This window comes from Adiantum capillus-veneris, chromosome 16 (assembly GCF_014529385.1).
Source record: "Adiantum capillus-veneris isolate H3 chromosome 16, ASM1452938v2, whole genome shotgun sequence".
Classification (NCBI taxonomy): Eukaryota; Viridiplantae; Streptophyta; class Polypodiopsida; order Polypodiales; family Pteridaceae; genus Adiantum; species Adiantum capillus-veneris.
Genome location: NC_140946.1, coordinates 108919900 through 109064078, shown reverse-complemented (window position 1 = coordinate 109064078; position 144179 = coordinate 108919900).

Here is a 144179-nt window from a genome sequence, read left to right as displayed (position 1 = left end):
AGTGATAGTGAAATATTTGTGAGAATATCTTCATTCTCCTGTTCACGCTGACCTTTAAGCTTATTATAGTCTTCAGACATTTTGAACATTGCATATAGCTTTTTGGATATCTCATACTCACATATAGCACAATGAAAGTTATTCATCATGCTTTACATCAAGCATGATATATGATACATATGTCTGCATGGCAAGCTGAAGTGACCACACCACTCATGAAAGAATGATCTACATATGGGGCAAGGACCACCGTGCTCACCAGAAGCTGGAGGGGCCTCAATAGATGTTGGGTGCTCAATCAATGTGGCAGCATTTTGTTTTTTTATAGTCGCCTCTAACTCTTTTATGTGGCGAGATAGCACCTTCACCTCCCTTTGCAAGTCTCTATTTAGGGTTTCTTTTGCATGAGAGCCTTGTGTAGCTTGTGATGCTTGCCTGAGTTGAGTTTGAAGCTCCTCCTTAACTTGGTGCACTTCCATTGATGCACCTTCTAGTGCCAATGAAATCTCTTGCCGTGTGACGATGATTGCAGTACTGCGAATGTCCTCAACTGTCATGTGAGGTGTCCTCGAGCTAAATTCCACTGCTTCACCCAAGACATAATGCATGTATAACATCTTGGCAAACCACAATGGACAATCCATATGATGCATAGGATGACCCATAACATCGAGATATATGTTCTCTCCATTGTCTCGTATGTCTGCATTAATGCATTGTGATAGCTTGAGTCGGCCTTTCTTGATGTTGTCATCTGCAACGCCTAGGCATATGGATTTGACCATTTCTCGGTCAATCCTAGTGTTCACCTCTTTCCATTGTGTACCCACTGGGTTGGCCCACTGGGAGCAATGAGCTGCAATTCGAGCGGTGTCGTTCACTCCACCACCTTGACACATGGATCTGAGACGCTCAAAAGCGCGCTTAGCCCTTTGATTATCATTATCCATATCCTGATTAAACACTATACTTCAGTTACGGCATACAAACTTAATGATAATCAGTTGCTATAAGAGTAACCACCATTTTATGACAATCAATTGCTATAATTTTAACCACCATTTTACGACAATCAATTGATATTAGAATAACCACCATCTTACGACAATCAATTGATATAAGAGTAACCACCATTTTTTAAATCAATGAATGACAATAAGTGACTCCACGTGGCTTATTGCTTGAAACTTAAGAGAAAAAACAAAATTCATATAAAATTAGTTGTCTATTGAGATATAACAAAGTGTTTTTATTACTCATACATCATCCATGGCGCATAAAACCCAATTTTTAAAAGTGCTTTTATAAGTCAAAAGTCTTAGAAAACCCTGCTTCATAAAGTACATCATATATCCATCAAAAAAAGGCTACACTCATTTCAGAGGGAGGGCGTAAGCATCGTTCTGGCTGGGCTTCAAATCTTTCTAATTCTTCGTCCAAAAGTGCCAAGGTCTTTCTGTCTGTGGATTTCTTCCTCACCCAACCTTCCACAACAATCCTAGATATGGCTTGTACCTCCACTGAAACCTTATGTTTGAACCAATCTGTGTTGTAGTAGTCAGAGAACTCTCCACAAAACTTACAATTGCCATATCACCCATCCTATGGTGTACACATCTGTGGCCTTGGTCCATGGGCATAAATTCTTGCCATCTAGTAACTCAGGAGCTCGCCAAGGATGAAGCTTTTGCTAGTTTTCATCATTATTGTTGGTCTTTTGTGTCTCTAAGCCAACACCAGAGCCAATCCCCAATCAATTATTCCAATACGGGGAGTGAGATCCTTGGTAAAGTCCAACATGATGTTCCATGGATGGAGATCATTGTGGATCACTCCCTCGTCATGTGCGAATTGCAATGCCTTCACCAAGGCATGGATCAATGAGGGAGCATGATTGCACAGGCTCTTGATACGTGTTTTCTTGTATTCAGAGGGCTGCTCCCATTTAAAGTCTTCAGGGATCTTTCCTTTCCCCTCTTGATGCGCTACAAGCGTCTTGAAAGAGCCATGTGGAAGGGGAACTGTCTCCATAAGATCACCTAAAGTTCCCCCATTGAAGTAGGGGAATATCAGAAACCATGGCAACGTTACAGAGTGGGCAATACTCCTCACAATCCCTCTATGGTTGAGATCTACCGCACTTTCTGATGCAAAGCTTTTCCACTGATGCTTGGCCTGTCCTTTGAACTCCTTTGCACAATAAGTATTCGTTGCAGGAAGGAAACTGATCCCTTTGCTTTGAACTTTCCACCCTGTGCCATAAGCCCCTGACCCAAGTTTCTTGATCTTCTTAATGGACTTATTTGGAATGCCCAGAGTCATACTACATTAAGAATTGTATATATTGCTCTCCAGGTGACTGGCAGAAGCAGTAGAACCCGATGTTCCCTCAACGGCAGCCTCCTCAATAAACGGTTCTCCAACTTGGCTGCTCCCCATAACTCTGGTGATAGCCATTCGCATTTTCTTGCTTAGGCCAAACTGTGTGTCTATGTGGGATGCTCGCCTTGACCTCTCCTTTTCAGCTCTCCATCTCGTGTTCCAATGCTCTAGCTTACCCTTGTCTACTTCTTGAGGGCATTCCTCTTTCAAATCAGAGGCCACCTTGGGCAAATTGCCCACCCAACTGCTCAGTAATGAGATTATTGATTCGGTTGTTTTGTCTGGATATAACAACAACATTTTGCGGGCAATCTCACTGTATAATGATTGCAATCTAGACTCATCTGCAACAATCTGCGCTATATCGTCGGGATCTAGTGCATTGACGATTGTAATCAACAATTGTCTAATTTTCTTTTTGAACTCTATCATTGAAGTAGTAGAAGGATCCATTTTTCCTGCAATGGTATTATTGCAAACAACACATTGTGAAATATAACTATGTGCCACTGCATTTGGATCTTTTCTACGTGAAAGAAAAAGTGCAATATAGACCATAGATCTCGTACGCTTTTGCAGTGACACACCTAATCGCAATTGCAACCATGTGCCAATGCCTCACCGTACAACAACTTACAAACAGATGCTCCTGTCATTCTAGCAGCAACACACCTAGTCGCAATTGCAACCACGTTCCGAAGCACGAATGACTGGGAGCAACATAAAACATAGTCACCCTACGCTTTTGCAATGACACACCTAGCCGCAATTTCAACCATGTGCCAGTGCATCCACCCACGGTGACTTCTTTCAAGTAGATGCTCCTGTCATTCTAGCAGCAACACACCTACTCGCAATTGCAACCATGTGCCGAAGCATGAATGACTGGGAGCAACATAAAACATAGTCACCCTACACTTTTGCAATGACACACCTAGCCGCAATTGCAACCATGTGCCAGTGCATCCCCACACGGTGACTTCTTTCAAACAGATGCTCCTGTCATTCTAGCAGCAACACACCTAGTCGCAATTGCAACCATGTGCCGAAGCATGAATGACTGGGAGCAACATAAAACATAGTCATCCTACGCTTTTGCAATGACACACCTAGTTGCAATTGCAACCATGTGCCAGTGCATCCACGCACGATGTCTTCTTTCAAGATTCAAGCATATGAAGCATTATGAAATTATTTGAGCACACATTCATGCATTAGATGCTACCGTCAATCTAGCAGCAACACATCTAGTCGCAATTGCAACCATGTGCCGAAGCATGAATGACGTGAAGCAACATAAAACATGGTCATCTTGCGTTTTTGCAATGACACACCTAGCCGCAATTGCAACCATGTGCCAGTGCATCCACCCACGGTGACTTCTTTCAAACAGATGCTCCTGTCATTCTAGCAGCAACACACCTAGTCGCATTTGCAACCATGTGCCGAAGCATGAATGACTGGGAGCAACATAAAACATAATCACCCTACGCTTTTGCAATGACACACCTAGACGCAATTGCAACCATGTGCTAGTGCATCCACGCACGGTTACTTCTTTCAAACAAATGCTCCTGTCATTCTAGCAGCAACACACCTAGTCACAATTGCAACCATGTGCCAAAGCATGAATGACTGGGAGCAATATAAAACATAATCATCGTACGCTTTTGCAATGACACACCTAGCCGCAATTGAAACCATATGCGAGTGCATCCACGTACGATGATTTGATAAAAGAAATTTTATACCTTTAAGTTTTAACGCAAAAAATTGAAAAAAACATCAATAAAATAAGGAAGGGATCAAAAAATTACTGCTACACTGCTTTGAGAATGTGGAAACCTGCCAGAAAGTTTGGTGAAGAGGACTTTTCAATGTACCTCTTTTGTGAAAAAGACAAGCACCGGCGTCGCCTTTATATAGCCACGGCGGGCCTGGCCGGGAAATAGCTTTACCCGGCGGGCCTCGAGCCGGTCTCCAGGTCTCCTTGGAGGTCAAAAAAGATGAATTTCAATTAACATAATATTTGTTATTTTGCATTTCTATTGTTATTAACCTGAAATTATAGTGTGATCACGTCATTTTGAAATCCCTGATCTCCAGTCACCTATGGTTAAAGAGAGTGTTTTCAACTCTCTCTATGCCATATTAGTCTGGTAATCTAGAGAACTTGAAACAACGGAACTTGAAATAACATCGGGGTTAGTTGCTAGCAACATGGTTAGTTATGATTAGTGGTGATGAAACATAATTAGAGGGAAACAACAAAATTAAGTAGATATTTCTTCTTCCCAATCAAAAGGCTTGGTTATGGAAAATGAGAGCTTAAGCATAAATTTATATAAGCATGAAAGTAAATCACTTTAAATAAAGTACAAGAGCATAAAAAGAACATGAAAACATTACCTTAGTGTGTGTATGGCCTGGTCTTCTCCTTGCTTTGGATGTAGTCGGATATTCACTTTGCTTGAAGACCACCAATTTGGCTACTTGGAATGAGAGAATTGTAACAGGCAAAAGAAATTCAAGCTATGGAAAGATTGAGAATTATGAGAGAGGAGAGGGAGAGTGTAGTGTGAAGAAGAAAATCAAGTTTGATTAGGGTTTTGGCCATGGCTTCGCTTGGAGAGGTGTGTGTGTGGGAGGGATGTATGTGAAAGAGCTTTCTCAAGCTTACTCTCAAGTTTGCACCTTGAGAAAATGAAGGAGAGAAGTGAAAAATGAGAAGAGCAGCCCTATTTTTATGCACATTTTTTATAAGTGCTTTCACTTATCTTGATAGATTTTCTTCCTTATCTTGATAACTTATCTTTCTTTGATAACTTATTTTACTTATCAAAACTTTCTGAACAAGTTACTTACTCACCTTATCCTTATCTTCTCCTTTATCTTTTTCCTTTTCCTTTTGCCTTATCTTATCTTTTCCTTTATGCTAATTTTTATCAAAATGAAAAGATAATTTCATATGCATTGGTTATGTCCATGTTCCCATGGCATAAGCCGAAAGTGTCTCGTGAGTATACTTTAGTGCTCAAATTGAACCGAATTTTCTCAAACATTTTTTTTTCTATTATTTTCTTTTTCTTTTTCATATTTTAAGTCGGTGGCTTAGATGTATTGTCCTTGTGTAAGGTCTAAGAGAAGGCCCTTACAAAGTCCCCAACAAAAAGAAAGAGTTTTCCTCATCTCAAAACAATAAAAAAAGGTGGTAAATCTTCACCCGCAAGTTACATCTTTAGCTTCTAGATAACACTAATTCGTTCTTCTCTAGCTGGTTCATCTATATAAGACACAATATATCCTCATCTCTTACGATATTCTTACCTCAATCTTCATCCCTTCTTTCCATCTTCTTGTCGAGAGTTTCTTAGGATTATCTCTCTCAATCCTTTACAATGTCTCTTTGTTCATTACCTTACTTCATGGATCACTGGTAAGATTTGATCTTATATGTGGCCATTCCTCATCTGCAACAAACAAGTAAATCAGTTAGGAAGGATTTTGAGAAGCGGTATGAGCGCCTGCTTTTTCCTCAATTGGGAACTTCAATCGCTCAAACCAAATTGTGGACATTCCGAGACATAACAAGGGTGACACTTGGGGTCGGGATCACTTTCTCAACAATGTCTCCTTGGCTATGGTAAATGAAGTAATGGGTTTGGGTCCTTGATACTACTCCATGATGAGGTCGATGTATCGTGGGTTCTCCAAGTGAGTCTTTTTTCTTGCACAATTTCTTTCTCATCAAAAGATATATCTTTACCCTCGCTTTGGTTTACCTCTTAGAGGGCCCTTTAACCTCTCACCTCATACTCAAGAGATCAGTGGGTGGAGAAATTTCACAGAGATTTCTTCCTATGGCTGAAAGGCCTAATATGTGTCCTGCTTGTGATAGCTGCTTTTGTGATCATGTGATGGATGGGCTTATTGACTTGTAAAAATCCATCTTCTTTGTATCTCTTAACAAGTTTGTCCTTTATTAAGATCTTGGTCCTTGTCTTAAATCCTTCTTTCTCTGATTTCTCTTGACAATTATAATTAAATTTGTTCTTAGTTTCCTTTATCTTGTATTTTGTAGAATCTCTCGAGAGAAATACAAATGTATCTAACTTAATTACAAAGGATAACACTAATCTTGTTATTATATAGAAAAATAGTCAGGTTATATTTCTTGGGTGACACAAACGTCTAGTAAGATAGAGCTTGTTGTGGTAATTACATGGGCTAGCAGGGTCCATTTTGAGCACACAAAGAGGAAAGTTCTCATAGAAAAGATAAGAAAACTGAGAAGTAAGGCATTCCTAGTCCTTCAAGTAAGTATCTTCAGTGAGATAGTCCTCCCACTGTACCAAAAACCTCCTAAACCATTCTCTATGTAACAGCTTTGGCTCTTCCTGTCTAAAATTTTCCCTAGCTCCCTCATCATACTCTTCCTTAGCCTCGAATGGGAGATTGTTGATTCCGGTCACTAGAATTCAAGGCAACATAGACACTGGCTTATTCATCTATCTCATCCTTTATTGAGACAAAGTCTACTATTGCTGATCTAGGTGGATACATGTTGGCCTTGAGAACAAAAATTAGTGGTAGGGGAAGTTCTTGCTTGGGTTGGATTTCTTCCACTTGCTCCAAGGTTTTTGAATTGTCCTACTTGATAAGGTGGATTTTGAAGGTTAATAGGGATGCTTGAATTACTAGGGTCATTTCCTTTAGGGCACTGGGCCTTCTTATGACCAAATTCTAGGCATTCATAGCATTGAATTTTCCTTCCACTCTTGAGTGACTGGAAGGGTGGATTTTGAAGGTAAACAGGGATTCTTGAGTTACTAGGGTCATTTCCTTTAGTGCACTAGGCCTTCTTATGACCAAATTCCAGGCTTCATAGCACTGAATTTTCCTTCCAATTTGAGTGACTGGAAGAGCATTTACATGAACAAAGTGCGGTGATGATTGGGGTTTGACAACTGGTCTTGGTATAAATGGTACTTTGGTTGCTTGACAGGGTTGACTAGGGTAGGAAGGAAATCTCGTTTCCTATTGGTTGTAGTGCCATTATAAAAAAATGCTCTTATGCTTTGACTTGGCCCGAATTAGAGAGTCTTCTAGTGAGGTAGGTCGAAGGGACTCTACTTCAGGAGCCAAATCATCTCCAAGCCCAAGGATGAAGCGACTTAGCTTTTGCTCTTCTGTCATGAGAGGAGCATATCGTGAAAGTCGGACAAAATCATCATAGTAAGCTTCAATAGACCTATTCCCCAGCTTGCAAGAAAGAAACTCATTCATCCTAGTGGTGGAGTAGTTGAGGGGAAGATATATCTCCTTGAGACGATTCTTTAACTCACCCTAGCTTTAGGTCACCTCTGCTACTTGGTGAGATTGGCAGGCAGTTGAGCTTCCACCATGTTTTTGATGGTCCTTCTAGCTTAGCTCTCCCCATTATTCCCTGAGAAACTGCATTGTAGCCGGCAAGAGAAAAGTAGTCATCCATCTAAAATATCCATTCTCCTAGTTGAGTAGGCACATCATCACCCATGCCTAAAAAATGACGTGGTTGCACAGATTTCAGCAGGGTCTTCACATCCTTGTCACTTCTAAAATCTTCTATGAGTATTGTAGCAAACGACATCTGATTTGGTACAGGGACAACTTGAAGTACTGGTGGCACTTGTGATCCTGAGTGGATGTTTACCATTATCTGACTTTCAATCACACAAGGTTCACTTTTATGTTAAAAAATTCATTCAAGTAATATATTTGATGTATATATCCGTCGTCAAGTTCTTCTCCATATCAACTATACTACCTTACAGAGGAAACGAAGTGAACAGACACATGATCATATAATTATCACTTCATATCATATAGCATTCCAGATTATGCATCATATACTCTAGGTTTTTTAGATTCGTGTTTCTTTCTTCTCTTATGTTTGTAAGAATACACAACCGGTAATTACTTTGTATGGCATGTTATGCAAATCGACCACAAGTTAATGGGAATGTATATCACAGTTTCAAATCTACCAAAGACAAAACGTATAAAAATCGTTAAATAAATGTCTGATTACCGTTTGTGTATTAACTCCAATGCCGCCACCAAAGGATGCTATAGCTTGTGATTCTTGGTGATTGCTGGCCAAGGCCAACTATATGATGGGTTAGTTTGCCGCCAGAGGTGTATGATTGTGTGCGTGTGTGTGTGTGTGTGTAGCTTGTGTATGAGAGAACTGGGTAGAACACCCTCAAGTGTCTGTGTGTATGATAAGACCCAGCAGTGTGCGCATGTATGGGTATTCATAGAGCAGTAGGTAATCGTGAGGGGAGCGAAATGCTGAAGTGTAGGGAGTTTAGGGTAGGATTACCATACTCCTTGCTTGCATTTTTATACGTGCAGCACACTGCATCAACCTGTGGTGCCTTTATTGCTATCATGCACTAAGAGAATTGGGTTAGGCTGCCAACTATTCTCCCTTAATCAGGCATGCCCAAAATGGTGTATTTCAAGGTTTTCAATGATTTTGTTAGTCTATATCATCGTTAAGTGATTAACTAGAGTGAGGTTTATTTTCTCTAGACCTTTATTATGCACGATAGAAAGAGAGAGAGATAACAGGAGGGAGGTAACCATACGTTACCCCAAAAATTTCCTTTTTGAATAGTATTGACTTAGAATTTATTTTCCAATATCTTGACAAGGATTCCCCCCGCTAGAGAGATAGAGCCAAATAGAGAGGGAGAATGAGAACATCCTTCCAGTTTTTTAGTTTCTCTTGCGGTAAAAAAATGTATTTTCATTCAATCATAATCTACTGTATATGTATATATATATATATATATATATATAGAGAGAGAGAGAGAGAGAGAGAGAGAGAGAGAGAGAGAGAGAGAGAGAGAGAGATTGGGAAGAGAGAGATAGAGAGGGGGTTTTTTTGTAGGGAGGTCAAACCGGAGGTGTTGGTTACATTGCTAAAAATCGAGACACACACACACACACACACAAAGTGTAGAGATAGATATATAGATAGTTCTATTATCGTCCTTGGAGGTCAAATATGACCTATGGGACCAAATGAACATGTCACGTGGTGTGATTGGAGGTGGAAAGTGACTCTCGATGCTCAAAAATGGCTGAAATGAGCGTCACAATAGAGAGTCCACATCGTGGTTGGGAGAGGAAGGTATGTAGAGAGAGCTCATGGCTGAATATATGGGGAAAAGAGGACCTAATGTGGTCAGAAGCTGAGCACTCAAGTAGTGTGTGGTACTCACTCTCTCGCACTTGACGAGGGCATAAGCTGCAATGTCAATGAGACTCCTCGCCAGTGCCCCAACATCCTGTCTCACAGCGTAGAGAATTCGAGCTAAGACGAATGGAGGCAATGGTGCGGATTGCACTCAACTAGATGGGCTCAAGGATGCTGGGATGGGTTCGGTTACCTCGTTCAGAGAAGAAGAGAGGTTTGTAGTTTGGGGCAACGTGTGTGGTGTAATGGCTGAAGCAAGAATCTCTGGATTTCTCCCAAGCCGTGATACATTGGCATTGTAAGAAGGCCTCATTAACTTGGGATTCGATCAATGCATCCTTGACCAAATGACATGCATCCCATCTTTCAAACCATTTCTTGATGTCAAGCATCCACCCCAAACTTAGTATTTTGCTCTTGCATGTCTTTTGGGCCTTTTGACTTGCTTCATATGCGATTCTAGGAAGTCGATACAAAGGGCTATGTTGTGTCTTAAGCATGTAGTCCACAACCCTTTGCATGCCCAAGACCTCAATGGGAAGTGATCCGGACTCAAGAAGTAAGAGCATGTAGGGTGTTTGTGTCTTGACTTGGAGAAAGTTGGCGAGAAAACACTTTTGGACATTCTCAAACTCTTTCAAGTAGACTTTCCGATGCTACCACCCCACACCTCCACTCCATAAAGAAGCACCGGTGTCACCAACGTATCAAAGAGGTACTTTTTACACTTGATCTCTCCAGCATTGCACATGTTCTCAAATACATAATAAGCCCTCTTGCCGGCTTCGAAGTGACGCATTGTGCAATCCTTCCATTTATGATTGGATGGAACCTCAAGGCCAAGGTACTTGAAGCTATTTACCACTTCAAGTTGCTCATTGTTGTATACAATGCAAGGATTTTTGTCATAAAGGTTCTTTACAAGCATAACCTTGGTTTTGGATCCATTAACAATCAGCCCTCTATGTAGGCAAAAGCGTTCCAAGACACTCATAAGCTTTTGTGCATCTTTTAAAGTATGTGCCAAGAGCACTACATCATTGGCATAAAGGAAATGCACGATCACCGCATTTCCGATCTTAACCTCTTCTATGCCTTCTTTTTGCATAAAATCAAGAACCATGCATTCCAATTCATCAATGAGTAGCCCAAATAGGGTTGTGGAAAGTGGACATGCTTGTTTGCCACCAATGGTGCTTGCAAAAAATCCTGAAATTCCATCTCCCATACGTAGTCGACATATCACTTTTTGGTAGATGCGAAAGACTGCATGCATAAATTCTCTCAGCACTTGAAGGCTTTGCATACATCTCCAAAGATTTCCTCGCGATACCATGTCAAAATCTTTCTTGAAATCCACAAAGCAACAATACAACTTTTTTCCTATTAATCGAAACGCTTCCATAAGAACTCGAAGAGTGACAAGGTGATCAATAGTGCCATGATGCTTTCAAAAACCTGCTTGGCCACAAGCACACATTTTCGGTTCTTTTCAGCCCATTCACTTATCTTCATCTCCATGATACATCCAAATAACTTTTCCATTAAAGAACCAACCATTATAGTGCGGTAGTTGTTCACATTGTTTACATCTCCTCCTTTGTGCAAAGGTTTGATCCAATTTGCACTCCAATCATGAGTCATGCCATGCTGAAGTGCAAGGTTAAACATATCTCATATCGAATATTGTGTCTTCTTGCTTGTCCATTTAATCATTTTGGCCTTGACACCTTGAAGCCCTGCCTTTCGAGTAGTAAGTTTCTCAAGAGCGTGGCATACATATTCAATGGTAAAGAAGGGAGGCATAAATAGAAGGGAGCTACAACACTCCATCTTATCAACATTGGGTTGCTCATAGAGGTTCTTGCAATGTGTATACATATCCTCAAGAGTCAAGTCACCAAAGCTCTCAACATGCTTGCCTTTTAGATTTTGCCAAAACTTGCCACATGCATGTGCTTTCTCTTGTGCTAAAAGAAATTGTTTTTTGACTTCCGACCTTCTCCTCTTTTTTTGAACAAGTGCTTTGTATGTGTGTGAACATTCCAAGTAGACTTCCTTGTCTTTGCTTGCATCCAAACTTAGCAACTATTTTTGGGCTTGACTACATTCCATGTCAAACCATTTCTTCTTGGTGCTACCCTTCTTAGACCTTTCTCAAGACATGTGTTTCATTGAAAAGCATTCCTTTGCACAAGAGAAAATTACTTCTTTGAAAACTTTCCACTTGCATTCTAATGTTGGGCTCTCTTGATGCTCTATCATGCTTAACATTTGGTCCACCATATTAGCATATATAAGTGCTCGTTTGAAGTATTGACGTAGGTACAAATGATTCACATCATGATTGGAGGCTACATGGTTGGGCCTTTTACCACACTTGAGGTCAATACATAACATCCTATGATCCAATTCCGGATTCCATTCACCAAGTGTAAAGTGTTGTATGCATTCTAGAGCGGCTTCCAAAAACAACATATAGTCAATCACTCTATCACCATTGCTTTCTACATGTAAAGTCATTGGTGCCTTGCCATAAAGATACACCATTTGCAATGAGCATTCCGGTACTATTGCACATATGTAGAAGTGACTTTCCATAGTGATCTAGTTCTTTTGCATCATTAGAACTTTGATTATACATGTATGAGTCATCCATTCTTCTTGAGACATATGGCATATTGACTTGTTGTGTGTCGTGTTGTAACGTATTTGTGCTAGCATTCATGTCTCCAAAGACAATGACTTCACCGTAGTCCTTGTAATGAGCAATGTCTTCCTCTAGTTCAACAAAGGGCTCATATCTATCCATATCCAAGCAAGCATAAAAGTTGAAGTCATAGTGAGGAATGTAGAAACCAGCCACAAACATGAGTTGACCATTTCATGGGATGATTTTTAGCCATAAGTAGCATTTATACTTATCTTCTTTGACAATGGAAACATCTTTCAAACCCTTTTTGATCATACATGCTACACCTTCTTGGCCTCTATGTTGCTTTGCATTTTTGGCCCACATCAAACAATGCACATCATATTGTCAAATCCAAGATTTTGTTGCGCATCATGCTCCCATGTTTCAACAAGAAGTATCACATCAAAGTCATTGGTAAGCTCATCAATGCCAATTCCCACATTCCATGGATACTTGTTACAGTTCCAAAAGCTTACTCGCAAGCGTGAGCTGGTCTCATAGATCATGTGGCCCTATTTGTAGGGTGACTTGCATCCTCTTCAAGTGCCTTTTCTTCTTGAGATGACACCTTCACCTTCTTGCTTCTTTCCTCATATGCTTTGCGATGTACATTTTGTTGCATAAGAGTGCGATCCTCATATACATTACAACCCGTTCCTTTGAGGTAGATCCAACTATTGTCCAGGATGATCTTTCTCTTTACCTCATCAACCATGGTACATACAATAGGTCTTTCTCCCAAGCAAGGGCCTCCTTGTTTTCCAAATCGATATGCACCATAAGCCATGATTCTAGACATGCCAAAGTATGTAGCAAAAAGCTCTTTAATAGCAAATGCAAAAGATTGGGGTGTTTCCATGCTTTCCTCCTTGATTCCATGAATGACGATGTTCTTTGAGCGTTTTTTTTTTCCTTGCAATTCTTGAGTGTCCACGTTCTCTACATTCTTTGTCTGGACAACGGCTTGCGTGATAGGAGATGTAGAAACCACATGGGTAGAGAGAGATAGATAGATAGATAGATTTTATTATCGTCCTCGGAGGTCAAATATGACCTATGGGACCAAAGTTACATGTGATGTAATATGTGTATGGCTGATGAGTGACTCTCGATGCTCCAAAATTGTAGTGATGAGAGTCGCAATGGAGAGCCCACACTTTGGCTGGGAGAGGAAAGTGTGTAGGTCTAAGTTATGGCTGAAAATGTGAGAGAAGCAAGTTCAGATGTGATCAAAAGTTGAGCACTCTAGTAGTGTGTGGTACTCAGACTCTCGAACTTGTAGTGAGCATAATGTGCACAATCGATTTGACTCTTCTCCATTGCCCCAACGCCCTATCTCGCATCGAAGGAAATGAGAGAGAGAGAGAGAGAGAGAGAGAGAGAGAGAGAGAGAGAGAAATGGAGAGTGGGTGAAAGAGTGTATGCATGTGTAGAGAAACAGAAGGAAAGTGTGTGGGAAGAGAGACAATGCCTGTATAGAGAGAGAGAGAGAGAGAGAGAGATGTAATTTTAATTTAATTGCAAGGAAAAAGTAACTTTATTAAGTACTATTAGTTTTATAAAAAGTAGATTCTTGCAAAATAGCTATAAATACAATATTGGAAGCCATTATTTTCTTTCAAGCCAAGCAACTCTCCCTCTCTTTCCTTATACACTACCTCTCCCTCTCATTATTCTCTCTCTCTCTCTCTCTCTCTCTCTCTCTCTCTCTCTCTCTCATGCTCTCACACACCAATTCCATTTCTCTAGCTCTCCATGTTCTTGATCTCAATCCCTCTCTCTCTCTCCTTCCATATGCTCATTATTCTTTTCACAAGGACATCATCATCATGTGACAACATTTTGCCAATCAAGAATGCATTCAATTTTGCAAAAGACGCCTTGGAGACCAAGGAGTCTACACACACTGCAAGGACACCATAGAAGACTAAGGATAAAATTGTTTGCCTCATCAATAATGATGATAGCGGGTTTACATACCTAGGAGAGCTCAAGTCCGAACTTGATAACGATCAATGTCGCCAAGTGAGTGAACTTTTGATTGCACTGAATGTGATTAAGTATGTTGTAGGAAAGCTTCTTGAGGGTGGATACCTTACTTGCTTAACAAAGAGCGGAATTATCAACTCAATGTTGGCAATATACCACTTCATACTATTGGCCAAACTTTGTGGTCTTGGCCACCATGAATGCAAAACTTGTCAACTATTAGGTCACTAAACCAAGTGAACTAAGGACACTTAGTTTGAGAATTAAGTTTTCATTACCTATAGCATACTATATTTGGATAGTTTATTTCAAAATACCCAAATATCTATGTTTGTAATGGTTCCTTGTTGGTTTAATACGCTAAGATCTTTTCTGTAATGTGGATGGGACAATTTCTTTTGGGATTGTAATGCAAATATCTTTTTTGTAATGATAGTGAACAATGATATTAGGCAACCAAACAACCCTCTCACATAGTAGAATACAAATCAAAAATAAAAATAATTTTATTTGGACTTCTAAAAATAAATAACTTTTAGGGTTAACAATAATATGTCCATAGCTCTCCTAAATACAATTATACACTTTGTCTCTTTTTTCCAATCTAGTACATACTTCTTGAACTTTGTTATCATGTCATCACTATAGTCTTTCCCTCCTTCGAAAGAGCTTTTACCTTACCAATGGGAATATTATTTTTGGGGTTAGATATCTACAAGAACATGTTGCACCACAAACATTGAGCACTTTACATGCCATTGTCTCATGGTTGTGAGTGAAGAGTTGACAGTGCCACTAGATAACACTAGCAATTCATGGTGGTGGTTGAAGATGTATTCTCAAATTTGGGCGGTATGGTTGCTCCTCATGTGGACGCTCTCTACATAGACCTTACTAGCCCAATTAAGGAACAACTTTATGGGAGCAAGCATTGGAACACTCTATTGAGGTAAGGGGAACAAATAGTATTTTGTCTTTTTTTAGCATAGGTATGAAGCCAAACACATTAACAAAGCTTCTTTCAAAGATGGTGGAAACCCAAAAAGTACAAGAAATTCCAAAAATATACAATGGTAACATTGTGTTTGAGTTTCCACCAACCTTAGGGAAGGTTCATCCAATCGATGCTACAGAGCATAAGTACAATCCACACCACTGGACTAGACCACAAACCTCAAACTTTGCATTTCCTAGAGTGTGTCACAAAAGCCATTTTGCAGGTGCCCTAAAATGTCTCAGTGAAAATTGTAGCATGCTTAAATCACCATGTATAGGCGAGTTATGTGATGGTCCAGGACATGGGGGAAATCTTACTTGTCACTATTGTGGACAACCACCCGTTTTCTTGCGTATATGTGATTGCTTTGTATATTATGTCATGCCAAGGCTGAAAGCATGATTAGATTGATGATACATCATGAGAATCACCAACATGACATGAGGGATGGTACGTCCAAAATACTCACTGATAAAACTAAAGAAATGGTTGCACGAGCCCTCAATGTAGACAGACATGCAGGTGCATGAAAGCTACAAATGTGTGTGGCAAAGAAAATTGTGACTTTGAGAGTCCATGTATACGATCCAAAGTTTGATCGTTTAACGATAAAATTTTCATGTTTGACATATTAAGAAACAACTATTAATATATATCCTAATATGAATTTCTTACGTTATAGCATGCAAGACCTCCTCACTATTGCCATTTGTGGGATGAAAGAGGAGGACATGGAAGCACAAATCCTTTTTTGGGAGTGCATAAATGAAGTTATGGAGGGGCTGGGATGTGAGAAAGTGGATTTCCATGGAATCATGCTCGATGAAGCTCAAGCCAATTGGAATGCAGTTTGCATTGTGTTCAATAGTAGGAAAGACAATGTTCTACAAGATCGAGAGTGATATTTCCTTTTTCATTGGAAACAAAGCATGACGGTGCACAAAAAGGGTACATTGTTTCTTCATCTCAAGAAACTCACAAAGAAATGTGTGAAAAGTGGCATTTATCCCCTCTAGAGAGGCTGGTGCATCATAGGCTCGTATCCTTCAGCAATGGTGGTGCAATGGACATTGCATGGATAAGAACATCCCCAAAATGGACCCTTGGTTAAGTTAGTGGGAGGTGTGTATTTCACATTGGGGGTGCATCATGACAATACTGGAGAGAAGTAGTGATGGAGCAAACACTCCAAGAATAGACTTGGTTGAGAGCAAGCATGGGAGTTGGCTTGCAAGCGAGGGATTCAAAAAACAAGTTTCATTATATGACATACTTCAAATATGGCTAATGCAATACTACAAAGCACAAAGAAAATTTCTTACTCTCAAGGTAAAGATATTGGAGAAGGTCCTTCATTAGAGAGACTCAAGGAGAGTTTCCCCTACTCCAACGCAAGTGATAAGAGTAGTCAATGAGGCTACATCTAGAACACCCATGTATAAATCTTGCAAACCTCTTCAAGGACACAAAGAAACCGTTTGGAAAAAGCAAGGGCCATGGATTCTGATTGATGTTGAGGATGGCTCCACACATAGGCAAGAGTACAATGCAAAAACACATGGCCGTACATCCCATGGAAGGTTGAGGAAGATCAATTTCAAGGAGGATTCAAGGATTGGAGATGGGAATGAGAATTCTAAAGACAAGGAAAAGGTTTTTGTTTTGGAACAAAAGGTCACCATATGGGCGATCAGAAGAACTCCTCTTGGTAGCCGTGTAACATGTAGTGGAACCCCAATGGTGGACAAAATATAGTGGAAAGTAGGAAAGGGACTCTTGCACCATCATTTGAGGGGTATAGAAAACATCCAAATGGGCTACTTAGACAATGGTTTTGGTTTTGTCCACAACCATGTTATTCATTGTTACGTGGTGGATCATAATAGAGATCCAAGGCCAGTTCTTCCATCGACAATTTGGCCGGTCAATCGAGGAATTCCAAAGTTCGAGCAACATTTTTCAAGCAAACCAAAAATCGAGCAAAACGAACCAATTGAAGAGAACAACTTACATAATGTTATCAGCACTCACCACATTTTGGTAGCAATTAAGAACACATAAGAACCACTAAACGAAGTCCTCTTAAGCACGCTTCCATAGCAAGTATCTAGAGAAAAGATCTTTTGAAGCATAAGAAAAATCTTAATCTCTTGTTTTTGTGGACACATTCCACGAAATTTTTAATGGATAATACTTCTATCTCTCTGTCACTTTCTCTCTCTATGTGGGTGCGTGTGTGTGCAATTAAGACTAAACTTTAGCAAGACCACCCTTATAGTGGATTTTTAGTAGGAATAATTTAAAAAGTAAGTTCAAATATTCCAACTTTCTTATACTATAGTATGACCATTGACATTACCAAACTCCACAAATTTGAGGTTAATGTGTACAAGAAAATGGGAACTGATGTATGTGGCAATGAGAAGCATAACCATGTCATAAACATATCAACATTATCTTAGTGAAGTATTTATATTGTCATCCCTTATGCTAATACGGATGGTTTTTATAAGTTGAAAGATACAGAGAAAATAAGAGACATGATTCTTGCAATGTTTCCCATAGTAAATTCTAGATGGGCAAGGTGGATAGGTTGAAGCAATGGATAAGAGAACTCATAACTTGGGTAAGTCGAGGAGGCCAAAGCATAGATGACAAAAAGATGAACGCAACCTCCTAGGCCAACAATATTGTCTCAATCTTTTCATTGCCCTTGTAGCCTCTACCATATTTTCCCTTGTAGACTTTACTTGCTTCCCATCATGTCTACCTCTCCCCTCTCAATTCTATAACTTTGCGGATATTAGTAGGGATATCTATACTCATGCCTACTGAAATCGTTCACTCATTGTGCAAGCTTAATTTGCTCTCAAATCAACTAGAATTCATATGAAACCCCTCTTACATAGTTGACTTTCAACCCCTCTTAGACTAGGGCCCTAAATACCAACGACATTAGCCCGGGCCAATCAAAACTGCAACTTAAGAGCAATCAAGTCACTGCATCATGGGCAACCGCGACGGCCGTAGCTCATGCCATGGTCTATGTTTCCCAGTTCTAAAAGCTCCTTTAGCTCTGCAAAACTCCGGTGGCCCATCAAAGCGTAGAGCAGTTGAAACGTCATCAAAGGGTGTTGCAAGCTCTCCATCCAAATGAACACCCTCTCCACTGCAGATACTGACGGCCATGCCAAGAAACATGATAGTGTTGCACAAACCTGTGCAACTACCTAGGGGGGTGTCTGATCATCCTGTGACAACCCCTGGCCGTCAACACGCAGCCCCTCCAACCACTGTATGTACTCTGCTTCAAGGACGTCATGGACAATGGATCCCGCCATGTACAAAGCTGTCCCTATGCATTCGCTTAAATTTTGATACATGGGAGGAAACAGAAGGTAGAGCAGATCGTGAAAAGCATCTGAAAAGTTTGAAATGCCAAAGGGTGTATGAGAATTGGTGAGAGTGGGGGTTGTGAAAGTTTCTTGTCTACCCGTTTGGGAGTAGCCGCAGAGCTAGAAATACGCGTGAAAGGACATGGATGGCTGCACGCAATGCTAGAGAAGACTAACCTGCATACATGGATGCCGCAATTTTCTAGAATAATTTCTCATACAAGTGTTAGGATAGACTCGAGATAAAAACTCCAGCTCTTTTGATTAAAGACTGCTTGTAGCCATCCGCGTCGGCGCAGATGGCTACAGACAGTTTTTTTTTTTGTCAAATTGGTGATAACTCATTTCACTTCAATTCGCAAGGGGGAAGATCATAATGCCAGGCTACATTCACTATTATCTGGGACTCAGGATGCAATTGCTAGCTCCTTCAATTCAAAGTTGCTTGTAGCCATCCACGTACAAGCGCGCGGATGGCTACCGGCAGTTTTTTTTGTCAAATTGGTAAGAAATCATTCCACTTCAATTTGCAAGGGAGAGCTAATAATGCTACGCTCATTACTTTCTTGCTTAGGTCCATGTCACATTGGGACGCACAAAACACAACCCATCTTAGATGGCGAGTCCATGTTGACTGCACGAAAAGCAAAAGGTTGTCTCTTGTGCAGCCCTCCTCCAACAGTGGGAACGCGAATGCAACCAACAAGGCTTGAAGTGCTGCCATAACGAATGAGGCTCCACCACGTCTGTTGTAAACCGCCCCAATAGGTGCTTGTGCATCTAAATTGGAGCCTTATGTTATTAAACAAATGGGGGAGGATGGGTCCTTAAAGAGGCACCCGGTTTTTTACTGGCTCCTGTACCCTAGTATTTCCATGAGATAAACAAGTGAAATAGGAGGGTTTTAAAATACACACAAAATTTGAAAACTCTAAAGGATCAGCTTGTTGACCTATTCTTACAGCATCTCCTCTAGCATGGATAAAGAAATGAAAAGTTTAGTCTGAACTGGAGAGAGAGAGAGAGAGAGAGAGAGAGAGGGAGGGAGGGGGGGGGGGGGGGGGGGGGGATTATTATTTTGTGGAGTATGTTTCTTCTGATTCCCTTGCTCCACCAATGCATAAGATTCTAGCTAGTTTCCACCCTATCACTACAATGCAAAGATAATGTAAGGTTTAAAAATGTGATCCTTTTTATAATGGAGTGTGAGTCTTTCCAAGCATGGAAGATAAATTGAGGGCGCATTCCATCTTGTGTATAAGTATATTGTCAGGGAATGGTTGGATCTTGAGCAATAAACTAGGGTAGGTATAGAGGTTATATGGATAGTAGATTGTATCTTGTAGTTCTCTCCCCTTCATAACATGGGTTTGTGCTTAGGAACAAGTCACTCGGTTATGGACTTGCTCGAAGATATTCGCTCGCCAATCGGTAGGACTCGGTCAATCTAGGAACAAATCTTATAGATGATGAAGTTGAGATATTGCTTGAAGGAGGATTTCAAGTGGAGACAGTTGAAAAAGAATAAATGGGTGCAACTACAATGCGGACTCCTCCTAAGGGCGGAGATTATTCCTCTTCCACTTCAACAAAAGTAGGTCATAGTGGTTCAATACTAAGAAATGGCATAAGAGTCAAATTTTGTACTTCCATTTTGGAGGAGGTAGCAAAGAAAATTGGTTAGGCTCTTGGATTGAAGGCTAAGGTGATTGAAGAGATATCCATCTTAGATAATGTGCATGAAATCTTCAAGGTGGAGTCTCATGCAGGAGATGGACATGTGGGGGTGTATGAGGTTTGAGTGTAGCATTAGGAAATTTCGGAGGTCATTTGGAGGGCCTTCTAAGAAAAATAGAATTTTGACTTTCTCTCTCTAGAAAATAGGTGTGGTAAAAGCAATTGTAAACTTGGAATAACCATTCCAAAAGTGTACTGACAAGTAGATTCTTGCCACAGCGTCATAAGGGTCGTGATGATTGAAGAATAAATCATTTTCAGTTGCATTTAATGAATATCATAGAATTGGAGGGAGTTTCCTGTACATGGAATGTATGACTAAAGGAAAAACGATGTATCCTTCTAAACTTGCTCTCTCCTTACTCTCTCACTATTTGTGCACTAACCTCAAAGAAATCCCCCCTTTCTTGCATTGTTTCATACATGGCTTCTTCTTCTACCCCCACAAATGTCCTCTATCATCTACACATTGACCTGGATCCCCAATATACGCCACTCTGTAAGCGAGGCAAAACTAACATCAAAGTGACACCGATCATGACAGAGCAGAGGGAGAAAAACACTTAGATATTTGGACAAAAGGCTCACTCTATCCATTGAATCCCATGACCAATGCTTTCCTTGCATTTGCAAATCCCACTAACTTATTGACCTTTGCAGGTAATGGAGAGAATGGATTGCTTGGCTACTATAAAGCTCTAAATAGCCAATTAGAAACTTATAAAGACATAGTGAAGCACCAAGCGGATGAGATTTAGGGACTTTCTAACTTGAATTATGAGGACCAAAAGATTGTAATGCAATGCACACAAGAATCACAGGTCTTGTAAACAAAGGTACGGACATTACAAAACAAAGAGACAATGTTAGGCGCTCGTCTGCGAAAGAAGAAACTACGAAATCTTGAAACGTTGAAGGTAGGCTCTGGCGGCCTTAAGAAAAGAATCCAAGCATTCAGGTGAGCATTGTAAACTGTCTAATTACTTTAAACTAATCTAAGTTTTTGCTTATGTTAGTTATGCTTTCTTTGTAGAGATTCTATCTATCTAGACAAAGACAAAATAGACCCAAAGACCAATGTAGGAAAGCAGTTAAATCCATTGATAACTAGTGGTCTTGCAAAAGATATAATGCATGACAAAAAGTTTAAGTTTTTGCAACGGGATGTTTTTGACAGATTCATTTCAAAGAATGCAGTGCCTACCAAGCAAATACAGAGTACATTGGACTTCCTTGGCATTAGTAAAAGAGGTTACTCAGCTATTCAACTGTCTATCTCTTCCATGTTTGTGAAGAAGGGAATAAATTCTAAGTTTTTACCAACAATTGCAAGTGTTTGGAGGGAAAGACTCCAGCTCAATAATGAATAGACCAACTTCATTGGATGTCCATTTCATATTCAAGATATTTATAGCTCACAGGGAACTACTGACACTTATGATGAGTATAACAATATCTTCATGGACATGACTTTGTTGTAAACTAGAATGGTAGAGTTCTACAATATCACATTTGAAGAGACAAGTGGCACTCTACATTTTGTTTTGAAGCTACATGAGTGTGAGATTCTTAAAGAGAAGAAGCTAGAGCGAGTTACAATCACATTAATAAATAGGGTTCTTTCCAAATGTCCCACTAATGATCCTTCATATTTCAGTGTTCAATCAGAAACAAACATATGGTGGCTTGGTGCATTTCAGGTAATCCAATTATTTCCAGTTTTGCAGGTCTAGCAAGCCCTCTATTGTACCTAAATTTTAGATTTTAGTTTTTGTATCTACAAGGATTAATCTTGCAGGTAAATAAAGAATACCATGAAATTTTATTTTGGGTGTTCCGTCAAGCCCCTATTTAGATATCATTGATAGGCAAATGAATCGAGGAGAGGTACTGACTGTAGATGGGAGAGGAGACTTTCAAGTTCAATGGCATCTTGCAGGTGACCTCAAAACATTGAAGTGGAATCAGTTCCATGGCAAAGTCTCCATATTGCTTGTAATGCATGGAGCCTGCAAAGGTGATGGACCCAAAGTGGTGGAGAAAGGCTCCTACTCTTCACAATCAAGACTATAATTTCCGACCAGTTTTGGATATACCATTTGCTAATGTCCATATTTGTACAATGCATGGTCTTTGCCAAATTGTAGAGAAGTTGGTATCTGTACATTGGGTTTGCTTGGAAAATCAAAAAGTTAGTTGAACGACAGGTCGCTCTAGAGGCTTTGGAACTAATTTTGTCAGATATTGGTCTACATGGGGGCAATGTGAAAATCCAGCGGGACAAAAAAAGTTCAACGAATGAGAAAGATGTACCTTGCAAACAATCCATAGGTGGGGTCAAGGCACGCCATTTTCTATCTAAACCTCAAGGTATGAAAGATGTGAAGCTAACAAAGCAAGGGAGAGTATATCACTCTACCTACACTAGCAAAGTTGAGTATATGCACTGGAAAAAACTTCATTTAGCAGTGAAAGACCAAGATCCAACAACTCGCAATGCAAATGGTGATGTGTGGCGTTCCATTGACACATTATTTCAAATGTGTGAGAATGATGATTGGTCGCAAGATAATCTCAGCAAGTTTAAACAGAACCTTTAGCTTTTGAAAAATCCTTCAAGACAACATGGACTGACACTCAAATCACTCATTACATGGTAAATCCAAAGCACCTCAGATAGTCAAAGTACTAAGTTTGTGTTTAAATTTCTAAATAAATTTCTTGTTTTGCAGCACATTATTTTTAATCATTTGCCATACTTCATCCAAAAGTATGGGAATCTAGGTATATGGAACACCAAGGGCTTAGAGAAGTCTCATTACATGGCTATAAATGCCTACTTCAGACATACACAGAATGGAGGCTCTCAAAATAAGGCAAACAGTCTGAAGGAGTTATTTCAACGGTTTTATCGTAGAATCATTCACCGCATGCAACAAAAGCAAGTATTGGCCTCTTCAGCAACCGTACAGACAATTAGACATTTGCTAGTTCAAAAACGAAAACGAGCAGACGCATTCAACAATTCAAGTGCTCTTGAAAGTCAAATGAGGTGGAGGGAGACAATGCAATATGCAAATCATCGGTAGAACAAGAGAGTTAGAGTTTAGATGATCGAATATACCACAAATGCGTGTAGAATTAAATTCAATATGTACCACAACTATTTTAAAATTTTGATGATTTGCAAATATCGTTTGGAACCTCGCCCTTGTATCTGATCATTAAATATTTGCCATACTCTAACATTTCATTAGGGTTTTTCTTTCCTTAAAGATAATGCCATTGCTATGTATGTGTAGTAATATGTTGCACGGCCCCCAGTATATCCTGGTGAGTAACCAAAACATTCTCTCCCTGAAACCTTGTCAATGAGGATAACTTTGTCTGCATTTTTTCACAGCATTGGACCACCTAAGAAGGGAGATAATGTCTTGAAAGCATAGGTTACAGTATCCCCTCTTCTGACATTCCGTTGTGGAAGATTAGGATGGGTGCCTCACATAGACTAGGAAGATATTGTCCTAGAGCTACATCCCTGTCACACGGAATTTTCTTCTTCAACGATGAAGAGAGTCGTCCTTTTCAGCAATCCATGGCTACAAACAAAAGAAGTGTGTGTGTGTGTGTGTGTGTGTGTGTGTGTGTGTGTGTGTGAGAGAGAGAGAGAGAGAGAGAGAGAGAGAGATTGAGGGGGCGGGGGGGGGTAGGATGTTATACCATGAAACTCTCATCTTGAAAAAAAAGCTCATTGTTCCATAGGTTGACTGATCAGGTTTAATACTGTGTTGGTCACTTAAACCAATCCTCCATATCCTGATTACTAGTTGATGGCTTGAGATTATTTTGAATAGTTTGAAATGTGGCTTCATCAGGAAGGTTTTCTTTATACTTTTCAGGCTTTTCAAAGCACATTTTAAGGCATTTAATTACTGGAGATCTCCATTGCCTTGTCATCACTACTGTCATGTGAAACAAATCCATTCCTCTCCTCCTGATACTTGGAGATAGTGGCTAGTGCAAAGTCCTCCCGCAAACAAAAAATACTTTGTATATCATGAAGGAAATATATGACCTATCTCCAAATTTAAACTCTGGCACTCATGGTAGCATTAAGGTGGATTGCAGCTCATTGAAACCTGACACATCTAGAGGTAGCTTGATATCTGAGGTTTTCACTGAGAGAAGTTTTCTTCGTTCCACCTCTTTTGCTTATTCTTCAAGATCAATGGACTCCTCTATCTCCGCCACTTCAATGTATTCCTCATCCTTATCCTCTTTTTCAACTGCTGGTATATCGTGTTCCTCCATGACCTCCTTAGGATCTTTCATAAGACTTGTAAATAATCCATTTAAAATTTTAGAAATCCAAAGGATTCTTGAACCAACTTGCACTCCCGTTCATGTAAGCTGCACCAATGGGGTCTGTACATAAGAGGTAGTTGATTGTACTTCTTGTAAGACTATCTTTTAGGATCACATTCTTTTAAATGAACTACCACCATTTCACCTACATTAACCCTGTCCTTTTGAGTATGACGCTCAAACTTCTCTTGTTCCAGCTTCAAGTGTTCACTCTATTTAGCTATAAACACATCAAGGTTAAATGGAGCATTAAAAATGCAGGAGATCAAGTCAAAGTTATCACCAACCCAGAAGAAACTACAAAACCTAAATCCTTTCATCAATCACTGTAGGGTCTTCTTAAATAACTGCCTCTTTTTTTTTGGGATTGTTGCAACACATTGGACACTCTGCAAAGTAGGTGCTGAAAAATCCACCTCTCTCTTAGGTGAGTTCAGTAAAGTAAATTTTGGAGTAGAAGGGGTCTCCATTTTGACAGATGGATCATTATCAGGCTCCTCCAAACTCATGGCAAGATCTGCACCAAATATATCAATGGATTCTGTGAAGTCTATATTCCTCTTCATAGAAGTTTTTAACAGCTCCGAAAGTCTTCTGGGAATGTTTCCTTGGCCAACGATGTGCTCGGGATCTATTTTCTACCTCTTCCTCCTATGAGATCTTAATCCTACCATCTATTTCATACTGAGAAATATAAGTTTCTTCAAACATAAATAAAAAGAAGAACACCACATGATCATATGAGTTTTCAACAAACAATAGCTAGGTAACTCACAATTATTTCCTACTGATCATATAGGCAATAACACAAGATGATTAGCATATGTGCATCTTTTGATGGTTTGTGTGAAGGGTCACTAAACTTTTGCCCTGCATAATGATTGATCAAATGCAAAATTGCTCTATAGTTGTGAAGAGCAAAAGCCAATCATTCGGGCAAGGTAAGGCCTCCTGCAATTTTCATGCCCAATCTAGAAACAGAAATCGAAGAAAAGCACCAAAAGCAAGCAGTAATTAATAATCATATACATATTTATAATACAATATCTGCTTTTTACACAGTAATATCTACCAAAACATCAAAGAATTTTATACTCTAGAAAAAAAAACCTTGTACACTTTAAAAAGTGGATCACGGCGCACGGAGTACATAAACAAAACTCCACAAAACTACTGGCATGCCGTGATTAGCATATGTGCATCTTTTGATGGTTTGTGTGAAGGGTCACTAAACTTTTGCCCTGCATAATGATTGATCAAATGCAAAATTTCTCTATAGTTGTGAAGAGCAAAAGCCAATCATTTAGGCAAGGTAAGGCCATTTTAAAAAGTGGATCACGGTGCGCGGAGTACATAAACAAAACTCCACAAAACCATTGGCGCACCGTGATCCAATTTTGTTAGGTTCAATGTTAAATTTCCTTTCACATTTTGTAGCACAATTCCTAGACACAACTAAACTATTGACCAAATACACGTGAAGAGATTGCCTTTACCTTTCCCAAGACTAGACATTGCTCTTGAAATAGAGATTTAGGGCTAGGAACGTTGCTCTTGGTCTTCACGCTTCTGATTCCTGCACCTTGAAGGAGGCAGTTGCCTTTTTAACTCTCTCTCTCTCTCTCTCTCTCTCTCTCTGTCTGTCTTCTCTCTCTCTCTCTAGCCTCTATTTCTCTCTCTCGATGTTTGTATTTGCTTCAGCAAATGATTTCTCTCCTTGTTGGTCCAGGAACGGGCTGAGGTAGTAGCTCTCCCCTTTACTAAGTCTCTCTCTCTCTCTCTCTCTCTCTCTCTCTCTCTCTCTCTCTCTCTCTCTCTCTCTCTCTCTCTCTCTCTCTCTCTTCTTTTCATACAATAATAGACATTGCCATTAGCGCTATTCATGAAGCACCCCAAATAATATTCTACACGTGTTAGCAAGACATGCAACAAATGTCTTGTACGACCACAATAAAGATTTTTCTACAACCAAAAAATACGGGTACTAGTTATGGTAACAAATGCACACTTGGATTCATGATGTGTGTGTGTGTGTGTGTGTGTGTGTGTGTGTGTGTGTGTGTGTGTGTGTGAGAGAGAGAGAGAGAGAGAGAGAGAGAGATAGAGAGAAATAGAGAGAGAGAGAGAGACCTAACCAAAGAGAATTGCATCATCCGAGATGACGTTTAAAAAGGGAAAGGACCTGTCGATGATTGCACTTACCAATCCAAAAGCATCCAAGGTTGATGGAGCCACTTGGGCTAGACAGGAATGAATAGACCTAAACTAGGGAAAACAAGAGCATCTAGTGTAGTTGTCCTTTAACTTCCTCTAGGATCACCTAGAGTTAAACTTTCTTTTTAGAACTGCATAGTTAACGAGTGTCGTCTTTTGCTCTATAGAGGTAGCTTGGGAGTAGATTGTACTTGCTAAGTACCTTGTAGGATTGTGGGATTAGGTTGGGATTTTTAGAATAATTGATGGACAAGACAAGTCTTAGATCAATGCTCAGGAAACCATAAAAAACAAGAAAACAAGTGTTTGTGGACACCTTCCACAACCCAATTGCAGCAGAACCTAGGAGTAGGGCAAGTAGAATCCAAAGTGGGATCTCAAATCATTGCTCACTCCAAAAGAATGATTTGTGAGTTGTTTATGTGAAGTTACATAATTTCAAGTCTACGGCTTGAAACAGCATCAAAAGACTGTCAATCACACTGAAATCGGCTAGAGATTATGCTCATAAAAGTTGTATGAATACATGGGTAAGCATAAGGATGCATTTGCGGTAAATATTTAAGAGTTGGCAAAAACTCAGATTATTTATATTTTCTTGAGAATTAGGCCAAATAAGTTTTTGACTTGACTCAAAGGCTTAAAACATGTCACAAAATGACTGACTATTGAAAAAATTGCAAAAAATATTCATTTTAGGCCAAAGGTAAATAATCGCGATTATTTACATTTGGCTAAAATTGATCAAGGTTGATACCAGAGACTCTATGCAGGATTACAAACGTCTTTTGTGAAGGCTCATAGAGTTTGGATCACAAAACAGACCAAAAACTTGAAAAAAACTAAAGCCTATATTGTTTGTCAAAAAATTGTATCTAACTTGGATAATTTTTTTCAAGTTGTGTGAAACTTGACTCGAAGGCTTAGTTTAAAGAGCTTAACATGTATGTATACTCAAATGATAAAAAAATATGCTAAAATTTGATAATTTTAAATAATCATCATTATTCACTTTTGTGAAAATTTCAAGTATTTTTGGCCAACCAAGCATACCACAGGTTCTATCATTTTGTATTGAACACTCATTTCAAATTTGGTAAAATTTGGATCTTTAAAGTGAGAATGGTGGCCAGCTTTGTAAAGACAGTCTGCAAACACTAAACTGTTTACAAATTGAGCAGGGTTTATCCAAACTTTGTAACACTTTTCTAGGGAGGTAAAGTTGATTTGCTTTACCTATTTGTATCATCATCTTGGCAAAAAAAAAAGATACTAAAAAGTCCCATAAGTAAATACTCACGATTATTTACATGTACCCTAGATTTGGGAGTTTTTTCACAATTGAGTAAACCACAGGGTCAAGCATGTCAAGTAGACTATTCATATCAAGTTTGGTAAAATTTGGATCACAAAAGTGAGACTTAAGCCAAATTCTTGAAAACTGAGTCTGCAAACACTAAACAGTTGATAACTTGGACAAATTTTGTTCAAACTCAGTGAAACTTGTTCACAGACTACAACAAGGTGTCTATATGGAAAAAAAGTCTAAAAGGTGAGAAAACTAAGAAAAGTAAATAATCTGATTATTTACTTTTGAGCCGTAGAGATAATATTTTGGACTTTTGAGATTGTACAATGTTAGAGAAACATAATAGAAGGTCACTGGTCAAGTTTGGGTTCCATCATATCCAAATTAGTACATGATTACTTAGTTTCCAGATTGGAGATTAGTCCTTTAGCTCTTTGCATGGGTAGAATTTAGAAATCTCATTAGCTAACGTGGTTAAAATTGACACAGGAACCAGGTTGCAGGTAAAGAATTGGGAGCTTAATAGAAGCTAAATTCAAGTCAAGAAAAAAAAAACGGATAACAATTTAATCCGTCGGTAAGTACCCTATCTAGGGCTTAACAAGTCTATGTGAACCTTAAATCTGGTCGTACACTAGCAAATCAGGGCATACTTGGAGAGACCGCTAGTAGGGTATCCAACGAAGAGAGCGTGAATCAAGGAGATCAATTGGGAACTATATTTGAAGAAGTCCCAGACACTTATTCTGATTCAACATCTAAAATGTCTTCCTATTCGACTCAGTTAGGAACCGGAACAACAACGGGATATAAGCACATACTCACCTTTTATAAGACTAACATCCATGAAACTCATGTTTACCGGGATCCTAATGAAGAGTATGACATTCGCATTGATGACCATTACATAGAGTTTGAAGAGGAAATCCGGGAAAATAAACAAGGAAAAGTGTATATAGATAAAAATGGGAGTCAATATGTAAAAGTTGAAAATCATGCTGTGATAGACAAATGGGGGTTAGAAGTGAATACGATAATTCTAGATCCCATTAGATATGGCAACAAAAGAAGAAACGCCGACTTTATAATTTGAGGGATACGATCAAGTTGATTTGAACCTTTGAAGCGGCTTAGCACTAAAAATCCTAGGATTGGAGTCTATTGTTGGGAGGATAGGAATTTCGAGGATATTTTATGGACCTCTCATGCCAAGCCAGGGTAATTAACACCCATGAATATCATTTATATCTTCAAGATCAAGGACAAGGGTCTAGCAGATCTACCATCATACCTATTTAGGGATTTTTATAACAATAAGTTTGTTATGATGAGTACTGAGGAGGTAGAACAGACTAGATACTAAGGGTACTCTATAAGAGATTGGATATTGGGGCAAGGACTTGATCCTATTCCAAGAGAGGAACTCCGCGAGAAATCTTTTGGGAGTAATGTTAAAAAACCTGAACCTACCTCATCACGGAGAAAACTGAGTGACATTAGAGCTAGTGCAGGACTACATTAAAATGAAAAATGAGCATAACTTGAGCGACATAGTTCCAAATTTGACCAAACTTCACTAGTGTGACTAGGACAATTATGACACTATGTCAAACTAGTTTAGGTCAATTTTTGGGTCAAAGGTACATGGATCGCGTTCCATGTTGGAACACATTTTGAGGTGATCTCTTCACTATTTGATTTACATAGAGGTGATCTCTTCACGTTCCATGTTGGGGTGACACTATGTCAAACTAGTTTAGGTCAATTTTGGGGTCCAAGGTACATGGATCGCGTTCCATGTTGGAACACATTTTGAGGTGATCTCTTCACTATTTGATTTACATAGAGGTGGTCAATTTTGGGGTCAAAGGTACATGGATCGCGTTCCATGTTAGAACACATTTTGAGGTGATCACTTCACTATTTGATTTACATAAAAAACCCCAACTTTGCAATTTGACTCTCTGAAATTGCTCATCTCTTGATAGTCTAGCCAACATTGCACATTTTCTTGACCATTTGATGACTACTATATTTGCACATATTGTGGACTCTGAATTTGCTAAATCTTGTCTTGGGGTACATGGATCACGATCCATGTTTTCAGCCCAAATTCTACCAAACTTGAGGGGAAGTATCTAGACATGTCCCCCTGAACTGTTGTTCATGAAAATTTAGAGTTTGGATCAAATTCTCCTATCATGGGTCAAAATGACCATATATTTGTAGACTGAAATTTCAAGGTTTTGGGCCTAGAAGAGTCCAATTTGACTAAAATTTTAAGGGTAGGTTCCCCATATTGTGCTCTATCGACAAGTGAATCTTGGCATGATTCTGGCATGGTTGGGTACATGGATCACGATTTATGTTTGACAACATTGTTGAACTATTTTTGCACTAGTGGAAAGGTGTTGTAGTAGGCATTCTGCAAGTGAAATCTTTTTGAAATCTGAGGTGGAGAAACATGGATCGCAATCTATGTTCCACCCCAGATCCCGACTTTGATTGTATGGCTGGGAAGCCCACGCTTCGGGAGTCTACTAATGAAAACGTTTTGGATTTTGAGTTGGTTTGCCCCCTCTATGAGCCTCTGACAGTTTGCAAATTTTGTGACTTTAATTTCATTTGTGTACCTAATGTGGTTTTTTTTGTGTGATGTGGCTCACATACATTCATCGAGGGATGTTAAATGATCATACCTATCAAGTCTTATGGTCTATAGCTGCCTAAGTGCCCGTAGCAAGCCAAAATGCGATCGAACTCTCTAGGTCAGAAAGAGCTAGATCTCTCTCTCCCCAAAGTTAGCAATTGCAAATGAGGCTAATTCTACCCTATTTTGTTTATAAGTGCCCGACTTACCCGGAGTCCCAAATGCATACTTACCTTTCTTGTCCTGATTTTTTGTGGTATATCACCTGCAGCTCAGACGGTTTTCAGAACTCAATTCCGACTCTCTTGGCACATTTTATTAATTTTTTATTCTCATTATCTAAAAATTAAAGAAAATTATTTAAAGTTATTATTATATGGCTAAAAAATAGCCAAAATTATTCAACTTAATCATATATACATACTCTCACCCTAGGCATGATGCTTATTAAAACTTTGTCAATATGTCTCATTATTATGCCTGATAAGAAGTAAAACTGGGTAAAAGGCAAATATAAAGAAAACATGTGAGGAAAAAAACACTTTATACACTATGCACATGAGTTCTCATTATATTTCAGCTCAAGGTTTTGCAATAGGTTGCTATAGCTATTGCTACTCTCCCCTTCTCATTGTGAGTCATTCCAGACGAAGGTTTGTGCAATGTGCATAGACACAAACATCGTGTCTATGCAAATCCATGTAATGTGTCCCTATTATGCCAATGGAAGAGATACATGGGGTAACAATATGTTGTGAAAGATGCGGGTATTGTATAGATTGTTCAGTGATCTGAACAAAAGAATTTGAAGATGGTGCGCTCTTTCTTTGATTGATGGTTTGTTGAGTACCGTTGGCTTGATTTCCATGGTTGTTGTCTTCTTGGATACCCATTTGTGCTTGGGCTATGGAGATTGTTGAGCTAATCATTGAGTAGGTGGATTTGGTCTCCATTGCCAGGTTGCATGTATAGATTGGGGTTGGTTGATTATTTCTTCTTTGTTATCCATTGATAGTTGGGTTCGCTTGCTTAAGGTTTCGGCGGTTGTTTGGGCTACCATTTCCAAGTATAATTGTGTCAAGGTTATTGAAATTTTGTTGGTTGCTACTGTTGTTTTGTTTTTCTGACCACTGGTGGGTTGTTGGATTTGGTAATCACATTTCGTTTGGCTTTCTTGCCATGATGGAACTATTCACCCTTACCTGCTTAGTGGCTTATTCATTGAATTGTCGTGCAGGATGAGGCTTCATTACTAGTTGCAGTTTTGTATTAATGGCTTGTACTTTCCAAATATAATCACTTTGTGCCAAAGAAGTGACATAAGAGGTGTCATTAAGTTCGAACTTTAAAGTATCCTCTTACCAATCCAAAATTTCTTTGTAATTATGCATCCATGGTACACCAAGGATGACTGCTTTGGTAAGATCTATGTCCATGGGCAGTATGGCATTAAGCCCAAACACCATATTAAAAGGTGTTGTATCAATCAATAAGCAACTTGATATGCCCAAACAGATGAGTGTAGCTTTTGATCTCAATCTACTCTTGACTCAGTCATTATCTTTGTGAGCATCGTGCATAGGATTTTGTTTGTGCTCTCGGATTGTCCATTAGCTTGAGGGTGATATGGCGCTGATTTGTGATGGGTTACCATGAACTCATTCACCAAGAATTTAAACACTTCATTGAGGAAGTGATTCCCTCTGTCAATCACTATCTCAATTGATATGCCATATCTTGTAAAGACGTCCTCATACAAGAATTGCACTTAGGGGGTTCACCTCCTAGACATGTAAGTTACAACATGAGTTCAAATTATTGGGTTTTTTAATTGCTAAATTTTTGAAATTTTAATAGGATTATATTAACATAAGGGGTTTTTTATTGATTTAAGAGAAAAACCCATAAGTTTTTGAAGAAAAAAGGGGTCATTTTATTACCTTAAACATGTAAGTAAAGGGGCTTTTTTATACCCTTTGAACGCATGTTATGTCAATAGTTTCTTAAAGCTGCACCCCTCCAAGGAATTGCACTGTTGTTTTTGCATCATTTTTCTGTGTTGATTTGGCCTCAACCCATTTGGTTATATAGTCTATGGCCACAATTATATATTGAGCATGTGTACGGTATGAAAAAGGTGTTATAGGTCCAACAAAGTATCAGTGTCCCACTTGGAAAAAGGCATTGCCTCCATCATAGGTTGTAAAGACATTTTGTCTCACTGCATAGGTTCATTGACATTCGTCACATCTCTTTACATATGCTATTGCATCCATGAACAAGGTCGGCCACCAAATATTCTTACAACAAGAATTTCTTTTGTGGTTTTATGTACAGAAAAATGTTTTCTTGCTTGCTAGCTTGAGCTTGCTCAAGAATCAAAATTTATTCGTCTTTCATGGTGCACATTCACAATTGATTTTCTTTTCATCTTTTGTAGAGGTGATCCTCAATCAACATATATCTCTCAGCTTTAGTGTCAACAGATTTCATTCTCGATCTACTCAACCCATCTCGTATAGTTCCTTTGGTAAAAATGTGACTCTGAACAATGTTGCATGTTCTATAGGTGCCTGACCTGCAAAAATGTCACATGAACTGATGTAGTCATGAACACTTCTCTGCATTCTCAGCAAGTATACACCAAGTCGCAACAATCTTTGAAATGTTTGCGCTTTGGTTTGCACATGAGATTGGCTCAAGTACATGTTTCTCTCTATTGCACTATACATAGCCTCAATATACCATCATCTCCTTGCTTGTATCTCCTTGCTATTAGCACCAATGTTTGTTTTTTCTTGATGATTGATGGTTGCCTTTAATGAGCCACTGATGAGAAAAGGTATGACATGTTTTCTCCACCGTGGTACCATTTCAATATTGAAAAGATAAGAGTTTGGTACGTCATCATCAACTCCATTGGTGGGTGCTTCCCTATGACTCAATCTAGAAAAATGGCCAACCCTTTCATGCGTGATTCCTTTTTTGACTACTATGGTGAAATCAAACTCAAGAAACATGATAAACCATCAAACAATCTGTCTTGTATTGCAAGGTTTGTTCACCAAGTATAATAGTGCTTGATGGTCCACAAAGAGCACAAACTTGTTAGGGAGAAGGTAGTGTTTGAACTTTTTTACAGAATAGACCACTGCTAGCCCTTCTCTATACGTCGTCATTGTTGCACTATTAAGCTATTTGCCAGAGTAACTGATGGGAAAATCCATATTGCTCTCTCCAAGTTGCACCAAAATGCATCCCATAGCATATGTTGATGCATCAACGTAGACATGGAAGATCTTTGTCCAATCAAGAGCTTTTAGAATTGGAGAAAAAATTAATCTCTACTTCAATTGTTGGAATGCTTCTTCACATTTGTTGGTCCACTCAAATTTTGTGATAAGTGTGTAGAGAGGTTTGGCAATTATTGCGTACATATAGATGAATCTTCTACAGTAACTACAATGGCCCATGAAGATGTGTACCTCTCTAGCTTTTGTTGGTTTTGGTAGAGAAATGATCACTTTAATGTTTCAAGATCAATGGAAATGTCATTCTTGGACATAATGTGCCCTAGAAGTTTTCCTTATCTTACCATGAAGACATATTTCTCTGGGTTCAAGAAGATATGATAGGTTCTACACTTATTAAAGATCTTCTTTAGGTGCTCTATGTGCTCAATTTTCTAAAGATAATGCATGCATAAGTCATCCATGTAAATTTCTAAGAATTGTCTTAGATACTCTCTAAATGCATGACTCATCAACCTTTGGAATGTGGCAGGTGCATTAGTCAAGCCAAAATGGAATCGCTCAATAAGCAAATATGCCCCATTCTATTGCAAAGGACATCTTATGTTGATCCTCATGCTTTATAGCAAGATGATTGTATCATGAAAAGCCATCAAGAAATCCATAAACTTCCTTGCTTATGACTCGCTCAATCACATGATCAGTAATTGGTAGGGGATAGTTGTCTCTGATGGTACTAGTGTTCACTTATTTGAGATTCAAGCATACACACGCTTTTTTGTTTTTCTTCGGTACTACCACAATCAATTACACCCAGTCTATGTGCTCGCTCTAATAGACAAACTCCACTTCTTTAAGCTTATCTGTCTCCTCCTTGATCTTTTTGGCAAAAGTTTCATTGTATGTATAGGGACGGTATTTGCAAGGCTTTGCATCACTCTCAAGGGGTATTGTATGTTGATAAATACACAAATCTACTCCCTTAAGATCCTTGTATGACCATGCAAATACATATCTATCCTATTTGAGCGTAGCTATTAATAGTAGCTACTCTTCCTCCTGAATAGATCAGTGGCAATATATGTCGGCTTTGGTTCCTCTCCAACTTCATCTAGGTCAATGTGCTTTTCTTTCTCAAGTCCATCATAAGATGTCTCTTGTTCTTTAAGTTCTTGCATAGGTCGTTGAACTATGATCTTTCAATCTAGTATCATGTACTTTTTGTAGTGAGAGGGAGGGTGCATCAAATTTGTATGTGTCTGATCCTTCTTCACCCTCCATTTCTTGCATAGGTCATTGAACTATGATCTTTCAATCCAGTATCATTTACTTTTTTGTAGTGAGAGGGAGGGTGCATCAAATTTGTATGTGTCTGATCCTTCTTCACCCTCTATTTTGATCGTCCAAACCTCTTCAAGGTTTGCTTCAATTTTTTAATATTTTCATTTACGCTCATTTTTTGTCATCTTTGATGACGTTTTGATTGTGTCTTTGGTTACCACCCTTGTTCCAAGGTCTAGTTGGTCTTTAGTCTAGCCTCGTAGGCCTACCATAGAGCCTCTAAAGGTTTTGGACCTTTGTCCACTAAGATAGAACCACATGATGATATTTTGGAAGATACTACTCATTCGTTATTTTCCCTTTCATGTTTAAGTTGCTCCTTGGTTTGTTGCAACTCGGTCTCCAAGGTAGCTTTCTCTTTTAGCCTCTTTGCTATCATTTTATCTCTTTTTTCTTTCCGTCATTATCTCTGATTCCTTACCGTCAAAATTTCAAACTCTATTTAAACTGGTAGTTTTTGTTTTTCCTTGATCATTGTGTTTTTTGTAACTTCCTGGTCTTGATCTTGAGTCATCACATTGATTGGAATTGTTCTCAATTTTTAATCCACTTGAACATGGTGAAACCCCAATGAAATTCATCATTTATTTTCCCTTGTTTTAAAGATTTTTGGGACAGTTCAAAAGTAAATGGTCTATCCCACAACCATCATAGAACCCAAAAGTCTTTTTGCACTCATTGGTTGTCCTATCATTGAAGGATGACCTCCAGGTTTGTAATTTTGGTTTACTATGAACATGAGTATATTTTCATCCACCATAGTATGTTTCTTCGTTGGTTTCATTGTAAGGTCCTTGCCCCTTTTTGAGAGGAGCGGAGTACATTTGATAGGTCTCCAATCCTGAAAAAGAAAAACCAACGGACATTGCCTTAGCTACTACGTAGCCACGGGCAAGAACCGTTAGTGAAGGATTGGTCCTATCTCGCTATGGCGAAGCGTGACCATAACCCTATCTAAAAACTATCTATAATCAATTATACCTAAAAGTATAAATCTTAGAGTGACCAACCTGTGCACTTTTTTCCCCATGTTTCAGAAGCACAGCCGCCAAGGTTTGTCTCTTTTAAGACTTGTGACTAAAAAAAATATATATATATAGCGTTAGAAAGTTACCCGACTCATCGGATCCACCCGTCCATAGAATGATACCGTTGGGGTATCATTCTCCCACTTTCCACACCACACTCAACCTTCTTTTGTTATCTAATTACTACCACACTATTTAAACATACATGTTCCTTTACTTTATTTATGATACTGGTTCGTTAAAACAGCCCTTCAAACAGTATTACAAACAATAGTCAAACAAGAAGTCATCCAATTTTAAACCAACAACCCTTTGATTAGGTTTACTCAAGATTCTCTACTGGCGCTATTATGTCCGATCGATATATACATTATTTATAAAAACCCTTGTCCTCATGAGCGTCCCATACCGCTCGACAAGTACTCGTTGTGCTAATCTGGACGTACTCCCGCCGCAGCAACAATGGTGCCAATATGGGCATTATCTTCACGCCACGAAAAAACAAAACTGCAGTATCCGCTAATCTGGGTGTACTCCCACCACATCATCAGCGGTGCCATCCTGGGCGTCATCTCACGCCTCGGCAACTGCCACATAATACCAGCGCTAATAAGTAGAGAGACTTGAGAGAAACCATACCGAAGGTTTTGGACAAACATTCTTTCCTATAGCAACCAGTTTAACCAGACATTCTTTCCTACTTTTTTCAAACATATGCCGAGTTTCTTGGGGTTAAGCCCCGTGGTTTCGGTCCGTGTTTTCTTTTCATAAGGTAAATACTATATTCCTATGGTCTCGTTGCATATGCAATGAGGCATAACTTGAAATTGCAATACTAACCTGTACCATAGCTCCGATTGGTCCGATTGGTGGAGACATAACATGTTCCGCAGGAGTTCCACCGTTACTTGTACCAGCTTCATGATCATTAGCGCCTTGGGTTCGAGCACGCTTTGGAGCCATTTCTTTGTACTACACTTATGTTATACACTTAGAACTTTAAATTGGTCAATTTCCCTAGTAATCTCTTGTTTCCAAAGAAAGTCTATAATTTGAACCCTCGCCAACTCCGATTCACACTTATTGTTGTTGTTCTACATCTAATTTCTATACATCAAATATTCGCTAATCGTAATTAATCAAAAATTAAGTGTGTAAACTATAAGTGAAAGTTTAGGAATGCATTACTTTTATGCTTCACATTTCTAATCCAATTCTAACTTCAATTTCTCTACTTCAACTAAATCAATTTTTAGTATTATTTAAAATTCTACTTAATTTAATTGACAATAAAATTGGTGAATGAGAATTTCATCATGTATAATAAGAATATGATGAGTTCTCTTATGTATTAACTTTCAATTAACTATCCATAAGTTAATAGTGAAGATGTACTCACTAGAGAGAGTAGGTATACTTAGAGAGATTAAAGTAAGAGAAAACATACATAAGTTAATAGTGAAGATGTACTAACTAAAGAGAGTAGGTATACTTAGAGAGATTAAAGTAAGAGAAAACATACACACACATCTTTTCTAAAGTTAATTGAATCTTACTAATCCATTAGAAAAATTAGAGTAAAAGAGAACACACACACATCCTTTTCTAAAGCCAATTGAATCTCACCAATCTATTAGAGAGATTAGAGTAAGAGATAGCACACACACACACACACACATATCCTTCTTAAATCTAATTGAATCTTACTAATCTATTAGAGAGATTAGAGTAAGAGAAAACATACACACACATCTTTTCTAAAGGTAATTGAATCTTACTAATCCATTAGAAAGATTAGAGTAAAAGAGAACACACACACATCCTTTTCTCAAGCTAATTGAATCTTACTAATCTATTAGAGAGATTAGAGTAAATGATAGAACACACACACACACATATCCTTCTTAAAGCTAATTGAATCTTACTAATCTATTAGAGAGATTAGAGTAAAAGATGGCACACACACACACATATCCTTCTTAAAGTTAATTGAATCTTACTAATCCATTAGAGATTAGAGTAATAGATAGCACACACACACACACATAGCTAATTGAATCTTACTAATCTATTAGAGAGATTAGAGTAAAAGATAGCACACATACACACATATCCTTCTTAAAACTAATTGAATCTTACTAATCTATTAGAGAGATTAGAGTAAGAGATAACATACACACACACACACATATCCTTCTTAAAGCTAATTGAATCTTACTAATCTATTAGAGATATTAGAGTAAGAGATAGCACACATACATCATTCCTAAAGTTAATTGAATATTTAATTAATACGCACCTTATTAGTCCACTAGAGTTTTTGCTCTCTTAGTGGTTTGTGGACGCCTTCTCTCTAAGAGAAGTGGCAGCACTTCGTGAGCGCTATAGAGGAAATCTCTATGTCTAAAGTGTGAGCATGGATGCTCTATTTATAGCAGGAAAAAAAAACGTCCAACTTTTTTTCCCAAAAAACAAAAAATAATAATAATTTTTTTAAAAAAAATTATTATTATTTTTTCCAAAAATCATACCCGCGTTTTTGGTACCCTTGTGGTACCCATCAGCTTGACCACTTTGTCATTATCATCAAAAGATAAGGCCACACAACCCCCCCTCATTATGATTAGTCAAGACTAACCTCTCCTTTTCATGTGACAGTGTGTCCCACTTTGTCCCCTCCTATGTGAGTCCAGGTGAGTCCATGTACCTTCATTTGTCATCCCTGCGTATTCTTTTGTCTTTATAATTATTTTATTTATTTCCTTAATGATAATTTACTTTACATTTTTAAGTTAAACTTTATAGTCTTATATTAACTTTACAGTAGTAAAAGAAAATTCTACAATCAGTAACTAAGTCTTACAAAAAGTTAATTAGTGATTCATATAGATAAACATGTCAGAATTTTGTAGCGTAAATTTTAAATTCTAGGTTTTCTCAACCTACGATTCATAATTTGAACTTGAATATCTTAAATAATGAGTGATGGTTAAAAAAATTCAAATGCGTAATAGAACTTGTGTGAAATTTGAAAGTAGAGACCTTACAATCTCCCCAACATAGAATTTGAGATGCCCTCATCTCAAGAACAGTGAAGGGTAATCCTTAAGAAGGGATGTCTCATCTTCCCAAGTAGCATCTTCTATAGGGAAATCCTTCCATAAGATAAGATGTTCTTTGATGGATCTATTCCTAAGATTTCTTTCCCGAGTTTCTAGGATAGTATCAGGTTGGAGTTGTAGAACATCTTGAGCAGGTAAAATGATTTGCTCATCATCAAGGACATGGTCAGGGTTATATACATAAGGTTTTAACAGACTTACATAAAATACATCATGCACTTTGAGATGAGAAGGGAGTTTTAGTTTATAAGCTTGATCATTTACAACCTTGATTATTTCGTAATGTCCACAATATCGGTAGGTAAGCTTCTTATACCTTCCGAGAGACAGATTGCTCTTTTTGGGCTTTACTCGTAAGTAAACTTTGTCACCTTCTTTGAAAATCCGATCAGATATTTTTAAGTCGGCGTACTTGTTTTGTCGATCTTGAGCCGCTTGAATATCCTTTCGAATAGCTTTGGTTTGAGCTTCCATTTCTTCAAGCATTTTCTTTGAGGCTTCTACCCTTATAGTGGGGTCAGAAAAGTTAAGAGGTGATAAACATTCTTGACCATAAAGAGCATTAAAAGGTGTCATTCCAATACTTCTGTGAGTAGAGGAATTGTATGCATACTCTACCAAGGGTAGGTATTGAATCCACTTGCGAGGTTCTCTATTGCAGTAGGGTCTAAGGATGTCTTCAATTACTTGATTAACTCTTTTAGTTTGGCCATTAGTTTGAGGATGATAAGCAGTACTAAAACATAACTGGTTTCCAATAGCTTGAAATAATGATACCCTAAGCTTCCGAGAAGTATAAGCTACACTCCTTCCTTCTTGAGTAAGGACTCCTCCTAATGCAAGGTTACTAGCATCTGTGATCACCTCGAATTCTTGGGTGAAGTCAGGAAGTTTTAAGAGAGGTTTTGAAGCAAGATACTCCTTAAGCTGTTTGAAGCAAGATTCATGTTTTTCTTCCCAAAGTATCGTAGCTCTTTTCTTTAGCAAGTCAGTTAGTGGTGCAGCTTTAGGAGCATAGTCCTTTACAAAGATCCTGTACCACCCTGTGCTACCTAAGAACCCTCTGACTTCGGTTTGTGAAGTGGGTTGAGGCCATTCCACAATATCTTTGACTTTGTCAAGGTCAACAGAGACTCCTTCAGGTGAAATGATAAACCCTAAGTAACAGGCCTTAGGGGTAAAGAAGGTACATTTGCTTTTCTTTGCATACAGCTTATTTCGGCGTAAAAGCTCTAACACTTTCCTAACATGTCCTTCATGCTTTTCCTCTGATTTGGAATAAATTAAGATATCGTCAAAGAATACTAGGACAAAATCGTCCAAGAATTCTCTAAAGATATCTTGCATCAGACGATTGAAAGTTGCACGAGCATTCGTAAGTCCGAAAGCCATCACTGTAAATTCGTAATGACCATAACGAGTGTTGAAAGATGTTTTGGAGATATCAGCCTCCTGGATTCGAATCTGATGATAGCCAAATCGAAGATCGATCTTTGTGAATATTTTGGCTCCATGTAATCTGTCCAACATCTCATCAATACGAGGAATTGGATATTTATTCTTGATGGTAACCTGATTTAAGCCCCTATAATCTATGCAAAGTCGAAGAGAGCCATCATTTTTCATTTGGAAGAGAATAGGTGCACCCCATGGAGATGTACTAGGTCGGATAAACCCTTGCTCAATCAACTGCTTGAGCTTCTCCTTGATTTCTATAGCCTCTGGAAGTGACATCTTGTACGGCGCTCTTGAAACTAGTTCACTACCTGGAAAAATTTTGATTTCATGGTCTACCTCCCTAGGTGGTGGTAGTTCAGAAAGTTCAGTGGGGAAAACATCCGAAAATTCTTCTAACCACATTGGTGCAGGGTTGGAAGAAGATTTTTCTACTTCGTTTAGCTTGACTACAAAAATTTGTTGACCCTTGCGTAACCCTTTCAAAAGACGATTAGCTTTGACGAAGTAAGCTTTTGGTCGTCCATTCTGGCCTTGAATAGTGACTTCTTGACCTTAGTTGTCCACAAAAGTAACACTTCCTTGGGCACAATGGATATTGGCATTATGACTGGCTAACCAATCCATTCCAAGAATTCCGTCATAGATTCCTATGGGTAAGGTTCAAAAAGTAGCAGAAGTAGAGTATTCTCCCAACTTGAAATCTATTTTTCCCACAATGTACTGAGATAACACCTCCTTTCCATTGGCTAATTCAACTCTCATCTTTCTTGTAGGGTGTTGATTAAGTCCTAACCTCCTTAAACATTTAGGTGACAAGAAAGAATGAGTACTACCACAATCAATAAGAAGCTCAAATTTTTCACCTTGGTGATTTGCAGGTGTTTGAATGACAGCATATTGTTGTCTTGCTCTTGGGTTATCAATTGCAGCATGCAGAGTTGCTCTTTCCTCTTGTTCTTATCCCAATGTTGGTTCTCCTATGATAGCATTGACTCTGGCAGCCATTCCGCACCCTCGATCTCGTCCTCCATTTCTTCCTCCACGATTTATTATTTGTCCTCGTCCTCTAGCTCGAGTAGGTGTATTTGTTGCGGAAACTCGCCTAGGACATACATTCCTGAAATGTCCTAGCTCGTTGCATTCATAGCATCTAAGATCTGAATTTTGAGCTCCATTTGCTGAAGCTGCAACTATTGGATGAGTTTGGTGAACTGGGTGAACTTGCCTTTGGTTCCACATCATAGGCCGTCCTCTCCTTCCAGCATTCCTTAAATTTCCATTTCGTACCCTTTGAGAGTTTGACATCTCTTTAGCTAAGGGTTTAGCTCTTAAAAGAGCATCTTGCAAATTTATAGGCCTCATGGCTTCTAGACGAGTATTTAAAGGAGCATTTAGCCCTTGGTAGAAACGGGCTACTTGTTGATCTGCGGTCATTGGCGGAGCAAAGCGCCTAAGAGTTACAAATTTGGAGTAGTATTCTTCCACTGTAAGATGAAATTGACGTAAGTTGAAGAATTCATTCATCTTAAGGGATTCGTGTGCAGGTGGAAGATAACGTCCTTTGACAACATACTTAATGTCTTCCCAAGTTTGAGTGTTTTGAGCTACTTGATTATCTTTGCAGTGTTGTTTCCACCAAAGCTTGGCATCCCCCGTGAGACAAAACATAGCCAACATTGCTTGGTTATCGGGAGTAGTACCAGCAGCAGCAAAATAATCCTCCATCTCTTCGAGCCACACTTCGGCATCGCGCTCAACTAGGGCTCCTTCCCCTTTGAAAGAGGGAAGTTTAGCTTGCTTGAGAAGTAGCTTTTTCTCTTGAAGAGATGTGTACACCGCACTCTGTGCAATATAGAGTAAGTGAAACTTTATTGGATATTCTAACTTTAATCCACTTTAAGGCAAGACTTGATCAGTCAATAATACAAACAAAAGATAATATTAGTCCAAACTTTATTTATATACACATTATTTGCTACCAAGGTTGGTAGTCTTTAGGTACAAGGATTGTAATGTCTCTATATTTTGAGTTAAGTGACTACAAAAGGATAGACTAAAGGATCAAAATAATAAGTTTCTTTTGACCCTTGAAAGCTACGAGATACACATATGGGTCCAATTCTACCACCATGGATAACTTTTGTAACTTGGTTATAGACCCATTGAGTCTGAGATATCTTTTCTCCTCCCAAGGTAATGGTAGCATCCGGATTCTTAGTACCAATAAAACGATAAACTTCGATGACTTTTAACTCCTCTGCCCATCAAAGTTTCGTAATGTTGGTATCCATGTACCATATCTTGTCAGCATCGATGGTATAGATTCCTCCAGATGGACTCCAGTTGATGCCCCATCCTCTATGCACCCTTGGAATAGGTGGTGCAAACACCCTATCCAAAATCATCATCACCCTTTTTCGAAACTGATAATTTGGTGACTGGCATGCATTTTCAAACATGATGGTGAACACCTGGAATTTCTGGTAGGCTGAATGAACATTTTCCTGTACCAAGAAATTTCAGTCTTCAATACCATATAAAAACTCAAAACAATTTTTCTAGGTTCTTCTATTATTTCAAACATTCGCATCCTTCAATATCCAAACATCAATCTAAAAATCTCTCCAAGCTTTAACCTAGGCTCTGATACTAGTGTGAGGTCCCTGCCCCTTTTTGAGAGGAGCAGAGTACCTTTGATAGGTCTCCAATCCTGAAAAAGAAAAACCAACGGACATTGCCTTAGCTACTACGAAGCCACAGGCATGAACTATTAGTGAAGGATTGGTCCTATCTCGCTATGGCGGAGCGTGACCACCATAACCCTATCTAAAAACTATCTATAATCAATTATACCTAAAAGTATAAATCTTAGAGTGACCAACCTGTGCGCTTTTTTCCCCATGTTTCAGAAGCACAGCCGCCAAGGTTTGTCTCTTTTAAGATTTGTGACTAAAAAAATAAAAAATAAAAAAATTCTAGCGTTGGAAAATTATCAGACTCATCGGATCCACCCGTCCATAGAATGATACCGTCGGGGTATCATTCTCCCACTTTCCACACCACACTCACCCTTCTTTTGTTATCTAATTACTACCACACTGTTTAAACATACATGTTCCTTTACTTTATTTATGATACTGGTTCGTTAATACAGCCCTTCAAACAGTATTACAAACAATAGTCAAACAAGAAGTCGTCCAATTTTAAACCAACAACCCTTGGATTAGGTTCACTCAAGAATCTCTACTGGTGCTATTATGTCCGATCGGTATATACATTATTTATAAAAACCCTTGTCCTCATGAGCGTCCCATACCGCTCGACAAGTACTCGTTGTGCTAATCTGGACGTACTCCCGCCACAACAACAACAGTGCCAATCTAGGCGTCATCCTCACGCAACGGCAAAACAAAACTACAGTATCCAGCTAGGCTAATCTGGGTATACTCCCACCACAGCATCAGCGGTGCCATCCTAGGCGTCATCTCACGCCCTGGCAACTGCCACATAATACCAGCGCTAATAGGTAGAGAGACTTGAGAGAAACCATACCGAAGGTTTTGGACAAACATTCTTTCCTATAGCAACCAGTTTAACCAGACATTCTTTCCTAATTTTGTCAAACATATGCCGAGTTTCTTGCGGTTAAGCCCCATGGTTTCGGTCCGTGTTTTCTTTTCATAAGGTAAATACTATATTCCTATGGTCTCGTTGCATATGCAATGAGGCATAACTTGAAATTGCAATACTAACCTGTACCATAGCTCCGATTGGTCCGATTGGTGGAGACATAACATGTTCCGCAGGAGTTCCACCGTTACTTGTACCAGCTTCATGATCATTAGCGCTTTGGGTTCGAGCACGCTTTGGAGCCATTTCTTTGTACTGCACTTATGTTATACACTTAGAACTTTAAATTGGTCAGTTTCCCTAGTAATCTCTTGTTTCCAAAGAGAGTCTGTAATTTGAACCCTCGCCAACTCCGATTCACACTTATTGTTGTTGTTCTACATCTAATTTCTATACATCAAATATTCGCTAATCGTAATTAATCAAAAATTAAGTGTGTAAACTATGAGTGAAAGTTTAGGAATGCATTACTTTTATGCTTCACATTTCTAATCCAATTCTAACTGCAATTTTTGTAATTCAACTAAATCAATTTTTAGTATTATTCAAAATTCTACTTAATCTAATTGACAATAAAATTGGTGAATGAGAATTTCATCATGTATAATAAGAATATGATGAGTTCTATTATGTATTAACTTTCAATTAACTATACATAAGTTAATAGTGAAGATGTACTAGCTAGAGAGAGTAGGTATACTTAGAAAGATTAAAGTAAGAGAAAACATACGCACACATCTTTTCTAAAGTTAATTGAATCTTACTAATGCATTAGAAAAATTAGAGTAAAAGAGAACACACACACATCCTTTTCTAAAGCTAATTGAATCTCACAAATCTATTAGAGAGATTAGAGTAAGAGATAGCACACACACACACACACACACACATATCCTTTTTAAAACTAATTGAATCTTACTAATCTATTAGAGAAATTAGAGTAAGAGAAAAAATACACACACATCTTTTCTAAAGTTAATTGAATCTTACTAATCCATTAGAAAGATTGGAGTAAAAGAGAACACACACACATCCTTTTCTAAAGCTAATTAAATCTTACTAATCTATTAGAGAGATTAGAGTAAAAGATAGCGCGCACACACACACACTCATATCCTTCTTAAAGCTAATTGAATCTTACTAATCTATTAGAGAGATTAGAGTAAAAGATCGCACACACACACACACACACATATCCTTCTTAAAGTTAATTGAATCTTACTAATCCATTAGAGATTAGAGTAATAGATAGCTAGCACACACACATAGCTAATTGAATGTTACTAATCTATTAGAAAGATTAGAGTAAAAGATAGCACACATACACACATATCCTTCTTAAAACTAATTGAATCTTACTAATCTATTAGACAGATTAGAGTAAGAGATAACATACACACACACACATATCCTTCTTAAAGCTAATTGAATCTTACTATTCTATTAGAGAGATTAGAGTAAGAGATAGCACACATACATCATTCCTAAAGTTAATTGAATACTTAATTAATACGCACCTTATTAGTCCACTAGAGTTTTTTCTCTCTTAGCTGTTTGTGAACGCCTTCTCTCTAAGAGAAGTGGCAGCACTTCGTGAGCGCTATAGAGGCAATCTCTATGTCTAAAGTGTGAGCATGGATGCTCTATTTATAGCAGAAAAGAAAACGTCAACTTTTTTTCCCAAAAAAAATAAAATAATAATAATTTTTTATTAAAAAATTTTATTATTATTTTTCCAAAAATCAGACCCGCGTTTTTGGTACCCTTGTGGTATCCATCAGCTTGACCACTTTGTCATTATCATCAAAAGATAAGGCCACACAGCCCCCCCTCATTATGATTAGTCATGACTAACCTCTCCTTTTCATGTGACAGTGTGTCCCACTTTGTCCCCTCCTATGTGAGTCTAGGTTTTCTCAACCTACGATTCATAATTTGAACTTGAATATCTTAAATAATGAGTGATGGTTAAAAAAATTCAAATGCGTAATAGAACTTGAGTGAAATTTGAAAGTAGAGACCTTACAATCTCCCCAACTTAGAATTTGAGATGCCCTCATCTCAAGAACAGTGAAGGGTAATCCTTAAGAAGGGATGTCTCATCTTCCCAAGTAGCATCTTCTATAGGGAAATCATTCCATAAGATAAGATGTTCTTTGATGGATCTATTCCTAAGCTTTCTTTTCCGAGTTTCTAGGATAGTATCAAGTTGGAGTTGTAGAACATCTTGAGCAGGTAAAATGATTTGCTCATCATCAAGGACATGGTCAGGGTTATATACATAAGGTTTTAACAGACTTACATAAAATACATCATGCACTTTGAGATGAGAAGGGAGTTTTAGTTTATAAGCTTGATCACTTACAACCTTGATTATTTCGTAAGGTCCACAATATCGGTAGGTAAGCTTCTTATACCTTCCGAGAGACAGATTGCTCTTTTTGGGATTTACTCGTAAGAAAATTTTGTCACCTTCTTTGAAAATCCGATCAGATCTTTTTAAGTCGGTGTACTTCTTTTGTCGATCTTGAGCCACTTGAATATCCGTTCGAATAGCTTTGGTTTGAGCTTCCATTTCTTCAAGCATTTTCTTTGAGGCTTCAACCCTTATAGTGGGGTCAGAAAAGTTAAGAGGTGATAAACATTCTTGACCATAAAGAGCATTAAAAGGTGTCATTCCAATACTTCTGTGAGTAGAGGAATTGTATGCATACTCTACCAAGGGTAGGTATTGAATCCACTTGCGAGGTTCTCTATTGCAGTAGGCTCTAAGGATGTCTTCAATTACTTGATTAACTCGTTTAGTTTGGCCATCATTTTGAGGATGATAAGGAGTATTAAAACATAACTGGTTTCCAATAGCTTGAAACAATGATACCCAAAACTTTGAAGTAAACTTGGCATCACGATCACTGACAATCCTCTTGGGTAAACCATGAATTCTGAAAACATCCTTCACAAACAGATGAGCAATATCTGAAGCTGTAAAGGTTGTCTTGATTGGGATTAAGTGAGCCACTTTAGTAATCAAGTCGACTATGACCGTGATTGAATCATAGCCAGCTTGGACAGAAGGAAATCCGGTGATAAAGTCCATGCTAATACATTCCCATTTCATTTGGGGAATATGTAAAGGATGTAATTTACCTGGCATCTTTAATCTCTCTGCCTTAATCCTTTGACAAGACAAACACTGCTTGACATGGCGAAGGACATCACCCTTCATACCTTGCCAATAGTAACTTCTACGAATTGCATTGATGATTTTGGCATAACCTGGATGTCCTGAAGTTTGTCCATCATGTGCTTCATATAGGATAGCATTCCTTAGGGTAGAATCCTTAGGTATGCATAGTTGATTCCTATAGTAAATTTTCCCATCTTCTAAGGAGTAAGGTTGAGGTTTAGGCTGATTTGATGATACCCTCTCTTCACGTAGGATACTAGCAAGCATCTGGTAATCTGCATCTCTGACAGCAGCATCCGAGACCTTGTCTAAAATAGGGTTGTTAGCCATGGAAATTACCCTAGAAAAGCTTTACGGCTTAGGGCATCTGCCACAACATTATCCTTACCTAGTCTAAATTTAATATCAAAATCATATTCGTGCATGAGCTCTATCCATCTCCTCTGTCTCATGTTAAGGTTAGGTTGGGTAAAAATCCACTTAAGGCTCTTGTGATCTGTTACCAACAAGAATTTTCGTCCCAATAGATAATGTCTCCATAGCTTGAGAGCATGAATAACTGCTAGAAATTCTAAATCATGCGTAGCATAATTCACTTCACGAATCCTAAGCTTCCGAGAAGTATAAGCTACACTCCTTCCTTCTTGAGTAAGGACTCCTCCTAATGCAAGGTTACTAGCATCTGTGATCACCTCGAATTCTTGAGTGAAGTCTGGAAGTTTTAAGAGAGGTTATGAAGCAAGATACTCCTTAAGCTGTTTGAAGCAAGATTCATGTTTTTCTTCCCAAAGTATCGTAGCTCCTTTCTTTAGCAAGTCAGTTAGTGGTGCAGCTTTAAGAGCATAGTCCTTTACAAAGATCCTGTACCACCCTGTGATACCTAAGAACCCTCTGACTTCGGTTTGTGAAGTGGGTTGAGGCCATTCCACAATATCTTTGACTTTGTCAGGGTCAACAGAGACTCCTTCGGGTGAAATGATAAACCCTAAGTAAAAGACCTTAGGGGTAAAGAAGGTACATTTGCTTTTCTTTGCATGCAGCTTATTTCGGCGTAAAAGCTCTAACAATTTCCGAACATGTCCTTCATGCTCTTCCTCTGATTTGGAATAAATTAAGATATCGTCAAAGAATACTAGGACAAAATCGTCCAAGAATTCTCTAAAGATATCGTGCATCAGACGATTGAAAGTTGCACGAGCATTCGTAAGTCCGAAAGCCATCACTGTAAATTTGTAATGACCATAACGAGTGTTGAAAGATGTTTTGGAGATATCAACCTCCTGGATTCGAATCTGATGATAGCCAGATTGAAGATCAATCTTTGTGAATATTTTGGCTCCATGTAATCTGTCCAACATCTCATCAATACGAGGAATTGGATATTTATTCTTGATGGTAACCTGATTTAAGCCCCTATAATCTATGCAAAGTCGAAGAGAGCCATCCTTTTTCTTTTGGAAGAGAACAGGTGCACCCCATGGAGATGTACTAGGTCAGATAAACCCTTGCTCAATCAACTTCTTGAGCTTCTCCTTGAGTTCTATACCCTCTGGAAGTGACACCTTGTTTAGCTACTGGTGGTTGCCGTATGTTCAGGTTTTGTTGATAGCTCTGGTTCATTCCCTTGATCACTTCCTTGATCATTTAATCAACATTTGTACATTTGGAGTCTGAACACTCCACTTAGTTGTGGATTCACGTATCATGGAAGAGGCATTGTTGGTTGTATTGTCTGCTTCTTCCATTATTTCTCCATAAACCTTGCAATTGTCTACTAGATACAACACTTCTCTAATGACTTGCTCAAATGTGGTGCATGCTTTCAAGAGCAGGTCCTTTTTGAGAGTCTCCTTTGTCAAGCCCTTTATGAAGGAAACTGACAATCTCTCATTTTATAGTAGCTCTCTAACCAGACATCTCTCTATGTATTGCTTGAAGTATAGCAAAGCTTCCTTCACTTTTTGTTCTCATTGTGCTTAAAAGCATAGATTTGGGACACTATTTTTTATTCCCTTTGAGACAATTCCTCAACAAACTCTCACAAAATTTGCTCTATATTTGATAAATCTCAACTATTCAATGGTTGGAACCATATCAAGACTGTTCCTTCCAAGGTCAACCCAAATCCTTCATATTGACTACAAAACTCCGCCACTTGTTCAGTCCTCAAAACCTGTTTGAAGAGTGAAACATGTGCATAGGGATCCCCTAACCCATTGTCCTTTTTAGCAATACATTTACTACGTGATATGGTTGCATACATTGTATTTTTGCAACCATTCTCACAATTTTAGAATGTATACAACCATTCTCACAATTTTAGGTTCTCTTATGAGGATCTCTAGCCTCGTAACCCCCACTAGGAGCTCTAGTTGGAGTTTGTTTTGGCTCTCTCATCAAGGCGCGCATCTTTTGCTTTCGTCCAGGCATCTGGAAGTCTTGTAGTATAGATCTTGCTTAAAGATTCATTGCCCCTATGTGTGATCATTGGAACCCATGAACCCAAGGACCCCATAGATCTTGGTACTAAAAACTACGATCAACTAAATAAATCTTCAACTCTCGTTCTATCTAAAATCGCTCTCTCCGTTTCTAGTTTGGTCTCTGACACACTGGATCTAAATATGCTTAAAGTGATGTAATACTGATGGAGTGTTCCTCCAAAGTATGTATATCTCTATAGATCCTTACGGTCCACTGCTGCCTGCAGGGTATCGTCATCCATACTTATCAATCATGATTACATGGGTATCTCTGCCTGCTATTTTATGTAAAGACATACAAGTGTTTTTTTTTTTTTTTTTAATCTCCAATGTAGGGCTTGTCACACTTATAATTTATCATTTTCTCTCCAATACTGTACTTACAAAACCCCACATGAGTGTTATCCGTGTTGACTCGAGTCATCTCGTTCACTCGCCTTAGTTTTGCATTTGGAATGTCCAACTTAGGCCACTTGTCCTCAAGCTCTATGCCAACCTTGTCTTTGGTGCTTGTCAATCCCTATTTGTCCACAACATAGGGATTTTGCAAAATTAAATACATTATACCCTCATCATCAAAATATCGATCACCATTGTAGTCCACAAGCAATGTGTCCTTACACTCACTAGGTCTCTCTTCTAATTTTACAGAGTAGCGATCCTTGGGGGGGGGGGGGTGGAGGGTTTCACTTTAAGATTATGTGACTATCACGTGAGTGCAGTAGAAGGGATTATTAAATTTCATTTTTACAGATAGAAGGGTCCCATAAAATAGATTTGGAAAAAAAATTACAGATTGAATAGAAAAAGGGTGTATTTTATTTGTTTAAAATGCAAGATGAGGAGTTTTATAACTATTCCTTGAACGTATGTGATATACACAATTTCTACACAGTGACCCCTCCAGGAGCGATCCGAATACTATCTATGTAAATTTTTGCACTCTGGTCATTTTCAAATTAATAATTTAAGTGCAACATTTTCATGGTTGGTGCTAGTTCGGATGGACATGCTCCCATGTTTGTTCCCTCTTTGAAACTCACATTTTTTTATCCCTTAGCCATGTAAGTATAAAATCTCTTTGATGAAGTATTAGATAGAATTTCCTTTGGAATTGGATCGGGGGGGTCACATAAGAAAAATATAACCTATCACGTGAGTTCAACAGAAGGGTATTTAAAGTTCTTGAAACTTATAGAAATCTATATACAGAAGGATAATATTTTTTAAAAGAAAAGGGTACATTATTTTCCTTAAAAATTTCACATATTAGGGGTTTACAAACATATCTTGAATGTATGTGATATGGTAGTTTTACTCATAGTGACCCCCCGAGGGAATTGGCTCTAAGGTAGGAAATGATCCATGGTTCACACTCTCTTACATGGAGATATAGCTAGCCTAGTCTCCTACATTAGGGTTTCTATTCTGGTACAGTCTGCCTGATCTCAAATATATCAAGAAAAAACACTATTACAAAACCCTAACATGTTACCTCTTTGATTGCTTCCAAATCCTCAAATCAGAATCACTTCAAGCCCCAATATTGTAGCACTTGTATCTTTACAACAAATACTTGGTGGCTATGAGTTTACACCCTCTTTGTTGGTCAAAAATCTTGGATCGATAAAAATTATCGTGCTTTTGGAACAAAATCTATTTTAGCTTTTAGAACCCTTAAATGAAGTCCAAATTTCAAATTAGAAAATACCATTAGGCTCCTTGTGACTAGCTCTAGCTATGGTGCAATTCTAGTCTGAAAGTATGATAGGGGAACATGGATCGCAATCCATGTACCTCAGTGGTGGTAGAATGTGATTAAACTTGACACACAACTTGCCCTTGATACCCTGACACTAGCTATATGTTTTTTCTGTGATTTGGGATTGATTAGGTCATTCAAAAGTCAAACTCTAGGTCTATCTTGGCAGTTTTTAGCCTAGGAGTGTTTTTTTCCCTTCTGACCCACTTTTTGAACTCCTTTGGCTACCTTGCTTTGGGAATTATTTCTCACAATAGTCTCTACTATAGGCTGGTAGATTCTCTATGTCAAAACTCAGATGGATACATGGATCACGATCCATGTTCCATCACTTTTGGATCTCATATTTGGTGTTGTGATTACCTAGGATGTCTATTGCCTACTCCCAAATCTTTTTGGATTTGGATCACTTTTTGCAAATCAAAAGTGAATTTTTGAGTTTGCTTTGCGGTTTTTTGACTAGTTTTTTATTTTTCGCTTTGTATAACAAGTGTGGGCAAAATTTTGCAAATACAGTTGTCGATTCTTAGGCTATACAGATGCAAAACCTTGGGATGCACGTATTGGACATCCAAATTTGTTAGTTTGCGGCATTTACAAAAATCTAATATGATTGCTTTTGTGTTGCCTCGTAAAACACCTATCAAACATGTTTGTGAAGGTTGTATTTTGGGTAAATGCAGCGTTCGAAGTTTCCAAAGGATGGTTTAGTGAGGGCCACATGCAAGTTGCAGCTTGTGCATAGTGATGTTTGTGGGCCCATACAAACTCCATCCTTGGGTAATTACCTTTACTTCGTGACTTTCATTGATGATTGCTGCATGGGTATATTCGCTTAAAGAAAAGTTTGAAGTATTTATGTGCTTCAATTTTTTTTGGGCTATGGTTGAAAATTTCTCGAAGTCTACTATGGGACCCTCCATTCCGATCGAGGGGGGGAGTATATGCCTCATGTATTTAATGCATTTCTAGGTAGTCGTGGGATAAAACACCAATGTTAAGTGCCTTCTACACCTCATCAAAATGGTTGCCAAGAGGAAAAACGGGTCACTGACGAAAATGGCACAATGTATGGTCAAAAGTAAGCTTTGCCACATTTATTTTGGCTTGAGGCCATCATGTGTGCCACTTATGTCCTTAACAGGTGCTCTACAAAAGCTTTACAATCTATCACTCCATATGAAGCATGGCATGATAGAAAGACTTCTATTGAGCACATCGTGTTTTTGGTTGTTTGGCATATGCTTTGGTGCCACAAATGCATCGCAAGATTTTGAATGATAAGGTTGTCAAATGTATCTTTGCTGGTTATTGTGTTGAAAGCAAAGGTTACAAGTTGTATCATCCGCAAACAAAGCATATCTTGGTTTCACAGGATGTTGTTGTAAAACCCTGGGACTGCCTAGCCTTGATCCTCTGCCCAACCTCCTTTTATAGGCCTCGTCCCTAGGATCCTGTCTCCGTTAGCAGCCAGCCCTTGGCCCCGGTCCTTAACGTCCAGGGTGGCCCTTGGCCTGACATTACTCCCCCCTTGGAGAAGCGTTTTCGTCCTCGAAAACAAGAGTGAGATTACACTAATTTTTTCCATAGTGACATCTTTCATGGATCCAACTGGTCGCTTGACCGGAACACGGTTCAGTAGGAGGTTCAGTGAAACCAAGAGTAACATCTTGATTTTCCACGTTGTTGTCCATTTTCAACCATCTTGTGTTACTGGTTCCTATCCAATCATAGTGTGTAGACTCCATTTAGAATGCACATGAGCATGCTAAAAGAGTTATCACAAAAAAGATGTACCCAAAAGTATACCTCTTTTCACTTTCCATAAAAGTAACTGGCTGATGTAACTTATCAGCAAAATATAAGTCCTTGACTTGTTCTCAATTTTCATTCATAAGAAACCCCACCATAACTAGTGTTCAAGGTTAAGAACATGAATTATACATGAAGAGACCAAACCTAGTCACAAACATGCTTTAACTTATGGTAAACAAACTCTAAGTAGAGCAATAAATGCTTACTAATTGGATTTCTTGGTGCTAACATGCACGTTGCATATCCTTTAGCATAAGATTACACTTTGTAATCTGCCTATCCCCTTGGATAACTAACAGTACTGAGATGTTTTTCCCCACAGTTTACAGACAGTCTTCCCGGATGATTAGTAAACCGGGATCACAATATCAAACAACATTGCTGAGCAACCAACAATGTCCTGAATAACCATCTTGGTTAACATGAAAAATCCACAAGCATGCAAATCGAGCCAGAACCTCTATTGGTGATTGGTAGATCCAAATGTAAGCTCATAGAGATACTGTACATAGAGTGCAAAATACTTCATAAGCAACTAATGTGATGAATATGCATGCCGCTCCTAATCAGCCTTTGCTAAACACTAGGGCCCATAACACCTAGTGTGCATGCATTTAGCAAAAAATAGATCCAAACTTGTATATCCATGATCATCCTTACCAATACTTATGGCAAATGTGATGCCCCTAGCACACATTAAAGAGGAATGTAAATACTTCTGAAAAGAAACTAAATACTTTCAGTTGCAATCATTTGTAAGTCATGCTGAAACGTTTGAACCATAATAGAAGGTGAAACAGTAATCACTTCTAGGTGCAAACAATGAAACCTTTTCATTGACAACTCGTAGCCCTGCTATATGTATAAATAACCATCTGTAATTTTGGTTAGCTGCACTTGCACCTTAACAAGTCATTCTAAGTATTCGACAATTTCTGGCCACCAAAATTGCTCCTAATACATCGTGTTGAAAATGGTCTAGAAACAGATTTGACCAGCACCCAGAGAGTCGTATTCTCCACATGTGGGTTATGTCTCATGTAAGGATGTCTAAAAAAATAACATCCTTGAAGTACAAGATATACTTGTGCGTGGAGGTAACTGCAAACACTCTACGACAAGAGTGAGACGGACCCTCATTATCCTTGCTCCACACTGGCTAAACCGAACTCCTTGAGTTCTTAGACCATGTTGTATCCTATGTGACAACATGTGCCAAATAAACCCTACAAGTGGGTCTATAACTGCATAATGCAAAAACTTATTTTGGACACCACAACCCACATTGCTTGGCTCTTACATGACCTGGTCATTTCTTTGAAGATAAAAAATGGATGACAGCATAGTTTATGCATCCTACGTAGAAAAGAGACCCAGAAGAAACAAAACCAAAGCACATGCATACATGTAGGTTAAACATAGTTTTCACTTATCCGGAGTGAAAGGCACCTGCCCTAATTTCCCACTTGCAAAGTCCTAGGAACACTAATTGAAAATTAGTGAAATGCAAGTAGTATTGCACATGTAACCTTGGGTGTTGCCTTTGCAATCCAGACCCCTTGGTAAAAGGCAACATTGTCAAACCCCTTGGTTAAACTTTGCAGGAAAACTGCTCGACAAGAATCCGGCCATGTCTGGGACCCCCTTTTGGGTTGGCCCGTGGAATTACATTCCTTTGGAAGTTGAAATTTGTCCACTACCCCTTGGCAGTCTATGGACTTCTTTCCTTGAAAATGCAAGTGTGAAGGTTCCAAGAATTGACCATCAACACTGTACTAAGTGATTTAGTAATCACACCTGGGTCTTACCCCAAAATTGTACTCAGATAGGCATTCTTAGCGCTAATAGGAGCTCCACTGAAACTGGAGTTGTATTCACAACCAGATCTTTTTCACACCCAAAAATCCATAATCTTGGTTTTTGTGAAGAGTCCTGCTGTCTAAAATGCTTGCTTCATCTATACAACTTGGTAGAGAGACGCATTTCGGAGTTTGAAACTTTCAAAAACTCAACTTGATCTTCACACTCAAAGTGTGTAGTGCTAAAATAACACCCAATAAATTAGTAATGGCAAGATGCTTGCTTGGCCATTAAAATCAATGGGCACTAAGCTGAACAGATTTGTTCGATCTTGAAATCAATCATAGACGGACTACAAAGAGATGGCTCTTATCCATGCCAAAATAAGTGGTAATAGATGGCTCTTAGAGCTTCCTGTTGGCTCGTAGCCCTTCCTGTTATCGTATTGTCATAGAAAGATTTCAATAAAATCATGCTTGGTTTCACCTTTACCGCATAGAAGCTGGGAAAAGACAAAGAGAGAGAATGTTGGTCTAACAAAAACCCCTTATTCAAATGTGTTGTATGCCCCTTGCATATGATCCCATGTAGACCATGTTTGTGTCTTAGCTTATCCTATAAGCATACAACTGTGTACTTGTACCACGCTCTTGTAGAGAGAGGTACCATAAGTCACATCTTGACCCACTGACCTTGTATGGGAGCGTGATTGTACCAGATAAGTGTAAATACAGCACTTTGCCTATGAATAACATAAAAAACTTTTTAAGATATCATATACTTACACTGTCCTTGATAGAGTATTTAATGTTATAGCAAAAGCGAATACAATGATGGAGTGGTATACGTCCAGTGGACTAGGACGTTGTGTGTACATAGCAAAAAGAAGAATAATAAGCCCGTATCTTGAATGACCATCTCAACCATGTGAACCGTTGGTATACCTGTCGTGCACGTTGACAGTGGCATGGATACATCACAGTGCACCGTTACGTACTATGAACTTATATCCACATAGTGCCAAAGATATGTGCCATTACCATTCATCTCAAATCAATCGATAGTACCTTGGGTTTGTCCAAGCACGTTGCTTTGCACAACAGAGAGATATTTTCCAAAATGAAAAGTAAAACATAGACAAAAACAAACATATCGTGAAATTGACTAACTTTGTCGCACTGCTGTGGCGAGTTTTCTTGAGTTTCCAAAATAAAAACTCACTTAAATTGGGCTCATAACCATATTTGGTGCTTGAGGGAGGTAGTTACACCCTCATGTGATGTAAAAACCTGTAGACATCATGGCAAGTTTCCCTAAGTTCGTATGCTATTAGCATATTTCCAACTTTGGAAACCGCTATGCCAAATGTCAAAAGCCTAGAAGCTGTGCTTCACATAAGGTATGGAGTCGTGCTCTGCTATTGGAGGATCATACTCGAGGTTGACTGCATCGATGGCAGACCACGGGCCGAGGAGTTCTCTCCTAGAATTGCTTGCCAACATCGTGAAAGAATAACTAGTGATCAGCCTTGCCGAGTACCTTAATTGCACAAATCACAAGCCATGCATAACTTGCTTTTACATGCCTAAGGGTTGAATAAACATTGGCTATGTAGCCCAACCAGATGATGTTGTCTACACAAGCATTCTACATGAGCACCATGTACAGAGCCTTGCTCCCACACATTATAAGTGATAGCTCATCACTTGTCGGCCTTGCCGAATTCCTATTCCTTACAAGGCACAGGCCTTACCTATACGTTCTTACATAACCAATGTACCTTGGGCATACAGATCCTGCTCCAATCTAATGACTGATGCAGTGCCGATATACCCATATACGACCGTGTGTTCATGTTTCAAGGTCGAAACAAAATTTTAAGAAACTTGACCGCGTCAATCCACCACTTCATCAACTAGGATGCCATATTAAATGCATATAATTTTAATAATCCATATCTAGTGCAATCATATAAACAAAGCATACCAAGATTGCAGCTGTTAACAGTGCCAACCTCGTATCAAGCAATTTGTCGTCTCTTTGGCTTGAAGAGTGCCAACCTCGTATCTGGAAATCTGTCGTCGCATTGGCTTGGAGCCTTGATCCTCTCTATATGATGCCCTTGCACTTTGCACTATGATCAACATCACGTGAGAGATTACGAACACTTGGTTCCATAATCAACCTCTATGATTTACTTTGAAAAACAAGCATCGTATCATAGATTTGCAAAACAATTCATTAGTGGGTAATTGCTAGACCTGCTGCTCAGTACATGAAGATTGTTGCATCATAGACCTGCAGAATACTTTTGGCATTGAGTGGTTGCTTGAACGGCTGCCAAGCTCATGCATCAAATGAGGAGGGGTGCTTGAGGTGGACACGCTCCCTTAAAAGATTTTGGTAATTAACCTTGTGCCCACCCAAGCAGCGGGTGTGAACTTTGAGGCTTCTCCAAGAGTGATGGTGGACCTATGGTGCATCGTGTGATACACCAAAAGGCAGGGTGACCTGTGGTGCTTCCCAGACAGTGCCACCATGATGAACCGTCCTCCCCTCTACAGCGCGAGTCCACGGAGCCTAACCACGTTGGTTTTTGTCCTAGTCGACAATGGCTCTCCCAGTCCTAGGAGGCTCTGCACACACAGGGTGTCTTGACCCCGACCTCCTGCTTAGCCGCCATGCACACCATTGCTTGCATGAGCATGCATGTCCTGCTCCTCAAAACGAGAGAGAGAGAGAGAGAGAGAGAGAGAGAGAGAGAGAGAGAGAGAGAGAGGCCATGCCTCATGCTGAGATCGAGAGCGAAACCGAGAGAGTCCTTTCCCCTTTCCATGGCTTCTCTCCTCCATGCTCTAATACCAGTGTAAAACCCTGGGACTGCCTAGCCTCGATCCTCAGCCCAACCTCTCTTTATAGGCCTTGCCCCTAGGATCTTGTCTCCATTAGCAGCTAATCCTTGGTCCTTGACCTCCAGGGTGGCCCTTGGCCTGAAATTTTTGTTTGTGGAAGATTATGTTCAACCCTTGTTGTCATGTACTAGAGACAATAATGTAAGCTCGCAACAGATTGATGACACTGTGTTGCCTCTTTTCAATGGTGGAAGTTCAAATATAGATTCCAATGAGGCAAATGTACATCCTATGGGGGTTTCTAAAAATGCTACAGATCAGCCTATTATTGATGAAAATGTACATGATGTACTTGATGAGGAAAGGGCTGAGAATGAGCAGGCTAGAGGTATGCCAAAATGGCTGGTGCATACTTTGCGTGATAGTAAATTGGATCGACCTTTTTCTAGTCGTACTCGTTCAGGTTCTCGCCAGGCATCTTATGCATCAGATTTTTATTCTTTGGCTATGTCTAGCTTGCATGATGTTGAGGAACCTCTGTCTATTGATGAAGCACAGAATTCAAAGAAATGGATGGTTGCCATGCAATTTGAATATGATGCACTTATAGAAAATGACACATGGACTTCATGTGATTTTCCCCCTAGCAAAAAGGCCATTGGTACAAAGTGGGTTTACAACTTGAAACGCAAGCCGAATGGTGAGATTGATCGCTATAAGGCTCGACTTGTCGCAAAGGGTTATGCACAACAAAAAGGCATAGATTATGAAGATACTTTTTCTCCCACTTTTCATATGACTAATGTGCATTTTCTATGTGCATTGGTAGCTCATTTTGGTTGGGATATGTATCAATTAGACATTGTTACTGCTTTCTTGAAAGGTGACATATTTGAGGAAGTTTATGTAACGCAACCTTGCGGTTTTTTCATTAAAGGGCAAGAAGATAAAGTGTGTAAATGTAAGAAAGCTTTGTATGGGTTGAAACAATCTCCTTGTGCTTGGTATGAGAAGGCTGACACTCATTTGGGCAAACGAGGCTTTCGTAACATTCCAACAGAAAGCACATTGTATGTAAAGTGTGAGGGTGATTATTTCTCATTGTCATTCTCTATGTGGATGATTTGTGGATCCTAGACCAAATGAGAGACATATTGTTGAATTTAAGGCTGATTTGAATGCTAATTTCAAAACAAAAGATTTGGGGATGTTACATCATTACTTGGGTATATAGTTTAAGCGATGTGATGGTGGTATTTCCTCGTGCTGGGGGTTTCTAATCACCGAGCAAAAAAAACCGAGCAAAGATAAATTCAAGCAAATTGATACAAGATCAACAATGATGAAAGTAAAAAATTATGCCATGCACATTACTTTGACTACCACAAGTCTGACACTTAATACAAAAAAAGAGATTTTAGAACCATTATGAAAATTGAAAACTCGAGACACAAGCAATCTCTTCATACTCAAAACAAAAATAATTCAATTCCATGTGACATACCTCCTCTCAAAAATAGACAACCAAAAATTTGGCACGTAGATTTTGCAAAAAAAGTCAACACACAACCTTGTAAGCCTACAATACTATCCGAGAACCTCCTAAAGCATGAAACAACTCCGCCTTTGTAAGAAAGAAAAAACAAGTGCCTGAAGCATTAAGCAAGGACAAGCGATCTCTCTCTCTCTCTCTCTCTCTCTCTCTCTCTCTCTCTCTCTCTCTCTCTCTCACACACACACACACACACACACACACACACACAGCTTTTCACTGTAGTATCCTTGAGCTGGCCTCCCTTTCCCCTTGTCGAATCGGCACTAAAATGGTGGAGGAAATGAGTGTAGCAAGTTGTGGATGCACCCGTTGTAACTACATTGATGGTGTATGAAGTGGCAACGATGAAGTGATATGCCCAATGCATGCATGATGAACTCAAGCATACCCAACAGCCTCATGTCAACACCAACACTGGGATAGCTACATCCCTCTCACCTATAGGCAGAACTATGTATCCTGGCACCAACTCATCAGCCTCTAACATGAGTAAATCAAAGAAGTCCATGTCTATCAACTCTGTCTGTATCTCTAGGGAGCAGACCTGCTCTACTTATGTCTGCACAAAGTCTGATAACACCTGCTATGTCTCACTAGAGCATTGCCGCTCTACCTTTGTCTCTACAAAGTCTACTGGCACGTCATGCACAGCTAAATGCCCTGTCTCGTGAGCATGGTGGATCTCACCTGCAAAGGAGACACGTCTCGCCTCTCGCTCAAAGCATGCCAACAACAAAACCGAGACTATGTCGTCTCGAATCTCAGACACATGCATAGGATATACCATGCTGCTTCGGGCTTCTCTAGCAATCAGTAATGAACTGCAATGCATCTAGAAAGATTGCTCTCTAAGCAGTATCTAACAACCAAAGTCTGCTTGCTGTCTCACCAAGATCAAGCTCTTCCTCAGCTGAGGAACATAGCGCACATGTCGTAGCGTGTATGATGCATTACTGAGCAATGACAAACAAACGTCTCTTGCACCAAACACCGAACCATCGGCCAAGTGCAGACAGCCAAAACTCCCACTAAAGAAGGTGCTAAACCAATCACGATGCGGTGTGATATGGAAAAATGCATCCTCATCTAGCAACCACAGTGGAGAAGTGTCACTGCTCAAAGACATGTAATTAAAAGGAAGGTGATCTGGTCAGCTTTTTGTTGTTTTTTGCTATGGTGCCCTTTACAAAAGTTTCCCCAAATATTGTCAGCTACTCACTGCTAAAATCTCAGCTCCAAATGGTCAAGGGGGTCATGGATCGCAATCCATGTTTGATCACATCCGAACATGATATTTGGTTAGATGTATGCATGCACCCTATAGATGTTAGATTTCCACTTATTTTTGAGTTTGGATCCCAAAAAGTTAAAAAGCCCCAAATTTTGGTCAATTTTCAAGGTATTTGTATCATTTGCCTAATTTCTTGATGTGAATGAGTTTTTGTCTTAACTCATCATGTGGAGCAAGCCAACTAAGTTTCATCGAGTTCAAAGATTGGATGTGACATTCAAGGAGAAAATCACGTTTTTTTTCTTCCTTTCTTCAATATGAGACTAACTTGGTTTTAAAGTTACCCACATGCTAAGTTCGTGGAGGAAACCCTACTCAAAATATTTGATAGTCATTGGAGAGCTACACCTCCCCTACTTGAATTTTCCACTTGGTCAGGAGTCTGAAAGTGACCTACCTCCTATCCAACATGTCAAAATTATGCTACAAGTGGACCATCAATCTTTATATATTATGGGAAATGTAGATACTGATAGCCATTTTTTGGCTATCTGTATTTGCCATAGTGAGCCATCTCACCCAAGCAAAACCACCTTAACACTATGGCTATTCTCACTTTTCATTGTACATAGGCATCTGTGAGTTGGGAGACTTTCTCCATATCTCTTTGAATATCCTTATCTAGCTAGTCACTGGGCTAGTTGAGTCAAAAAAATAAATAAAAGTAAAACTAAAAAATATATTATGGCTCATTTTTGTGTAGATATTTCTTTGTATGGAGGGCCTAAATATAGATATTATTATTATTATTATTTTGATATTTATTCAAATATTTAGACTTAGGTGTGCTGTCAGGACAACGGCAAGGCCGGACTAGACAAGGGCAAAGGCCGGGCTAGGCAGTGTGGAAAGGGAGTCCAACTAGGGCAAAGGGCTAGGAGCCATGCTATATAGTGGGTGGTTGGGAGGTGGACTCTTAGGTTCTAGTTCCCCTTGTCTAACATTGCTATCAAGAGCAAGGTTACTTTTTGGGAAGGCACAGTCATGGAGGAGGGGAGCAACACAATTCTTACATGTCGGGGTCAAGGAAGCGTGGAGCTCACCCCCTTTGAGTAGGGACGACAGGGCCGAAGGCGTGGGCAACATCTCTTGTGAGGGGAAACTGCCGACAGGCAACCTACACCAAATTGCGTCCTTGCGGGCTCTACGGCATCGCGCCGGGGTGAGGAACACTTCTCGTGCGTGTAGCAGGCGGCCTCGACCATCATACAAGGCGAGGGGAGCTTTGCTCACCCCCTCGCACTGTTTGTGGGCTTCCATAGCCGGTGAAGCAAGTTATTTTCAAACCCGACGGGCGCCCAACCCCATTGGGGGTTAGTGGCCACGATTTTTTTCAACAACTAAGGGACGGTACCCACAGTGGGGTACCCCCCCTCCCTCTTGTGAAGCTTTGGCGAATCTAAGCATCCGGACAAGGCCGGGAAGTGCATACACCACACAAATTCTCTGCATATGGTCTACAGAAATCATAGATTTAATAAAGCATCTCAAGGGGAGTTCAAAGTGACGTTATTTCTCAAAATCGATTACGGTCGAAAGCAATTCTACCCATACTCGATTCATCTACAACGGGATTAAGGATTTCCCTACACGGCTCTGACATTTCGGATCGATTTTGACTTGGATAATATCGACTTCGACGGGATTAGCAAGGCTAATTTAACTTTGCAGTGCTCTCAATATCAGGTATTTTTTTGACTATTCCTTTCATTGCACTGTGTCGCCATGGATTCTGATATCAATATGACTTTTGATTTCAAGAAAAATACGCCTGATCCTACCCATAATGGCTCGTAGCCGGATGCTCTCACGGAGAGTGCCCGCGACGCTACGGCAAGTGACGACACTTATGAATTGCTTGACATTCAAGAATTTCGTGCACTTCAGACACGCATATCAGTTATGGAAGGAAATTTTAAATCTTTAAATGAAAATTTCACTAAATTATCCACATTAGTAATCCAATTAATGCAACATTAGTCCAAGGGTCTGTTGACATGCACATGCATGATCACGTTGCTACACGGAGGCAAGGTCCTTCTAATCAAGAACAAGGTCCAACTACTGATACTTTGCACACTCTCACTGCAAAAGAGGTGGATGAGTTGTTGAAAAACACAAAACCGCCGACTTTTAAGGGAGAAGACCGAGACCGCAATAAGGATGCAGTGAATATCTTTCTAAGCAAGTGGGATGGAATTCACGCTTACGGTGTACTCTGGACGCAGTCAGAGCACAGCAAACGAGCCTGACTCTGGAAGGCAAGGCCTACAAATGGTGGATGTCTCTCAAGGAGAAGAATATCATACCACAAAGTTGGTCAACTTTTGAAACTATGTTTCGCAAAGAATTTTTTCCTACAAATGAGGCAGATCAGAATTGGACGGCTTGGGACACGTGTTCCATGCACCAATACCCATCATTACTTGAATATATATCTCAGTATCGGGATGTTATCCTCAAGTTGGAAGGCTTAGATAACTTTCAAGTACGGGGATTTATACGAGGTATGATACCAGAGCTTAAGAAGCACGTCAAGACCCCAAGACCTTAAAACACTTGAGGAAGCCATAGTGAAAGCACATATTCACGATGATCCAGATGAAAATAAAGCACATAATATTCACGTGCCTGCTAATACACATGGTAATACACGCACACAATATGGGCACAATAAAAGGAAATTTATAGTAGCCAATTCAGAAGCATCTAAAAAACCCAAGGGGTCCAGAGGTCCTCTCTCTCCTGAGGACTTTGATAAATCTAAGAAAGAGAAATTATGTTTTCAATGTTTAGGGAGCGGTCATCGAAAAAAGGATTGTCCCAAGGGGAAATCTACTGCTCATGGCAAGGAGAAAGCAGTGCTGTCATAAAATCTAATATCTAACCAACCCAAATGATTTTCTCATATTAAATTGATCACTTAATGTGGGAGAATGAATGGGAACAAGTGTTAAGATATAGATCGTGCTTATATATCTATCTCAACACGGGGCCAATAGTAAAGGGGCCCAAATGAGAGATGGTCTATCAAAGAGCAAGGCTAATCAATGGAGCATAAGACCTTAGGGTTAGCTTCATTGAAGACCTCCAATAATGTGTGTAAAAGTCATTTGACCTTAGGTAAGCTAGGTCTGAGCTTGAGGTGGGAACCCGGCCCAAGCTCGAGGTTCTTGTCGTGCTTGAGGTGCTTGAGGTACTTGACCTGCTGCATGATTAAGGTGCTTGAGGTGCTTTGACATGCTTGCCTGAGATGCTTGTGGGAACACCCCTAGTCCAAGTGCTTAGTCATGCTTGATGATTAAGGTGCTTGAGCACCAAAGGTAAAAGATCCCTACAAAGAGGGGGGCGAGCCCTTTTCTTAGGGGCTAGAGAGAGAACACACACACACTCTCAAGGAAATCCCAAGCTTAAAGAGGCATCAGGGACACATGTAAAGCCCTACCCATGTTACCTCCATGAGTTGCTTAAACTCTATTGGCTAGGATTAAAAGGGGTCCAATGATAATTTACAAAAATTATCTAATTGTTTTTGCATTTATCAAGTCCTCTCTCTCAAAGGGGAAAGGGGGGCACTTGTCCCAAGACTACACCTATTGCTATAAATGGCTCAAGCTTGTGATTGACTAGGCTTGGCATGAGCCAATGAGCTTCAATGATGAGCTAGAAGAGGGGGTCGACCTAGCAAGGAGGGGGGTTTCTTAGGGGGTATACTCAACCACACACACTCACAAACACTCTCATTGTGTGCTATGCAAAGTGCAAGAGCTCCCTCTCCTTCTCCAAGCAAGTAGAGGTTGAGAGCCTACACCGACACTCTTGGATATGGAGTGCAAATCCAACCAAGAGCCATGCTTCAATGCTTAAGCTTGCCATCTCCTTCTTCATTATTACTATGATATGATGTATGCTAGCAACAAGAGTTATGATAAGTGAGGAACTAATTCTTTCTCCTACGAAATGTTTCTTCTTCCTCTTCCCTACCCTCATTCCCTGCTAGCTCTCTCCACCTTCGAAGGTGTTTGAGGTCTTGGGACTGAGGCTTGGGATAATTAAAGCTTTCTTCAAGTTTATGTTATGTTTGTGATGCATGAAGCTTTCCATCTTCATTGCATCACCTAAGTCACAAGGAACACAAAGATTGTATTGTAACAAGTCTCTCTTAATGGGAGAAATCATAATACAAATGCCTATTGGAGGGGGGACCGGCTCCACATAAATCCGGTCCTCAACTGTTGTCATGTTCTCTAAATTCTCTCTCTTGCAAAATTATTGTTCATGCCAAGTTAACCGATTGTTATAATTATGTTTCTATCTTCAATTATGTTCACCCACTATGCTCACAAAGTCATTTCTCAAAAGTACTCTCATTAATTTCCGCTACTCTCAAATTAAATAGGCCAATTCCATTACAAGTGCACACGGTGCAACTGCTGCCTCTTGAGCCTTCCTCACGATTCTCTATAGTGGAAGTAACACACACCGAGGTGGTGCATGAATGCTGTCTCACAGCTTCCATGTGGCAACAGACCTTCGGACCACATGAGTTAGTACGTATGCAACGGATCTCTGAATTTCATCAATTACGGATTGGTGAAAAAACTCAAATTGCCTCAAACTCTGAGTACCCACCGCTACAAGGTAACAATGATGAATGGGCATGATACCGTAATCTGGGATACTCAAGTCCGAGCTATTCCGTTGGAAGTACAAGGTTACTCCACGTCCTTAGATTTTCAAGTTATGAACATGGAGAGGGCAGACGTGGTCCTTGGTAGGGAATGGTTGTATAGCCTAGGACCATCAGTGAAGCGTAGCTATGAGCACAACATCTTGATGTTCGAATCCCATGGCGCACATGTGTTGTTGTTAGGAGAAGGATGTACCTTCTTCACCATTGATATGTACAGTTGAGCTTATGCAGCTCATTTTTTATTATGAAATAGATCAAGTTTTCTTGTGTTACTCATTGTCTCATTTTCTATCTAACATTGAATCTGTTGAACCTTCCTCAACGCCACATGCTTCTCTCTCATCTCTTCCACCAATGGCTACTTCCAAACAAGCAAACGTTGCTAGTGAGTTACAAAAATTATTAAAGGAATTTCAAGATGTCTTTCCTAATGATTTGCCACCAAGCTCACCGCCGACACGATCGGTGCAACATAGCATCGATGTGGTTGCAGGCTGTAAACCTGTCAGTAAACCGCCCTACCGTATGAGTTACTCTGAAGTTGCTTAGGTGGAACGTTATCTTGTTGTCTTAGCAGAGGGTTTATACAACCTAGTTCTTCACCATGGGCTTCTCCTATCCTATTCGTGAAGAAAAAATACAGCAGTATGCGTATGTGCGTAGAATATTGTGGCTTAAATGCGGTTACGGTTAAGAACAAGTACCCATTGCGTAGACTACCGTGGCTTAAATGCGGTTACGGTTAAGAACAAGTACCCATTGCCACGAGTGGATGAGTTGTTCGACAAACTCACTCATGCTTGCATGTTTACGAAAATAGACTTGCGGTCAGGTTATCACCAAGTTCGTATTTGACTTGCTGATATCCCCAAAACTGTATTCCGAACAAGGTTTGGAAACTACGAGGTTTTGGTGATGCTCTTTGGGTTAACCAATGCACCCGCAACATTCATGACACTTATGGATAGTGTCTTGAAGCCGTACTTGGGTAAATTTGTCATCGTTTTTCTCGATGACATTCTAGTCTACAGTGCTTCTGAAGAAGAACACTTACAACATCTCAGACAGGTGTTCAAGTTGTTACGAACAAATAAATTATATGCCAAGGAATTCAAGTGTGATTTTTTGAGAGAAGAAATTCACTATCTGGGGCATGTTATTTCAGTTAATGGGCTATATATGGATCAATCCAAAGTGGATACAATCCGACAATGGCCTTCTCCTAAAAATCTGGAAGAGTTACAGATTTTTAAAGGATTTGCAAATTTTTACTGAAGGTTCGTTAAAAACTATGCTAATATTGTTGTTCCCATTACGGATCAACTGAAAGGCAAAGGCAAAGATTTTCAGTGGGGACTGGGTCCCGCTTAACAGCATAGTTTCGATACGCTCAAGGATGCATTAGCTACAGGTCCCATACTAGCTATTGTAGATCTTTTGAAACCATTTGTTTTGGAAACGGATGCCAGTGACCGTGCTATTGGAGCAGTCCTCTTACAAGACGGATGGCCAATTTCATTTGAAAGCAAGAAGCTTGATGCAGCTCAGCAGAACTAGTTTGCTTATGAGCGGGAACTCTATGCAATAGTGTTTGCCTTAAAAACATGGCGTCATTATCTGTATGGTGCTTAGTTTGAGATTGTGTTTGACCATGAAAGCATCAAATGGTTTATACAACAAACAGATTTGAAGGGTCGAAAAGCCCGGTGGGCCGAGATTCTTCAGGAATATGATGCCAAGCTCCGGTATCGTAAAGGTCGATACAATGTGGTGGCTGACGCTCTAAGTCGTATGCCGAAGATCAATTCTCTCTTGTTCACGAAACTTCGTAGTGAATTTTTGGATTCTCTCAAAGGCAAATATGAGCATGATGAATCATATTCCAAAGTGTGGAGCCATGTACAAATGAGGGATCCTTATCACTCCAATGATGGTAGTGTAACGTTAACCTCCACACCTAGTTCTCCTCTATCAAGTGATGAACTACAGCGATGGAAGCATTTTACCATCGACAATGGGTACCTACTCCATATGGGGAGAGTTTGTGTACCGACGGACACAGACATTCGGTGCCAAATTCTTTATGAATGTCATGATAGTCCAAGTGCAGAGCACCCGGCTATTAGAAAAACTTATGCTCTCATACGACAACAGTTTTACTGGCCAGGTATACATGGCTTTGTTCAAGCTTATGTCTTGCATTGCCAAAAATGTCAAGTTAATAAAGCAGAGTGCCTGAAAGCAGGAGGACACTTACATCCTTTGGAGATTCCCAATGGAAAATGGGAAATTATATCTATGGAATTTATTGTGGGTTTACCAACCACTGTACAAGGTCACGACTCGGTATGGGTGATCGTAGACCGGTTGACTAAACTATGTAATTTTATTCCAACCAAATCAACGGTTAAGACACTAGAATTAGCCAAGTTATTTGTGGACAATCTATAAAAGTTGTATGGTTTGCCAAGTAACATTGTAAGTAATCGTGATCCCAAGTTGAACAGTCACTTTTGGAGAGCTGTGTTTAAACGATTGGGTACACAACTAAACCTCAGTACAACCGATCATCCAGAAACAGATGGTCAGACTGAACGAGTTAACCAAGTAATAGAGGATATGCTAAGAGCATACGTCAGCAAAAAATAGTCAGACTAGGAAGAATACTTACCTATTCTTGAGTTTTCCTACAATAGTGCTAAGCATGTCACAACTGGATTTAGTCCTTTCATGCTCATGTATGGGTTTCAACCTAGATCACCTGTTACGGTGGGGTTGGCAACCGAAAAGATCCAACAGGTTAAGGATTTTCTCCAAGACCACATGGATATGTTAAAACTCGCTCGTTAGAATGTCCGACAAGCGCAGGATTAGTATAAGAAGTATGTCGATGAGAAACGTCAGCAAATTACCTTCGAGGAAGGGGTGGAAGTATTTTTACGTGTACCAGAACATTCAAAAAGTCTGAAAATTGGGCCAACACCTAAATTATCTCCCCGATATTGTGGGTCTTTCAAAATACTCAAGCAAGTAGGTGATCGTGCCTACAAATTATTGCTACCAACACATTCTCGTATTCATCCCGTGTTTCATGTAAGCCGTTTTTCGTAAGCGGTTACATGGGGATGACAATGTCATTGACCAACAAATTTTGGTTGATTTCGTTGAACCTCCTACCTTAACGCATGAACGTGAACGTGTTCTCGATTATCATGAGTTACGTACGCATCATCATGTACGTCAACAAGCCTTAATCAAGTGGAAAGATCGACCTGAGGAAGGTGCCACTTGGGAAAACATTAGTGTTCTTAAGGAGAAGTTTCCCACTTTTGTTTTCAAGGACAAAAACTCTTCTTTAAGGGGGGAGTAATGTCGGGACAACGGCAAGGCCGGACTAGACAAGGGTAAGGCCGGGCTAGGCAATGTGGAAAGGGAGTCCCAACTAGGGCAAAGGGCTAAGAGCCATGCTATATAGTGGGTGGTTGGGAGGTGGACTCCTAGGTTCTAGTTCCCCTTATCTAACATGTGCGTTATTTACCTAAGTATGCTATGTACATTGACTCACCATTACCATAATTTTTATAACCATTCTGCATACTATTTATTTCAAAAAAAAATATTTTCATTCAAGCTTCTCTAAATTTTTGTGTGAACCTATTTCAAAAAATAATATATATTTTATCCAGTCATTCCTTTTTACTAAATTACCATTTTCTATATGCATTTTTTCTTACTTCTTGTAAATAGGCATACATCAATAAAAATGAATGAGGGTCCCCTCATTTGACTTCCTATATTTTCATATATTTTATTTTTATAGTTATCTATAGATGACTCTATTTTAGATTCCATGAATTGTTTATAGAATAACCTGTTTCTTTCCATCATATCCATATATCATATTTGTGAATAATCCTAATCCATGCATGTTTTCAAACCCTCAAGAATCTATTAGGTCATGCTCTCATGCAAGGAGCGGCTCACCTTTGGAGTCTTATAAAAATTCAACAAAAGGAGGGACACTGGAAGACTTTTGCAACAATGAGGAAAAACAGATATTTTGATGGTAATTTTGGCATCTACTTCCACTCTAATTTTGAGGAAGTGGTCAAAATAAAAAAACATATCCCACAAGATGAATAATCATCTAAATTGTTTTCATAATTTTTAGAGCTACCACTAGTGGAAATTGATCTTTATGGTGGACCCCAGTCTACTCACTTTTTCTCACAAGTCACCTAGTCTTCTCTCACCTTCCTTCACACTTTGACACTTCCACACACCCACACACACACACACACACACATACACCCTCATTTCTCTCTATCCCTCACTCAAACTTGCACCTTCCATGGTTTTTTTTACCCTCTTCACCATTACCATCCTCTCTCACCTCCATAGCTCATATGAACTTCTAAATGTACATACACCATCACTATGTCTCTTTCTATCACTTCTAAATTACAATTTCATCTTACCTCTTCTCTATATACATAAAATTCAGCATGTAAAACCATGCTTAACCTCTAAAAATTGGGGGATCTCGTCAACAAATTGTCATTTCGTCGTTGATGATCAACCTCGGTGGCGGTGGCTTAAAGAAGAGAAGAAGAAGAAGAGGATTGACAATCATTTCTGAGGATCTACCCAAGGGTGAGTCCAATTTCTTCAAAGATTCACCATCTCACAAGGATTCCCTCACTTCATTCGCCCATCTTCCTTTAACAATTCAATTCATTCTACCCATTGTAAATGTATCATTAACCTTTTAGTGATTACTAACAATCACTACTAACCTACTAACCTACTAACACATATATCCATTGACCTAACCTTAAAAGGCACCTCATCTCAAAACTTGTACATATAGTAGAACTCTCTCTCTCTCTCTCTCTCTCTCTCTCTCTCTCTCTTAAATTATCCTATTTTCACCTTATCTACAATCAATAATACGCTCTCAATATCTCATGTAGCTTCTCAACATTATATGTGTGAGGAGAGACTTAGGTATAGCCACACTTTGTGAGTTTCACACTTTGTGTGAGAGAATCTCTTATGCTACACACTGAAAGTGAGAGCATGTGAGTTTAAAATCTGAAAACCACTATTGTATACGCTGATCTAACATCAATAAAATTGAGGTTTGGTGCTTCAAAGGTGTGATTTGACATTCAAATCTAGTTCTTCCACCTATGCAATGGGTTTTGGTGAATTTGAGGTGACTTGTGTATTTTAAGTTCTGTCATTTGAGCTTGTTTGAGACAGTTTTTAGTGTGTTTTCATGTATCCATTGTAAGAGGATATTTTGGTGAGAGGTCTCCTACACCCTGAGACTGTGTGTGTGTGTGTGTGTGTGTGTGTGTGTGTGTGTGTGTGTGTGTATTGAGAATGTTTAGCATTCACTATGCATTGGCTTAGTTTTGTACAAGCTCTACAATAGCATCATAACAAACCATCTTCATTTGCAATTCATAAACGAGGTATTATGCAAGTTCCATTCCTCTCTCTCTTTCCTTTTCTCAAGCCCTCTCTTGTTGTGGATTTGGTGTGTGTTTTGGTGTGAGATTGCTTGTGTGTGTTTTGTTGCATCTCTTCTTGTGGTTGTGACAAAATCTCTCATGTCCTAGTTTGCATCCCATAACTAGGTGGTGCCCCTTCACTTGTTTGGATATGGATTTGTTGTTTCTTTTCTTGCTTCTCATTGACCCAACCCCAATTGAGCAACACGGGAGCCTCGAGGGGTGTTTAGAGGTTGCACCTCTTGTTGCACGCCGCAAATCGCCTCAATACCAAGTTGGAAGATCCCCAAGGATCAAATGTGTGAAGTGACAAAAAAATCACAATTTTCTCCCAAGTAATGTAATGAGGATCCCAACAAAATTTTTGACCTCATACACATGTTGGCACAAGTTCCTAGATCACTTCTATCTGGTCAAAAGTGAAAATTTTCACATTTATAGTGCACAAGACCCAATAAGCCTAGAGCATATGTCAAAAACCTTTGTTACAACCAATTTCCCTACCTAAATTTCGTCAAATTTGAAACAAAATCTATTTTTGACTAGATCACATACTTAGAAAAAAATTGCATTTTCTTTCTGACTTTCATATTTTTTGAAGTTATGAAAGTTCTACATGGGTCTAAGCAAGATTAACAACTGACAAGTCCAACAGATGCATGGGAAAAGGGAAATACCATAATTAGCTCTAACCATTCTCTGAATTGCGATAAATTTTTACAAGAGCTATAAAGCCTGAAGCCAAGGGCAATCCAAAGAAGTTGGAGCAGCTTCTAGAGTTCATGATTCTTAAAGACTCCCTTTGTGAAGCATCAACATACATCGAGAAGGAGAGATTGGAATTGGAGGGTGCTTCAGTCCACAAAGCACTATACCGAGATTCAAAAAGTAACATGGTGATGTTATTCAATGATACTGAGAGAGGCATACAATCTTGCTAGAAAACTGCCAATTGAGGATGCACTAGAAAAGACAAAACTACTCAACTACTTCCAGCTGCCACCATGCGGAATAGACATGCAAAGAGCTCATGAGATCTACACAAGCATAATAGAAGATGGCATAGTGGAGATTACCACACTAGAGAATGATAAGGTTCCTTATTCTCGATCTCCTACTCGCTCCACTTTTATTTTATTCATTAGTGCTTGAGATGCTCTTTGAGATTCCTTCCCTCCTCTTCTCAGGTGAAAGCTTCACTACCCTTACAAAAGGGTTTTTTGGTTTTGAACCCCCACCAATTCAATACACACCCTATTGCTACTCTCGTAACCACTTCAGCACCCAACTGACCTGCTCGAGAAGGCCTGATGTGTAATTAAAAAAAACACAAATCCTGCTTTTGCATGCTGCATTCGAATACGCTCTCCTTCTCTCTCCTCCACATGCTGCAAGTGGGATGCCCTCCCTTCTGTCCTGAAGTGTGCAATCGGGACCTTCACGGCCCATTTGCTTCTCTGGGCAATCTACTGTGTGCGACGGGCGGTAGTAAACTCAGGTTGATCTGGCGACGGGCGGTAGTGAACTCAAGTTTCAAATTTTACCAACGCTGAAAGATGCAGGAGAATCGCCCTTGATTCTCCGCTTAATTTCCTTTAAATAAATTGAATCACCTACTGGATCACCTTCAAATTGATCATCTCTACATTTTTTAGATAAATGTGCTACTATGAAAGGTAAAAAGAATTTAGATATTGAAATCTTTGCAAAGAAAGGTGTAGTGGCTACATTTGCAGATATGACATGCCGAGAAGCAGAGCTACCAACTCAAATGTTCATGCAACTTTTTCACATTGATGACACAAGGCTAGCCTTTGCTACACAATGCCTAACCACACAGTAGCTACAACATATACATTGGCCAATCAATAGAACAAACTAGTAACAATTGACCACGCCCTATACATTCTCCAACAAGAAGAAGCATGCAAAGCTGTCATACCTAGCAGTGCCAAAGATGCTAGCTAAAATTGCATAGCAAGCCATTGGTGCAATTCAAGATTTGTCAAAGATACCCACCCAAAATGACTAGATTCAGTCTCAAGAGGAAGGAAGTAATGAAGAAACGACTAACTCTGGTTCCACGCAGACTACTGTTCAAACAAGGCATGTAGTCCACATAGAGGAGAACAAGTGTTACCATTCCTCCCTCATGGTAAATGCATAAATTTCGGTCTACAGAATATTGTTGAAAGGAGTATTGTAGCAAGAAAGAGTCTATCTTCTAATACCATGCCTGAGGGGATTTCTTTAGGCCATATAGAGACTTTAGCAACCTAAAAACCATGCCTACAAATTCTAGATCCTTGAACCCTGGAGGATGCTCCACATACACCTCCTCTTCTAGATCACCATTGAGGAATGCCAAAACAACATCCATCTAAAAAACAAACCACCAAAATAGGTAGCAAGGGAAAAAACTATCCGAATGATTGCCATCCTTGCAGTCGTAGCAAAGGTCTCATCATAGTCCACATGAGGTTTCTGAGAAAAGCCTTTGGAAACTAGTCTTTCCTTGTGCTTGTCCAAAGAACCATTAAATTTTTACTTAGTGCTATAGACCCATTTGACACCAATCACTTTCTACTTGGCAAGCCGTGGAACTAACTTTAAAGTGTTTTTATTGTTGATGGAATTAAGTTCTTTTTGCATGGCCAACTTCCACTTTAGTTGTGAAAGTGCCTCCTCAACTGTAAGAGGATCTCTATCCTTGATCAATATAGCCATCAAAGCATAGTTCACTTGTAATAAATCCTCATGTCTGCCTCAGCAAGTCGAAGTTTCTAAGATCATTATATAGTATGGGCTTCACTCCAATCGGGTGGAAACTTTGAAGTTGTTGAATCTTGCAAAGTCTCCAATAGCCACTTTGGAAACTTTTCTATCTTGCTCCTTGGGGGCGGAGTGACTAATATATCTAGTTCTAACTCTGCACCATGATGAGAACCAATATCCTCTCCATCATTGGGAATGGATGCATTCTTCTCCGAGGCTTGAGGAATAGGGGTAGGAGAAGAGGGCTCATTAAGAGGCAAATCAAAATCTAGATCTCCAAGGAAAATTAGGGTCGTTGTGGAAGAATTGGGAGTACAAGCCCCCTCTAAAGGTAAAATCTCATCAAAGAAAACATCACGGCTAAGTAAAACATCCTTCTTCTTTGGATCATAAAGTCGATATCCCTCAAAAAAGGAAGTTGTAGCCGACAAAAATCATTCTCTAGGACTTGGGTTCAGACTTTTCCCTTTGCTCCTTCGGTACATGGACATAGGCATCACTCCCAAAAATCTAGAAGTGGAAGATGCCACGGGCCTCTTACCAAAATAGGCTTCAAATGGAATTCTCTTAGGTACTGAAGAGGTGGGAGATCGGTTTATGGTATGAACTATCATCACAACTGCCTCGGCCCATAAAGACTTGGCGAGTCTCAATGCTCGAGCATGGTTTGTGCAATTTCTACCATTGTCCTATTCTTTTGCTCCACAACACCATTCTTTGAAGATGATTTGGTGTTTGCAAGCTCTCACTTGATGCCATAGTCTGCAGAAAACTGAATGAAAGCATTGTCCCCACCTTTGTTTGATTAAATAATCTTCAACACTTTATTGCTTTCCTTATTTACAAGAGAATGCCAATTCCTGAAGAGGCCAAATGCCTTGTGCCTATGATTTAGAAACTATACCCAAGTAAAGCGGATAAAATCATCCACCATCAACATGAAATAGAGAGCTTTGTTGAGGGAAGGGGTCTAAATAGGTCCATAAAGATCGATGTGAACCAACTCCAAAATGGCAATGGATCAACGAGTAGCAAGCCTCTCGATAGATTCCCACGAATTCAAGTAATGAGTTTCCCATGCTGCTTACTCCAACATCTACTAAGCCTCTAATCTTTTGCTCACAAAAAGAAAGCCGAAGAGCATCATTGTTCAAATGACCAAGTTTTGTATGCCAAAGATCACATGTAGGTATCCATGTTATTGAAGAAAGAGCATGGAGCCTGTAGAGTTTGTTCTCCACTAAGCCCCCTCTGAATTCTTTGTCGGATAGCCGATCCCGAATAGAAACTGCATCCTCTATAAAGATCACCTCCATGCCAATCTGGCATACCTTGTGCAAAGACAAGATGAAATCCTATCTTTGGAGCATAAAGTACGTTGGAGGTATGCATACCCCCTCTGCCGTTGGGAATGATCTCCATAGATCCCTTGCTATGAATATGAATCTCAAATTTGTTGCCAATAAAGATAGTACCACAGTATCATCACATGTTGGACAAAAGATCCTTTGAACGTGTCATGTGCCATGAAGCACCACTATCCAGAATCCAATCACATTCATCTTGACCTGCACGACTCAACTTAGCCTCGATGTCTCTGGAGAGTCCTTTGTGGAGAGATTCTCCAAATGAACAAAGGCCGACGACTACACGACTACCGCCGAAGAAGTTGAAGCATCTCCAACTTGCTTTGGACACTTCCTCCAATAATGTCACTTCTCATTGCAACTATGGCAATGCCGTTCCGCCTTCAAGGTTTCCCTCTCAACATAGCTCTTCTTGTCTTTGGTGTTGTTGCTTTTCTTCTTACCCTTCTGCTTCATGTTGTTGAAAGAACCATTCAAGGCTTCGGAGCCTGACTTCTTCCCCGTATTGAATTACTCCTCCTAGTCCAATACCATTGCAACAATCTTGTCCCAAGATATGTTATTCATCTGGTCACTTGTAATCAATGAAGAGTAAAAGTTAGTGTACCGAGAAGGAAAATGGGCTAGAAGCTGGATGGCCACATTCTTAGAATTGATAATCTTTTCCACATGAAGTATCTCTTGTTGAAGCTCATGCATCTTGTTGATGTGATCCCACATGGAAGAGTTCTTCACATCCAAGGTCCTCAATTGCACCCAAGGGATATCTGCGTCATTAGAGAAACTTGATCATAAAGTGAATAAAGTTGATCCCAAATCAACTTCGCATCTTTCATCAATCATATGTGGCTAGTAACTGATGGTGTATTATTGAGGATAATGAAATACCATACTCAAGCACTAACACACCCCCATAACTTCACTCCCACACGGGCCATGATGGTAATATCTTTCCAAATGGCATGGTTGTCTCCATTCAATTTCCAATCTGAGGGAAATGTAGGGAGGGTAGGTATCTTGATTTGTTGATCACCTATGTGAGAGTGGAAATGGGACCAATCTTACCCCTCCTTTTTGATGGTTGGTTCACCATTGCTGACCTCATCCTCATGATGTACTTCATCATCACGGGCTGAACTTGTTTTAGACTCGTCACTCTTCTCCATGGTGTTGGAGAGCTTAGGCATGTGATAAGGCTAGGTCGAGGTAGAAGAGAAAAATCTACAAATCTGCCCACCATAGACAAAATCAATTCTAAAATAGTGAAAATGTAGAAAAAATAGCAAACCATCTCTTTTTGTCACAAAAAATTAGCACCAAAATCTTGCACAAATCACCGATCCAATTTAAGAGCACACCATGGATTTGATACCATGTCAAAGGTGCAGTGGAAAAGTATGAATCAGGTGATGAACTTGTCTAAAACTACGAGCAAACCTCCTCTCCATATCAAGAAGCCAATAGATCTTGGATATATCATGATGGATCTCCTCATTGTCAAGCTTCTAGCATGTACCAACCATCAAACAAGCACGGTAACTGACTGCACACAATGACACACCGTGAGGGTGTGCACACAACAAGGGGGGGAGAGTGCTAGCAAGGGAGAGATAGATCTCTAAGGAAGAGAGAGAGAGAGAGAGAGAGAGAGAGAGAGAGAGAGAGAGAGAGAGAGAGTGGTAGCACAAAGAGAAAAAGGTAGAGAGTGAGAGTGTTCCCAAACATTAAAGCTCTACACTAGAAAACATTTCAAAAGTACAAAGGGGTGGGTTGCATACATAGGTAAATCTCAAATTTGACCTATCTACGGCAAAATACCACGATCTTGATAAATGGCTAATAACTGCTAATAAATATGTAAACTCATTGAAAGTAACCTACCACACATATTTAGTAGAAGAACTGTAGAGCACTCATGACTCTGGCCCTAAGAAACCCTAGGAAAGAGGGTTTCACCTCATGCCAATCAATTGGGTGAGAAACACCATGGAGTGCACCATCAAGAACATGTACATCTATCTGAGAGATGGCCGAGCACAACCACAAAATAACCCTCACTCCCTAATCTATTCCTCAAAGATATTGGAGCTACCACTGGATAGGAGACTAAACTCTAACAAATTTGTGAGTTACCATGCTATGGAGATCCACCAAACAAACACCATACATACATTTTTCCAGGAGGATGCATGGCTAGCAAAGGAATATCAAGAAGGGCTAAGATGGCAAGAAAATTGCTACATGCAATGTCAACCGTACATTCAAGGACCACCTCAGTTTTGACTCATGTCGGGGACAGCATGTACTAGGAGGGGGGGTGTTGGAAGATTCCAACAACAACAAAGACCATGTAAATGAGGTGTTGGGAAGAATTTTGGTCCTTGTAATGAAAGCTGGTTGTACTTATTTTGTCCAAAATTATTATCCATGTGATAATCTTGGCAGCTTTGTAGTGTTTTGAGAGGACTAGTGTTAATGAAATGAGGGGATAACGTTTTTCTTTTGTACATCATGTGCTTCTATCTTTCTACTGTGATCTTATCTCTTTGCATTGTGCCGTACAGTTGTCGTATAAAATTTTTGAGGACACCACTGTGTTAGTCTCATCAAGTTCTACGCACAAATATCTACATTGTAGGAGATTTGTGAGATCTGAGCACTGAATTATTCAATGTTCAAGGGGACTTATCTCACCATTTGAGTGTTTGATTGAGATTACGTTGATTGTATGAGGTTCCCAACCCTTAGGATTACCTTATATAGGCATGTGTAATTCTTGATTTAGTGACCTACAATTAGACTACTAAAAAAACTCGCCTTTTTTTCGTGATTAGATTGTAAGCTTGATGACCTAGATATGTTTCTGATAATGTAAGGATGTTGCCTAATAAGTATGGAGTCATTTGGAGTTGTTTTACTAGTGGATTTGCGTGAAGGGATTATAGGGAAGAACCCAGGTTGTTTGGAGATAAAATGCACATTAACTGTCAAAGCGGATTGTAATGTGTTTAGATGATAGATTGACAACAGCTTGGCGTGCCTCCATGCCTTGGTTGAGTCACTTGCTTCCCAGGATTGACATTTCAGTCTTGAATCTGTCTCTTTGCGAGATGTGATAGGTGTTCACCATTTGGTCACGAGACAATGTTGGCTTCGTGCGACAATAGTTCATTAACCATGGCAAGCATGTGCTCATCCTCAAACTCGAAGCGTCCCTGAGAGGCTTGTGGAGGAGCTGTCAAAGTAGAGCTACTATCACTATCACTAGGTGCAATGCCTTTGCTTACCCACTCTTGCCATTGTCTTTCATTCTTGAGTGCACTCCCACCTCCATCGATAAGAGACCAATGGGGAGCATCATCAAGTGAGAGGGGAATGATGCTCCCAGTCGTGATAGTGCATCAGCTACTTGATTGTGCTTGCTAGAAATGTGAGCAATGTGAAAATTAAATTGCAAATGAAAATTTTCCCACCTCATTTGTTTGTCAGAGAGCTTGGTTTGTATCATGAAGTACTTGAGACTTTGGTGTCCCGTTCGTAAGATGAATGGAATCCCCAATATATAGTGCTTCCAAGTGTCAAGGGCATGTAGGACAACTAGTAGCTCCTTCTCGTAGATGCCCAATATTTGCTCGTTTGAATTGAGTCTTCGACTCTCATATGTTATGGAATGCTCTTCTTGAAGCAAAATTTCTCCAAGGAAATCTCCACAAGCATCAGTGAGCTTGCGATAGGGTTTAAAGATTTTCTACATTAGGCGGTTGAACGTGGCTAGAGCATTTGTCAAACCAAACGGCATGACAAGTTATTCATAAAGACCAAACATTGTACGGAACATGGTCTTTACAATATCTTCATTCACTATCCTTATTTGTTGATAGCTACTTTTAAGGTCAATCCTACTGAAGTAGGTTCTACCTAATGAAGTAGGTAGAACATTGTAGCTTATCAAACAGGTCTTCTACCTGCAGTATGGGAAATTTGTTTTTGATAGAAAAAAAGGGAGAGGAGCTAGGCCTCACCATCCCTTTATCGACCAGTTCGTGCACTTGCCTCATAATCTCCTCTTGTTGAGCTTGAGAAACTCTATAAGGAGGTTTATTAGGTGGTGAGCTCTCGAGTAGCAGCTCTATCATATGGTCATCATCCCCTCGTTTTGGAGGTAACTCCATAGGGATGTCATCAATAAATACATCTTGGAATCTATTTAGAAAATTAGACAAGTCTAATTCTTCTCGATTCCTACCATTTTGATTTGTTGAAACATTAGCATCATTAAAGACTCTTTGACAAAAATCTTGTACAAGAAAACCGAGCTTTTCATTGACTTATCAAAAGCAGGTGAATTTACAAGTGGTATAGTGCAACCGGACTCATTAGCATCTATATACATGCTCTTTTTCTTGTAGGTGAAGTAATTCTCCTTTCAAGGAACTTCATGTTGGCAGCCATGCGGCTAAACCATGGTGCCCCTAAGATAACATCCTCATATTGGAGAGGAGAGATGAAAACGTCTTCTTTGTTGATGTAGCTTTGGACATGAAGCCTCGACTTCCCAATCAAGGGAGTAACGGAGGCTTGTAGTCCCTTGAAAGCCCCATCAACAGCTACAATATCTCCCATCTCAAAATCTTGTATGCCCAACTTTGTGGCCAACTCCGTTTATATGAAGTTGTGAGTAGAGCCAGGATCAAATATGATAAAGGCATCATGCTCCCTCACCTTCCCCGAAGCATATGAAGGGATGATCACTTGCAATGAGCATCCTCTTTTGGAGCTTCGACACTGTGGAAGATCTAGGAGTCTCATTGCAGGCATTTCTTTTGAGGCAAGAACGATAGCCATGTCCTTGCTCCCCACACTTAAAGCATTTGTGATCTTCACAAAAAGCCTCTAGCTCTTTAGGAGAGAGTTTTTTTTACCTTTGTAAACTCATTTCTTCTTGGTCTTGTTGTTGTTGTTGTTGGAATTGACTTGGGAAGAAAGTTTCTTCCCCTTTGCATCATTTTGATCTTTGTTTTCCATGGGCGTGGCATTCCTTTTAGTCCCTTGTTGGAAATTGATACAAGATGCAGCCATAGTGTGGTGGATGACTTTGGTGATAGAACCAGGCCATTTAGGGTTGACATACACGACCATTTCTTCAGGTAATCCTGCACAAAATTGTTGCTTTTGCTCGAAGTCTATATTTTGAAAGACTATAGCTTTGAGATGTAAGTCCCAAAACTTGTCTACATATTTGTGGATAGACTCGTTGGGAAGTAACTTCAAACTCTGCCATTCAATAATCACTTTATCTTTGGTGTCGCTTGCAAGGAATACAAGATACAAGATGCAGCCATAGTGTGGTGGATGACTTTGGTGATAGAACCAGGCCATTTAGGGTTGACATACACGACCATTTCTTCAGGTAATCCTGCACAAAATTGTTGCTTTTGCTCGAAGTCTATATTTTGAAAGACTATAGCTTTGAGATGTAAGTCCCAAAACTTGTCTACATATTTGTGGATAGACTCGTTGGGAAGTAACTTCAAACTCTGCCATTCAATAATCACTTTATCTTTGGTGTCGCTTGCTTCATGATGGAAACTCATAGATTTTTCCATGTCTTTGGAAATTTGTCGTTGCCACGAAAGCTAGCCCACCATTGACGATCAAATTTTTGAAAGTGCATAGCTACATGACGTAGCTTGGAGGATTCCATGAAGCCCTTGTCTCCAAAGGCCGCATCAAATTGATGGATGAAGGCCAATACTTTGTCAGTAGCACCAAAGGTGCCATCATGGTGAAAAAAGAGATACTCTTTCCTCCCTCTTTGAACTTCTTAAGCTTGTGGTACCTTTTCCAAGCAGGGTAGGATTTGCGATATCCTCTCCTGTTGTATTCTCTAGGAGAATAACCGCTACTTTCATTGAAAGAGGAGGAAGGTGAAGAAGAAGAAGAAGACGGTGACCTCTTTCTTATCTTTTTCTTCTTTTGTTTACTCTCATCCCTTTTGGAGTGACAAGGATAAGGACTATAGGATGATATTTTCCTCTTTGGAGTAGTTGGGGATTTCCGAGACCGCCGTCTTCGTGGAGCCACATCTCTAGAGGAATTTGGAGATTCGTTTCTTTCTCACTCATTGGATTCCTCCTTTTCTCTTATCGTAGAGAGTCTTCTTTTGGAAGTCTCAACAAGAGGCGTCCTAAGCTCTCTCTCTTCTTGGAGAGGTAGGGAAATCCCATAAGCACAAAGCTGTTAGGTAATTTTAGCTTGCAAGGCAGGGTTGCCCATAGCTTGTTGCAACCTAGTAACAAGATATTTCACAAACATTGGGGCATCATTAGTAGCACCTTCATGTGCAAAATCAAAGTTGTCAATATTGATTCTACTCTCTTGATTATTGTGAGCCATGCTAACTAAACTTATGTATATGATACTTTGTGCTTTGGTACCCTCAAAAACCTTAGTTGCTACTCTTCTTTACCTTTGAAAATTAGCTGTCAAGTAGCCACACCTGTGGTTTAGAGATTTTTGATTGCAAAGAGTAGGGGAGAGGTTCTAACATTGCCTAGTTGATTATGGTTCCTATTCAGCTTGCTAATAAGGGTTAACCCAAAGGAAAGCCCCGAGAGACTCCATTACTAAGTCTATAGTTCCCAATGGTGTACCTCAAACTAAGTCCTTTTCAACCAGGATAATAGATCCCTGTCCCACTTACCCTCTTGGAATGAACATGTCGCCTTTCATGGACAACTTAAGGACCTCTCTTCTTAAGCAAGAAAAGAGAAACCAATAGCTTTGATACAAATGTAATGGAAATGGACTATGAACATTGAGAACAGCGGAATTAAAAAAATTGTAGTGAGCATTTTTATGAGAATAATTTGAAAAACTAGAGGGTGAACTTGATTAGAGGTAGCAACATAACCATTATACTTAATTAACTTGGCGTGAACAATACTTTGCAAAAGAGAGAATTAATGAACTTGACAACAGTTGAGGACCCGATTGATGTGGAGCTGGTCCCCCCTCCAAAAGTTTTTTGTATTATATCTTCTCCCATAAAGAGAGACTTTGTACAATACAAGATTTGTGTTCCTTGGGACCTTGATGGTGCAATGAAGGTAGAGATCTTCATGCACCACAATTATGCCTGTAACTTAGCTAAATGAAAGCATTAACTTGTCCCTGGCCTCAGTCCGAAGACCTCAAACACCTTCGAAGAAGGTGGAGAGAGCTAGCAGGGAATGAGGGTAGGGAATAGGAAGAATAAGTAACTTACAAGAAATAAATAATCTCCTTACTTGTATTACTCTTGTAGCTTAGCGTAGCGTAGTAGCACAGTAATGGAGATGAAGAAGATGGAAAGCTTGCACTTTGGAGCATGGCTCTTGGTTGGATTTACATTCCATAGCCAAGAGTTGTTGGTGTAGGCTCTCAACTTCTCAAGCTTGGAGAAGGAGATGGAGTTCTTACACACCATGAGAATCAGTGTGTGTGTGTGAGAGAGTATATGGTCAAGATACCCCCCTCCTTTCTTGGATCGACCCATCTTTCTAGATCAAGCTTGAAGTTGATTGGACCTTCTCTAGACTAGCCAATCACATGCATTAGACATATCAAGCAACCATGGTAGCATTTGGACAAGTGTCCTACTTTATCGTTTGAGAGAGAGGGATTGAAAAATGCTTACACTTAATTAAATAAACTAAAATCTCATTGGACCCCTTTAGAGGTCAATCAATAGGCTTTAGGCACTACCTCGGGGAGTTCACCTGTTAGACATGTAACTTACCACATGAGTTCAAATGAATGGGTTTTTGAACTGCAAAAAAAATAAAATTTTAAAATTTTAAGAGGATTATATTAACAAAGGGGCTTTTAATTGATTTTAGAGAAAAACCCGTAAGTTTTTGAAGAAAAATGGGTGACTATATTATCTTAAGCATGTAAGTAGGGGTTTGTTTAATACCCTTTGAGCACATGTTATATGAATAGTTTCTTAAAGGTGCACCTCCCGAGGGCACTACAAGAGGGCATCATGTGTAGGTGCTTGACATGTGTCCTTGTTGCCTCTTAGGTCTTGGGCTTTCCTATTGTGTGTGTTCTCTCTCATGCCCCTAGCTTTAGGGCTCGCCCACCTTCTTGTAGAGATCATGTTGACTTTGGAACACCCCACTCCTTGAGCACCTTATTCATGAAGCCCCTCAAGCACCTTAGTCATAAAACATGACAAGCACCTCAAGCACCTTAGTCAGCAAGCACGACAAGCACCTCAAGCTTAGGCCGAGTTCCCACCTCAAGCTCAACCCTAGCTTGTCTAAGGTTCTAGGTCTAAGGACTTTTAACACTAACCTTTGGAGGTCTTTAATGAATCTAGCCCTAAGGTCTTCCAAGCTCCATTATCTAGCATTGCTCTTTGATAGACCATCTCTCATTTGGACCCATTGACTTTGGTCCCATGCTGAGATAGATCCGTAAGTACATGTCTATTTTCTAACTCTTATTCTCGTTTATTCTCCCACATTAAATGATCAGTTTAATATGAGAAAATCATTTGGGTTAGTTATATATTGGATTTTATGACAACGAACGTCTTCCAATCGCACACAACGGTGTTCATCTCAGGGTAGCGAGTGTCGTGACAAGTGCAGTGAAGGGGTCTCCTCTTGGGATGCCTATTTTTGTGGTGGTGAGGGGGTGGGATCATATGTGTTGGAGCATTCTACTTTAGCTATAGAGGATGAGAACATTGAAATGCCTATGCCAAATACATAAGAGCACTACTATAGAGTCAAATATGGTGGAGGTTGATTTTGGCACTGTATAGGGAAGGGCATGTTGGTGCCACTTGCGAATTCTTATACACTTGATGTATAAAAATTGTTTTATTGAGTTCAAAGACCAATTGTCTGCCGATCATATAGAAACTATGTCGAGAAAGCATTTCATGCTTGCTTTTTGAATGCCTTCAATGAGCATTTGTCCATGCAATGGTTAGAGGGGTATATCAAAAAATTTCTAAAAAACAAGCAATCAAGTGTACAGCGTGCCAAGGCCAACCAAGTCACAAATCCAAAATGGCAGAGGTGGAGTGGGAGTGGGCCATGCAAGAACTCAGCAAGGAATCATCAATGAGCTCATCCCATAGCCAACAACGCGATTCTTGGGCCAGACAAACTCCCACGGACTTTGGTTTGGGAGGTAAAGTAGCCCAAAATGATAGATATGAAGTAATTTATAGTTGTGCAAGTTTTGTATAGGAGGTGTTTTAGCTTATGAAACGTTTTTGGTTATTTTTAATTGTTAAAAAAATCACTTCAACCTACTAGAGAGATAATCAAGTATCGAGTAGGACACACGGAGTTTGGAAAATGATCATATCTTTTGTGAGCAATCCGACTCAACAATTGGATCTCTACAAGTAGTAAGTATAGTTAGTGAATAATGTAATAATCATTTTGAGTTATTGACTCATCTAGTTTGATTTTGGTTGTTGTAGAGTCAGAGCGACTAAAATTATGTACCTTTGGACGAGGAGGAGGATCATGAGAACTTAGATTGATAGTTTTTTTTTTGTAGTCCTTTCTTACGAGTGTAAATATGGCACAACAAACCCACATTTGTACATAAAATTCATTTGGAATTGTGGCTTTATTTTTAATTAAATTTAATATTGTTCTTTTGTTCTTCAAATCATGCAGGTAAGGTGTGACATGTAATTTCAAGTATGTTGTTAATTTCAAAGTTTTTTTGTACACTTTCCAAAATGCAATTGATATTTGATATGTTTTATGCACGTCAAAAATAAAGATGCTCATTTGGGCCATCCAATATTCTATGACCCAAATGAGTATCTTTATTTTTGAAAAGCCATGTAGTAGTAATATGGGCAATAATACAGGCAGTAAAGAACGTTGTAATAGTCACAAAGAATGTTGCCGCCGCCATTGCCACTCGCACAATTTTTTCTCTACACGCAAAAATACTAATAGCTCTAGACTTTTCCGCTTATAGTGTATGTAGAGATCATTGCTAGAAGAATGTTTTCATACATTGGCCTTGGTTAATCCGCAACAATACTAACAACTGTAGACTTAAATTCCTCTTATAGTGCATTTAGAGATCATTGCTACACGGATGTTGTCGTATATTGGCCTTCCTCTAATAAATCCATGTTGGTGGGGGGTGATCACCTTATCCAAGATCAAAGAGAGCTTTAGGACAATAAATTTGGTGATAATTTTATATGTCATAGTCATCATTATTATAGGTCTCCAATGCTTTAGCTGAGAGAGACACACTTGCTAAGGTATAGGCTTCACGAGAGCTCTTTTTGAACTAGCAATCCCTCTAAAAGGGCTTTGTTTTCCAATCGAGTAATATGGGCTTTTAGATCATCACACAACTCTTGAAGAACATCTTTGTCATTGGTGGTCATGGTATGCAATTCCTCCATATAAAATCAGCTTCACAAGAATTATATATGATTGACATTTATGATGTGAATATGGTGGTCATGGTATGCAATTTAAAAAGGTTTAGCATAGTGACATGTATTGTATTGCAAATAAGATTATGTTTTGTGGCTAGCTATAAAATTTAGCAATGAGGTGTATTGGTGTGATCCTCAAGTATCAAATTATAGAGTGCACTATGAATCAATGTAGAGATTGCATGTGCCCATGAAACTTCTTACAAAATTATCCCTTGTTTGTACTAGAGACTTTTGGGCTAGCAAAATAGACACACAAAAACGAGGACTTAATCCCTCTTCTTAAGAATAAGGAGGGTATGCTTGCCTCTTCTCACCATGAAAATCTTGAAGCTGCCCATGAGCTCTTCAACAATGTTTTCTGTGATCCCCCTGAGATCAAGGAAGAAGGAAGGCATTATGCCCAAATAAAGAAAACCTCCTTGACCAGACCCTCATTGAGTGGGCAACTAGAGAAACCATTGGAAAACTCAAGGCAGGTAAAATTCATGGTATTGATGGCTCTCTATGGAGTTATACATCTTTTCAAAGACTTCCTCATTCCCTATATTTGCCAAGTTTGTCAAGAAGTTGTTAGAGTAGGGACTCTTCCTACTAATGTAAATAATGGTATTTCCAAATTCATTTACAAAATAGGGACTAAGGAGGATCTAGCCAATCCGATGCCAACTACCTCTTTAACTTCAATCCAAAAAAAATTCTCTCTCTCCCTAGATACTAGAAGGATTGACCCCCTCATGAATAATCTTATAATTAGTAAAGAGTAAGGTTTTATCAGAGGCGGGTTCATCTTGGATAATATCACCATATGGGAGGGCATGCAATATGCCTAGGAATCTCAAGAGTTTTCTTCATTCAAGATTGATTTGATAGAGATTATGATAGAATGGAGTAGGATTTTATATTGCAATCTCTTTGGTATATTGGCATTAGAAAATGTTTCATCAAGTTGTTCATGTTCTTTTTGGAGATGTGTTTGCTAAAATTTATGTGAATGGAGAGCTCTCTAAAAGAATCATGCTCAAAAGATCAATTAGGCAAGAGTGCCCTCTTGCTTGCTGATGTTTGCTATGACCTCAAGTTCTTTAGAGTTGCTGGTCAAAGACTTTTGCAAAGAAATGAATGAGCTCAATCAGAGACTCAACTCCAAATGGAATACTGATTGGAGCTTAAATCACAATCGCTTTTCCTACATCAATGTTTGTGGGTAGCATTAAGGGTCGAAAAGATTGGCATGGGAGATGGGATATACCCCATATGAAGGAAGTAGGAGGAAATTATCTCTCATATATTTATTAGCTACTCAGTTAACAAGATTCTACACAGTTTTCTTCAAAAATTTTCATCCAAAAAGGCTTACTAGGGATGAAGTACTTGTTGGTGAATGCAAAGGCCTTGATATTCCTCTCTTGGGTGTCTGAAGATTTATATATCTATGGCATTTTTGGTGTAGCAAAAAGAAATTTATCCATCAAGAGAGCCCCCCTAACCCCCTTTACCTCTCCAAACATGACCTTATAAGATCTACAAAATAGAGGATTTGGCACATTAAGGAAGTCCCCATAGGTTCCTCAAGTCCATCCAAAAATCATTCACATGGCAAAAACCATTTTGTCAAGTTTGTACCTAGTTGAGAAACTTCAAATGCTTTATGGTTGTACATCTTAACCTTTGTTATCCTAGCTGGACTATCCCTTCCTCCCTTTTGTACACTTTTGTAACAGCTTTCTGCCTTCTAATTTAATTTCACTTTCTTCTTTTAAAAAAATGGTGAGAATCTTTTAATTGAGCTACATTTGAAATTAATAGTTTTCATGGCTGTGAGTCTACTAGTAAACTTTATTATACTTTTATTATAGTTTCGCACTTTGTGGTCAAGACCAAGGAGCACTAGCAGTGCAACATTAGTTATGAGGGTGAAAGCATGGGTTAGTGGTACAAAAATTAGTGTCCTTGGTAGTACCTTTGACAAATCTTTATAGTACAATTTATCCAAGTCATACAAGGAAAATTTTTATGAAATGGGTGCAAAAGAAGAACAAAAATCTGTCAGCACGAGAGTTATTACGGGATTTTGAGAAGAAATTCGAGCAACTGTCCTCAATAGATCAACGTTCAATGAGGGAACAGAGGGTTGAGTTGTTCATTCAGGCTTCTGACCCTCAATTTCAGAAGAGTCTAGTGCAATTGTTGGAGGATTCAATAGGAGAATTGGGCTTAACATCCAACTAGAAGGTAGTCATTGAAGCAGTCAACATGATCGTGAAGTGACGGATGAGAGTTGATAAGCTAATCATGGCTGACATCATGGATGTTGCGGAAGAGGAAACTATAGAGAAGACAACCTCGACAATACCCAAAGTGGAGGAGCTAGTTCTTGACGAATTGGTGAAAGGTATTCAACACTACAAGAGGTGCTTAATAGTAGCGACGCTCGGAGTGTGACGCTCAAATGTGAAAAACCACGGCGTCGCTATAGGCGTCGCTAAATTACAAGTAACTTAGCGATGCCGTCAGGGCTAAAAAAAATAACCGAGAGCGTTCAAAAATTCAGATCTCATATCTGAGTTTTCGGTGCGTACTCAAGCAAGCAAGGTAACATGCGCTCTCCCTCTCTCTCTCTTTCTTCTACACACACACACACACACACACACACACAAGGAGAGGAAGGAGAGCCAGGTATGCTCCTTCCCTCTCCTCACTCTCATGTTCCCTTCCCCTCTTTCTCTCTCCCTCTGTCTCTCTCTCACACAGACACACACACACACACACTTATTGTGTTTTTGAGAGAGAGAGAGAGAGAGAGCACAAGCATAAACAAAAAATGCACACACACATGCATAAACAAAGAATGCACACACACATTGAGAGAGGAAAAGAGAGAGAGAGAGCATGCATAAACCAAAAATTCACACACACATGCATAAACAAAGAATGCACACACACATTGAGAGAGGAAAAGAGAGAGAGAGAGAGAGAGAGAGAGAAAGATATAAAACAAAGAGAGAGAGAGAGAGAAGAAGAAGAAGAAGAAGAGAGTCTTAACATCGTAGGAAACTATCCCAAGAGACCTTAAAGATCTAGTCGACAGGAGTTGAACTCAAGACCTGTTATTCATGAGGGAAATGGCATAACCAATCTATCACACTTCTGTGATAGAAAAGTTATACCATTTTTCTCCTTTTTTTATTGGCGGGCACACACACCCACACACACACACCCGAGAAGAAGAGAGTTTAATTTAACGTCGTAGGAAACTAATTAAAAAGACCTAAAGATCTAGTCGACGAGGAGTTGAACTCAAGACCTGTTATTCAAGAGGGAAATGGTTAGAAAGGTTATACCATTTTTCTCTTTTTATTGGCACACACACACCCACACACACACACACACACAAGAAGAAGAGAGTTTTAACGTCGTAGGAAACTATCCCAAAAGACATTAAAGATTAGGTTAGATGTAGACTTACGTTAAATTAGATTTAGGTTTATTTAAGTTAAATTAAATTAGATTTAGGTTTATTTTTAGTTGGATTTACGTTTGATTAGATCTAGGTTTATTTACGTTAGATTTAGATTTACGTTATATTAGATTAGATTTAGGTTTATTTAGGTTTATTTACGTTAGATTTAGATTTACGTTATATTAGATTAGATTTAGATTTATTTACATTATTTACCTGTTATTGAAGCGGGAAATGGCATAACCAATCTACCACATTTGGGTGATAGAAAGGTGATACCATTTTCTTCTTTTTATCGTTTACGATAAGGTTAGATTTAGATTTTCTTTTAGGCACAACTCAGAGAGCCACCGACGCTTCTCAGAAATGGTGAGTCTCTCTCTCTCTCTCTCTCTCTCTCTCTCTCTCTCTCTCTCTCTCTCTCTCTCTCTCTCTCTCTCTCTCTCTCTCTCACACACACACACACACACACACACACACACACACACACACACACACACACACACACAACACTGTGGCCAATTTAACGTGTTTGCATCGCTTGGGGAAAGAATGAAATATCAGCAAGCAGAGGGCAGAAGAGAAGTCGAAGCAGCATGCGCCAAGAAGAGGCCACTCATGGAGAGCTTCTCCCAAGCTCTAAGGAGAGTCAGACGGCTTCGTAGAAGTTCCATGAGACGTGCAAGCAAGTAAGCGGGTCCATGCAAGACCTACTGCACAGCTACATAGCTTTCGAAAGTGCCATGCGTAAGATCTTGACTGATGGGAGCAGCAATTTTTCAAGCGCTGATCGCTTTGTTCTCAGATTAATTCTGCTGCGAGAGACCACCTCCATGATGGGAAAACTGGAGAAAGCTTGCAGATAGTCAGAGGAGGAATCTACTATGGGACCATCTGACCGGCAAGAAAGATACTTTGGGAGCCAGAGTTGACCTTAGAAATGTGGATCGTATGGAGCAATATTGGCCGCAAACAGCGTCCGATGGATCAATAAAACTCCCTAAAGCACCATGGATTTTCACAGGAGCCCAAGAACGCAAAGTAAAAGACACCATTCGATCTTTGCGGACCCCCACTGGCGTAATGCACTCGCTCCGAACGTGTTTTACTAAAGAAGGAAAGCTTACCGGTTTGAAGTCACACGACTGACATAAAATGTGTCAGGTATGTTCATAGTGGAATATATCATAGTGGGAATTGTGTAACAAATTTCTGTGTGGACTTTAATATCATTGTTGCACGTGTTTTGCAGTTTATTTTACCGGTTGCCATTGAGGGATGTTTGTCTCTTGACGTTGTCAGGAGTTTTTTGGAGCAAGGGATTGCGCATATGTACATACACATGCATGGTGCATCGAATAAAGGATTGCCCAATTTCCATAGCCAGGTGGTTACGTGGGGCCCACATGTGTACAGGTAGGACAGCATGTACATAGTGCATCGATTTCACTATCACCAGTACCAGTATGTTTTTTCTACAATAATGAGGAGTTTATAGCGCGTAAAACTTCTCGAGGAAGCTATCCGCGGGCCGACGACATGAGGTAAGTAGGTGCGTCAGATGGCATCTAGTGGCGTCAGGAGGGCGAACAGGGTCAATATTTGCACGTGGATGAATACGGACACAAAGTGGTGTTTTCTTGTGAGAGTTATGCAGAAAGTTCATCATTAGGACCACTTTTTGGGGCCACTTCACGTGGTTGCGAGACGCATTATTGAAAAGAAATGAGTGCCAGGTGTGCGCATGGATGCAGCAGGGTGACAACTATGCACAGCGAGGTCAGTTTTTGGCCTGTTCGGGGTCCGTTTGAGGTCATCTAAAAGGCCAAGGGTGCCCAACTAATAAAGCTAAGTGTGGGAACTGAAAAAACTGAGAGAAGACCAGAAAAAACGTGGAGAAGAGAGGAGGAACACCGCAGGTGTGTTTTTCCTCATTTTGGAGCTTGTTTTGACCGTAAACTGCTCATCTGAGGTCGAATTTGAGCACTTTGACATTGTAGACTGGGGTTTTGGGCCATTCCGGACACGATGGTGCTGTCCATTTTGCCAAATTCCTCACACTTTTCCTGCTTTTTTTCTGTGTAAGTTTCTCCTATGAGCGAAGTTTCTGCTCTAGTTTGTGATTGTATCTGGCTTATTTTACCCATATTGTGTGAGCTATTTGCCCCATTGGTGTTGGCCCAAGCTCAATTGTATCTAAACATCAGAAATCATCCTCTTTTGAGCTGATTTTTTTGGGTGTGTGTGTGTGTGTGTGTGTGTGTGTGGAGTGGGCAAGTGGATAGTCTCTCTCTTCTCACTCCAGAGGTGTGTTCCCTGTCTCGGCCAGGTGTGTTGTCTAAGCCGAGTGGTGCCCCAGTGTGTGTGTGTGTGTGTGTGTGTGTATCTTCCCAAGAGTGTGTGGGGTCGTTATAGAGGCGCTATGTGTGTTTTCATCCCGCTCACATTCTTTTGGCGCCCCCACGGAGGATCTTCTTCGAGTACCTTCTGCTTCGAGCTTCAAGCTTCGAGATTCGGGATTACAGGTTGCAGATTACAGGTTACAGCGACAGGTACAAGTATAGGTGATTCACACAGGTACAGGTAGCTGGAGTACAGTGATATAGTAGCAGTGATGTCACTTACAGTTGTTGTGGATATGCATCACTTGGCGCCTATTTGAGCGCATTGTCTGCAGGATTGTACGTTACTTGTGGAAACTGCCATTGTACGCATTTGTGGAGCCATACTTGGTTGTATTTGGCAGTCCCAGCCATTTCTGAGACTTGGTCTGGAAGATAGTCATTTCTGAGACTTGACTATACGCGATTTGCATTAGCCTTCGTGTGAGGGTCGATAGCGTGAGGTTTTTATTGAGCTGGGGGATTCTCAAATGTGGAGATCCTTTCGGTGATACAGGTAGCTTGAGCACCCTTTTTGTGACCTCGCCATAGGCTATGTACTAGTGAGTCCTACTTGATGCTCGGGTTCTATTGTTGACAGCTTATGCATACATATACAGTCTATATTTTGGGTTCCTACTGCTCTATTTCTGGGGAAACTCTGCCAAAATTTTTCCAAGTTATGATGGCTGTTTTTTTGGTCTTTTGAGCCATTTATGTTGTTATGCTGCTGAAATTTTGGCAAAATCAGAGGTTAAGTCAGGTGTGCCTTCTTGGGAGCTTCATGGTTGGCTTTAATGGATTATCAAAATGGCCCTCAATTCACTCCATTTCATTTAACTCAAAGAATCCAGATAAATGTTCATGTGTCCAGGAAGATTTTTTTCCAGCAGCGCATAGTCTTTATGTTCGGGCCAAGAAGATTACGAGAGATCTTGGAATGTCCTTTTCTTGTTGTAATTCTGATGATTAACTATGAAAACTCATTTGATGTGCATGTGTTTGTCCTTATCTAAAGCTGAGCACCATTGAAGTTTCTGGGGAGTAGTGAAAAGTTTTGGGTTCTTGCACGTGTGTTCGAAGGGGTTCTCAAAGCATTATAAATTGGGTAGCCATGGCTTTCTCTTATCCGGAGTTTCATGGAAGAAGTGATGAAGATGTGGAAGAATTTTTGGAAAAGATGGAGGTTTCCTGCATTAGCAACCAGATTCATGACCCTGCGCAGATGTTACGCCTTCTCCAAATTTGTTTGAAGAGTGATGCATGAGTTTGGTCTAAAGCATTTGAAGAGGAGTTGCTGGTGGCTGATCCACCTGTAAGGTTGAGTTGGGACAATCTACGACATGGGTTGGAAGTGGAGTTTGTAAAGATAGAAGATCCTGACAAAGTGTGGCAAGAAGTACAGGCTTTGGTGCAAAAGGAAGGTGAGCCAGTAGATGCGTATATACGTAAGTTTTCATTGGCATGGGAGCGAATGTGCAAGGCCTTAGCACCACAGGTACCCCTGCCTGACATGATGAAGAAGGACAGGTTCTTAGCTGGTCTTTGGGAGAATATACATTGGAGAGTGGAGCTAAAGAAGCCTAGGACATATGAAGATGCACTAGAGGTATCAAGGAACAAAGAGTGGAAGTTGAGAAAAATGAGCCAGTTAGGGGTGGAGTCTTTGCCCATGAGGTCTGAATTTCAACCTATAGAGTCTTTACAAGGTCGCATGTCAGGGTTTCATCATGAACCAGTGGTTCCTGTTACTACTCAGGTTATGCCAGCAGTGGTCACTACAGCAGTGCAAGATGATGGGCTAAGGAAAGACATGAGGCAAGTGGTAGATTTGATGAAGAATCTCAGCCTAAACATGCTAGGTCAAGTGGGAAATAATTGAGGTCGAGGTGTTGGGATCGGAGAGCACACACACAGAGAGCCAGCACGAAGAAGGAGATAGACGCAGTGTGTGGCGGGGCGGTACTCACACTACAATGTGTAGTTGTAAGTATAGTTATTATGAATGAGTAAATGAATGGCTGTACATGGGCGGCTGAACAACGGGCAGCCGGGCACACGGGCCTTTAACCCAACAATCTCCCACTTAAAGGCAGTGTGCCTTTAAAGTGGCCAAAGTACAGCAAAAGAAGTCAAGCCATACCCATCAGCGATCTACAGTGTGCAAACCGCTGTGAGGCTAACGACTTCGTGAGTAGATCAGCAGGGTTATCGTCAGTGTGTATTTTGACAAGATCTATGCGCTTGTCCTCTAGCACCTCTCGTATGAAGTGATACCTCACCTCAATGTGCTTTGTCTTCACATGGAAGACAGGATTCCGTGCCAATGCTATGGCACTCTGGCTATCACAATGTAGAATCGGAGCATCACCAGCCATACCAAGATCTCCCACTAGTCGTGAGAGCCATACGGCCTCCTTGGCAGCCTCAGTGGCAGCCATATATTCAGCCTCTGTAGTGCTCAAAGCAACGCATGGCTGTAAACGTGATGCCCATGAAACCGGTCCACCTGCAACTGTGAACACATAGCCGCTAGTAGACTTCCTCGAGTCCACTGACCCTGCATAGTCTGAATCTGTATATCCGCAAACAGACATATCCTTCTCACCATAACATAGGGACAACTCTGAAGTCCCTCTCAAGTATCTGAGAATACCTCTCACTGCATCCCAATGACGCTTGCCCGGGTTAGACATGTACCTGCTAACCACACCAACTGCATGAGCAAGATCTGGACGCGTAGCCACCATGGCATACATCAAGGAACCAACAGCTGACGCAGAGGGAATCTGAGACATCTCTGTAGTCTCCAAATCTGTCTGAGGGCAGTCATCATGGCTGAGTTTTACATATGGAGGCAACGGGGTACTAATGGCCTTCCCCCCCTCCATATGAAAACGCTCAAGCACCCTGTCAATGTACTCTTTCTGACTAAGAAAGAGCATCTTGCGAGAACGATCACGAGTGATCCGCATACCCAAAATATGACTGGCATCCCCAAGATCCTTCATGGAAAAGGTCTCATGTAGCCTATGTTTCAAGGCATCCACATCAGAAATACACTTCCCTGCGATCAGCATGTCATCCACATACAAAACCAAAACAATAAGACTACCATCTGCAGCCTTGCGAGTATAGAGGCATGGGTCCTCATAACTGCGTACATAACCCAATGAACTCATGAATGCATCAAACTTACGATACCATTCACGAGATGATTGCTTCAGCCCATACAAGGTCTTAAGAAGCCGGCATACCATCTTCTTTGAACCATGAATAACAAACCCACTTGGTTGCTCCATGTACAAATCCTCGTGCAAGTCCGGATGTAAGAAAGCTATCTTTACATCCATTTGCTTCAACTCCATGTCTTCTGTAGCTACCAAGGCAAACAACATACGCAAAGTAGACATCTTCACCACTGGGGAGAAGATCTCGTCAAAATCAATGCCCTTCTGTTGCTTGAATCCTTTAGCCACAAGCCTTGCTTTGTACCTAGGCTTTGCATCCATTGAACACAATTTTATCTTGTAAACCCACTTGCATGGTAGTGCCTTCTTACCCTTTGGCAAAGGAGTAAGCTCCCACGTTTCATTTTGGATCAACGAATCCATCTCTGACTGCATAGCCTGCTCCCACTTGAGCTTGTCAACACTAGACATGGCCTCATCATAACATGATGGCTCCCCGCAATCAGTCAACAATACATAATCCATAGAAGGCACAAAACGCTGAGGCTGTCTTGCACGCCGCTCTGAACGCCTCAAAGACTGTGCAGGAGGTGCATCTGGCTGTCCCACATCTACATGATCTCCCAACAAGGGCTGATCTGGCTGTCCCACATCTACATGATCTCCCAACAAGGGCTGATCTCCCACTTGAGGGTTAATGGGCTGCCCACGAGCAGCCATGGGACCATCATACCGATGACCATCCTCCTCAAATATCACACGCCGAACCTCAACCATTCGCGGTGATGCTCTATACATAGAGTCCTCATGAAAAACAACATCATGGCTGCGCACAATCTTCTTGTCAATAGGATCCCACAATCGATAACCCATCTCACCAGAGCTACCATAACCCAAGAAAATACATCTCTTGCTCTTTGGATCCAATTTGCTACGTTTTGCCTTAGGTACATGTACATAAGCTTCACAGCCAAAAACACGAAGGTGACCATACGAAGGTGGCAAACCTGTCCATACCTCTTCAGGCACTTTGAAGCCCAAAGGAACACTAGGTGAACGATTTATCAAATGCACAGAAGTGGCAACAGCTTCAGCCCAAAATCCATTTGACAAACCATCCATAGAAAGCATACTACGGACTTTTTCCTGTATAGTCCTGTTCATGCGCTCTGCCACACCATTTTGAGGAGGTGTATAGGGAGCACTAAGCTCGCGCCGTATACCCTTCTCAACACATAATGTTGTGAAAGCATGAGACATAAATTCACCCCCATTGTCCGTACGTAAGCACTTCAACTTACAACCTGATTGGTTCTCAACAAGAGCCAACCATTGCTTAAATATATCAAACACCATATCCTTCTTACGAATGGGGTATGCCCATACCTTCCTGCTAGCATCATGAATGAACGTAACAAAGTACATAGCACCTCCAAGAGAAGCATTGGGCATCGGCCCACATACATCACTATGCACCAAAGCTAGCTTTTCCAAAGATCTGTGTGGAACACTTTTCTTATGAGAAGACCGAGCATGTCGACCATAAAGGCAATGCTCACAAAACTCAAAACCACCAAAATCTGAAACGGGAATGTAATCCGCACGTGCCAACAACTTCAAACCTTTTAGTGACATATGCCCCAAACGCTGATGCCATAAAGAAGCAGGAGGTTGCTCAGTGATCCCCACAATGTGATCAGCCACACTAGCTACACAAAGGGAATACAACGTATTCCTCTTAGCACCTTTAACCAAAACAAGGCTGCCCTTAGTGATCTTCCAACCTCCATCACCAAAAGATACATTGAAACCAAGTGAATCCAACTGAACCACACTAATCAAGCTTTTTGCAAGAGCCGGCACATGACGCACACGCTGCAAGACAAACGTAGTAGAGTTTGGCATAGCCAAATGAATATCCCCAATGCCATGAATCTGCATAGAACGCCCATCGGCAATCCTGACAGTACCTGTGCTCGAAGCATCGTAGTCATGAAACCACGACCTATGAGGCGTAACGTGAAAAGAAGCACCACTGTCAATGACCCAATCCATAGGCATACTACGCTCATGAGTGAGAAGAAAAGCGTCATCAAAATAGGATGCAAGCAACACATCACCAAGCTCTTCACTAGTAGCACTAGTCGGAGCACATACATGGTCATCTTGAGAGCTACACTCTCCTTGTGTTGCATTTAACTCCTCAATCTTGACATTGGATTTAGGCTTGTCCTTAGCATCATGGTCTTTCTTCTTACCATCTCCATTTTCCCTTTTCCACTTGTAGCAATCCTTTTTGAAATGGCCTTTTCTACCACAATGAAAACATTCCACATCCTTTTTACTTGTGCCTGCACAGGACTTGCTTCTAGATTTACCCCTGTTGGACTTATACTTGTCCATAGTCCTGCCTCTGACAACCATTGCACTAGAAGACTTACTACCTGCATTATTCTTTCGATTAATCTCTTCCGTGAGAAGACTAGACTCCACATTAGTACTTGTCAACTCATTCGCAGGAACCGAGTTACTTATGGCTGTCCTAAATGTGTCCCATGACTCAGGCAACGTGACAAGTAAAAACATAGCTTTTACATTTTCCTCAAACGTAATTTCCTGCGTAGCAAGTTGGCTGAAAATTGTATTGAACTCATTCAAATGCGCATTCATGGAAGCACCTTCCTCCATTCGCAAATCAATAAGCTTTTTAATCCAATACACCATAGAAGCAGCCGAATGCTTATCATACATATCGCAAATCCGCTGCCATAGCTCATAAGCTCCACCCTGTGCATCTTTCACATTGTAATAAACAGACTTTGAAAGGGAAAGCCTAATGGTAGACCTGCACATCTCATCCAACTCCTCCCAATCATCCCTCTCCATGTTCTCTGGCTTAACTCCCTGCAACTTTAGAGGTCGAATCTGTTTCTTCTGCACCAAGACATCCCAAATCTGATCTTTCCAATATGAGAAATTAGCACCATCCAATTTCTCAATATTGAAAACTGTGTCCTCTTTAGTGCCCATTACAATAAGAATGCAACAATGAGAAACCTGTAACCAACCAACAAACTGCCACAACAAAGTAGTGTTGCAAATCTGACAACACCTGCTGCTCAATCAAAGAGAAAACGCATAGAGTATAAATCAGCCCATAATATGGTCAAAAAACGTACGTAGAAATCCACAAAGAAATGCATAAACCCGTGACACCTGTAACTCAACCGGCCTAGGCAAACTGTGCCACAAAATGCATCAACAATGAGCTGTCATAGAGGCATAAACATACTCCATGTCTGAATAACCACAATAGAGACATAAGCTGACCAAGCTTACACAAATCCGTGAGCATAAATGGATCCAAGTGAGCATATAACCAATGCACAAGCTCAACGAAGTCCAATCTCTACTGTCAACCAAGTACCTGTCCGTACTCAAACCGCAACACTGCAAGCAAGAGCAAACCCGCTCTATGTATAAGTGAACCAAATCTCCACAATATCATGCATAAAGAGTGTCTGTCAAACTGCCATATCCACATCCATCAACATACATAGATGATGTAAACCTGTAGCTCAAGAACACGCATAAACAGATTGCCGAGAAGAGTAGAAGCTCCCACTCAAACCACAACCATATACATGGCTGTCCCACAGTCAAAATACATGTTTTGTAACCACAGAAGAGACCTGTATCCAAAGCTCCCTGTAACCTGTAACCTGTACCCGTACCTGTACCTGTACCTGTACCTGTAGTCGAAGAAGACAATGTCGCCAAAACTCCCACTCTTTCTGTGTGTATGAGGCCACTCCAAGAAGAGGCTACACACTCTCAAATGAGCTGTGGGCTCACGTAAGTGGAAGACACTACAACAATGGCACCTGTAATGGCTATGGAAGCTCTGGCAGCAGAAAACTACCAAAGAGAGCTGAAAAACGCAGCTCCTAGTCTGTAGCTCGGATGGGATTTCTGATGGCACGAATGGCTCCGAAAGGGGGGTTAAACTCCAGGACGCCTGGTGAAAATACTCGCAGAGTGCTGAACCTTCCAATGCCAAGCTCAGAAAAACCTTCTGCTCTTTGGAAATGCGCGTGTGCGCGAAACCGAAAAACGGCAATGAAACAGCAGCAAGTTTCAACACACTCAACAATGATGATGAAGCTCTCAATGCTCTCACTACCAAGCTCTGATACCACTTGTTGGGATCGGAGAGCACACACACAGAGAGCCAGCACGAAGAAGGAGATAGACGCAGTGTGTGGCGGGGCTGTACTCACACTACAATGTGTAGTTGTAAGTATAGTTATTATGAATGAGTAAATGAATGGCTGTACATGGGCGGCTGAACAACGGGCAGCCGGGCACACGGGCCTTTAACCCAACGAGGGAGGTTTGCAAATCAGCCAGGAGGTGAAGAAAGGCCTAGGAATGGTGTTGGACAAAGCAATGGTAGGTTTTGGAGGTAGACGCCTACATGTTATAATTGTGGAGAGTTGGGTCACATCAGCCCGCAATGTGATAAGCCACCAAGGATGGGGGGAGACATGTATCCATTGCCAAGACAGGTGCTAACTAGGTCAAATGATTATGGCATCGAAATTAAGGGAGACGAAGGAACCAGAGGACTGACCCAGGAGGAAAAGGGAAAGACAAAAGTGCTAAGTGTAGTCACCTTGGATAAGGCATCAAAGCTAGAGGATACATTAGTGATGCCTATTGGGAAGAGGACCACAGAGGATAAGGAAGGAAGAAGTGCCTCAGGTCCTAGTAAGAAGAAAGGAAAGAGCCATGAAGGCGAGGATGTCAAGGCCAAGAGGAAAAGGAGAGCTCGTCGAAAGTTTCATGTTTCAGATTTTCCACTAGGGGATGGGCAATTAAGCTATGACTTGAAGGAGGATCTGACGAGCAAGAAGGAAAATGTTACTTTTGGGCAGCTTATAGAGATGGTGCCTAAGCTAAAGCGACAGTGGAAGAGGATGGTTAACCCAATGGAGAAAGAGCTAGAGAGAGGTTCAGTAAAGGTGTTGGCAATGGATGAGCTACCAGACATTTGTCCAATAGTAGATGTGTGGCATAAAAGGAAAAATTTGGGACAAGGTTATGTGGATGGCGGAGCCCAAATATGCGTCATAACACACTCATGCGTTGAGAAGATGGGTCTCATAGTGGCTGGGGTGTCAGGGTTTCGGATCAGATTGGCAAACGATCAAAAAGTAAAATGCTTGGGTGTTGTAAAGAGCTTAGAAGTGGAGGCATATGATGCAAAGGCAGTGGCTGATTTTCATGTGATGCCAGCAGGGTTGGGAGCATATCCTATTATACTGGGTAGACCATGGTTACGTGCAGTGGGAGCTGTTCAAGATTGGCGACATGGTACGATTAGCCTCTATGGAAAGACAGGTACCAAGAAGCTTTATAATATGGACACAAGGAAACGATTAGAGGAGCTTTATGAAGATGAGGATGAGTCTAGTTATGAAGACTCTTCCACGGTGACAGATGAGGACATTGATAGCACTACCAGCAGTGATGAGGATGCTGATGTTGCATTTCTTTTGATAGACAAAGAAATACAGGAGTTTGGTTTAGTTGCATTTGCGAATGAGGTTGAAGATGAAAGTGAAGGGCCTTATAAAGTGATTGAAGGGCTGATGCAAACCAAGGTTGAGTTGTCAAAGAAGCAGGAATTGATGACACAAATGATCAGTGGAGACCTCTCAACTATGGAGAAGGATATATATTTGCACATGCTGGCCAGTTTTCTGGATTTTTTCATTACTTCATATGAAGAGATCAGAGGGTTCAAGGGCGAAGATATGCATATAGAGCTGAAAGAAGGTGCTAAGCCAGTGCGGCAAAGGCTAAGAAGGATGGGTCAAGAGCAAATGGAATCCTTGCGAGAAGAGGTGGACAAGTTGTTGAAGGCAGGGTTCATAGTCCCTGTGGAGACCACAGAATGGGTGAGTCCAGTTGTAGTCAGTCCAAAGAAGGATGGGAAGTGGAGAATTTGTGTAGATTTTAAACCCTTAAATGCAACCACTAAGAAGAACCCATATCCTCTTCCATTCATCGATCAGATCTTGGATTCAGTGGCAGGTTACGAGAGGTACAGTGTGTGAGATGGTTTTTCAGGCTATTTTCAATTGAAGATTGCTCTTAAAGACCGCACAAAGACAACTTTTATTACGCCATGGGGCTGCTATTGCTACACAGTATTTCCATTTGGGTTGTCAAATGGACCTTCCTTCTATCAAGAGAGAGCAAATTGGGTGTTGGAACCATTCATTGGTAGTTGTGTTAAAGCTTTTATGGATGACTTCTGTGTTTATAGCAGTAGGGCTGAACACCATGAGAAGCTGCAGATGGTATTGACTCGATATGATGAATGTGGAGGACAACTAAATCCAAAGAAATGTCATCTAGCACAGCCAAGGGTGAAGTTATTGAGCCATATGGTGTCAGAAAATGGCATTGAGGCTGATCTAGATAAGGTTAAGTCTATTATTCTTCTTCCATCACCTACGAGTACGAAGCAATTGGCAACTTTTATACACAAAGTGAAGTACATGGCACGGTTTATTCCATTGTCTTCGCAGCTTCTTTATCCATTACAGCAAGTGGCAAAGCATGATCCATTGCAATGGGATGACAAGTGTGAAGAAGTGTTTCAAGAGGTGAAAGAGGTGTTAGGGGGGTTGTCAGCCATGCAGGCTCCTGATTGGGAGAAAGTGTTTTATGTAAATTCATCAGTAGGGGATGATGCCATTGGAGCCATGCTATTGCAAAAGGGGAAGGGCAGCCATTATATGAGGCCAGTGTATTGTGCAAGTTGAGTGAAGTTGGTAGCGGAGAGAAAGTTCTCGGAAGTAGAGCTAGTGATGGCCAGTGTAATATTTGCTTGTCGACGATTTCGTCATTACTTGCTACCACGGCCTTTTGTTTTCTTGACGAGCTATGCCTTTTTGCCACAGTTAATTAATGGTACTAACATGTCCAATGTGGTGAAGAAATGGGTAATTGAGCTGCAGGAGTTTGAGTTCTCTTTTCTAGTGGAAGATAGTACAAGGGCCACCCTAGCTGATTTGTTGACCTACAAGGAGAATCCCCTTATTGTTAAGGAAGAGGTGGTGAGAAAGGTAGTTGAAGAAGTGCCACAGATCAGCAATGCACATGTGTTGTTCTTTGATGGTTCATACAGAAAGAGCCATGATGCAGCTTCAGGGGGTATAGCACTTTATGATCCAGAGGGGAAGCTAGTATGCAAGAGAGGGTTCAAATTGGATGCTCATAGTAACAATGAGGCTGAATATACTACTCTGGAAGCCGGATTACACATTTGTTTGAAGCATGGGGTTCGAAGGTTGAGCATAAAAGGTGATGCCTTGTTAGTGGTGAAGCAAGTGCTGGGTGTGTGGAAGAGCAAGAACACCTCATTGAAGGAAATGTGCTTCAGAATTAAAGGCCTGTTAAAAAAGTTCGAAGCATGGATCATCAGACACATTGAACGTGCTCTAAATGGAGAGGCACATGAAGCAGCTCAAGGCATGATTGGGGAGCTATTTGTGTTGAGGACCACTTTACCTCTTTATCATGGCCGGGAAATTTTGGCTCAAGAAGAGGAGTTTTTGCTAACAGGAATTATTCCAAAAGAGATTCAAAAGTCTAAGAAGTATGGTTTTGTGCATAGAGCATACAGGTACAAATTGATCGGTGATGTCTTATACATGAAGGGGGCTGATCTCATGTTGAGACGTGTACCTTGGCAGGAGGAGCTTTACAGAGTGTTGGAAGAGAATCATGAAGGCGCATGTGGTGGCCATTTTGCTCTAAAGATCACCTTGCATAAGATTTTGCAAGAGGGGTATGTATGGCCTAGTTTGCACAAGGATGTTCACCATTGGTGTAGGTCCTGCAATAGGTGTCAAGCATTTGGGAAGAGAGTGTTGAAGCCAGAGCTACGAAAAACCATTATGGTGTTTGATGTGTTTGAAAAGTGGGGGATTGATGATATAGGCCCATTACCTATCACAAGCAGGGGCAAAAGCTATATTTTGACGGCAGTGGACTATCTTTCTAGATGGGCAGAGGCTATAGTAGTAAAACAGATCACTGCAAAGGATGTGGAAAATTTTGTGTATGATGAAATATGTTGCAAGTTTGGGGTGCCATTAGAGCTACTTTCAGATAAGGGGCCAAGATTTAGAGCTAAACTGCTAGACTTCTTATGCACAAAGATGAAGATTAGGCACCAGCATACCACTCCTTATTACCCGCAGTGTAATGGCTTAAATGAAAGATTCAATGGTGAGTTGGTACAAATTATTTCTAAAGTGACAGAGCACCAAGGAAAGAATTGGGATTTGGAATTGCCTAGTGCATTATGGGCTTACCGTACTTCGGTGAAGACAGGTACAGGGTTTACTCCATTTCATTTGGTGTATGGAAAGGAAGCACTATTGCCTGTGGAGGTAGAGTTGCCTGCGGTCAAGATGTTAGAGAAGTTGCTTGGGCCGCCTAGTGATGCATTCAAAGAGAGGCTCTTGCAATTACAAGAGGTCCAGTTGGATAGGATGAGCGCATTGGAGCATTATGGGCAGATGCAGGATAAGGCTTTGGCAAAGATAAATGAAAAGGTCAAAAGTAAGGGTATCAAGAAACATGACTTGGTTTTGCGCTACAACAGTAAGCTGGACAACACCTTCCAAAAGAAGTTTCAAATTAAGTGGGAAGGCCCTTTCAAGGTAGTGGAGTGTTTCCCGAATGGTACATATCAGTTGGCTAACCTGGATGGGTTTCTACATAAGTCAAGGGTAAATGGATTGCGTCTTAAATTGTATCATGCCAGGTTGATGATGGTCGAGCAGGATGAGCTGTATGTGGATCAAGGAGTGTTGGTGAGGGATGAGGAGACCTGTGATGCGGCGAGTCTCATATCTCTTTTTGCTGCTGTTGATCATGAATGATCTAGCAGGCTAGGGGATGGGCAAATTATGTCACGAGTTTTTTGGAGCAAGCGATTGCGCATATGTACATACACATGCATGGTGCATCGAATAAAGGATTGCCCAATTTCCATAGCCAGGTGGCTACGTGGGGCCCACATGTGTACAGGTAGGACAGCATGTACATAGTGCATCGATTTTCACTATCACCAGTACCAGTATGTTTTTTCTACAATAATGAGGAGTTTATAGCGCATAAAAATTCTCGAGGACGCTATCCGCGGGACGACGACATGAGGTAAGCAAGTGCGTCAGATGGCATCTAGTGGCGTCAGGAGGGCGAACGGGGTCAATATTTGCACATGGATGAATACGGACTCAAAGTGGTGTTTTCTTGTGAGAGTTATGCAGAAAGGTCATCATTAGGACCACTTTTTGGGGCCACTTCACGTGGTTGCGAGACGCATTATTGAAAAGAAATGAGTGCCAGGTGTGCGCATGGATGCAGCAGGGTGACAACTATGCACTGCGAGGTCAGTTTTTGGCCTATTCGGGGTCCGTTTGAGGTCATCTAAAAGGCCAAGGGTGCCCAACTAATAAAGCTAAGTGTGGGAACTGAAAAAACTGAGAGAAGACCAGAAAAAACGTGGAGAAGAGAGGAGGAACACCGCAGGTGTGTTTTTGCTCATTTTGGAGCTTGTTTTGGCCGTAAACTCCTCATCCGAGGTCGGATTTGAGCACTTTGACATTGTAGACTAGGGTTTTGGGCCGTTCTGGACGCGATGGTGCTGTCCATTTTACCAAATTACTCACACTTTTCTTGCTATTTTCTGTGTAAGTTTCCCCTATGAGCGAAGTTTCTGCTATAGTTTGTGATTGTATCTGGCTTATTTTACCCATATTGTGTGAGCTATTTGCCCCATTGGTGTTGGACCAAGCTCAATTGTAACTAAACATCATAAATTATCCTCTTTTGAGCTGAGTTTTTTGGGTGTGTGTGTGTGTGTGTGTGTGTGTGTGTGTGTGTGTGTGTGTGGAGTGGGCAAGTGGATAGTCTCTCTCCTCTCACTCCAGAGGTGTGTTCCCTGTCTCGGCCAGGTGTGTTGTCTAAGCCGAGTGGTGCCCCATAGTGTGTGTGTGTATCTTCCCAAGAGTGTGTGTTGGGTCGTTATAGAGGCGCTGTGTGTGTTTTCATCCCGCTCACAACGTCCGTAACACAATCTACAAACTTGCAAAGTTGGTGCAATGGATCTCGCAAAAGGAGATCAACGTAGACTACATACCATTCGCCAAACTAAACGCTGCGGAGGTTGTGTGCATGTTTGAGAAACATTTTCCTACTACCATGCTAACCATTCAGGTGCATCTTCTTGTTCACATAATTGATGAGGTGGAAATAGCTGGCACAGTACATTCCAGATGGATGTTATTTTTAGAACGCTTCATGAAAACACTCAAGGGATATGTGCGTCAGAAGACACGTCCGGAGGGTAGCATGGTAGAAGGTTGGCTAGTATTAGAGTCCCTAGTGTACATTGGAGAGTGGCTAGACGGATTTGATAAATCCTGGGACACGCTATGGCAAACCATAGATGATGAGCGCATATATGGGATTGTCATGTGAAATCTCGGTGTTGAGAAGAAGATGATGGAAGATCTAGAGGCTAAAATCAACCGATTTTGCATGCTTCACAATCCAGTGATGCAAAAGTGGATTTCACAATATGAGGATGCAAAGCAAGAGCGACAAAGGGCACGAATTGAGTGGAGACGAGGAAGACGACCACCGATGTACTATCCAACGGGTCTGGAGAGCCTACCAACATTCGTGAGCTTAAGATGGTTGCACAACCAATTGAAAAGCGCACAACAATGCGGTAAAGAAGTGATTGAGGAAGAGTGGGAGTACTCTCGGGGTTGCGCGACCAAGGTAAGTTTGCAATGTACGAACAGTGACTTTCTAGATGTTTGAACGGCCACTCATAATATTTGTTGGTTGTATTATAAGTCATACACAGCAGCATGGTGTAAAGGTTGACATTTTAGGGTGGAACAGATCGACAAAAAGCGTTTTACTCAAGATTGTGGAATCATGGCAAAATTTGAACAGTCTAGTCAACGACGGTCCTCTGATGCAGATCATGTGGTGGCGGAACTCACTTACTTCCGCATGATACAAGAGATTTTGAGGATCGATTATAGAGGATTTTTTGTCGACTTGTTTGACATGCAACGGTTCAAGATAATCATGGAGGGTCGCAACGCTATTGTGCGTAGAGGAGAGTCTAGTTTTCTTGAGGTGGATTCAACTAAGAAATGGGCAAACCTAAGAGACGCTTTCGTACTACCCGAGCATTGTGAACAAGTAAGTATGTAAATAGTTAACATCCCATTTTAGAATTTATGTGCTTGGAAGCTCTCATGTAAGTTATGTGGCTCTGGCAGGTGATATTTCATCCTACAAAGTCTGCATCAAACTAGTGGTACATCATAGAGGTAGCCCCTCGTAGTGCACGGACGTATGAAGGCTACCATGTGCCAATCACAGCGGCATCAATGGAGGAGATCGGAGAAGATGCTAAGTCAAAAGCCGTTGAGGTGGTGCTAGATGAACATCAAGCTGCTACTCTCTATGGGGTGCATGCAGAGGATCTACAAAATGAAATGGAGGACATCTGTTTAAACGGAGAGCTCTATATAGATATAGGAAGTTATGATGAGCTATGCGAGGATGAGAGAGAGATCTCTTAAAGCCATAAATATTGTATTTGAACAATTTTCTTCATTTTGTAAAAACTCTGGCTCCCTAAGTACCTTCCATGTTGTATAATGCTCCTTTGATTTTGCACTCACATCCTAGGCAATCCATGGCCACATGCAGCTCCACTACCTGGTTTTCCGACTACAAGATTTGATTGTGTGTGCTCTCGCTCTCTCTCTCTCTCTCTCTCTCTCTCTCTCTCTCTCTCTCTCTCTCTCTCTCTCTCTCTCTCTCTCTCTCTCTCTCTTGAAAATTCTAAGTTATCGACTTGCCTCTTTCATCACTCAAGTTGAATAGAATAAGAACGTGTTCTGTTGTTTCTAGCCTTTGAACATTCCAAAGCTACAAGCACCTTCAAGTTCTACGTCAAAAAAGAAAGAGATAGTTTGGATTCTTGTACGATTCTCCATTTTGAACAATTTTGCTCCGATTTTTAAAAACTCTGGCTCTCTAAGTACCTTCCATGTTGTATAACGCTCTTTTGATTTTGCGCCCACATGCAGCTCCATCACCTGGTTTTTTGACCGCAAGATTTGATTGTGTGCGCTCTCTCTCTCTCTCTCTCTCTCTCTCTCTCTCTCTCTCTCTCTCTCTCTCTCTCTCTCTCTCTCTCGATTGAAAATTCTGAGTTATCGACTTGTCTCTTCCATCACTCAAGTTGAATAGAAGAAGAACGCGTCATTGCATCATTGCGTCATTGTATTTATATGCGTCATTGCGTCATTGTATTTAATGGTCTTTGCGTCCAGTCCAGGTACACATGCTCTAGGTATGTTCTCACAAGCAGGGACGACGAGCACCTCCTCCTCCTCTCTCTCTCTCTATCTCTCTCTCTCTCTATCTATCTACTTGTCCATGTTTTCTACTCCATTCATTCAATATTAAGTTTAAATGTTCATGTGTTTAATGCAGGTATGGATGATGAGGAGTTTCTTTCTTCTTTGTCACCCCAGCAGAGATAGTGGTACATGGAGCGTCATCGCTCTGGCGCACCATCGCACATTCTTTCTCCATTCGCATCTCCCTCTATTTCGGAGCATTCACCACGCTCTGAAGCTTCGGTGTCGACGAGACGATCTTCACACTCATCTAGGCGTCGGCGCTCTAGTAGTGGCGGTGGAGGTTGTTGTGGGGATGCCGCCGTCGATGCTTCGACACCGCCTCGTGTTCGACGAGGCTATTTACCCTCCCCTTCTTTGCCCGTCCCGATACCAGCCACGGCATCGCCATCGACACCAGGTTTTGCGCGGCTGACTGCCGTTCCTAGGAGCTACACACCACTAGCTACTCCTCCAGGAGTCACTCCAGTGGACACTCCTCGCTTCGGGGCTCAGACTCTAGTGGAGACACCTGACGTCCGTACCCCCGTTGACACGCCGCTAGAGACCCCTGCCGAGACACCCAGGTTCACGCGTCAGCAGGCGAGAGGGCTTGCCTTACTCCGTCGACTTCAGCGGCGGCATCATCTTGGATGATGAAGGCAAGAAGGTGATTTCGCGCATGCGCAGTCTTTGCTCTCAGGTGTTTAGACACTACATACTAAACACCTGGAGTGAAGTACCGAATGATTTAAAAGACAAAGTTATCAACATGCTTCATGACGAGTTTCCCGTTCCAACACGGGATGACCGCTTCAATGAAGACGTGATGAAGGTTCGAATGCGCAAATACTGCAAGCACAAGCATTCCGAAGTACAAAAAGAAATCAAGCATGGGTGGAACAGGCCAGATTGGTTGGCCAAAGAAGATTGGAAGAATGCGAAGAAAGCAACGCGCGAGAATCCCGACAAGTGGAAGCAACAAAAGGAGGCAGCCAGAGCGTGAGTGGAGACAGGGAGCTCGCACCACTTGGGGAGCGGCGGGTGGGCATCATTTGAGGCCGATTTTGTAAGTGTTTTCACATTGCTCTCTATGTTTGATAGTTTAGGATTTATGGGTTTTTAAATTCTAACATAATGGATTCTTTGTATGTTTTGACAGTGGTCGATGACAGGACGTGATCCCACATCGTACGAGCGTGAGTACGCAGGTAGGAAAGGCTTAAACGCCCTTATGAACATTGTGAGTTCTTGTGGCGGCATGGTTAGTATTAGGGTTTATTCTTTTCTATTTGTTGTATTGTTTTATAAACGTCGCTATATGTTTATACTTACAAAAAGCTGTCTTTTTTTTTTGCAGAATCCGACAGATACGTCGCTTGGACACGATGAGATGTCTAATTAGACGACGTCAGCTTAGCCATAGCTAGATAGCATTAGTTTCTTTTTGTCATAGCTTATCTATCATGAGACGACTTTTATACGTCTTTTTGAAAACCATGTATATTTTTTAAATAATGACAATGGTTTGTAACTATTACATTTGCAAAGTTTAACAATCAAGTGATTTTGCTTATGTGTACAATTGTCATTGATTTACTTTCATCAATTCACGCTTGTCAGGTTTGTATCTTTATTTTGCAAACAATACGTACTATGGATGATGGAGTTAATGGTTATATTGTCTTGTGGGTGACTATTTTGGGTCTATATCTACCTTTGCACTTTTTTTCGAAGGTGAATCAATTATTGAAGCATTCAATATGGTTGATTGAATGCCCTGCCACCAAAAAAATTTCCTCTCGGGCGTCGCTATGAATGTCGCTATATAAGGCTCTGCAGTGTCGCTACAGATGACTCTGCAGCGTCGCTATAATCATCGCTATAGGCGTCGCTATATAGCGACATTTATAGCGACGCATATCGTGACTGTCATAGTGACGCTTATAGAGACGTTCCCGTATTGAAATTGGTAGCAACGCTCTTAGCGACACAGGGGGTTATAAATACCCATTGTATTTCCGTCGCTAAAAGCGTCACAAGAGCACACAACCTCTTGTAGTGCAAGAATTGAATCTGAATTTTAAAGCTCTTATATTTGAAGGACTATCTACGAAAGCGTCTACATTTGAGACTAGAGAGCAGCCACCACGCAAAGGTTGGGACCAATGCACGTGGTGTGACAGTGAAGACCACAAGTACGTTAAAGAATGTAATGATTTTGACGAAGCTTATAAAAGGAATGTGGTGTTCTGGAAGGACAAGAAGATACACCTTAGGGCAACGGGTGAGATGCTTCGCCTGAACTTTGGTAGGGGCGTCATGAATAAGATAGTTGAAGAGATTCAGCATAATGTTGCTCTTGTGGAAGCAGCTACATATGGGTTGCAAGTCTGCGGGAAGGGTGATGATGATGATGCAGATACCAAGGGTCAATTATGCCCTTATGCTTTGAAGACAGCAGAAACAGGGCAGGTAGCTTATGGGAAGCTACGGCAAGTAGAAAATTCAATTCGAGAAACCACAGGGTGGACTGAATTAGTGGATTCCCTCTCGGTGTATGCATTCATTGCGAAGTCTCAAGCTAATGAGGCTATGATGGAGGAAAAGCGGAAAAGAGATGAAGAAGCTCCTGGGACATCGAAGAGGACAATGAGATTCAACAGCAAAAAAGAAGAAGGTCCTGCTCCTAAGCCCGCTCCTGAAGTGGTGATGGAGAATGCACCTAAGGACAAAAACCATGGTAAACCCAGGGGACCCTCATATAAGCTTAAGTTTGACATTGAATTAGCTACAGATTTAAAGAAAGTTTTTGAAGAGCGAATTCTGAATAGCAAAGTGGAGCTAACATTGGGTGATATTTTGGGCATTTCCAAACGTAAGTTTCACGAGGAGATAATAGATATCATCAAAAGAAAGTGGCAGATACCAAGTGAATAAGAGCCAGGGTTAGTTAAGAGCCACGCGGTACGCCACATTGAAGCAATTCTAGACAATTATGAAGAGTATTTGACGAATCTTGAAGAAGAAGAAGAGTCGAGGTCTGTGGTGGTGTTAAATCCAACCGTACCTGAGGTAAGGCATGTTCATTTCAATGAAGATGAAGATAGTGAAAGCAGACCAAGGAGTCACTTTTCAAGGACTCATTGGGCTAGAGCAACAACTGAAACTGTTGTGAAGCTTGGTGACATCAAAGAACCGGTCTTAGCAGTCATAGATCATGGATCGGAGATCAATTTGATGGCTAAAAGCTTGCACAAAAAGGGAGAAATGGCCTATTGATGTGGACCATGGTTGGCAGATTCGAGCTGCCAATATGCTTCCAGACGACCTCTATGGTGCATGTGCCAATGTTAAGGTAACTGTAGGGGATGTCTGTGACGAGCAAAACTTCTTTATACAGGAACATTCCTCTTATCCTTTAATTTTGGGGCAACCCTACATTACGGCTGTGCGAATGGAAACCAAAGTGCTGGATGATGGCTCGGCCCATGCCAGGGTTCGGAGCCGAGATTGTAAAAAAGCAGTGCAATTCTTGACTGTATGTGTTGACCATGCCAGGAATAAGGACAATCTACGTGATCATCCAATGCCGAAGATACACAAGGAGTTTAGAAAACACAGGTTTGCACAGGATTTTCTTGGAGTGCCATTATAAAGCGGGACTATGGTGGTACAAGTGAGGAGAAGTTCTCACAAAGAGAAGCTTTCTCTTCGGGGTTTTTGGGGTTAACATCTCAAGGTTTAGTATCTTTTAGAAAATTTAATGATTTGCCAAAGTGGAAAAAACAGTATGTTTCAGGTATCCACAGTGAATTGCACGGCTGTGATGTGCTTGAATCAGATGATGTGATTTGAGGAGTCTTTGAAGAGGTATCTTATGTAGATAGAGCTTGAGGAGATCAGCCAAAATAGGTTACAAAGCGGGACTGAAGCGGTTAAGGTCCATTCAATGGACATGTATGATGAGTTAAGTATATATGAATCCCTTATGCATATTGAAGATGATTCAGGTGAAACTGTTGAAGCACAGATAGAGACAAAATACAAGACTGTTGCAAAGAAAGTGAGGCCAGTGGCTACACTGCTGCCAGAAGGAAGTGATGGGATGATCAAGGAGTCTTCTTGGCAGCCTATACTTAGGGATCCAAAGAACATAGGGCATAATTTTACTAAGGAGACACTACAGCAGCTGAAGGTTGGAGAAGATGGTTTCCTCAATGAAGAGGAGATCAAATGTTTTCAAGGTATGCTCGAAAAACATGGTAAAGCTTTTTCTTTTGAGCCAAGTGAGATTGGGTGTGTGGATCCAAGTGTTGTTTCACCAATGGTTATTTTCACTGTTCCACACATGCCATGGAGCTTGCGTCCTATTCCAGTTCCTAAAGCTCACTTGCCAAAGCTTATCTTTGCTTAATGAAAAGATTCAAATGGGAATTTTGGAGCCATCATGTGCACCATATTCTAATCAATGGTTTACTGTTCGAAGAAAAATGGTAGATTAAGGTACATTCACGATATGCAGCCAGTTAATAAGGTAACAATCCGCAATGTGGGCCCAATTGTGGATGAATTTGCTGAGGCCTTTGCAGGTAGATCTATTTACTCCATGGGTGATCTTTATTCGGGATATGATCAATTCCAATTAGCTTTGGAGAGCAGGGATCTTACTACAATGCGTACTCCTCTTGGTTTGGTAAGGATGTGCACTCTACCACAGGGTGCTACTAATTCAGTAGCTCATATGATGAATGGCATGAATAAGGTATTAAGGGACTTTATCCCACATGTTACTATGCCTTTCATTGATGATCTACCAACAAGGGCTGTGAAGAAGGCTCAAAAGATGAAGCAAAGGACCAGAGGGGGTGCCGACAATTTGTTGCTCAACATATTGCTGATTGTGATGCTATATTATCAAGGTTTGAAGAAGGTAACTTAACACTTTCAGGTCAAAAATCAACTTTTGGTGCTAAGGAAGTCTTAATTGTGGGACACTATGTGCAGTTCTGAAGGAAGAAGGCCAAGTCCAGCAAGAGTTGAAGCAATCCAAAAGATGAAGGAAACATGTCCTTCGATTACTGAGGTTCGTCGATTCTTGGGTGCATGTGTGTTCTATCGTATTTGGCTGCCACACTTTGCTCATGTTGCAGAGGTGTTGTATCAATTGTTACGAAAAGATAAAAGGTTTGTTTGGGAAGAAGTTCACACACAAGCTATCAAGAAATTAAAGAAGATGCTTCTCGAGGGTCCGACCTTGAGGAAAGTTGATTATAAATGCGACAGGCCAGTTATTTTAATAGTTGACACTAGCCTGACAGGTATTGGATGGGCTATAGGTCAAGATGATGCTAAAGGACACAGGTATGCAGTGAGATTTGGAGCCAAGGTGCTCAATGCTCGTCAACAAGGATATCCACATGTTAAGAGGGAACTTTGGGGCGTTGCTACTGCTCTAAGGACCGATAAAGAATACTTTATTGGAGCTTCTACTGTGGTATAGATAGATTGCTTGCCGCTGATAGGGATGATTGCAAATTGCTCTACTCCCGACATTGCCATGCTACGATGGATAGCCTATATTAAGTCCCTTAACCTTTAATTTTTTCATATTGCAGGTAGAGATAACCCTGTTGCAGATATGTTATCAAGAGCCAGGTTTGAAGATGAAGAAGAGATGCTGACCACGAGTGATGATGTTGGCTTGAAATTCTACACATCTTCCTATCTACATGCCAACTGTGAAAATATTGCACATGTTTTTGAAGTATTTTCTGAAGAGTTTTATGATGGAGAGTGAATTATGATTGGCCTCTACCTAAGTACTGTCACTAGACAAGAAGGATGGAGTGATCAAGAATTTAAGAAGATAAGGAAAAAGGCCTATGGCTATTTCCTGAAAGACGGACATTTATGGAAGCAACCAAAGCGCCCAGGAGGGGTACCACAATGAATTATTTGTGACAAAGCAACCCAACAACAGGTGATTAAAGAGTTTCATGAAAGTCTATGGGCTGGACACAGTGGAGTCTAGGCAACCTTTGTTAAGATTAAAGACCGATATTGGTGGAAAGGTATGTACAAAGATGTGGTTCAATTTGTGGAATCATGCTTAATATGTCAACAGTACTCTAATGTGCGACATAGAGATGGATTTCATCCCACCTATTCACTGGCTATGCACTACAAGCGGGTGGTGAACCTTATTACAATGCCAGTAGGAGTGTGGCAGATGAGATATATTGTTCTTGTCAGGGAAGACCTTACTAATCAGGTTGAAGGTAGAGCTTTGCGTACTAAAGCTACCAATTCAGTATGCAAGTTCTTGCTCGAAGATGTTATCTCCAGGTATGGATGTGTTGGCAGAATTACCGCAGATAGAGGAGAGCTGGATGCAGATGAAGCTCGAGAGTTTTTTGCTCGTATGGGCATTAAACTTGCTCTCACTATAGCATACAATCCAAAAGGTAATGGAAAAAGTGAAAGAGGACATCCGCCTATTGTTAAAGCTTTAGCGAAGGCGTGTGAAATACATATTGGTGATTGGCCTAAACTCTATCCATTTTCTTTATGGGCTGATCGCACTACACGCAGTTCAGTTTTACAGGATTTATGCCGTTTGAATTGATGCATGGGCAAAAACCCATTATTCCTACAGAGGAAGCAGTTACGACTTGGACCATAATTCCATGGGAAGAAGGTATGTCTACTGAAGACTTGCTTGCTCTACGTGTTCGTCAGCTTGAGAGGCGTCAAGAGGATATCGAACATGCTAAAGAGAAGCTTAAGGAGGCAAGATTGAAGAATAAGGCAGCATTTCATGAAAAGCATAGACTACAACCACATGCTATCAAAGATGGTGACTGGGTACTTGTCTATAACAGTAGCTTAGAGAACCAATACTCTGCTATGCGGAAAATGGTGAAATGGTGGTTTGGACCATATGTGGTGCAACATGTTTTTTATAATGCGACATATCAATTATGTGAACTAGATGGTACTATGCTTAAGGTGCCTATTGCAAGAAAACGGATCAAGTTGTTCAAAAAGCGAGAAGGCAAGATTGTTCTTGAAGATTCCCATTCAGATCCACCTCCAGAGGATCATGTTATGTATACATCAGATGATATGTCTGATGATGAGTTTAATGAAGCTGATTAAGTGCAATTGGCACAGACCAGAGGTTGTGCAAGTTCAGAGCGGGTGGATGTCGTGTAGTTCCGCTCCCATGCTAAGAAAGATACCAAAAAAATGCACATCAAGTTTGTTTGAAGCTTATATGTTTAATGAACAGAGATTAAGGCCTAGTTACAAGCCAAGTTCAATGTTGAATGTATGTCAAATGCAGTTGAAAGGGCCAAAACATGCCTTAATGATGCTAAAAAGTGTTATGCTTGAAGTGGGCATGGATGGTATATTGTGACCTAGAACTGCAGTGCTCGATGTGCTCTACCAGCTTGTCTTTACGGCTCGTCGATTGGAGCTACGGTGAAGAAGTTATGGCAGTTTAAAGTTCAAGTCGATTGCAGATCTGTACCGGATTGGACAACCGCAGCTAAGGTGACAGAATTGAAATGAATGTACGGGCCTAAAGTGCTCACTTTGAGGAGCGCATCGATCTTTTCAGATTGGTGATCGAATTTACGGTTGCCAAGTTACTGGCCGTTAAATATTTACCGGGAGCCGGTTTCGTACCAGTCCGGTCCGCTCGATCGGAATGCCATATGAGAGTTTTGGGGTTCAACCAGGCTGCTCTAGAATACAATGCAATTAAAAGATCAATAAGTGCTCAAGGAGCATTGTGTTTGGAATGTCATCTCTTGGAATGCAATGATTGCGGAATAAATCCAATAGAGGCAGGGCCAAGAAATTGGCTATTTTGAGCAGACGCAAAAGCAATCACTTATACTTGCATCTGAACGGCTGTGGCAATGTCTGCAACACTGAAATGGGCAACAAAACTCATGATGTGAAAGTTAGTCCATGGCTATTGGAGGGAAATGTCGTGCTTAGGAATGCCTTGCTAGATTATGTATGCTAAATGTGGTGCCCAACAAGGGCCAAGGTTCGCCCTAATTAAACCCAAAATGTACAACCAATTGAGGGGAACCAGAGTCGTGCTTTGGCGTTGCTGTGGTCGGGGCCGATATGTAGAACAAATGTGGTTGCCATTGCTAAAATCTTAGCCGCCCAAAGGCACACTAATGGCCGCCCACTTGCTAACGGAAAAGGGGCAACCCTTTTTTTTTAAAGGGAAGTGTGAACATTCTAAAGAAAAGATGGCGTGAAGGCCAAGGAGACGATGGTGCAGCCAAAGTGTGTCAACTCTAGAAGGTGGCATGGACGGGTGTATATAGGCAAGCAAAAGCATGGCAAAGGGATGATGCAGCTAGGAAGTCCATGGGATGGCAGGTAGCAGCGGAAGTGTATGCATGATGCGTCTTATAGGCCAAGAAAGGCTACATAATGAGCTAATTGGGGTAGCAGGTGAAGGAGATGCAAAGTGCAGTTTTTTGGGTCCAGGAATGAAGAGCTTGAAGTGTTGAAGGAGCAGGTCCAGACGGTTCATCAAATCGAGCTACGGAGCCCAAGTTATTGAAGGTTGAAGCTTTAGTGGTTTGCAGATTCTTGCCGGACAGGGCAGCTGGGGATAGATGGTCCAAGTGAAACTTGAGGTATAGATGTGTAGAGCTCAATTCATGGGGCCTACCCATCTTTTTGGATTGCGGATTGGAGCCATGGTTTGCAAGATATGGTCAGTGGAAGTTTTTCCAGGGGCCGGGTCTGAGCCCACTTGGCGGCACTGGAGAATGTGCCATCTGGCATCTTTTGGGCCTCGACAAAGTTCTAGAGCGGAGTGTACATCATACGGAGCTAACAGGAAGTGACTGCATGCCAAACGGAGTCCGGAGCAAGAAGTTATGGAAGTCGGAAGCTGGGGTACCTTTGCCCAAAATTGTTTGCAGATGATTTTTTCCATTTTTGAAGGCCCTGATTCGAGGATGCCGAGAAGTCAAAGTGCAGGTACAGAGAGGGTGATTGTAGCCGGGAAGATGGAGTTTCACTTGAGCTTTGCAGCTTGGCAACAGGAGATGGGAGCAGAGAATGGGAATCTGGCAAAGGTAGGCAAAAAACAAAGTTTTTGTTAAAAAAACAAAGGGATTTTTCAAAGCCTTGAGGCTTGGGGCTCTGTAGAGCTGCCACGTGTCGCCGCAAATAGCCCACATGCGCAATGTCGAGCCAGAGGCTCGTGGTATATATACAAGGGCGTGGCCCCTTCATTGGTACACAAGGAGAAGGGTGAGGGGAGCTCCCCTTGTGCGCAGCTATGGCATCCGCCTTGGGCGCTGCTGTGGTGGGGCTTCCGGCGGTTTTGGGCGGCGACCGGCAAGGTGGTGGTGCCCGTGGGCGGCTGCTGCAGGGCGGTTGGTCGGTGATGACGTTTCACGCTATATGGGGCGTTGCCCGCGCCCGTAAGGGGCCAAAATTTTTGAGAGAGAAGGGTTGTACCCCCCCCAATAGAGACATTGCTATTGCCTTGAAGGAGAGGGGTCTTGCTGGTAGGAGGTGCCGACAAGCAATTGAAGTGCAAGGCTAAGGGTAAGGCAAAGGCAAGAAAGGGACAAACCAGCCGGCCAAAGTGGAAGGTGCAAAGGACAAGTGTGCACATCAAGCAAAGCTTTCCAAAATTAACTAGGCCAAGTGTTGGCAATGCAAGATAATGCTAAAAGGAACTCCAAATGAAGTGCACGACATGGAATCACACCACATTTTTTCTTTTTTGAGATTTCTAGGCACACCCCTATAAAAGGAGGTTTTTGTTCATTTTTTAGAGTCTTTGGGACCAGGGTCTTTGGCCATTGTGAGTTTTTGGCTTGAGGTGTTTTGCCAAGGCCTTTGAGCCATTGTTTTTGGTTGCCGAGGTTCATGCCGGTGGTGTGTTGGTTGTACATGATATTGCCTATGCTAGAAGACTATTCCCTACTGTTTCTGGGCATCATTCCCCCTTCTCTTCTCTGCTTGTGTGCGTGTGTTTCCGGGCATGTGTAGGCATGTGTGCCCCCCGAGGTTTGTCGTGCAAAGAGAGATAGAGAGAGGTTGTATGAGTATGGAAGGCTGTGAATTGAGCGAAGCGGAGTGATTGAGTCTGTCTGGTGCATTGCAAGGCATATGTGCGTATGGTTGTGTGAAAGTGGTGGTTTGTTTGCGGATAGTGTTGAGTTTTGAAGGTGAACTCTAGTAGATTGGGGCGATGTGTATACCCTGGCTGCTATAGTGAGGCATTGTGTTGTGCGCGCTGGGTGTGTCCCCCTTTCCCTCTCTCCAACGAGCATGCAGCGTGAGGGAGGAAGAGAGAAGCGTAGGTTGCCGCGTTGCTTTAATGAGCGCGATGGAGAGACAAAAGTTTCTCAGCATGGCAGCGCGACGATATTCGACGCTAATCCCGCCGCAAACGGGTTGCTTGCCAAAACCGCCTGCCATGTCACCAAGGGGGGGAACCCATTAGTGACGTCGCTAATGGGTGCCTAAGATTTTTTTTAGCAAGTGAGAAGCCATGCAAGTATAAAAGAAAAGGAGGGGCTCTACAAGGGGAATCGTGTGGTTATTTTTTGGCTCCTCCTCATCTCATTGAACTCTCTCTCTCCGGGAGGAGCAATTAAGCTATCTTAAACCTCATTAAGCAAGGCTCCATTAGGACAGTTTTTCATAGGAAGCTCTCAAGGGCAAGCAATTAAGCTACCTTAAGCTATCATCTATTTCTTAAGCGAGATCCATGCTAGGCTTCATAAGCTCTCTAAATCTCGAGCTTCTAATCCTAAGCCAATTCCCTAAACCAAGCCAAAGCTTCTAAGTCTCATTAGCCATTCAATTTCTCAAACTTAACCTCCTTAATCCATCCTAAACCTGCTCTAAGCCTCATTAGCCATTCAAATCCTCAAACTTAACCTCCTTAATCCATCCTAAACCTGCTCTAATCCCATTATCCATTCGAATCGGGAAGCAAACCTTCCATAACCTGTAATAATCTTATGCAAAAACCTCCCAAAGCTATTGCTGAAGAGATCAGGCTCTTTCTCTCTTGACCTCGAAGCAACAAGAGGGAGCGAATATTGATTTTATTTATTAACACCTCGATTAAGCCAGGTTTCATCTTGTAAGGAGAATTAAGCTTCCATTAGCGATTGATTAATGATGGTTATTGTTGATTAATTGGTATTAAGAAAATTGATTGTTTTGAGCGTTGTTTCTACTAATTGTGTATGTTGCACCTCTTTTCCCCGCATCTCTCACAGCCAGGGGCCCAGTGCCTTCCCCGCTCACCTTTCGCACATTTATCCCCCGACACCGTAGCCTTCCAAAGCCCCAACTTTCGGAGTTAGAGGAAGAGGGAAATAGCGACCTCGCTATTGCCCCCCTTCTCTGGTGCATAGCAAGGAGCGTGTCCCACGCTGAGATAAAGAAGCCTAAAGCAATCAAAGGCAAGGAGGGGTCTCCCGCCAGCAATAGATAGAGAAATAGCAGGAGCCCGGGACCATGTCAAGAGGGGAGTCACACAGCCGTTGGACAGTCAGAAGGAGAGGAGAAATTTGAGAAATTTAAGGGGATTAGCCCGCCACAATGAGCAATGAAAAGAAGAAAGAGAAAGAGCATATCCAAGGGGTATCCAAGTGCAAGGTTGGCAGATTGAGCCGACAAAGCAAAGGTACACCATGCAGATACCAAACACCAAGAAAGTGCCAAGTGTTAGCCATGCAATGGAAATTTCTAAAGGAAGCTCCAGTTAGTTGTACGAGCTAGATAGCTCTTGTTTTTTTCATTTTTAGCCTTAGCCAAAAGCCTTATAAAAAAGCACACGAATGATTTTTCAAGGGCTTTTTTGCCAAGGAGAGTGATTGGAAGTTTTCAAGCCTGTGTATTGCAGGCTTGTCATTAGAGCTACATACTTGACTGTACTACCCCCCTATGCAATAATACCAAATATTTGCCCCTACTTCTTGTGTTGCTTCTCCCGATCCCCCTCCTTTTCTCTTGCTCTTTGTGTACTTGCTAGTGTTTGCAGAGGTTTTGCCTGCAGCTTGAAGGGTGTCACTAAGAGGGCAGAATTGGGGTGTCTTGTGAGCCAGAAAGGGTGAGTTGAGAAGTTTGGGTGTGTTTGTGCTGAAGGGTGTTTCTTGCAAGGTGCGAGGCGGTTGTTCGGTATGCTAAAGTGTAATTATTAGTGCAAATTAGCCAATTTGAATGTGTTATTAGAGAGGTTAGGGGTGTTGTGAAATCCTTGAGCTATAGAGAGGCAAACATTTTGTGTGCTAGGTGTGTTCCCTATTCCCCCTCTCCATCTTCTGGTGTCCCCACTGAGGAGCAGTTTATTGCTCGTCATTGTTGATCAAACACGGTTGTTTTCATCAAGGAGAGATGGCAGCGCATAGTTATGGACCAGGTTTCACTGGAGAAGAAGATTCGGAAGAGTGGATGGCCGATTTTGAGTTGTATATGCTATCACTGCATATGGCAAATTGGGATAGAAAAATGCAAACAATTCCTCTATTGATGCAGGGAAGAGCAAAGACATGGTTCTATGCTTTGGAAGGAGAGCCAAGACTTATGTGGCCGACGTTGCGGGCCCGTTTTCTACAAGATTTTTGAAAAGAGGTATCTCCTGTCAATTTGGATGCAAGGTTGAAAAATTTGAAGCAGGACGTGAACGAGGAATTTGGTGTCGTCCTCACCCTCTTGGAAGAGTGCTGGAGGGACTTTGCAGTGGCCATGCAGTTGGTCAATGGTGGTGGGTACTTTAAATGGGAAAAGTTTATGGCTTGCTTGCATCCCAAAGTTCGTGAAAAGGTGGATTTTGAGGGCCCGGAGAATTACAATGGGGCTGTTGCTATTGCACGGTCTAAGAGCCGGAAAATAAAAAAGAAGATTGAGCAAGGTGCGTTGGGGTATGAAGTGATGCTTCCCAATCCGACCTCAAATCCGAGAGAAGAAGTTCAAATGGAGAATCAACCCAATCGAGGGGTAGAAACCGTTCCTCAACAATGGGTACGTACAGTTCAAGCTTTGTCTGAGAAAATGCAAGAGTTGTGATTAAGTGTTATGGACAGAGTTCAAGCAAGGACAGGAAGAGGCAGGGCTAGGAAATTTCCTGGTATATGTTACAATTGCGAAGAGGAGGGCCACTATGCTCCAGATTTCCCTCACCCACCGAGGGAAAGGGGCGGCATGTATCCTCTGTTTGGTTGAGGAAGGGGTCAGGCACAGTTTAATGGCCAAAGGGAGTAGCAAGCAGTTGAAAACCAAGCACAGGCGGCTCCATCAGGTAATGATGAAGTACAAAGGGTTAATATTATTGGTGTTGACAAGCAGGAGGTTGATATTATGGCCAACAAAAGAGCACGAGGCGAAAGAGAGACCAAGGCGGAACGTGAAACTAGAGCAAATAAGGGGAAAGAAAAGATCAACGAAGGTACAGAGCAGCCAGAGCCAAGCAGAAGAAGACGAAGACAAAGAATTACTCAGCAGGATTTTCAGTTGGGACGCGGTAATCCGGAGTATGATCTGGTAAGAGATATTCAAAATCAAAAGGCTAACATCACTTTTGGGTAGCTTCTTGCATTAAACCCTAAATTAAGGAGGTAGTGGTCCTCCACTGTCAGTACGAGGCTTCCTCAAGTGGGGGGAGATGTGCATGCGGTACAGAATTTAGCCTTAAGGGTGGGGAGTCCGACCGATGTGCTTCCAGTGGTGCACGTTTTGCTTGAGAAGAAGAAGCATGTTCAAGCCTACATTGATGGTGGTGCCCAAGTCTATGTGATCACTGAATCTGCTATGAGGGATATTGGTATTAAAGCTGTTGTCAGGTTCAATGTGCGAATGAGGATGACCAACCATGCCAAAGCTCGGTGTTTAGGAGTGGCGCAAGATGTGAAGGTAAAGGTTATGGGAGTTGAATGCTTAATTGATTTTTTTTGTCATGAAAGAAGGAGAAAAATCTTATCCAATTATATTGAGGAGGCCATGGTTGTTGGCAATTGGGGCCAAGCAAGATTGGGAGACAGGGGTGTTTACTTTTCCTGATCAAGAAAATGGAGGACAGATTGTGTTGGATCTAAAGACCAAGGAGAGACATTTTCATCCATCAGTCGGGGGAGATAATCGAGACTTCAACACTAGTTACGAGTATGAAACTGATTCTATAGGAGGAGAGCGATGAAGATTTATTCAGAGTCACCGTAGACTCTACCATTGCAAGGAAAGGTATGCAAGCTTCTGTTTGTAGTCTCTGAAGGCTAAAGAGGTGGAAGATATGCTAGGTACAGATTTAACAAAGCAGGAGAAGGAAGGCTATATGAACCTATGTGCATCCTATCCCGACCTATTTGCGATAGAGTATAAAGATCTGAGGGGAGCTAAAGGAGTGGAGCATCAGATCCTACTTAAAGAAGGATACAGGCCAAAAGCACAAAAGCTTAGGAGGTTGGGAGACATTCAGAAAGAGGCTCTATGGCAAGAGATCAACAAGTTTCTCAAGGCAGGTATTATATATCCAGTAAAAGAGTCTAAGTGGGTTTCTCTTGTTGTTATTACCCCAAAGAAATACGAAAAATGGCGAGTATGTGTAGACTATAAGCCTTTGAATGCTGCGACCAAGCGGAATCATTACCCTCTGCCATTTCAAGATGAGATTTTAAACCAGGTGGCCGGACACAAACGCTATTCTATTATGGATGGTTTTTTAGGATATTTTCAGATTGGTATTGCTTTGGAGGACCAGCTAAAGACTACCTTCATTTCTCCATGATGGTGCTTTGCCTACCGCCGCAGGATGCCTTTTGAACTGGTGAATGCGTATGTGACATTTCAGGATTGAATGAAGAAGGTGTTTGGGCCATACTTGGGTAAGTTCATCAGAGTTTTTATGGATGATACTGGTTGTTATAGTTCCAGGGCAGAACATTTGTCCAAGTTGAGGCTATGTTTTCAAAGGCTAGATGAAGAAGGAGGTCAATTGAATTTAAAGAAGTGCAAGTTGGCACAACCAAGGGCTCAGTTGTTGGGTCATGTGGTATCACAGAACAGAATAGAAGCAGATCCAGAGAAGGTGAAGGCATTGGTTCTTATGGAGCCTCCCACCAGTGCGACAGGATTGGCATCGTTCATGCATAAGTTAAAGTATTTATCCCTCTTCTTTTGGATGTTTTCTCAATATGTGTACCCTCTTCAGAAAAGGCTCAATAGGTGCATGGATTTCAATGGGATGAGGAATCTCAAGAGGCATTTGACAAAGTAGAAGGTATTCTGTGTCAGCTACCTACAGTGTGCCCTCCTAACCAGGAGGATGATTTCTATATTGCTATGACGGTGGGTACGGTAGCTATTGGAGCAGTATTACTACAAAAGGTTGGGAGAATTTATAGGCCTATTTACTTCGAAAGCGGGGTCATTAGTCTAGGGGAAACTACTTATACAGAAGCGGAACAGTGGGTGATGGCTTTGGTCTTGCCTACAGAAAGTTCAAAGTGTATTTGATTGATCAAAAATTTTATGTGTTGACTGCTAACAATCTTTTGCCTGAAGTGGTGCTACACTTGAAGACAAGGAAACGAAGCATGAAGTGGGTGATAGAGCTTCAAGATTTTGAGTTTGAGTTCAAAGTGGATCACACGAGTTGGTCTCATTTGGTGGATATCCTAGTCAACAAGGAGGTCGAATTACCAATTTATCCAAGAGTGGTGCGAGAGGAGGACAAGGAGGAACCTGACTTGAAAGGGGCCTTCACTATGTGGTTTGATGGCGCTTATAGAAGGGTAGCACAAAAAGCAGGTGGAGGTGTGGTCATTCAAAATCTGCATGGCACAGTTATTTTTTCCAAAGCTTACGACTTGGAGGAGGTGCATACCAACAATGAGGTGGAGTACCTTACTCTACATCTGGGCCTAAAGCAGTGTATTGAGTTTGGCATTTCAAGGTTAGTAGTAAAAGGTGATGCTCTACTGGTTATCAAACAACTTTTGGGTCAATGGCAGGCAAAGAGAGTTTCTCTCAAGAATTGGGTTTTCTCTATAAAGAAGTTGTTGAAGTTTTTTGAAGCGGTGCAGTTCAAACATGTGAGAAGAGAACAAAACCAGGAAGCAAACTGGTTGGCTAGCAGTCGTGTTGAGACTCATGTGTCAAGTTTGTATGTGGCACCGGCTACTTATGCAGGTAGAGAGACTCTAAAAGATGTTGATGATTCCTGAATACAGGTCAATTTTTTGAAGGGATTTCCAAGCTACAAAAGAGGAGAGTTGTTCAAAGAGCTCGAAATTTCACTCTGATCGGAGAGGATCTTATGATGCATGGTAGAGATGGAGTGCTACGTTGAGTCCTTTACAAGGAGGAGATCGGTATGGTATTGGAGCAATGCCATGAATAAAGCGGTCATCAGGGTAAGGATCAAGTCTTGTTTTGTATCTTAAGAAGTGGTTTTTGGTGGCCTTCTGTTGTGCGAAATGTGCATTATTGGTGCAAGACATGTCATCAGCGCCAAGTGATGGGTGAAAGATGACTGGTAGCCGAGCAGCAAGGGGCTATCATAGCACATGATGCTTTTGAAAAATGGGGTTTGGATGCAATTGGTCCATTGTCCAAGTCAGCAGGCAGTAAGAAATATGTGGTAGTGGCCATAGACTACCTTACCAGGTGGGTCGAGGCTAAAGTGGTCAAAGAGGTAAATGCACATACAGTTGCTCAGTTTGTTTTTTATTGCATATGTTTTCATTTTGGAGTGCCTTGGGTGCTTCTATCGGATCGAGGACAAGGGTTCAGAAGTAAGTTGGTGCGTGCCCTAGTGGACAAATTGGATAGTGCAATGGTTTGGTGGAAAGTGCCAATGGACAGATAGTCAAGATGCTTACAAAGTACATCTACCAGTAGGTTGAAGGGTGGGAATCTAACCTTGACACATGTTTGTGGGCTTACAGGACTTCATATAAGGTGGCTACCAACTTTACTCCTTATGAGTTGGTATATGGCAAGGAAGCAGTATTACCTATGCATGTGCAATTAGGGGCTCTCAAAGGTTTGTGGTGAATCGATAAGACTCATCAAGATGTTTTGCAGGATAGGATTACAAGCCTTGAAAATTTGAAGATGGATCATGAGGCAGCGGCAGATTTTTATGTGAAGCAGCGAGAGAAAAGAGTAGCAAAGTTCAACCAACATTTTCCAGAAAAGATGATTGAGAAGGGCGATCTAGTGATGAAGTACGAGAGCTATCTTGACTTCACCTTTCATAAAAAGTTCAAAAAGAAGTGGACAGGACCTTACATGGTCCATCAAGCTTTTCCAATGGTACTTATTCTTTAATAAGGATGGATGGTTGTTTTCTCAAACACAGGGTTAATGGTCTGCGTCTCAAGCTCTATTTTGAAAGAGAGTTGGTGCCAGCAGTGCATCGGGTTCTAATGGAGGGGTTGGGCAACCAACCTAAGTAGTGTTCTCATATGTAAGTAATAAAACTGTGTACATACGGTCAAGTTTTTTTTAGTTTTCTCATAGTGTGCTCAGTGTTTGCATTTTATAGGGTAATCAAGCTCTTATGTTGTTGAGCACAACTAGGGGGTGGGCAATGATGGTACAGCCAAAGAGTGTCGACTCTAGAAGAGGCCATGGACAGATATGTGCAGGTTAGTAGAATCTTGGCAAAAGGTTGGAGCAGCTAGGAAGATCATGGGCTGACAAGCAGCAGCGGAAATGTATGACTGATGTGGTCTATAGGCCAAGGAAGGCTCCATGAGGGGCTAATTGGGGAAGCAAATGAAGGAGATGCAAAGGGCAGCTTTTGGATTCAAGAATGTAGAGCTTGAAGTGCTAAAGGAACAGGTCCAAACGACTCATCAAACCGAGCTACAAAGCTCAAGTTATTAAAGGTTGAAGGTTCAATGTGTTGCAGATTCTTGCCAGACAGGCAGCTGGAGACAGGTGGTCCAAGTGGATATCAGGTTATAGATTTGTAGTTCTCAAGTTATGGAGCATAGCGGTATTCTCGAATTGCAAATCAAAGCTCAGGTTAGCAAGTTATGGTCAGTTGAATTTTTTCCGGGGCCCGATTATGAGCCCACTTGCCCGCATTGGGAAATTCACCATCTGGTGTTTTCATGGGCTCGCCAAGTGTTTGGGGCATAGTATGCAGCATACGATGCTAGAAAGAAGTGACTCCATATCAAACGGAGTCCGCGGAGTGGGGAGATACTGAAGTCGGAAGATGAGGTGCACTTATCTGGAGTTGGTTGCAGATGATTTGATCAGTTGTTTGCGGCCTCGATTCGAGGGCTTAGAAAATTGGAAAAACAATGAGGTCGGATGGTTTTTCACTCGACAACATGGAGTTATGCTCGGGCTTTGCAGTTTGACAACCCGACACTGGAGCCATCAATGGTAGGCATTACAAGTTGGAGGAAGCAAAGTTTTGTTTAAAAGAGGTTTTTGTTATTGGTCAAAAGCCTTAAGAGGCTAGAGCTTTCCGGTGTTGCCACATGGCACTGTAAATCCCACATGCAGGAGCCGGTTGCCCGAGGTTGGTCTATCAAGAGAGGGAGAGGAGCTCCCATATGGTGTGAGCTATGCAGTTTGCGGTGGGTGGCGTTGTTGGCGCTGTGCCGGGCGGTTTTGGCCAATGTTGATGGCGACAGGTAGTGGGCGCGTCCACCTGTGGTGGTCCGACTCATTGCGACAGTGATGATGTGGCAGGACGCCCGATGAGGGGCCCGTGCCCGCAGCCTTCCAAAGCCCCAACTTTTGGAGTTAGAGGAAGAGGGCAATAGCGACCTCGCTATTGCCCCCCTTCCTCGGTGCATAGCAAGGAGCGTGTCCCACGCTGAGATAAAGAAGCCCGAAGCAGTCAAGGGCAAGTAGGGGTGTCCCGCCAACAATAGATAGAGAAATAGCAGGAGCCCGGGACCATGTCAAGAGGGGAGTCACACAGCCGTTGGACAGCCAGAAGGAGAGGAGAAATTTGAGAAATTTAAGGGGCTTAGCCCGCCACAATGAGCAATGAAAAGAAGAAAGAGAAAGAGCATATCCAAGGGGTATCCAAGTGCAAGGTTGGCAGATTGAGCGGACAAAGCAAAGATACACCATGCAGATACCAAACACCAAGAAAGTGCCAAGTGGTAGCCATGCAATGAAAATTTCTACAGGAAGCTCCAGTTAATTGTACGAGCTAGATAGCTCTTGTTTTTTTCATTTTTAGCCTTAGCCAAGCCTTATAACAGGAGTGATTTTTCAAGGGGCTTTTTTCTAGGGAGAGTGATTGGAAGTTTTCAAGCCTGTGTATTGCAAGCTTGCCATTGGAGCTGCATACTTGAATGTACTACCACCCTATGCAATAATACCAAATATTTGCCCCTACTTCTTGTGTTGCTTCTCCGCATCCCCCTCCTTTTCTCTTGCTCTTTGTGTACTAGCCGGTGTTTGCAGAGGGTTTGCCTACAGCTTGAAGGGTGTCACTAAGAGGGCAGAATTGGGATGTCTTGTGAGCCGGAAAGGGGGAGTTGAGTAGTGTGGGTGTGTTTGTGCTAAAGGGTGTTTCTTACAAGGTGCAAGGCGGTTGTTCGGTATGCTAAAGTGGAATTATTAGTGCAAGTTAGCCAATTTAAGGGTGTTATTAGAGAGGTTAGGGGTGCTGTGGAATCCCTAAGCTATAGAGAGGAAAACATTTAGTGTGCTGGGTGTGTTTCCTATTCCCCCTCTCCAATGGGTAGAAGACATATTTGATAAGCTACAAGGGTCCACCTACTTTAGTAGGATTGACCTAAAAAGTGGCTATCATCAAATAAGGATAGTTGATCAAGACATTGTAAAGACCGCATTTTGCACTACGTTCGGTCTTTACGAATACATTGTCATGCCTTTTGGCTTGACTAATGCACCAGCCACATTCAACCGCTTGATGGAGAAGCTATTCAAGCCTCACTGAACCTTTATTGGAGTGTTCTTTGATGATAACATCATCTAGTATAATTCACTAGATGAACACAAGCAACACCTCCAGGTAATATTTCAAGTTCTAAGAGAGAATAAACTTTATGTTAATCGAAAGAAAAGTGAATTTTTCTGACAAGAGATTCAGTATTTAGGTCACATTATCTCTCAAGATGGCATCCAAATGGATCCATCGAAATTAGACGTAATAAAAGGATGGCCTAAACCAAGGAATCTTCATGAACTACGAAGCTTTCTAGGTATGTGTGCATACTATAGACGCTTCATAGAAAAGTTCTCACTAATAGCAGGACCATTACATGACCTAACAAAGAAAAAAATTAGGTACACATGGTCTGTCAAGGAGAACAATGCTTTTGAAAAGCTTATCTCTCAACATGTGGTTACACTACCGGATCTCTCAAAGCCATTTGAGGTCAAATGTGATGCTTGTGGTGATTGCCTTGGAGCTGTTTTGCTCCAAGAAGGGCACACCATAGCTTATGAAAGTCGAAGGCTCGACCCTGTTGTCTAGCATGAAAGGGGATTGAAACATATTTCTATTGGCCTACCATGAAAGCAAGCATACAAGAGTATGTTTCTAAATGTGTGGTATGCCAAAAGACGAAGTTTGATAGAGGGAAGAAACCTGGATTGCTTCAACCTTTGCCAATCCCTAATTCACCATGGGAGAGCATATCCATGGATTTTATCTTTGTATTTCCTAAGTTTGTCCATGGGAATACGGGAATATGGACGATAGTAGACACGTTCAGTAAACAAGCTCATTTTATACCTGTCAAAAAGACTATCAAAACCCATCAAATGGCAACCCTCTTCATATCACAAATCTTCAAGTACCATGGCTTGCCAATGTCCATAGTGTTGGATAGAGATCCTAGAATGACCTGTAATTTTTGGAAGGGTCTCTTTGAGAATTTAGGAACAAGGCTAAACTTCTCTTTGACCTATCACCCGCAAACGGATGGCCAAAGTGAAATAGCTAACCTAACAATCCTCGATCTACTAAAAGCCTATGTAACGGAAGTAGATCAAAGATCCCAATGGGAGAAGTACTTACCCTTAGTCGAGTATGCCTACAATAACACTGTACATACTTCCATGAGAAAAGCACCTTTTGAGGTAATTGAAGGAAGATCAAAAAGTCCCCTACTACATAACGTGCACGGGAAGATCTTCGCTGCAGATGAGTATAGCCGAGACCTACAATAATCTTTCCAAAAGATTAAGGATGCTATCTCTATCTCACAGCAAAGGCAAAAGGCTGCTGCTCACAAGCACAGAAGAGCCCAAGCCTTTAAAGAAAATGATTGGGTCTTACTCAAATTTCCCAAGTCTCGATTAAGGCACACGACGGGCAAGAATCCTACAGGACACCAAAAGTACTATGCTAAGTAAGCAAAAGGTACTATGGTCCCTTCCAGATTCTTAGGCCAATCAATGAAATGGCCTATCAACTCAAGTTGCTCAGCCATTGGCTCATACAGAATGCTTTTCATGTGAGCCTATTAAAGCCTTACAAAGGAGAGCCACCTCAAGAACTGTTGACAGGTCAACCCTTCAACAACGCTTCCACAAAGATCCCATGAAGATTCCTCAAAGATTCTCTAAAGATTCCATATGAAGATCCTGATGAAGTGATGAAGATGTTGATGAAGTGATGAAGATGAAGATGGATGCTGTATGTGAAGATACAAGCTCATGGACATCATCGAATATCCTGTTATTACATTTTGAGCCATTACGGCCACTTTTCTAATGTATACAGGAACTTCATATTTTAAGTCGGCAATTGTATTTTGGCGGCAGATGCTTGTTGGATGAGCAAAGTTAGCTCACGGTGTTGTAATTAATCTCTATAGAAGCCTAGGGACAAATCAGGTCATTTTGGCCGGACATTAGGTTTTCTAAGGTTTAGTTTATAAACCAAAACCTAAAGCTTTATAAAGCAACTTCCAATAATCTTATCTTCTGTGTCGACTGGGAGACTGCGAGAGAGTGAGAGAGTGTGTGTGTGTGTGTGCTACAAGAGCTACGGTGGTCGGAATCGCAAACGGAGAGCAGCAACGTGTTGCCCACGAGGAGAGCTATGCGTTGATGCTTACATCACATGCGTTCGTATGTGTTTTGGCATATTCACCCGCGAGCTACTTTTGGATTTTTGGTGAGTAAACGTTGTCCGTTTTTGCATTGCAGCATATCCACGCGATCAGAGCGAGTAGAGCTACACATTAGGCATGTTAGATTTTAGAAACAGTGACCTGTAAAATCCAACCAGACATCCTACACGTTTTCTGCACGGAGGATATTGGGTTAGGATTTGTGGTCAGAGACCTTAGGGATAGCGGCCTTCCAGTGTGTGTAGGACTTCCCTTGAGTTTCGTGAAATTTCGAGATCGTTTGATGGGATTTTGGCTTGCGGTAGCATCATAGGAGACTCTCACATTCACAGAACCAATGGCATGTAGATTTGATATCTCTGTAGGAAGTAGTCATTAGTCGGTCGAGTAGAGGTTGACACCCTTTGCTTGCTTCCACGCGCCTACGGGTTGATATTCGTCCTTAGTTGACATTATATGTTAGGTGAGTTCTCCATGGCACTTTTGGCAGGGAATTTGGGAAAACTGAGGTTACCAATGGGTTCAGAGAGTAGGTTTTACCCTAGTAACATATTGACTTGAGTGTTTTTCCCTATTTTTGTTGACCAAAAGCCAAAAGGCGGAGTCAGAAAATGTAAAATTTCAGAAAAGGCTTAAATTGAGTGATTTTTGCATGTTTTTGCAATTGTGAAGTATACTTGCACTTGCTGAGAGCATAAGGAAGCATCAAGGACACTTCAGTCTGAAAAAATAAGCAGTAGACATCCTACGCGTAGGATGTCTACAGGGTGATCTAGGCTTTTGTTTTGAAAATTTGAGGTTACCAGTGTGTTTAGAAGGTAGGTTCTACCCTATTTTCACCTGGAAAGTGGAAATTTGACCAAATTTTGACAGATTAAAGCCAAAAGACGAGAATTGCAAGACATCCTACCCAAATTGTGTCCAAAGCCTAATTTTGAGACCAAACCATAGGATGACTCCATAGGCATGTTTTAAATGTTGTATTGAGTGCATGTGATAAATTTCATCTCATTTGGGTTAGTTAAAGTGAAGATTGAACGGACTTTAGCATTTTTGGACGGACAAAAGGCAAGAATAGCTAGTTTTGGGGTCTTTTGACATCCAAACTCAAATCTAAGCATACCAGTGGGTTGCTGAAGACTAGGGGAATCTTTGGTCCAAGTTTGGGTTCATTCTGAGCAAAACGACATCCTACACGTAGGATGTCTACTACATGATTCTGAGACCAAAATTCTACTGTGACCATTCCATGTTGTCATATAGCCTTAGATAAGCCTCCTAGGAAAATTTGGTCCAATTTGGAGCTCATTTGACTTGGGAATTCATCAGAACAAACATCAGGCTTCTGGAGCAGATTCTTGATCATTTGACCAGCCTCCAAGTGTCAGAATCAAAAAGTAAAAATAGATGTGAGTTTAGCACATCAAGGGGAAGCTATAGTGCAAGTTTGAGTTGAAATAGAGCAAAAAGACATCCTACGCGTAGGATGTCTCTTGCATGATTTTGGACTCCAAACCAACATGTGAGCACACCACTGTGATCAGCACAACAAGGAGAAGATGGGGTGAAAATTTCAAGTCATTCTGAGCAAAAAGACATCCTACCCATAGGATGTCTCAAGGTGATTTTTAGGTCCAAATGAAAATCTGAGCATACCATTGGGTTGCTGGACACAAGCAGAGTCTTAGGTTCAAATTTGGGCCAATTTTGAGCGAATAGTAGGATGTCTCTTGCATGATTTTGAGGCCAAAACCCTACTATGACCATACCATAGTGTTGTATAGCCTTATATAAGCCTGCTAGTCAAGTTTGGTCCAATTTGGAGCTGATTTTACTTGAAAATTCACCAGATCGAACATCTGGCTTCTGAAACAGATTCTTGATCATTTGACCAGCCTACAAGTGTCAAAATCAAAAAGTGAGAATAGCTGTGTATTTAGCACATCAAGGGGAACCTTGGATTCTATTTTGGGCTAAATCTGAGCAAAAAGACATCCTACCTGTAGGATGTCTCAAGGTCATTTTTAGGTCCAATTGAAATTTTGAGCATACCAGTGTGTTGCTAGACTCCAGGGGAACCTATGGTTCAAATTTTGGCCAAATCTAAGCAAAAAGACATCCTACCCGTAGGATGTCTCCAGGTGCTAAATGAACTTCTGGGGAGATTTTGACCTCATACAATTGTTTATCATGTCCTATTAAGCTTAGCCATCAAGTTTCAAGTCATTTGGACATCATTTGCTCCTGATAGAAGACATCCTACCCTCTGAGTGCACCAGAAGCTTATGCATCCCAAATCTTGCCCTTTTGGCATCCAAATTCAAATCTGAGCATATCATTGGGTTGCTTGACTCAAGGGGAATCTAGGGTTCAAATTTTATTCAATTCTGAGCAAAAAGACATCCTACCCGTAGGATGTCTCCTGCATGATTTTGGACCCTAGACCAACATTTGACAATACCAAAGTGTTTCATAGCATCCTATAAGACTGCCAGTCAATTTTGGTCCAATTTGGAGCTCATTTGACTTGAAAAATCAGTTGATAGAGTATCCAGCTTCTGGAACAGATTCTTGAGCATTTGACCAGCCTAGAGGTGTCAGAAACAAAATGTGAGGATACCTAGGGGTTCAACACACCAAGGGGAGTCTCTGGACCAAATTTTATTCTATTCTGAGTAAAAAGACATCCTACCCGTAGGATGTCTAGGAGCTTATTTTGAAATTCTGACCGTACCACTGTGCTGCTAGACCCAAGGGAAACCTTTGAACCAAAGTAAATAGGACGCATGAAAGAAGTTTGGGGGTCCTTTTGCATTAGTACGGATCCAAGTGTATCACTTCCTACACTGGAGTTCACATAAAATGGCTCGTCCCATCTAGGGGGTGAAATGGTGGGAAGCGTGGCTAGGATTTGCTTCACCGCCGTAAACTGCTGCTCATTTTCTTCACTCCATGAGAAGACATCTCTCTAGGTGACTTGTTGTAGAGGGAGAACCACTTGAGATAGCAAGTGAATGAACCTGCTTAAGTATCTTACCTTCTGAAGTAAAGAGACGAACTGCTTAGCTGTGGTGGGTGATGACAAAGATACCAAAGCTTGAATCTTGCTAGGGTCAGCCTCAATCCCTTTTGCTGAAATTACATGGCCAAGGAGAGTGACTTTGCTTTCACCAATGTGACACTTTTCCATGTTGAGCTGGCCACCCAAGGTTTGCAGCCTGGTATCATAGACTTTGCTCAAATGGAGGGAGCGTGAACTATAGATGTAAAAATCATCTATGAAGACCCATATTGACGTTCCAAAGTATGGTTGGAAGACAAAAATCACATAGCACTGGAATGTGGCCGGAGCATTGGTGAGGCCAAAAGGCATTACTCTGTAAGCAAAGCATCCCCTGGGTGTTATGAAAGTTGTCTTTTTCTAGTCTTCTTCTACAATACTAGTTTGAAAGTAGCCTGAGTAGCCATCACATACTGTGTAGCGCTCATGACCTGCCACTTCATTGAGAATTTCATCTTGGAATCGGAGGGGAAAATGATCCCTCTTTGTGGCTGCATTCAGAGGTTTATAGTCTACACAGACTCTCCACTTGCCATTCTTCTTTGGTGTGACTACTCCTGGAGAGACCCATTCTGAGTCTTCGAAGGGGTAAATGAAACCTGCTTGTAGCAAATTCCTCACCTCTTTGAGCAGTGTCTCTTGTTGGATTACCCAAGCCTTTTGAGCTTCTGCACTACGGGCTTACTTCCTTCCTTGAGTCTTATGTGGTGTTGTACTACTGTGATTCTTGTGATCTTATCATAACCATCAATGAACAATGTGGTGAAGCTACCTAGCATGGAGACATATTCCTTCCTCTCTTCACCGGTTAACTATTGGAGAGCATCCGATGTAACTTACTTGTATCCTCTAAGGATTGCGTACCTGATGGTCCCTATTGGTTTGTCGGTGGTGCTTCAGATTGTGTCAATCTTTTTGGGTCATTAAGGATGACCCCCATCACTTTGATGCTACTGTCACTTTCTTTAGTTATTGTTGTCTCTTCTCCTGAGGTGGACGAATAGTCACTGGTGGACTCATCTTCCGAATCTTCCAAGATCATGTTGTGCTGCTTCTCAGTCCTCATGTCGTAGAATATGGACTTCCCTTTAGCGTCCTTCATCTGAATCATTCCAGTACTCCAATCTTTCTTAGCCTCCATAGCCATGAGCCAGGGCCTTCCAAGAATGATAAGGTAGCCCTCCCCTTTGTGTGGCATTACAAAAATGTCTACCTCCACTTTTGTGTTGAATGCCTTCACTTTGACTGCATTCACAATGCCTACACATTTCACTCTTACGTTATTTGTCATTTTGGCTCGGCAGGGTGCCAGCCTACTTACCTCTAGGCCTAGATGGTGCATCATCTTCTCACTCATGACGTATATCTGTGCACCACCATCTATGTTGATGTTTGAGATACATTGCCCCTTGATGTGGGCATCCATGGTTGGTAGGATGTCGTCAAGGTCCCTTTAGAAATAGCCCCAGCTATCCTTGGTCTTCATCTTCTTGTACTTACCATCTTTGTCCATTGTCTCCTCATCCTTGGTGCAAGATGGAGTAATTGGGGCCAAGTTATCTTTGGACCCTGCATCAACACATCCTGAACTAAGTCATATGGTTTAGCATACTCACCCAGTGAAAAATCCACGATGTCGATCTTCCGTCGAGGCTTAGATGCCTGCTTGCTAGACTCGCCTTTTCCTTTCATTTCTATTCCTTTTGAGAGGCTTCTTTGTGCCTGGCATGCTTCATTCCTATGGCATCCACTTCTTCTACTTTTGCTTTCCCTTTGTGCTTCTCTCGAACTGGTTCTTCTACCTTTGCCTTCCCTTTAGCTTCCAAGCTAATAACACTCACCTCTTGGTTTACAGCAGGTGGTGGGGTAGCGGTGGAATGAGAGGTTGTGGTGGTGGTTGTTGTACAGGTGGTAGAAGGATTTGGACTGGTGGAATCGGCCCTGGTTGCTTAGGTGGTGGTGGTATTGCCCTTGGTGGAGAGATCTGATTATGTCTTCCTCCTCTATTTGAATTCTTCCTTCTTGGATGTGGGCAGTAGTACATGCCATGGCCGTCTTCCTTGCAATTATAGAATTGGTACTCTTGGTTTTTCCATTGTTGTCCTCTCCCTTGATCTGGATTTCTGACAGGTGCATGCCCTTGCTGCACTAGATGCACGGATAAACTTTCGAGCTAAGTAGTGATGCAACTCAACAGGTCTTGCTGCTCTTTTGATGCCTCCTGTGGTTGGGCTCTATGAATGGTTGTTGCAATCACTGGGGTTAGTGTGTGCGTATGTCGCACGTGTCAATGCAAGGAACTTGACGATACACTGTGTGTGAGCCACAAATGACTCCAAGTGCTCAACAAGCCTCAACTAGTAAGCTCAAAGATGGCGATGGTGTGTCACTCACCGCTCTATGCTTGCTGTGGGGCATTCCTCGCTGCAAAGAAGAGGGAGACGCCGCTACGCCGCGCTCAACCGCCTCGCCGCCGTCGTGCCGCCGCAATGCTCGATCAAACACACACTCTCTTTCTCTCTCTCTCTCTCTCACGCATACACACACACACACACAAGGAGATGAAGAAGAAGAAGATGGAGATGGAGCAAGAGCACTCTTCAATTGCACAAATGAGAGAATGAGTGAATTTTAGGTTTAGTTGACTTTTATATGAGCTCTCCCCATTCACACTTGGGCGCCCATGCTTAGCAAACTAATCCCTTGAATGTTCCAGTTAGAATGCGCCTCTCATCGGTGATCACTCTTACCCTTTTCCTATTGGACCGACAAGCCCGGTACCTAACTTTACCAAATAAATAATACGGCATCCGTCTTAGGTGATAGGAATGTGCGTGAGGGTTAACATGTCCCCTTCCTGATGTAGATTCCGTCCTCAGAAGCTATTGAGTTGAAGCTCATTCATTGAGGTGGAAGAGCATTTGAGATGAATGTCCTTAGCCTTCTTCAGTCACTGCAAAATCAAACAACATTGGCACAGTAATTGCATTCTCATAAGCAATTAAAAATCATATGTAGTTGTAGACAGGCAATTTGATTGGTAACAGAATTCTAAACCATTTGTCAGCAACAATAAACATTAAATTGCAATATAATCAAACACATAAACAATTGTAAAGGTAAAAAATTAAACAAGTCTGGGGTTGCTAATTTAATGGTCGAAAGACACTAAAGATCTACTATTAATACCATGGGTAAACTTCTCAATTTTCTTTGGTCAATTAAGTTGTTTAATCGCGAGAGCCAAGTATTTCATGTCCGAGGGCTGACTAGAGGCTATACCTAGAAGACCTTGTAGTTAAGCTACGATAAAAGGAATTTCTCATGAAATCATCGCCTGACTGATTACCTTTTCTTTGACCCCCTAAAGTCTTTTCATAGTGAATCAATTTTGATGTGTGTGCTTATTTTGTATGCCTTGGGTTTTTTGCTTTTCAATGAAAAGCGCCCACACTGGGAACCTCTAGGGCTTTAGTACCATAGGCGATACATGTGAGTGGAGTTCCAAATCAAGCTAAGGTTTTTCTTTCAGCTTAAGATTTTACATTGTGGCACGTTGATTTTTTGTTTGTTCGTTTTCAGCATTTTAATTTTGTAACTTTGGGGGGTCATATAACACTATTACCCTCCCCAGGCTCATCACACTAGTAAACTCCCTCTATAATACTTAAGCTAAAGGTCAATAGGGACTAAGCCTACTAGAAATCCCTAGTACATTTCACACAATGATGCCTAAATCGGATTAAGAACCTAAGTAACCATTGATAATTAGGAAGGCATTCCCCATGGTATTAAGAGAATATCTCTTACACCTAGCTTGGTCAAACTAGCTTAGTCGGACTGCTTGATTTTTAAGCCTAGACAAGCGACTATGACAAAAATTACATTGAATTTAATGTTTGATACTAAACAAATGCGTTGGATATTATGCTACCAATCACAATTAAAGCAGACAAACATGGATGTAAAAAGATAAGGGGCAATGCTAATGGACAAGAAACACCTGTTTGTGTTGATGGTCGCGCTTGATTTGAAGTGTGAACGAGAGAAAGATTCCATGAAGGTCCAAATCCTAACAACAGCAACACGTTCCTGTACACACTAGGAAACACAAAGAATACCTCCAAGAGGCACATCAGTGGGAAAAAAGAACTTTGCTAATCACTAAACTTTAAAATAGAAACACTCCTATCGTACTAATCCTACCTACCCTCCATCACTTGAGTGATGAAGGGCAAAGGTGTTTGATGACATAGGTTTTTGTTTGAGTGTACCGGATGTGAATGTGTAGGTCTGGGTCAACGTTTTGACATTTATTGTGCATACTCATTTGCTAATTTCTCTTGCTCTTTATTATTTTTGTTTTTTGTGAGTATAAGCTTTATATATACATTCCCTAAGATTGGAAGATTGAGAGGTCAAGGAGGAAGGTTGAGATGGAATAATTCAATAGGCCGACGTGAATGAAGACTTCCCCCCTTCCTTGGGTAGTTCATACTGTTTGAAATATGCTCGTCACCCTTTGAAACCAATTGTTCCAATTGGTAATAGGTGAGGATTTTTGCCAGTAGTTTTCTATTAACTTAGGTGCCCCGTCGAGTTGCAAGGGTGGTAAGGTACTCTCCCAGGATCGAACTTGAAGTGGTTCATAAGGTGATTCTTGAACACTGGGAGGTGTGGATTCCTTTGTAGCTTTATGGAGGTCCACTATTGTAGGTGGAGGTTGTGGAGAAGCTTTTACCTCTGTGGATGCATTACACGAGGAGCTAGAAGCTTCATGGGACTCCCCCCTTCCTGAGCTAGGTGGAACAAAACGTTCTTTCTTCGATACCCAAACTAGCTCTAGAGCGGGTGTGTAGCATTCTGTGATTTTTTTCTTTCCACGATCGTCAATTTGTTTTGGAGCCACAGGATTGGGCGCACATGGGTTAGGTGACAGGTAAGAACACAATCTACGTTTTGGCACCCAGATTTGATCATTTCCTTTATAGTAGCCTTGGGCTTCCAATAGTCGTTTAGGAATCCAGCGCAACGTTTCTTTACATTTCTTGGAGCGAGTGGGACGTTTCTTACAAGGCTTCTGTTTTTTAGCACTAGCTATGGTCGCTAAAGAAGCTTTAGGGACCCACTTGTATGTTTTCTTTGTTATATGAGGATGAGTCTTGTCAGAAGCTATATGCATTGCTTGTAGCATATTTAAGGGTACGGGCATTTCATCCCCCTCATGTGTTACCGAGGTCGTCCCCCTATTTCCCCAAGTGTCTATGGTTGCTGCTAGGTGGACCCAATCCACATTGTCCGACTCAGTCATCCCAGGTAGAACATCCATATAAGGAGAATCTTCCCCAACATCAGTGTCCGCTTTACACGTGTAACAATACTACAATGGGACTAAGTGAACTGTGGTGTCAGATTTATGATCAATTATAAACATGTTTCCTAGAGGATGTGCTAGACCAGTTACAAGATCCACTCTAATGATAGAATCTTGGAACTGCAAGTAGACATGGTTTTTAGACCAATCATGCACCATTTTTGCTTCCCTCATGAAAGGACGTCCTAAGATCATCTCAGATGCCATAGTGTGTTTGGAGAAATCCATAACAATGAAGGTAATCCTTATTTTATGTCCAAAGACCTTGATCTTCAGATCTTCTAGCATCCCAATAGGTTTAACGATAGACCCATTGGCCATCTTCACTACAATGGTTGTGGTAGCAAGGTGAGATCTTCCCATAGTTTCCCAGCAATTTTTAGTCACAATGCTAATCCCAGCGCCATCATCAAGGATTCCCTTCACAATTAATGCCTTCGTAGTGATAGGTATGGTCGCATTGGATTCATCACCCTTAAAGTATTGTCCCAACTTGTTAACAAGTATTTCTATAACAAGGTTCTCATCTATGTTGGGTTGTGGATCTAAGTGTTCCTCCTCTATTGGCATCTCCCCAGCTCCATCCATCTGTGCAAATTGTGATATCCCAAACTTTAGTTCTCCATTGAGGAACGCTCAAAGAGCTGAGACTAGCTCAGGGTCTTTATATAGTTTGGACATGATGGTGGTTCTAACTTCTGAAGACATGAAATCCATCAATTTGGCAATGTTTAACGGCACCTTTTGGACTTCAGTACCTTGACATGGGGAAGACGGGATCTCCATTTCTTCGATAGGATCAGGTAGTCCCTCTGTAAACATTCTTTCCATCAAGAAGTGAGTACGTCCACTTTCCCATGACTTTAAGTCACTTTCTTCTTGGATGACACTAGGTATGGCTAAGGGTCTATGGACTTGGTGAGGTTGTTGTTGCGTAGGGAACATGGTGTCTGTAATCCAGATCTGCCTAGGTGCTAGTTCTAGATCCCTTTGGGTATCTTCTACCAAACTCCTTAATTGCTTGACTCGCTCAATCTCCTTTGTAGGATTTGGATAAGTTTCTATATTCTTCTTGGATCCTGGGCATTGTGGCTCATGAAGATCTTCCTTGTTATTTTATATCTTATTTGGTCTCCATGGTTTCACCTGAATTAGAATCCTCTTCAGCGTCGTTCATATCACCAGTCCCTATGTTGGTCTTTGAACTGGGGTCTGACTTCGCGGCTTTTTGCAATCTCTTCCTTTGTGTTTTCTTCTTTTTTTGAGATTGGGCAATGGATGCCCTGTCTCTTTCCTCAAGAATATAATTTTGTTTTTGGAGCATCGATCGTGTGAGTAAGTTTACTAGTACCACATGTGTACTTTGTGATGGCTCCTCCATAACCTCAATCAAGTTTAATGGCATGATCTTCGGTGCATTTGGATTATTTGGACATTAGGCAATCAAATGATCTATGCCACATCGATTGCACATGAGTATCGGCATTGTAGACGTGCTCGCTTGATTGGTTTGCATTAGTGTGGCGTTCTTTTGTAGCCTAATAGGACACTCGGCTACACGATGTGGACCTCCACACTCATAGCATTGAAGAGGTGGTCTCTTAGCAATGTAATTGATATTTTGGCCTCTTGCTGCAAGAGCAACTACTTGATATACAGGTTTGACGATATACAGGTTTGACTTGTTCCCAATAGTCCTCCATGTAGTATTGTGGACTTACTTCAAGCACATCCATCCCATAGGCAATAATAGGGTCCATATCTTCCTCACATCCTTCCAAACAAGAAATAGATGACTCACAACCCACTTGATTCACAGAAGTGATTCTCGGATGTGGTGGTTGCGGTCCTAGCACTGGAGGTGATAAGGGTGTTGTTTGAACAAAATTTTGGGCCCTAGGGACCATGTGTTGTGATGTTTGTTCAAGAGGTGGGGCCGGCATCAATGTAGGCACTCGAGGTGTGTCTGTCCATGCTAAGGTTGGTCTATTGGCCATCACGAGCTTAAATACTCTGCAATCCTTAGCTTGATGACCATACCTTCCACATGCATTGCAATTACCATTGAATTTTACTGAAAAGTAGGGCATTCACTGGTACTATGCGGTCCATAGCATACTGAGTACCATTGTTGCTCCCTTCTTGGATACATATGATTGTTTTGGGGAGCACGATTGCCTCTAAGATTCTCTTGAATAGCCTTGATGAGATCTGCTAAAGTCATCTCAGATATCTTTGGCTCCTTAGCAATAGTCTTTAGGGTCATTGGCTGATGAACTGATGCTTGCGAGCTAATAGATTTAGGCTCAACAGACACTCTTTCTCCTTGAATCATTAAATTATCCTCCAATTGGATCGCATAAGTGGTGACTGCTTCCCAAGTGGTGATACCTCTAATGACTAGGCCATTGTAGATATCCTCATGACATAATCCCCTAATGAATCTATCAAGAAATTGATTATTATTGAAGCTCTCATTTGGATTACAACGAGAATTCAAATGCTTCAAGCGACTAATAAAGTCTCTCACCGACTCTCCTTCCTCTCGTTGGGCTTTCTGGAGTTGAGAGGCTACACCCCAAAGTACTCTCTCTCATACGTATTCTTTCAAGAATAGTCTCCTCAGAGTAGGGTAAATCATTTTTTCTTCCACCCTTAGGGTTCTATACCAATCCCCTGCCTTCCCACTTAAGGTTAGGCTTAAAGCATTACTCTTATGCAAGTCATTGTGTTCTCCTATAGAATTGCATATTTGTTCAAACACTTCGATATGCTTTCTCACATCCCCATCTCCACTAAATTTTTGTGTGAGCTTGGCTATTTGTACTGCCTTACTTCTAGGCTCTCTATCAGGCATGTTACACATATTCTCAGCAATAGATCGACCAATAGCTTGAGAAAATGTTGCCAAGTCCCCTAAGTGAGCAGGCACCACGGGTGAAGGTGCTCCAGAGACTACATGTGCAGTCGGTATTAGCATTGGGCTTGGCGCATAGGAAGCCCTTGGATTCCACGTTGGATACGATGTTGTGCCATGTGGTGGCCCATAGTTCATATGTGTGACCCTAGGCATAGCAGACGTCGGATGTGACATGCTAATGCTAGCCGGTATAGTCCCATGTAAATAAGAACTTGGGTGTTGTGGTTGTGGAGCATAGGTTTTTGAAACAATGGGAGGGTAGGGACTACATGAGTGCAATGACCCATAGGTGCATACGATTGGTACACACTTGTAGGTACTATTGTAGGCATTGAGCTACCATGTAGCGGTGCTTTACTAACAAATGAGGTCCATGGCATGTTTCTTGGGATGCCAATCATTGGAGTAGGCATGGTAGCCGTGGTGTCATCAAGAGAAAGATGAGCTAGACTTGGAAAGGTAAATCTATCACTTGTGGGCTCAGATTGCACTGAGACCCCTGGCAAAACAACATATGGAGGATCCATCGGATTTACTGAGGGAGTCTCCATTTGTGATAAGGTCGGTTGTTTAGCCTTTCCTGTATCCAAGAATCTCATGAGACCCATTGAAGGCATGTTGATCCCCTTGTTCTGTCTCTCTAGCTCAATGACTCTATGGATGACCTCACAAACTCTTTGTTGTTGATCCTCCACACTAGTAGCACCCATTGTGGATTGTAGGACATCTAACCAACCCACGTTATAGGTGTGACCTGTGTATAGGTCGGTTAGAGTTTCAGTTTGTAGTTCTTACTCCCAGTTCTCATTTAAGAATGCTCCATCTAGGATTGAGGTGCTAGGGGTGTCCTTTGAACTAGATGCAATGTTTCTTTCTAAGGGTTGGCCCTTAGTGGTCGCTAATTCAAGAGCACTCGATTTCTCTCCTAGCAAGGATATTGACATAGGGGCTTTCGCTTTTAACTCTTTTTGTTGCTCCGCCTTGTGTAAGCTCTCGATTTCCTTTTGCCTTGGTGCAAGGATATACCGCTCAACCTCTTGCACTTCGGCAAGGCTTCTACCATCAGGTAATATAACCTCAGAGAGAAATAGTTTTGAAGAGTCGGGGGGTGCAGTGAATGGAGGATTCACGTGCACATTCTGTAATGGCATAGGGTCTACGTTGGTCATGAATGGAGAATCTACTTCCCCACCCCCCTCATTTACATCATTAGCTCCATGTTCGGAGCGAGTGGCTCTACTAAAGGTTTCCTTCAAGCGGCTAAGCACGCTCGGCCCGGACTGTGGGCCCATGGCATGCATGTCTTGGCTTGAGCTACTGGGATTAAGCATTGGGAAACCCTCCATGACATCGTATTCAGAGGAAGAGTCACTAGCCGCTATGTTAGGGTCTTGGTTTATACTACCTTGGGCCTTGTCGAGGGCTCGGAACCTAAAGTAGGTAGATATTGAGAACTCACATAAGTCAAAATTCTCTCTAGTTGCTCCGTCTCTAGTACACGACCAGAGCGCAGATGCATGCCTTTGGCACCCTAGCAGCATCGGCGAATATCCTCGAAGGTTAACCGCTTACTTTTTTAGGCGTCCGTTTTCACTCGTTTTTTTTTTATAATGTTTTTTAATGATCGGCTTTTTTTATTAAAGTGTGTGATACTTTTTTTATTAAAGTGTGTGATAGCTCAAAACGAGCATATCACTAAGAGGGTCGCGGTTTGCTTTACAGCACAACGTTCGGTCACCTAAAGCTCTGTTGGTCCTCAAAAAAGTCAATTTTTAGCGACATGTGAAGCTAAAATACGAAATTTTAAAGGGCGACTGAGGTCTAAGCCTGAGCGTGAGCTTGGGCTTGGGTCTGGGACATATTCCTGATCTCGATATTACCTTTAATTTTTTTTGGTATAAGGTCTAAGCGGCTTGCGCCACGCGAGCACACACACACTCTACCTACCTACTTACAACTAATACACCTACTGTTACACACTAACACACTTCATTAGCTCTTACATATCTACTTCCTACTTACTGTACTTTACATTACACATAACTAACAACCTTAATACTAACACCTTATCACAGAGAAAACGCAGTACCTTTCAAAACTTCATTAACAAAGAAATACATAGTAGCAACACAAAATCCTTCTTCTCAACACACACACCTTCCTTCCCTACCTTTCCTACAATTGAAATTGCACCATAAAAGAAGTACAGAGTGCCATTCAAGCTTAGTGTAAGGCATTCCCCGGCAGTGGCGCCAAAAATGTGCGCGTATGTCGTACGTGTCAATGCAAGGAACTTGCCGATACACTGTGTGCGAGCCACAAATGCTCCAAGCACTCAACAAGCCTAAACTAGTAAGCTCAAAGATGGCGATGGTGTGTCACTCACCGCTCTACGCTTGCTGTCGTGGGGCATTCCTCGCCTCGAAGAAGAGGGAGACGTCACTACGCTGCGCTCAACAGCCTCGCCGCCGTCGTGCCGCCAGAATGCTCGATCGCACTCTCTCTCTCTCTCTCTCTCTCTCTCTCTCTCTCTCTCTCTCTCTCTCTCTCTCTCTCTCTCTCTCTCTCTCTCTCTCTCTCTCTCTCTCGCATACACAAACACACAAGGAGATGAAGAAGAAGAAGATGGAGATGGAGCAAGAGCACTCTTCAATTACAAATGAGAGAATGAGTGAATTTTAGGTTTAGTTGACTTTTATATGAGCTCGCCCCATTCACACTTGGGCGCCCATGCTTAGCCAACTAATCCCTTGAATGTTCCAGTTAGAATGTGC